Source organism: Colletotrichum truncatum (assembly GCF_014235925.2).
Source record: "Colletotrichum truncatum strain CMES1059 chromosome Unknown Contig_0010, whole genome shotgun sequence".
In the NCBI taxonomy this organism is placed as follows: Eukaryota; Fungi; Ascomycota; class Sordariomycetes; order Glomerellales; family Glomerellaceae; genus Colletotrichum; species Colletotrichum truncatum.
In genome coordinates this window covers 961,085-1,086,384 of record NW_027222407.1, presented here as the reverse complement: position 1 = coordinate 1,086,384, position 125,300 = coordinate 961,085, and the positions used below count along the sequence as shown (strand labels likewise).

At 48.8% G+C, this 125,300-nt stretch overlaps 18 protein-coding genes across 18 annotated transcripts; 6 read left to right on the top strand and 12 right to left on the bottom strand.

Annotated features, from left to right (window-relative positions):
* Nucleotides 1-23,394: 23,394 nt before the first annotated feature.
* On the top strand, nt 23,395-24,396 carry CTRU02_213747 (triosephosphate isomerase; the record flags this gene model as incomplete). Its single annotated transcript, XM_036733304.1, has 4 exons — nt 23,395-23,432; nt 23,562-23,632; nt 23,708-24,313; nt 24,368-24,396. The coding sequence occupies 4 exons, from the start codon at nt 23,395-23,397 to the stop codon at nt 24,394-24,396; spliced, it is 744 nt and encodes a 247-aa protein (XP_036574995.1).
* A 354-nt stretch (nt 24,397-24,750) lies between these two features.
* Nucleotides 24,751-25,272, bottom strand: CTRU02_213746 (mitochondrial 54S ribosomal protein mL43; the record flags this gene model as incomplete). The annotated part of the gene is made up of 3 exons (XM_036733303.1): nt 24,751-25,042; nt 25,099-25,181; nt 25,234-25,272. The coding sequence occupies 3 exons, from the start codon at nt 25,270-25,272 to the stop codon at nt 24,751-24,753; spliced, it is 414 nt and encodes a 137-aa protein (XP_036574994.1).
* A 382-nt stretch (nt 25,273-25,654) lies between these two features.
* CTRU02_213745 (U1 small nuclear ribonucleoprotein) lies at nt 25,655-27,218 on the top strand (the record flags this gene model as incomplete). Its single annotated transcript, XM_036733302.1, has 4 exons — nt 25,655-25,916; nt 25,974-26,101; nt 26,154-26,259; nt 26,494-27,218. The coding sequence occupies 4 exons, from the start codon at nt 25,655-25,657 to the stop codon at nt 27,216-27,218; spliced, it is 1,221 nt and encodes a 406-aa protein (XP_036574993.1).
* An 826-nt stretch (nt 27,219-28,044) lies between these two features.
* On the bottom strand, nt 28,045-28,994 carry CTRU02_213744 (60s acidic ribosomal protein; the record flags this gene model as incomplete). The annotated part of the gene is made up of 3 exons (XM_036733301.1): nt 28,045-28,123; nt 28,189-28,671; nt 28,804-28,994. 3 exons carry the CDS (start codon nt 28,992-28,994, stop codon nt 28,045-28,047), a joined length of 753 nt encoding a protein of 250 aa, XP_036574992.1.
* Nucleotides 28,995-29,578: 584 nt separating this feature from the next.
* CTRU02_213743 (ubiquitin ligase subunit) lies at nt 29,579-32,305 on the bottom strand (the record flags this gene model as incomplete). Its single annotated transcript, XM_036733300.1, has 3 exons — nt 29,579-29,636; nt 29,688-31,600; nt 31,658-32,305. 3 exons carry the CDS (start codon nt 32,303-32,305, stop codon nt 29,579-29,581), a joined length of 2,619 nt encoding a protein of 872 aa, XP_036574991.1.
* Nucleotides 32,306-33,467: 1,162 nt separating this feature from the next.
* CTRU02_213742 (phosphatidylinositol 3 (ataxia telangiectasia mutated)) lies at nt 33,468-42,823 on the bottom strand (the record flags this gene model as incomplete). The annotated part of the gene is made up of 6 exons (XM_036733299.1): nt 33,468-35,901; nt 36,033-40,500; nt 40,549-40,883; nt 41,070-42,440; nt 42,622-42,712; nt 42,772-42,823. The coding sequence occupies 6 exons, from the start codon at nt 42,821-42,823 to the stop codon at nt 33,468-33,470; spliced, it is 8,751 nt and encodes a 2,916-aa protein (XP_036574990.1).
* Nucleotides 42,824-43,618: 795 nt separating this feature from the next.
* On the top strand, nt 43,619-48,861 carry CTRU02_213741 (nuclear pore complex subunit; the record flags this gene model as incomplete). Its single annotated transcript, XM_070206119.1, has 5 exons — nt 43,619-43,808; nt 43,871-44,494; nt 44,547-44,774; nt 44,826-48,724; nt 48,805-48,861. The coding sequence occupies 5 exons, from the start codon at nt 43,619-43,621 to the stop codon at nt 48,859-48,861; spliced, it is 4,998 nt and encodes a 1,665-aa protein (XP_070060151.1).
* Nucleotides 48,862-49,802: 941 nt separating this feature from the next.
* On the bottom strand, nt 49,803-51,221 carry CTRU02_213740 (uncharacterized protein; the record flags this gene model as incomplete). Its single annotated transcript, XM_036733297.1, has 2 exons — nt 49,803-49,990; nt 50,042-51,221. The coding sequence occupies 2 exons, from the start codon at nt 51,219-51,221 to the stop codon at nt 49,803-49,805; spliced, it is 1,368 nt and encodes a 455-aa protein (XP_036574988.1).
* Nucleotides 51,222-53,218: 1,997 nt separating this feature from the next.
* CTRU02_213739 (DNA polymerase gamma) lies at nt 53,219-56,743 on the top strand (the record flags this gene model as incomplete). The annotated part of the gene is made up of 2 exons (XM_036733296.1): nt 53,219-53,393; nt 53,448-56,743. 2 exons carry the CDS (start codon nt 53,219-53,221, stop codon nt 56,741-56,743), a joined length of 3,471 nt encoding a protein of 1,156 aa, XP_036574987.1.
* A 909-nt stretch (nt 56,744-57,652) lies between these two features.
* Nucleotides 57,653-59,832, bottom strand: CTRU02_213738 (ABC transporter; the record flags this gene model as incomplete). The annotated part of the gene is made up of 5 exons (XM_036733295.1): nt 57,653-58,327; nt 58,396-58,475; nt 58,530-58,977; nt 59,035-59,531; nt 59,595-59,832. The coding sequence occupies 5 exons, from the start codon at nt 59,830-59,832 to the stop codon at nt 57,653-57,655; spliced, it is 1,938 nt and encodes a 645-aa protein (XP_036574986.1).
* Nucleotides 59,833-61,862: 2,030 nt separating this feature from the next.
* CTRU02_213737 (uncharacterized protein) lies at nt 61,863-64,083 on the bottom strand (the record flags this gene model as incomplete). Its single annotated transcript, XM_036733293.2, has 4 exons — nt 61,863-62,409; nt 62,470-62,750; nt 62,810-63,754; nt 63,880-64,083. 4 exons carry the CDS (start codon nt 64,081-64,083, stop codon nt 61,863-61,865), a joined length of 1,977 nt encoding a protein of 658 aa, XP_036574984.2.
* A 9,228-nt stretch (nt 64,084-73,311) lies between these two features.
* Nucleotides 73,312-73,629, bottom strand: CTRU02_213736 (uncharacterized protein; the record flags this gene model as incomplete). Its single annotated transcript, XM_036733292.1, has 1 exon — nt 73,312-73,629. One exon carries the CDS (start codon nt 73,627-73,629, stop codon nt 73,312-73,314), a length of 318 nt encoding a protein of 105 aa, XP_036574983.1.
* Nucleotides 73,630-95,455: 21,826 nt separating this feature from the next.
* Nucleotides 95,456-95,935, bottom strand: CTRU02_213735 (uncharacterized protein; the record flags this gene model as incomplete). Its single annotated transcript, XM_036733290.1, has 1 exon — nt 95,456-95,935. The coding sequence occupies one exon, from the start codon at nt 95,933-95,935 to the stop codon at nt 95,456-95,458; it is 480 nt and encodes a 159-aa protein (XP_036574981.1).
* Nucleotides 95,936-99,913: 3,978 nt separating this feature from the next.
* Nucleotides 99,914-100,348, bottom strand: CTRU02_213734 (uncharacterized protein; the record flags this gene model as incomplete). Its single annotated transcript, XM_036733289.1, has 1 exon — nt 99,914-100,348. The coding sequence occupies one exon, from the start codon at nt 100,346-100,348 to the stop codon at nt 99,914-99,916; it is 435 nt and encodes a 144-aa protein (XP_036574980.1).
* A 1,422-nt stretch (nt 100,349-101,770) lies between these two features.
* Nucleotides 101,771-103,216, bottom strand: CTRU02_213733 (MOZ protein represents a chromatin-associated acetyltransferase; the record flags this gene model as incomplete). The annotated part of the gene is made up of 3 exons (XM_036733288.1): nt 101,771-102,049; nt 102,136-102,366; nt 102,482-103,216. The coding sequence occupies 3 exons, from the start codon at nt 103,214-103,216 to the stop codon at nt 101,771-101,773; spliced, it is 1,245 nt and encodes a 414-aa protein (XP_036574979.1).
* A 1,377-nt stretch (nt 103,217-104,593) lies between these two features.
* CTRU02_213732 (mRNA binding protein pumilio) lies at nt 104,594-107,291 on the bottom strand (the record flags this gene model as incomplete). The annotated part of the gene is made up of 3 exons (XM_070206118.1): nt 104,594-105,484; nt 105,540-107,017; nt 107,120-107,291. 3 exons carry the CDS (start codon nt 107,289-107,291, stop codon nt 104,594-104,596), a joined length of 2,541 nt encoding a protein of 846 aa, XP_070060150.1.
* Nucleotides 107,292-120,285: 12,994 nt separating this feature from the next.
* CTRU02_213731 (uncharacterized protein) lies at nt 120,286-120,879 on the top strand (the record flags this gene model as incomplete). Its single annotated transcript, XM_070206117.1, has 1 exon — nt 120,286-120,879. The coding sequence occupies one exon, from the start codon at nt 120,286-120,288 to the stop codon at nt 120,877-120,879; it is 594 nt and encodes a 197-aa protein (XP_070060149.1).
* A 1,149-nt stretch (nt 120,880-122,028) lies between these two features.
* Nucleotides 122,029-123,783, top strand: CTRU02_213730 (sulfatase; the record flags this gene model as incomplete). The annotated part of the gene is made up of 3 exons (XM_070206116.1): nt 122,029-122,166; nt 122,240-122,824; nt 122,911-123,783. The coding sequence occupies 3 exons, from the start codon at nt 122,029-122,031 to the stop codon at nt 123,781-123,783; spliced, it is 1,596 nt and encodes a 531-aa protein (XP_070060148.1).
* Nucleotides 123,784-125,300: the final 1,517 nt, after the last annotated feature.

Here is a 125,300-nt window from a genome sequence, read left to right as displayed (position 1 = left end):
GGGTTGAGGCTAACTTAGAATTTATAGCCTTAAAGGTGCCTTTAGAGATAAGTTGGGAAATCTCTTGATATATAGCTTTAAGCCATTTGTCTTTTTCAGGGCTTTTAAGAACCTGTTTAATAGTAGACGGTTCCTTAGTATAGTAACTAGAAAAGAGATAGTGAATAATATAGTTATTCTCTTTAATAGTTATATATTCCTCCTTGTTTTTAATAGAAGGAAGCCTGATTTCGATTTTGTTTTTAAAGTCTTTAGAGACTATAACGTCTTTAGAGACGTCTTTAGAGGGTATAACTTCTTTAGCTTCTTTAACGTCTCTAGAGACGTCTTTAGAAATACTAGAAGTAATGGATTTAGAGGAATCTTGAGCCTCTTGTTCCCCCTCTCTTATAGTATTTCGTATAAAACGAATATGAGTAGCCCTTATGATTCGTGATTTATAAGGCTTAGTAGGGCAGTATATAATATGAATATTCGTTGCCTCTGTATAGAGGTATATGCCCTCTTGAGTATAGGTATAAACCTTATTCGATTTGACTTGCTTTTCCTTAGGATAATATATATAGACCGAATCTCCTATGTTATATAAGGAAGATAAATCAGGTCGATTATCCTTATTAGGAAATATATAGTTGAAGAATGCCTCGTATGGTGTAATAGGGAGTCTTGAAGTAGCTGTATAGTTTAATAACTTAATAACAGCTTTAAAGACTTCATCCCATAGAAATAGAGGTAGTTTTAAAGCTAGTAATATAGTTCTAGCCTTTTCAACTATGATTCGATTTGCTCGTTCAGCTATACCGTTTTGTTCTGGCGTGTATGCAGTAGTAAGCTCTATAACTATCCCTTTAGGTTTAGTATAGGCTTCTAATTCGCTTATAGCGAATTCAGTACCATTATCAATTCGTAATGACTTAGGGTACTGGTTATACTGCGTATAATAATATTCTAGCTTATTTTGTACAAGAGATAAGATTTTATCCTTAGTAGGACTGAAATCTATATCTCTATAGCTAGTATAATCGTCAGTATATGGGATAGCGTAGATATTCCCAGCTATAGTAGAAGGCGTAATCTTAATCGTATCGATACATAGTCGATCGAGAGGTTTAGTAGCCCTGTTATAGTTAACTATAGACTGTTGTCTAGTTAACTTAGCTTTCTCACAGCTAGGGCACTGTAAATCGTCCTTTTTAAGCTGGTTGATAGGAATCCCCTTAGTTATCTTAGCTGTCTTATATAGGTAAGAGTAACTAGGATGTCCTAATTTGTTATGCCAATCCATAGTAGGATTAGTAGGGTTATTACCCTTAAGATTAGGGTTATTTTGACCCTTTAGACCCTTAGGGTTAGGGTTACCTTGTAATTCCTCAAAAGCCATATAGTTAGAGGCTTCAGAATCGGAAAGTTCATCGATTCTAGAGGATAAATCAACCTCGTTATAATTAGAGGTAGTAGACTTTTTAGTCTTATTAGTTGAGGAGGACTTATTCGTCTTCTTATTCCTCAAACTATGAATATCAGGTTCTAATTTCCCATATATAGATAGGAAAAATCCCCTTTTAGGGATATTTAAGGCAGCAAAGGCTTTGTGAGACGGGGTATATAAATAATTCCCGTTAATATAGCCTCCTGAGAGATAGTGCCTTAGACCTGAAATAGTATTTATAGGGAAATCCGGTATATATAAGGCTTGTTCAAGCCTAATAGTTGACCTTTGACCTTTAAAGTAGAGCGGTAGGTCTATAGTACCTTGGCCCTTAGGTTTTATAGGTCCAGCGCCTGTTTTGACTTCTGGGAGGTTGTCTTTAGAAGTATAGGCTGTAAAGAATTCTCTACTGTTAGCTATGTGAACAGTAGAACCGGAATCATACAGCCACCAGTTCTTAGGACTAGAACTAGAACTAGGGCTATTAGGCCTCTTATTAAAGTAACTAGCATCAATCCCACTATAATATTCTAAATTATAGAAAGAGTAGGAGTTGCTAGGAGGCTGTTGGTTTTCCCTTTTATTATTGCCTTTAGAGGCATTAGGTCTATAGTTAGACCTCTTAGTCTTTTTAGACCGTTGTTGAGACTGTTGCCTATGGATATAGGAATTAGACATAGGGGTGTCCTCATCACGCCTATTTTCATCTAATATATCCGAAATAAGGGCTTCTAAAGTAGGTATCTCTTTAGAACGTAAGGCAGCCCTTTGCCTTTCAGCCCAAATAGGAAATGATTTTGATAAGGCAGCTATAAAGACCGTATTTTGGTCTATAGTCTCGATTTTTGCTCCTACAGAGGCTAATTTAGATAAATAAGCCTTAAAAGAGCTAATAAATAGATTTAAAGAGCTATAATCCTCGAATTTAATAGCGTGGAATTCGATATATAGCTGTTGCCTTAGAACCGGCCCGGAACCTTCATAGGTATCCTTTAGTAACTTTAGGGCTTCTGCTGGGTCTTTATTATTAAAAACCAGGCTAAGAGGTTCTGGCTGTAAATTTTGCCTTATAACTAGTAAGGCTTGTGATTTTTGCTCTTCGGTTATAGCTGAATATTTCTCTTGATCCTCAAAGTATTGGGATAAATTCAGCAATTTAAAATAGATTTGAAGGGTAGTAATCCAGGTATTCCAGTTATCTATACCCTTTAATCGTTGATTTTCAGGCATTAAACAGCCTGTAACGGCTCTTATAGCAGTAGTAGTAGTCGTAGTAGTCGAAGACATATTGACTTTTAATAGGGTGCTTATTGCCCTTAAATATAGGGACTTATAGCCCTTGGGTACTTATTGCCCTTGAGATAGGGGACTTATAGCCCAAAAACTGCTTATAATATAGGGAATTTATCCCTTAATAGGCTGCTGAAGATACTAAGGAGCTATGCCTTGAGTAAATAACAGGTATTTTGCCTTGTTATTAAGTGCTAAGCCCTAGGATATGCCTTTATAATAGGGTATATAAGCACTAAAAGCAGCAAGTAATATCTTAGAATAATAGTTTCTAAGACGTAATCCCCTTAATAGTCTCGTATTTAGTAGTACTAAGGACTTACACTTCGTCTGCCTTAATAGTACTAGAATAGAGTTAAAGTTTTAGACTTTTCGTCTTAGGGGAATATAGCCGTTATAATAATAACCGTTATGATAATATACGGTTTAAAAGAATAATAAATATAAATTCCTAAAACTTATATCGTTTATAGGAATAAAATAGAGTTTAAGATATTTAATAACCGAAGAGTTGAGGATAAAAGAATAAGTAAAGTTATTACTCCGCTGGGCTCATAACCTGTTGGAACAGTAGGTAGGAATCTCGTAGATAGTACGATATCCTTATAACAGGGTATTAGAGTAAGGGAACTTGTACTTATGAAGTAGGGCTTTAATAGTAAAGAATGTATAGGCTTATATTGAAGCTGAGTTGGTTGAGGAACTAATAGCTAGCTAAGGGAGAGAATTAGGCTAGTTATATAGTAGTATAACGTCGCCTATAATAGCTAATATAGGAAGCTATAAGCTAGGTTTAGTATACGTAAGTATATACGTCAACTAGCTTATAAAGCAGCTTATAAATCAGACTAGAATCTTCTTTAACTAAATAGACTTTTGGATAAGGTTAAAGAGAGTATTCCATAGGGATCTGAATGTCATATGTTTAAACTAGCAAGCAGCCATTCTTAGCTAGTTACTTTTGTAAGTCCTACTAAGTCTTAGATAAGACTAAATAGGATAAATAAGTAAAATAGAAGTATAATATACTTATACTTCTAACAAGTAGTAAACCTTATAGTTGCTATTAATTTAGTTAACTTTATAATTACTACTTTGCTACGGACAAACCGTAGATTAGCAAGGTTAATACTAGAAGAGACGACTTCTTAAACTAGATACCTAAGCCTAGGTAAAAGTAAGGATTTCGTACTAACGAGAGAAGAAGCGAGAGTAACTAGGATCTATGGAAACTAGTAGAAGAAAGCTTCTTTTCCTCGAATCTACTAGTAATCCGATTATTCGAGTAACCTAGGGACTGCTATGCTTACCTTAGGCGGGATAAGGTTAATCGTAGCTAATTATCGCTAGCAAGAGCGTTCTATTATGCGTTTTTAATTACTAGAAGAAGAGACCTACCGAATCGACGGTCTTCTAACCTCTCTACGCTATAAAGGCGAAGATTTATAAATCTTATAAGGGATAATAACTTCCCTAACTATAACTATCCCCTACGCGCGGTGCTAATCACGAGGCGCCTGCTAGTTTCTTAATAAATCCCTAGACGAGGTGCTAACCGCAAGGCGCTTGCTATAAAAGACCTCCCTACTAGAAGAAGAATACGCCGAAAGGTAAGCAGAGACTACTAGCGGTAATCCGCCTATATAGCTATACGTATACGCCTCCGAGGCTACGGCTTAGGAGAAACGCACGTAGTTATAGGCGTTATAAGGCTAACTATCTGCTAGATTCTAAACTTCCTAATAGTAAGGAGCGAAGCCTAAAGTAAGAAAGAGAGATTTACTGTTACGACCCGTTAGATACACCTAACAGGACCCACTCGGTTGGGCGGTTATGACAGGACTTTGTATGCAGGGCCACGGGAACAAAAGGTAACCTCTCGGAACGGAAGAACTATAGAACGGAACAAGTCACGTGATGAATCATTCTAGGTCAGAATGATCCAAGAAGAGTTGGGGGCCAACGGATCATGTTCGATCAATATGATCTCCAACGACTACAGACAATACGTGTAGATAGACTCCTATATAGACCAAGACTTGAGTACCTGCTCAAGCCCTCTAGATAGTTCTTCAGCAATCAACTTGTGATTCATCCTCGAATGACTTTCAGCTTACCTCTCAGTATTGTGAATACTAAGAACCTCGTTACCATAGTGTAAGACTGATTACCTTACCCTAACCCTACGATCTACCAGAACGACCTCTACGAACCAGTGTTAGTCTCTTACTGCACCTTCTGTTAGCAGAACCCTACTGTCAGATAGCTGGCCGTAACATTTACGAGAGAATCTACGGTAAAACTTTCTCCTTACTAATTCGAGACCTATATATACCTTTATACCCTTCGAGAATATTAGTAAGAACGGCGTCGACGGAAATAAACGACAAACTAACGAAAATCCCCGATTTTACGATTCTTTCCTTTCAAAATCGTAATATCCCGAATCGTCTTTTAACTCCTACTTCTAGGCTTATATCTTATACTAATCGTAGCTAACGCTATTAAGGATTAGAATTTAAGATTCTAAATAGAAGTAATCTTTTTATATTATTAGAATAAAGCGAAATTTACGAGAAGGATCGCTTGCAAGTAGCGTTACTACTAAAAGCTAATTAATAGTCTCTATCTTATAGAGAATCGAAAGTATAATTAATCTAGTAGTATAAGGTAACTAGGCAATCGACCTTATAAACGCTAGCCTATAGCAACTAGGTTCCTATATAGGTTTCCTACTTAAGACTTATAAGAAGAGGAATCTTATAAGCCTTAAGCTATAGAACAAAGTTTCTCCCAATTTTGCTAACTAGTTAGAAGAAGACTTCTAAAACGTACCTCTCCTAATCCTACGATTCTTTAGAGACTATTTAATCGGTAACAGCGTCTACGTCGAAATAGATAGTAAGAAAATCTCGAAAAACGTAGCATTAGCTTTTAAAAAGGAAGAATTCTACTATTAGTCACCCTAAGAACTCGAACAAGGCGTTAAGAGATATCGCAACCTAAAGGCTTTAATAAAAGACCCCGAATTCTACGAAGAGATTACGAGACTAGCAATAGTAGCTAATAGCATAGGAGGAAGAGTCGAACTAACCTTATAGCTACCTTTTCTATAAGAATAATAATAGTAGTAACTACCGTACCGACCGCTATATCCTACGGTCTCTCCGTTAATAGACTTCTAACTATACGAGTTAATAGACTGTATCGGAAAGTAATTAATAGAATTTGCGAAACTATACCTTAACGATATAAAATATAGTAGCGATATATACGATATACTCAAAAAAAAGATGCTAGTATTTATAAATTACTATAGAATGCTAGGAATTTATACCTTTTAATATAATAAGGTACTTCCCTTAATACTAAAAGGAATAGCTAAAACCTACTTTTATGCTTCGATTAAAGTAATTAACTTATAGCCTAACTTCGAGACTATGATTAACTAATTAAAATCATATTTCGAGACTAGGGAAAGGCAATAAGCGTACGTTACGTAGTAGAATATAACTATTCTTCCCTAAATCATTCGCGATAACCTTAGAAAGACTAAATCGGAGTATTTTAACATACTATATAACAAATTAAGTAAGATTTAGCCTAGTTTGCTATAATAGGATTATAACGACCGATCCCTCTATACCTAACTTATATACGCTTATAGAGATATTCCAGAGTATATAATAGCGTTATTTATACCGGCTAAGACGTACGAGGGACTTCGTAGCTAATTAATCTTATCGATCGAGATAGCTACCTGTCTTAACTAATAATAATTTAATATAGTAGCTAACTTACTAAAGCAGTACTAGACCGATAAAACTTTTAACGGTCGAGGGCGTTATTTACAATATAGTCGTTTATTACGAAGTCGATTATTACGAGGAAGAAGCTGTAACAGACCCCTATTACTACTAACGCCTAAGAAGTGCTATATATATAGAAAACCTAACTGCTAGTTAACTAAACATACTATAGAAGAGAGACGAAAAGCGTACGAGAAGTTTAAAACTACTTAATATGCCTAGGATACGTTACTTCTAGCACATAGCTAATTTCTCGTCTAATACGAGGGTTTCGACGGGTTAGACCTATAACCTACTACCGAAGACCCTTAGTAATACTACTACGTAACCGAACAAACTAGTAAAGGTAACGAAGAGGAAGAGACCGGTAGCGATAGTCAATTCCAAGTTACTACCTATTTTACTATAATAGCAATTAATAGCAATATGATCGCTACGATCCTAGCAGACTAGTTAACCCGCTATGCTATTACGAAAGAAGACCTTTTCCGTAACTAACTGGAACCGAAAGAGCTACCTTCGCAATTTATACTTAAGGGACGCTACTCTGCCTAGAACTTCTAAGGGATTATGCCTGACTTAGGCGTAGTAGGATTCTTAACCGCTAGCTACCTATAATTCGTAGCCTTATAACAAATTTACGAAGGAATTACGTTAAATACTAAGGCGGCTAGCAGTGTTATAGTGAAATTCGGCGATAGGATACTATTAGAGTCTATAAGGACTACTAAAGTGCTAACGCCGTTTAGAAGCGTTAAATTTTACGTTATTAAGACTAATACTCCCTTCCTTATATACCTAGGAGATATAGACTGATTAAAGGTCTACTTTAATAACGTTACGAATACCTTTATCTAAGGAAATAAGGTCGTACCTATTATTTGCAAATAAGGCTACCTATAGTTATTACTTAATAAGGAGAAACTACTTACTTAGAACTACCTTATAGACGCTAAATTACGACGGGTTTACCATCGCTTCGGATACCTATCTATTTAACGATTATATAATGTAACAAGGCAAAGAGCTATAGGGCGCTGTACTACTAGAAGCGCTATGGGGCGCTGCACTAAGAAGGTTAACACACATGTTTCACCTAGCGGGGCATAACACCTAGATAAAAGACAGGTTCTAGCTCTAGACTCTTGATCTAGAGGATCAAGAATCAGCTTTGGAAAAATACGACATTTATTACTATTATAACTATTCCTAGCTAAAACCCCGTAACAATTCTGATTCTTCTCTATTAGCTACTAATAGTTATAATGGTAGGAAGTAGTAGTGAAGATGAACGAATTCGCGAATCCCCTGACCCGATTAACCCTCCTGACGAACCGGCGAGTCAAGAGAATAGTAGCCATACTCAGCTAAGAGAGGTTGATTATACTGCTCTTCTAGAGTAAATCGCCCAACTTAAGACATCTTTATCTCAAACCAAACGCCAAAACGATCTATTAAAGCAGCTCTAGCAGACATTATCAATACGACCAAAACAGAGTCCTACCTCTAGCGAAGGGGGAGATATCAAGGTTAAGAATATTGAAGTATTTACGCTAAAAACTAGCTACCGAAAGCATACCGAATAGCTTTAAGATTTAGAACAAGCCCATAAGGAAGCCCCTAAAAGATATAAAACCGATATCAAAAAGATAGTCCTAGCACTAGACTACATAGACGCCGACTGCTAAGCGAGATAATACCTATATAAAGATAATTTAGATAAGGAATACTAGCTAAACGCCTAGGAATATCTATACTTTATTCATTAGACGAAAACACTTATTAGGGATACTTAATTCCGGGAACCTTAAATCATAAGACAACTAGTTACTATAAGACAGCGATTAGATCAAGAGCTATAAGACTTTCATACTTATTTATAGTCTCTTAAGAAGGAATTTACCCCTCGTCTAGAAAAAGAAAATGCCTTGGAATTTTACGCTAAGTTAACTAATAAATTACGGAAGTATATATAGACTAATACTACTAACCTCCCTACTATGCAAGAGGCTATAGTAGCTATGTCTACCCGATATTAGGGTGTTATCTAGCCGAACCCTAAGCGAAAGCGCGATGATAAACAAGATAGTAAACTAGGAAGGGTTAAGAGATAAGCTCGAAATCCTACTTCCTCCTCTCCTTAGTCAAGTCTTAAAAAAGAAAGGAAAAACAGCGTTAACTATACTACTAGCAAACTATGCCTTTATTATATCTATAATAGTCCGGACTATTTATCTAATATTTATACTAAATCCTTAAAAGAGGATAGAGAGAAAATAAAAGGAAAAACAAGGGTTTAGCAAGCGACTACCAATACTAACACCTCTGCTTTAGGAAAAGGCAAGGGGAAGGAGTAACTCCCTATCCTCCTTCCTAGCCTATAGTAGGGACTACTTAACGATTCTATACCTCTGCTAAAGTTAGAGGAAACCGAGTAATAGTATCTACTAATATTGATTTTAATTCGGAAGCCGAGTACGATTTAGTTTCGTATACCTTTATATAGTAGTAAAGACTAAATCAAGCTAAGCTAACCCTTCTAATCCTATCTATACTAAGGCAAAGTACTATCCCTACCTATAAGGTCTTTCAGGTTCTACTTATCCTTACCGATTTGCGAGGAACTCGTCGGTCGTTTACTCGTTCCTATATAGCAATTAACCGCAACCCTCGACCTAAAGGAAGCTCTATATTGCTTTCAATAACTACTATCAAGCACTATAACATTTTCCTAGGGGGAAAAAACCGTATATAGTAGTTTAAATATCTATAAAGGAAATAAGAGAAGTACCAAGCCTCCCGCTTTGCAAAAAAGGCTACTCGAGAGAAAGCGCAGGTTTTCGCTATTATACAGCTCCCCGAACCATAACCTCTCCCGGATAAAGAGGAAGAAGAGCCTACGATTAAGATTATAGCTATCCCCCCGGAACTACGTTCGTTCGTTAACGTTCTTACACCTAAGAATACTAAGAATCTCCCTATTTTCAAAGCCTTAGACTATTCTATTAACATAGAGGAGGGAAAGTCCCCCCCTTAAGGTCCTATCTACCCCCTATCACCTAAGGAGCTAGAGGAACTACGTAGTTACCTCGAAGAGAATCTCTAAGCGGGACGTATTCGTCTATCAAAGAGCCCGGCTAGGGCCCCTATTATCTTCGTCCCGAAGAAGGATAGTTCCTTACGACTTTGCGTTAATTACCGAAGGCTAAATCGTATTACGGTTAAGAATCGCTACCCTCTCCCCTTGATTTCGGAGATCCTTAACCGGATTACCGGTGCCTAATATTTTTTAAAGATCGACATTAAAGATATATACTATCGTATACATATTAAAGAAGGAGATAAATAGAAAACCGCGTTTCGGACCCGTTATAGTTTATATAAGTTTTACATTCTCCCTATAGGTTTAACTAACGTACCTACTACTTTCTAAGCATATATTAATAATGCTTTAGAAGGCTTAGTAGATACTATCTATATCGTTTATCTAGACGATATCCTAGTCTTCTCTAAGACTAGAGAAAAACATATAAACTATCTATACTAAGTCTTATAACGTATACGAGAAGCTACCTTATATGCTAAACTATCGAAATATACCTTTTACTAACAACAAGTTAAGTTTTTAAGGTATATTCTATCTATAGAGGGAATCTTTATAAACCCCCGTAAGGTTAAGGCAATCGCCTAATAGCTAGAGCCGACAACCTTCCGAGAAGTTTAGGTATTCCTAGGGTTCTATAACTTTTATCGCAGATTTATCTATAAGTACTCTAGGATTATACGCCTTCTTACTAATCTCTTAAAAGGAAGTATAGGAGGCTGTAAGCCTAGTAAAGTATAGTTAGGATTGGCTAAGAAGGTAGCGTTTAGGATGCTAATCCTAGCATTCCAAAGCGCCTTTCTCTTACGCTACTATAACCCTTAACTAAGGTCCTATATTAAGACCGATACTTCCTACTATATAGCAGCTAGTATCTATTCCTAGCTATAGCTAGATAGGAAGTAGTATCCTATTACTTTCTAGTCTAGGAAGTTTAAGGGGGTAGAGTTAAATTATAGAACGCCTAACTAAGAGATGTTAGCTATAGTAAAATCATTTAAATACTAGCGATACTATATCGAAGGGGCGGCGTTTCTAGTAAAAGTTCTAACTAATTACCAGAACTTATAGACGTTTATATTATAGCTAAGGCTAAATAGTTGCTAAGCGCGATATTGCATACTACTAGCTTTATATAATTTTGTTATTCGATATCGACAGGGAAGAACGAACCCTGTAGATAGGCTGTTAAGAAGACTAGATTACGAGGGCGAAAAGGGGTTGAATACTAACCTATTGCCTGCCTTACAAGATAAGGTAGACCTATCTTAGAGGGACATAGTCCCATAGCAAAACACGCCAGGCCGACGCATACAGGCCGTCATACAGGCTACGGCCTGTCGAGCAGCTTATAAAGAGGAAGTTTATAGTGATAATACTTCCAACTTCCTTAGTGCCTTAATTAAGAAGGCCTAGGAAGAAGATCTATTATGCAGACGTCTCAGAGAAGCGTTGTAAGTAGAGGTACTAAGGAAACCATATTAGTCTTTATTACCTTCCGGCTTCGTTTAATTCCATAGGAAGCTATATATCCCTAAAAAAGCTAGTCTAAGGTTAGAGATCCTCCGTCTATTCTATAACGATCTACTAGCAGGATACTTTAGAAAAGACAAGATACTTAAGTTGATCTAGCGAAAATTTCGTTAGATTAATATAGAGAAAACCGTCAAAGACTATGTTTAAGGATATATAGTATGCTTAGGTACTAAAGCTAAGACCTACCGACCTTATAGGGAGTTGCAAGCTTTACTAAGACCAACGTAACCTTTTAAATAAGTATCTATAGACTTTATTATAGGCTTACCGCTTATATTTAACGGTTACTAACTCGTAGATACGATCCTTATTATAGTAGATCGTTATATTAAATACCGTATTTATATTGCAGTCAATACTTCTATTACTATAGCAGAACTAGCTATAATTTTCTACGAGAAGGTTAAGTTATTCGGAAGCAGCCTTAAGGGAGTTATCTCTGATAGAGGACCTGTTTTTACGAGCTAATTTTAGGCTTAATTCTGCTATTATGCAAAGATAAAGAGAATGCTTTCGATAGCGTTTTATCCCTAAACAGATAGCTAAACAAAGGTAGCAAACAAAGCCTTAGAACAATATTTAAAGGCGTTTGCAATAAATAGAAATTAGCTTACGCTACTAGCATAGGCATAATATGTAGCAAATAATAGAAGAAATGCTATAATAGGAATTTTACTTATAAAGGCATTGCTAGGCTATCAGCTAGAACTACGCCTTGACCTCGAGGACGAGGTCGTTTAAGGGGGAGTATAGGGCGTAACTGAACGCCTAGAAAAACTCTAAGAATTACGTGACTAACTTGAGGAATACTAGGGAAAGGCAACCGAATCGCAGGCAAAAGCCTATAATAAACGGTACTAACCCCTTAACATCCCTAAGAAGTCCCTAGTTATGTTATCTATAAGGAACTTACGGTTTAAGGCAACTTAGCGTAAGTTAGCCCCGAAGTTTATAAGCCTTTTTAAGGTCTTGGAAAAGATTAGCCGTCAAGCATACCGACTAGCACTACTAAAGCAATATAGCCGGTTATATAATATTTTTCATATCAGCCTACTAAAGCCGTAGCATAGTAATAGGGATAGCGATCTCTTACCGATGCCCGACCTAGAGGAGGATGACTAGCTATAGGAACTAGACTATATCGTTAGCCGTCGAACAAGGGGAGATAATACTTACTACCTTATTAAATAGAAAGGGTAGCTAGCAGAGTATAACTCTTAGGTATACTCTAGTAATATAGTTAGCGCCTAATAGGCAATATAGGACTATAAAAAGAAACGAAAGAGATAATCTAAAAAGAGCAAAACAAAGGAATAATATTAAGGTAGCGCGATATCTAAAAGAAAACCTCCCTTTCTAATACCTAACCGCCGGGATAAGCTGCCTATATAGGGCGATCCTAACTATCGGGATGTAACCAGCTAAAAGGATAGGAAAACAAATTAAAAGGGGAATAGAATACCGCTATTCGGGGTTAAATAAGACTATCCGCCGTAGTTATTCCTAAACCTACGATCCTCCTAAAAAAAAAAGTCTTAAGCAAAGCGAACGAAAACAAGGCGAATAATAAGCAAAAATAAGATAATTACTATCTAATAAGGATAGAAAAGCCGAACCTTAGTAAAGAGAAAGCTTAATAACGCGCTTTCGGAAGAGCTTGAAAAGATAAACTACCTACTAGTTATATCGCATAGCATAGCCTTAGGTATAGAAGATGCGAAGAAGTTTTTCGTAAGCTATCTCTTTAGCTAATTGCTAACCTATAAAGCCTATATCTCTAGGGAGGACTCGGGGGTAGAATCGCTTACGCTTTGCTAGACAAGAGAGTTAGAAAATAAATAAAGAATATAACAAAACAAGGTCCTTACCGGATAGCAAAGGGGACCTTTATTATAAGTAAAGGCTATAAAATCGTCGTATATCTAGTAGCGACGGTTAATAATTGCTTTATAAGCTATAATAATCGCCTAACTAAACGTTAGCAAAGACCTTATAAATAGGTCGATTAAGAATATATATAGGTTTAGGCTGCTTAAAAGTAGTTATTCTATAATACTTACGGTAAGCGCTTTCTAAGGCATCGTAGCTAATAAATAAGTCGCGCGTAATAAGGGAGATTTGCTAGCAAACATTTCTATTATCCTCGTCCTAAACATAATATATTAGGCGTCGAATAACTCCTTATAAAAGGAGACAGTCTTAGTAGTCGCTAAATATAAGGGATAGCGCTTATAAGGATAAATGTTAGCTAATTGCTAGGGATAAGGAAGGAAAACGCTTTACTTACTACGGTATATATATCTCCGCGATGGTTATACTATGCATAACGCGAAGATCCTTTCAAAGTAAAAAAATACTTAGGGACGGCGACTTGCTTAGGATCGAGGACTATTCCGTCTCTTTTGCAACCGTGTTTATATGCCTCTACCATAGTACGAATATAATAGAGACAAGGCTAAAAAGTAGTATTATTACCTTCTAGCTAAGGGTCGGGAAGTCGCCTACTAGGAGGGGGCGAAGGGAAGGCGTTATCAAAGCTAGACTCTGCCGTAGACGAGGGGGTAGGGGAGCGTTAAGCAAGGCTAGCGGTAGGCGGGGGACTAAGGGTCGAGTCGCTAGCGTTAGACTCGTTACTATCGCCTTCCTTACTAGACTTGCTTGATTCGGACTCTTCGGTCGTAGTCAAATTAGCGAAAATACGGTCTTAATCTTTACCTAAGGAAGGCTAACGCTTCTCCCGAAGAGCGGTATTATAACGACGGGTTTTCGCCGCCTTTAAGGTACGAAGTCGCTATGCCTGACTACGCTGATTGCCTCTTTTACTGCTAGGAGTAGGGGTCTTGTTGATCCCGCTACTGCGAACTCCGCCTTTCTCGCGGGGCGTCTAGGTCTAGGGTTTCTAAGGCGCTATGCTGTCTAATCGCGACCGAACGTCTAGAGAACAAATAAAGACAATCTCGAGAAAGAGAAAAATAAGGCGATTTTGCTAAAGATAAAGAGAAAAGCTAGCGAATGATGCGCGAGTCGTAATCGATAGAAGAAGCAAACGCTATAGCAAGGATATTAATAGAAAAGAAAAGTAAATAAACAAAGTAGGCGACGAGGAAACAAAAGCGCCAAGAAAAGGTTTTTTTTGGAGAAAGGCTAGCCTGACTAAGCTATACCGAACTCTAAGCGAAAGCCTGACTAAGCCCGACCTAGAGCCCTACGCCTCGCTTAAAAAAAAGGAGGACCTACATTTTCTACACGCAAGTTGCTAGGGACAGCAACCACAATGGGGGGGCAGTTGTAACAGGGCAAAGAGCTATGGGGCGCTGCACTACTAGAAGCGCTATGGGGCGCTACACTAAGAAGGTTAACACACATGTTTCACCTAGCGGGGTATAACACCTAGATAAAAGACAGGTTCTAGCTCTAGACTCTTGATCTAGAGGATCAAGAATCAGCTTTAGAAAAATACGACATTTATTACTATTATAACTATTCCTAGCTAAAACCCCGTAACATATAAGGTACTTTAGAAGGCTAGCTACCTAGTTAAAATTACGGTAATTAAGTAACTATCGAAAGTCTACTATCAATGCTAAATATATATACTAACGCTATTACGGTTTAAATTTACGTTACGAGACGATTACGAATTTAACTATAAGGTTATCGCTGACGTAATATACCTTAAAGGTAATAGACCGGTCCTCTACGTCGTCGATACCGCTATAGCGTTTAACGCTGCCTAGTTCCTTAAGGATATTTCTACGAAAGCTACTTAGGAAGCCTTACGCCTCTGCTAGATAGATATATATCAGAGACCCCTAGTTACCGACGCTAGAATAAACTTCTGCTTAATAGAATTCCGAAACGCGGCGAGAGGAATAGTAATTAAAATCAAGGAAATTCCTATAGAAGCTTATAATAGTATTAGGAAAGTTAAACGATACTATATACTTCTAAGGAAGGCGTACGAAATTATTAAAGCAGAAGACCTAACAATTACGCTAGAATCAGCACTTTAAATAGTAGTTAAAGCAGTTAACGATACTACTAGCCTAAACGGAATAGTGCTAATACTCTTAGTATTCGGCTTATACTTACGAATTACTAACGATTCGCTACTATCTCCCGAAGTTATAAGGCAGGCGAAAGCGATTAAGAAGGCGATAAGCGAAGTATATAAACTTTACGCAAGGCGATAGGTAGTAGAAGCTATCGCTACTTATAATAGCCTTAATATAAGGCTAATTATTAATTTACTACTATAGTTATAAGTATAAGTATAGCGCGAAAAGAAGGGCTAGACTAGACTATTTACTTTAGTAGTTATAAATAGCGAAACCTATACTATCGATATGCTACGTAGTCTAAAGACCTTCCGGTCTACTATAGTCAAACTATATTACGAAGATCTTAATTAACTACCTAATTCTATCGCCGTGCTAGAAGAAGAAGAACCCGAAGCTAAGATACTATAGTAGGAAGTAGTACGCGACGAAATTATTATCGCTAGCGGAGGCAGTAAGCCGGACGAACCGCAAGAGGCACCGGAGCTACCGAGAAGACGCCTAGGCAGACCTTAGAAGAAACTACTACTAATCGCCTACTTTATAAAGGAATTTAACGATAACCCGGATTATTAATAAATATTTCTATCGATTAAGGAGTAAGTAGACGAAGAATTAGCAATCAAACTACGATAAGAAGGTGTTATTACTATACTAAGCGAACCGTTCGAATAGTTAACTAAATAAGAGATTAATAGCCTTATCGCTAGAGGAGTATTTAAATTTACTTAGTTTAATAAGAGAAGGTACTAGAACGTACGAATCTTCCGATCTCGTATCGTTAACAAAGTTAAGGGTAAAACAACTAAACCTTACGAGAAATCGAGACTTATAATATAGGGTTACGCTGACGATAGCAAGAAGGCTATATTAACCTAATTGCTAACAATTTAGCAGGCGAGTTAACGGCTAATTCTGTTAATTACCTTGTTACTCCTACAAGAAGGGAAATAACTATAGCTTCGAGATATTATATAAGCCTACGTTTAATCCTTTACAAGGCTTAATCATACTATTCTCGCCTACCTACTAAAGCAAATTCAAGACTAGTACCTAAAAGGGATTATTATAAAGGTTATAAAGCCTCTATACGGAATCGCAGAAGCTAAAACCTACTAGTAGGCAACGTATTATAAGTATTATAGAGAGAATCTCTAGATAGTTACTTCTTTATACGATCTATGCTTATTAATCTTATCTACCGAAAATCTATACTTTAGCTATATTGGTATGTAAACCGACGATACCCTCGGTTTGTTAGACAAGACGTTCTTATAATTAGAAGACGAATAGTTAGAAAAAGCAGCTTTTATAGCAAAAGCGAAGAATATCCTTATAATTAACAAACCCTTCTAATTTAATAAAGGGATAATCGCGCTATTAACCGATAATTCGATTAATTTAAGGCAAAAAGGATAAGCTAAGAAGTTACGATATATTAAGACTACTAAACCTAACCTAAAATAGCAATATATCGAATAACGCGCTAGAAGGGCGTATATTGCGTTAATTTGCTAACCCGAGGCCTGTTTCGATTTATCTACTACTACCTAATACTAAGACCCCTTGCTAAAAGCGATAAAAGTACTAAATCAACGGATTCGATAGTAAATAGAATCGCCTAACCGAGGAATAACGTTTATCCTACTCGACCTTATAATAGCTAAGCTATTCGTTTTCGTTAATAGGTTGTTTGCTAATAACTATGACCTTTCCTCTTAATTAGGGTTTCTAATCATCCTAGCTAACGATACTTCCTCTAATAGTAATAACGGAGAATTTACGATTTACGGTAACCTTGTTTATTATAGCTCGTAGCATATTAGCGTTAGAGATCTATAGGATAGTCGCTAGCGTCGATATAGCCTACGCCCTCGCTATAACCCTAGCGATAATTACTAACTACCTTAACCTACTAACGATTTAGATAGTTGTCTATACCGATTCTTATTCGCTATACGAGTGTCTCGTAAAGCTAGGTACTACTAAAGAAAAGTGTTAGAAGTATAAGTATATTATACTTCTATTTTACTTATTTATCCTATTTAGTCTTATCTAAGACTTAGTAGGACTTACAAAAGTAACTAGCTAAGAATGGCTGCTTGCTAGTTTAAACATATGATATTCAGATCCCTATGGAATACTCTCTTTAACCTTATCTAAAAGTCTATTTAGTTAAAGAAGATTCTAGTCTGATTTATAAGCTGCTTTATAAGCTAGTTGACGTATATACTTACGTATACTAAACCTAGCTTATAGCTTCCTATATTAGCTATTATAGGCGACGTTATACTACTATATAACTAGCCTAATTCTCTCCCTTAGCTAGCTATTAGTTCCTCAACCAACTCAGCTTCAATATAAGCCTATACATTCTTTACTATTAAAGCCCTACTTCATAAGTACAAGTTCCCTTACTCTAATACCCTGTTATAAGGATATCGTACTATCTACGAGATTTTTACCTACCGTTCCAACAAAAAGCGACTTATGATCGATATCATAGCGTTAAGATAATCGTACAAAAGACGAGAACTATAAGAAATTCGTTAGATTAATAGCGAAGACAACCTTGCTAATACCCTTACGAAGAGCAAACTAAATCAAGCCTTCGAGAGATTTGTTAATAGCAATACGATAACGATACGTATAGAGGGATAGGTAACAAGACCGTAACTACGGGAGAAAGTAGGGATAGGAGGCCGAATTAACGAGGAGACGGAACTATATAGGGATAACGTATTCTAACCGCTTCAACACTATAAAAAGAGAGTTTCTAGTATTGCGATAGTTAGAATACGGAGTCGTATAGCACTTCCAGCCATACGCCTGCCAGGCTGAGAGGCCCAAGCCTCCCAGACCTACGTGACAGGCCAAGGGGGAATATCCCTACCTTCTAGTTAATAACACTACTTTTAACTATCATAAACCATCGATTAGAACTAATTTACTATTATTTGTTATTAACGAATGGAATTCCGTTTTACCCCCTATGAAACCTATAATACTATCCGTTAGAAGCCTATTAAAGGTAAAAAACCTATAACTAGTAATCCTAAACTAGATAAGACTATCGTTAAAAAAGCGATAATACCTACTAATATATATCTTATATCTCCGCTACTAGAAAACCTATTAGAGACTACTACTATACTATATAATAACGACAACGAATTCGTCGCCTCCGTAGAAACAATAGAAACTAATTACTAGGACCCTGATTCCCTCTCTACGATTGTTAAGGAAGCAACAAGTCAGCCGGCAGAGTCTTCTCGACCTTGCCGCGCCTTAGCCTAGCAACTACCTAGTTACTACTAAGCCGCTAGTAGCATACGCTCCTATACTAAAAAGACCTTCCTATCTACTAATATTCTAGCTTTACTAACTTCTTGTTAATTCTCTATCAGCATGCTTTCTACTACTACCTTTTCGAAAGTCCTACCTGACGGCGTAGCGATTCCGAAGTCTTACCGCAAGGCGTAAAAAAGCCTATAGTAGCCTTAGTAGGAGCAAGCCTTCGAACGAGAGATAACTTAATTTATAGAAAAGAGGGTTTACGAAGTTGTTTACCTACTACGTAACGCTAAAGTCTTGCCTAGCAAATAGGTATATAATATTAAAACAAATAAAAATAACGAAATCGTACGCTATAAGGCTTAATATATAGTTTATAGAAACTATAAGAAAGGTAACTAGTTATTATAAGAGGTTTATACTATAGTTACCTCTACTACCGCTACCTAACTCTTCTTCGTAGTTATCATACTTCTCGATCTCGAATACGAAGTATATAATTTCGATACTACCTTCCTAGCCGCCTCGATTCTAGAAGGGGTTAAGGTATACGTCCAGCCTCCCGCTAGCTACGCTACCAAAGACAACAAGGTATAGTTACTATATAAGGCACTCTATAGCTTAAGAAAATCACTACTCTAGTAGTTTCGTCTTATCAAAAGCGAAATAGAACGAATTAGCTTTACTACTATTAATAAGGAGGTTTATCTCTTCGTTAACTATAAGATTAAAGCATACGTTCTTATATACGTCGACGATAACGCTATCGCTACTCCTAATAAGCAAGTCATAATAGAAGTTCGTCGTCTCCTCGAAAAGGTTTATTCTCTTAAAGACCTTGGCAAGGCTACCGATTTTCTCGGTTTCTAGATTAAACGCGACAAGGCTGCCGGTAAGATTTTCGTTTCCTAAGCTAAGTATGTAAAAGCAATACTTTAACGATTTAACTTTAATAGTTTAAGTATTGTCAAGACGCTTATAGCGACTACTAACGATCTGCCTATTACCTAGGATAAGAACGAGTACTTGCTTAACGAATAGTAACTTTATATCGAATAGACTAGCTGCCTTAACTTCCTAATAGCTAGAACTCGCGTTAACATAGCCTATACCGTTAGTAAATTGTTATAAGCAAATTTAAAGCCTTCTAAAGCCTATCTTCGTACTATTAAGTACTTATTCCGATACCTTAAAGGCATTGTTTATCTCGGTATTATACTTAGAAGCATCCCTACGATTAATAAGTTAAGGCTTTACGCTGCTATAGATACCTTTTTCGCTAACAACAAGCTATTACGAGTCTCGATAGGTAGTTACGTCGTCTTCCTTGCTAGTATGCCGATTGCTTAGAAGTTAAAGAAATAGACTTTCGTAACTTTAAGTATTATAAAGGCTAAATTTATTAATCTTATACCTATAGCAATTACTATAAAGTAGATTAGACGTTACCTCTCCTAACTACTTAGCAAACCTATTACTATGCCTATTATTATATTTACTAACAATACTAACGGCTATGATAACGTTATAAACCTACTTAACAAGGTATAAACCCGCTATATCGACGTCCGATACAAATAGATTATACAGGAGGTTTATACTACGAAAAGCATCGAACTCCGACTTATCAAAAGCGTTAATATAGCTGCCGATAGACTTACGAAGCTACTAGTTACGGTTAAACACAAGGAATTCGTTCGTTTGTTAAGCATAGCGGAGGGATTAGATTAAGAGGGGGATTTTGAGACTATAAGACTATTAATATTAAGACTTCGGGATTCGGAGGATTTTACGGCCTCCTATTAGCTAGGTTTAACCGGTAATTAACCGAGTTTTCTAATAGTTAAGAACTCCTCGGATTTAGAGGATTTAGGACTTTTCCTGTATTTCCTATTATTCTACTGCTTTTTCGCTGAGGAGTCTGAGAGGGGGTGTGGGTGGCAGGCCTCGCCGGCCCGTCACGTGGGCTGACGGCCGCCACCACTGGTCTTAGCCAGCCTCCACAGCCCTCTAGCCAGTTAGTTAGTTCTTCCACCAACAACACCACTTTTCCCATTCTGAGCGTTCTGTGCTGGTTTCGCCCACATAACCCCTTGTATGTTTGTTAACCGCATTCAAAAGGATTGAAATCACACATTTCGGTGGAACCTCATGCTTCTAGAATGCTCAGTCGTCTTGTACTACTCACTTGTATAGTTTGTTGTGTCTCGGATGGATTTGCGATGAGATGTGGCAACAAGCGTGCATGAAACGTTGGAATCACATTCAACACTCGTCTCATTAAGAGACTACCCTATTTCAGGTACAGTAGTCGAGATGAAAAAAGACTTACGCTGGCGGCCTTACTTTCAGTCAAGCACTGCCATACGCTCCTTGCTCAAGGCCACCAATCTGGTGCAACATTACCCCGTAGAATCAGAAGCGTTTCGATTCTCTTTGGCCCTGGTTATAATGCTTTTGTAAGGCATGGATTATGAACACACGGCCTAAGTGCGGTGAAATCTCTTGCGTCTGTTGAATAAGAAGACATGAGCTATACAAAATGATAAGAAAAGGTGAGCGCCAAAAAAGGGCCGAATTTTGTTCTACAGCCCGACTAAAGCCTGGTAAGAGTGACTTCAAATCTAAATCTAGCGTGAGAGTCGCGGTATTGTCGAGGCATGTGAATTACTGGCGTACATCTTGTGTAGCCTGAAAGCACTTTCTACTATCTTCGGAAACTAGGGAGTCCTAACACGGATAGCCTCTCATACATAAAATATAAGTGTGAGATGCTATTCGCGGTACAATCATCGCTTAAGTGAGGTACCAGCAACCCACCGTTTGACGTGAATGATTACGATATTCAACGTTGTACTAGAGGAACATTACCAGCAGTTCTGAATACTAACGTAATGAGTAAGAGATAGATGCATAGATCGTAATGCAGAAGACCTGTAACAAAAATACCAAGAGTCGCCATGAGGTATCAATGTTGAATCTTCAAAATCCCCGCCAGCGGACAACGAATAGATATTGACCTCATTGGCTCCTCTTCGTCTCTCAAAAGTGAATGCGACGACCTTGCAGCCGTGCATGACTTTAATTGAAATGAATCGAGATCAACGATGGTGGATCACAGGGCATCGATCATCTGCGTGCTGGTCCATGCTAAGACCCATCTAACCGGATAAAGAACATTCAGAAATACCGTAGCAATTGTGAAGGGAAAACACGGCTATAGGGAAGGCCCATGCTTTCTCGTCTCTTTTCTTTTTCCCCGGATCGTCCGAAACAGTACTACGTATACGAAGCTGAAGAGATGCTCAATGCGAATCAGCTAAGATATCTGTGTCCCGAGAGCATGGGCTCTGTACAGGATGACAGTTACGCGGCAATCAACGCCCCCCCAACTTTCTTTCCTTAGGTATGAAGTCTGATGACATGCAAGGGAAGGAGAAAATTTTCAACCTCCTAGGCGGCTTCAATGTTTCTTATTGAATAGTTAGTCCTACAATGGTATCACATAGAATGTCACGACTACCAGATGTCAGAAAGGGTAAAGTGTACGCCATCTCCCAGATTCCCCTGGCTAATCTTGTTTACGTGACCTTGAATTCTAAGGCACCTGGATCCGAGGCTTCAGAGAAGGCCTAAAGAATGAATTCATGTTTATTTGACTTACCTACAGTGATATTCGACTTTGGTTTTCTTTTGGAGAGCGGAAGTGTATGGCACAATAACAACTAAGAGGACAATAGCGTATCTTTATTGCTTATATGGGAAGATGTGCGCGAATAAATTGTAATTGTGCAAACTGGATCATCTACGCAGCATGAAGCGCCAACTTTAATACCATTGTGGAAAACCATGACTGGCGCTGCTGACATACAACACACTAAACTAGTCGTGGAGTACACCAAGCAGTTGATGTGAACAAAGTTGACGAAGTGGTATAGTGTACTAATGTTACTGACCTTCCCCCTCCGCGGAATACATATCCTGAGTTATGTTTGTTGTCATTGCCGAGGTTTGATGAAGTTGGAAATAAGGTAGCCGTATAATCGGGAGAAACAGGGTTCAAGAGCGAATGGCCCGAAGCCTTTACCTCACAGAAATGCAACGGTAGTGGCAATGCCCGAACGATTGTATCTTGGCAGTATTGAGATACAGATAGTCCGCAAGCCTCATGAGCTGCTTAAATCCATCGCAGAATACGCAGATGAAATCACCGGTGATTCGAATGAGACTTATGGCGGTTAGTCTTCCTCATGATGGACGGAGTCGAACATCTAGATGTCTTGGTTCAGGGATGTAATCTAGTCCCAACCTGGCCATGTGCTGTTTTACTAGACGACCGTTGATCTGAACATCGAAAGCGGAATTAAGACATCCGATTGGGTTGGAAAACACAGGCTCGGCATCCAGGATGAAGGGAAGCACAGCTGGTCCGACTGGGCACGAAAACTGTTGAGTGGCACAGGTTGTTGGAGGACGGTCTCAGCCCACGGCAGAGAGCTCCTCAGGTCACTACCTACTGAGGTTGAGTGCGGGGCAAGCTGCAGGGCTCCGGACCAGACCGGAGCCGCTGGCAGCCCCACCAAAACTGATGATTCTGTGCTGTAAGCACTGTGAGGTGCTGCGATAGCGGGCCCATGCCCCTCCTGCGCTGCGCAAGCCCCTCTGCCCCTCCATGAGACAAAGCGCAGCCCACCTCGCGCTGGAGCTTTTGACGTGACCCAACCCTGAGGTCTTTTTACTACTACGACCAAGCTACCGCTCAAAACCTGTCCTGCGTCATTTACATCCAGTCTTGATCTATTCTCCTGAACTGACACTCATTCCCTAAGCTACACCATTTCCCTTCGAACTACCAGATACTATCAATTGCCCATCATGGCTCGCAAGTTCTTCGTCGGCGGCAACTTCAAGATGTAAGTCGGTCCTTTGGCGGAGTCCATGATCTTTGCATGCACACCATTCGGGAGAAATGAAAGAGGGGGAATGGAAGCTCCGGCTCCAGCCAAAACATCACACACTGAACTGACGTCTTTTCCTTATAGGAACGGCACCAAGTCGTCCATCAAGGAGATTGTCAAGAACCTGAACGGCGCCACTCTTGACCCCAACACTGGTATGTGCTTCTCGTCGTCATAATCCCCATGATGGACCGCAGACGAAAAGAATGCGACTGACAATTTACCTGCAGAGGTTGTCGTCTCCCCTCCTGCCATCTACCTCCAGCTCGTCCGCGAGTCTCTCCGCAAGGACATCGAGGTCGCTGCCCAGAACGTTTTCGACAAGCCCGACGGTGCCTTCACTGGTGAGATCTCCGTTTCCCAGCTCAAGGACAACAACATCAACTGGGCCATTCTCGGCCACTCTGAGCGCCGCACTATCCTGAAGGAGTCGGACGCCGTTGTCGCCTCCAAGACCAAGTACGCCACTGAGAACGGTGTTGGCGCCATCTGGTGCTGCGGCGAGAGCCTCGAGGAGCGTGAGGCTGGTACCACCGTTGACGTTGTCAGCAAGCAGCTGGCCGCCCTCAAGGCTGAGGTTTCCGACTGGTCCAAGATTGTCATTGCCTACGAGCCCATCTGGGCCATCGGTACTGGCAAGGTCGCCACCACTGCCCAGGCCCAGGACGTTCACGCCGCCATCCGCTCCTGGCTCGCTAAGAACGTCAGCGACAAGGTTGCTGAGGAGACCCGCATCCTGTACGGCGGCAGTGTCAACGAGAAGAACTGCAAGGACCTGGCCAAGGAGAACGACATTGACGGCTTCCTTGTTGGCGGTGCCAGCTTGAAGCCTGGCTGTAAGCATCCCCCCCAAACTGGTAGTCCAGAGTGTGAATACTAACAAACAATAGTCGTCGACATTATCAACGCCAGACAGTAAACCCCTAAATAGCACATACTTGATGATGATGACCGCTAAAAATGGCCTGATATTGGCCTACGAAGCCCAGGAAACGCCCAAAAAAGGCACTATCTTTGGTAGCTCCTGAGGCGGTAGAAAATAAAATAAAACTTTGAATACCCCAACACAATGCGTTTGCAGTTATAAACGTCCTATGAATGTTGAGATTTTTTTGTATTTTGAGTGCTTAAAGGGGCACACCACCCTTCCCTGGCGGGTGACATATGGTACAAGCATCAAAGATGCCATGCTGTTGTTTCCTCCTTATACACGCCTTGCCCTGATCGTAATTTTACATGCTTTCTAAATAAATTGTGCCAATATCGTCTCGTACTATACAGCCATGCCGTTGCCGTGGTAAGGAGACCATACGCCTCTGACACTGGGGTTGATGCTCGTCACCGGCTTGTTGGTCCTCTTCAACTTTTCTCCGCTAGCGTCACGAAGAAGCTCAGCCTTCTTAAGAATCTCGAGGGGCTCCATGTTTCGTACGCAGACAGACTTCTCCTTTCCGTTGATGTAGTGGCCGACAATCATGGGGTGTTTCGATGGACGAGGGGAGACGGAGAACTCGACCTGAGGGTTGGCCTTCGCGAATTTGGGAAGCTGAGACTTGATGAAGCCGCTGTAGTACAATGTCAGAGAATAGTTCGAAGCACCGTTACTTGGGATGCTGCCTACTTCATGCCCTTAGAGCTGCCGGCCCAGTCGCAATAGTGAAAGTCTAGCCTCTTGCATTGGAGGATGAATGCACCAAGGCCATTCTGCTGGTTCGTCAGTAATAGTCGCGTAGCAATCGCGCCGGAGACTCCTTACCTGGCCCTTAGACACCGTCTTCAATGCCTTGATCGTCATTGTGTTTGCCTGGCCCAAGTCCAATTGCTGTTCGGGTCGCGAGAAGCTCCTTCCTACAGCCACAAGACGGGAAATTTCTTAGCGCAAAGATGTTCCGGCCGACTCCAAGCTTCGGTACGTACCCCAGGTCCTTGCATCTTCGTCCACCCAGGATTGGCCGGTTGAACTGCGGATGATCTGGATGGGGCCTACCAGGCCAGGCTGCACCACAAGATTTCCCCTGCTCTCTTGTGTCAATTTCCAATCCGACGCGACAGCCCTTTCCCAAAGTCCATTCCACGACGGTCGAATGCAATACTTCTAGCTGAGCGACATTTTGGGAATTGATTGGAGCTAGAGGAGACGTACGATACCGGGGTATTGAAGCAAAAAGTCATTCGCAATGACGGACAAGCTCCCTCCTAACCTGCTGGCGCTCTTCGCGCCGCGTCCACCTCTGCGATGGGTTGCGCCGCCCGACCATGCGCCTGAGAAGCGAAAGACACTGCCTGTATCTGGCGTCGCCGAATTCCTCCCTGCGCTGCAGACATACAAGGAGACAGATGATTACAAACCGACGGAGAGCTGGCTGCAGATGCGCGACCGAAAGAAGCTCGAGAAGCAAGCTGCAGTGGAGAAGCTCAAGACCGAGGGACCCAGGAACTGTTAGTTTCCCAACACAACATCCGTCACGAAATTTTGCTAACTTGATGGTTATCTAGTCAAACCTCACGAGGACCCCAACATCCGAGGCGATGCTTTCAAGACGCTAATCGTCGCACGACTCTCATACGAGGCCAACGAACAGGACCTCGAGCGGGAGTTTGGCCGCTTCGGCCCCATTGAGCGCGTGCGTGTTCCTATCCCATCGCTGTCTATTAATCAGGCTAACACTGCAACAGATCCGTATCATCGCTGACACTCATGCTCATGAGAAGCCCAGAAAGAAGAAAAAGCCCCATCGTGGCTATGCTTTCGTCGTGTTTGAACGTGAGAAAGATATGAGAGGTAATACCGCCGAAACCCCTTTGATGAAGCTCGGCTTGCCAGCCAGTCATTCCCCTTTCAGGCTTGTGGCCCTCAGGCTCGCCCTCGTCCTGCTTTACACACCGAGATCTGTGGCCCTCAAGCTTGCCCGTCTCACAATCTTGTTTTCTTTTCTCTTTAATCCGTTTCTTGATGCCAAGGTATGATATTGGTAAGGTTTAACTGACACAAGCGCCTTGGCGCATTGGTGAGTAGCTGCTCTAGAAGCCTGCGATGGTATTCGAATCAAGGATCGACGTATCAAGGTAGACGTCGAACGAGGCCGTACCGTCAAAGGTTGGGTTCCTCGCCGGCTCGGTGGCGGTCTCGGAGGAAGAGGTTACACCAAGGCTCTGCCTGCGAGGCCTATGGGCGGACCCGGCGGCGGTTTTGGTGGTGGTTTCCGAGGAGGTTTCCGTGGCGGCTTCGAAGGAGGACGCGGCCGCGGTGGCTTCAGGGGAGGCTTCGGCGGCCGTGGAGGATTCCGTGGAGGCGGCGACTTTGGCTCTCGTGGTGGTGACCGTGGTGGTGACCGCGGTGGTGATCGCGGTGGTCCTAATGGATATGGCGCCCCCAGGGATGCACCTTCAGGTCCCGGTCGCGGCCATGGAGGCGACCGCAACTTCTCTGGTGGTGGATTTGACCGTGGAGGCGGCCGCTCATTTGACGACAGATCTGGCGGCCGTTACGGCGACCGCTATGGCGGTGACCGCGATAGAGACCGTGACCGCGACGGAGGCCGAAGGACCGGAAGCAACATGGAGCCAATCAGACCCAGAGGAGAAGGTGGGTATCGCGGTGACCGAGGCGACAGAGACCGGGACAGAGACCGTGACAGCCACAGAGAAAGGGATTTCGACAGACCTCGCGACGACGACAACAGGAAACGAGGCTACGATGGCGGCGGCTACGAGGACCCCAGGAAGCTGCGTCGTTACTGACGAGACACAAAGTGTCTTGCGGTGGGTGACAAACTCGCTCGTCTTATCCTTTCGTCTCTTTTCTCCTTCCCTTTCTACATCGAGGGTAAGCCGAAGATGTCAAGCACAGTCAAGATTCATCATCCTAGGATTATGAGGCGTTAGAACCGAACGTATGTATCGGCCACCACAGCATTTCTAGGCACTCGTGTCTCCTTCAACGCAACATCGAGACAGTCATGGGCATCGGCTTACTGCGACACTGTATTGAAGGTAACCTTTCTGCGTGTCTCATATCACCTGTTCGGTCCGAGCTCGAACAATCAAGATTACTTTAACGGTTCACCGGCGCTGCAGGTAAGGTCAGAGGTAAGGGACTCCGTGCCTACTGACCTGGAGCTTAGTATGGAGACACAAATGGATCATAAAAGAAAATAGGGTAAACCCGCATGTAACGCGTTATAATTACTTGTACGAATAGGTGAGGACCTCTCGTTTTCTAGACAGACAGGTCGTACGTAGCCTTTTTCTTTTCCTTTTTTTTTTTTGGCTTGTTCAAGTACGCTCCATCGCCGCGGAAAAAGCGTACACGTCTGAATTCCTATGCGTACGAAATAAAAGTACCCCTCGGAAGAGAGGGATTCAAAGATTGTGAAAGATGCCCGACGCATGACCGAAAATTTCTCTAAAAAACCGCCCGAACGCCGTGATTTGTTTTTGTTGTCCACCCCTCGCAATCCATGATGGTATCAGCCTACATGAAGAAGCAATCATCAAGTCTAGAAGCTATTTTGTGTGTTTTTTTGTTGGTCATCCTTTTGTTGTGCATACCCCGAGGAGATACGATTTACTCGCTGTCATCCTCGACGCCGTCCATGGCGTTGGGGTTCACCTCTGTCACCTCGCCTGACGCGGAGCTCCAGTATCTATGCGCATGTCAGTAATCAGAATTCTGCAGCATGGCGGAGAATGAGAGAATGGTAAAACATACGCCAGAACCTGAACCTTGAACTCGCTCAAGCAGATGCCGAAAAGCTTCAACAATCTCGTCTGTCGGCTGTCCAGAGTATCGCCCTCGCGGCAAACAGTGTAACCCTCGCCGGAGGAGCCGTCGGCGTCACCGAGGCAGACGCGGCCCTTGATCATGCGCGTGGGCATGCCGAGGCGACGCAACTCGGGCTCGATGCTGTGCTCCATGGGCACATCGTGCTCGGCGGGGACCTCGCCGCCAGTGGCGTAGACGACACCGGGGGGGATGGTGAAGTCGCGGGTGGCAACGGTGCCGGCGCGAGCGAAATCGACGGGGGAAACGCCCTCAAAGTACTCAAGAACGGATTTGGGGTCGCGGTTGGTGAAGAGGAGGCCGACGGTGCCGGAGAGGAAGGGGGTGAGGCGCTCGATGCCATCAGCGACGGCGGAGGAGGGGTCCTGGCCGAGAGCCTTGGCCATGAGTTTTGTCTTGCCGAAGAAAAGTCTGTGCAGCTATTTGTTAGTCCAGTTCAAGTCTGAAGTAACCACTAGAATCTCTATCATGAGCGATCGCAACAGCGCCATGACCATCCTAGGACTTTTCTGGAGGGCAAAGAATAAGAGAGAGGTAACGCACCTGCAGTCGTTCAGCTCGTGACGGACCTCCTTGAGGTAGTTGTTGCGCATGTTGTTGACTCCAAAGACGAAGCAGTGCTGGAACTGGGGGACAGTTTCGCGGATGTTGGCGAAGAGCTTGTCCTTTTGCTCGCGCGTCTTCTTGTTGACCTGGGTCAGGTTCACAAGTCTGTTGCGCTTCGACTTAGGCATCTTGGCGGTTTATTTTTCCTTTTCTTTTCTTCTTTGCTTTGGTTCAGTTACAATTGGGTTGAAAAAGGACGAATTTGTTGGCCAACTCGACTCTGGTTCAAGTGCAAGAGTTCTGCCTCGAAAGGGATTTAAAAAAACGGTCGAGGGTAGGATCCAAAAGTCGTCCAGGTTCGGGGACTGCTGGGAAAGATTTCGCGCCGACCGCCTTTGGCACAAATTTCTGGAAATTTTGGCTAGGCGCAGAGGGACCGCCGCAACTTTTTTTCACCCCGCAATGCGCTAGGTCCAATGATTTTCCGCAGGGACCGATAAGGACCCATAAATATTCACCGAAGCCTCACCGACTCAAGAATGCCTGCTGGATAGTGCAATTTACTATCTACGAGTGAAAACTATTGGTTTCTCCAGAAAGTCTGGCAGTCCTCTGTTACCCAGCACCTGTTTACCTCATGGAAGTAACCGTCTCATTAACTTCATACACATTGGCGCCTTTCGCCGTGCAGCCACATGACCCCACCTCGCCGTATCTGCACTCCGCGACTCTGAATTTAATGCAAGCAGCAAGCTAATACCGAGGCGTTTTTCTACGCCAGGTAAGTATACGTGTTGCCCTCGCGCTCCAAATAGTCTTTATCGATCAAGCTATTTAAATAATTAGTACGAGTTGAATGCGTGGGCGAGATGTTGACTTACTTCTCAATCTCCTTCTTAATCTGCGCCGCATCGACGGCACCTCGGTTCTTGGTCATGTTGATGACCTCTGCCACTAACTCGCCATGGCTCATCGCCTTTCGGCTCTTCATAATTCTGACAATGGCTGCCTGGGTCTCAAATCTTCTATCCTGGGTGATCCTCTCATGAGTCGCCTTGTTTTCTTCCTTGGTTTCCTTAAGCTGGATCTGGTTGATCTTGATCCTAATCTTAGCGTGCGAAAACGCCTTGTTGATTGTAAACGTGTCTCCTTGGTTGATATCCTTGCCCTTGGGGTGCTTTGTTAGTACTCGGACTTGACCGCATGCAAGGGACTGCAGTGTCCGTGACAGCTCGTCTCCTTGGAGATTCGTGGAGCGAGCAATCTGATCGTAAGAAAGGAAGCCGTCAAGCCCAGCATCGTTGAACAAAACTAAAACGATAGCTTGGTATGCGCTGACCAGAAGCTCTTTTGTACCCTTGGGAAATTTGGCCTTGACTGTGCAGTGCGCCAGTGCATGTTTCCAATTGAGGAGCCTACCAGTATGCTTATTCTTGTAGTACTGGTCGAACCGCTCAATCTGCTTGGCGACGTCGTCAGGCAAGTTGACTCTGACATCGGGGTATGTTGGCCATGCTGCAGCAGACAAGATCATGACTTGCAAGTCTACTGGTGCCTTATCAGCGCCAGTGCCCTCTGACCACTGCTTATACGCCTCCATTTCCTCCTTCGCTACTTCAACGTCCTTGAACATTTGTTCCAGGTTGTGTGTAAAGTTGGTACCACACTCTTCTCTCAGTTTCCTGAGCATGTTCCTTTCAGCATCCTGGCTAGCGCTTCTGCCCATGAGTAAACGACGGGCCAGATCTTTCTTGTAGAAAGCTTCAAAGGCGTCCTTGCCTTCGATGAAACGGAACAGCTCCAATGCTTGGTCTAATTGTCGATCAAGTTCGGCATCTTCATCGCCGGTGCTGGCCTGACCGCTCCGTTCTGCTTCCGCGCGGTCTTTGTTGTCTGATAGTAATGCCTTTGGAAGCGCCTTTAGACCACCACGGAGCAGCATGTCAACGTACTTCGCAATCATCTCTCCCACTTTGGATGTGCCAGAGCTCCAAGTGGCCGCAATGGTGCGATCGTTCATGAAGTCGCCAAAGGCATTCTTGAGCTCATTCACAAAGTCAGAGTCTCCACCGTAGGAATCCCGAACGATGAGACTTAATGACCTCTTAAGCTCGAGTAGCCTTCGCACCATGTCGTCGCCTTGCTCCTTGTCGGCAACGATAGCTGCACCGGTTTTTCGAATATATGCACTCCAAGGCTCCCTGAGCTTCTTCTGGATCCCTGATAGGCGTAACAAATCGTAAAGTGCTTTCATCGATTCCACTTCGTTTTCGGCCAAAAGCTTCGCGAGACTCTCGGCGTTCAGCAGTTTGTCAGAATAGTTATTGACTAGAATACCATGCGCCGCATCGAGTAACTGTTTCTTTGTTGTCGAATCCAAATTGTACTCGTTACACCTGTAGTCTTCTCTCTTTAAAAGTCTTTCACATGCGAGAATGTACTCTTTGAGGTTTGATGAGCTTCGTTCTTCTGCGAAATCCTGGAAATGTTCTGCCGAGATAACTATAAGACGAGGCTCAAAAAGCTTTGTGTAGATATTGAAGACGTGTAGCATCATGACGGAGTCCTTGAGTAAGGCGGCATCAAATCGGTCGTCTCCGGTGCGATCATAAGAGATCAAGTCATATATTCCGCGTAGCGCCCTGCCGCCAGGTGAATAACTATCTGCATCTTCTTTTGTAGGGAACGTCATCCGTCTGAATTGGTTGATGGTCATGTCGTTGATAGAAGAGTAGTTCTTGTTCTTGAGTAGGAAGGTGCGGTCGAGGTAACTGAACGTAGATCTAATTGTCATCTGGCGGTATAGGTTAGTGCTTAAGTTCATACAAATGAAGACGCTCTTGTAACTCACAATTTGACTGTTCCAAACCCGCCAATGCTGCAATACACTCCTTAGCATATCAACGTTTGTGCTTCCGCCATGCGTCTTGATTGACCGCAGCACATTGTTGGTCAAGTGCTCATCGCATTTCCGGCGCAGTATCTCATAAAGCTGCAACTCGTTGTTGTTGCCGCGCCTGCAGATATCCTCGACCGCTCGATATAGCCTCTCTAATGGCAACTGCGGTTTACGTCCGTTAAAGATGTCTTGCAGGGCATCAATGAGTTCCTGTTCCGTCCGCTTGTAATACTGCTCCAGCTGTTCATTCCTAGCTGTCGGCCGTAGATTCTTGATGACCAGCTTCTTTGCGCCCGTGTATGGTCGATACGAGTTGGACTGGGTAAGGTCGATGACCTCGGGGAGCTTCCCCTTCATCTTGGTCGACATATTTGGGTTGGGAGGGTCTTCAGTGCCAAACTTGAAGCGCTTCGGGCTGGGTCTGCTCGGCGACTGCTGCTGGTGCGGGGCGACTGAGCCAGAGCGCGAGACGTCCGAGTCCACGCGGGGTCGTCGCCGCTGAGGGCTGTTCGAGTCTGCAATTGAACTTGTTCCGCCTGTCCTTCCCGTCGCCCGTGATGGCAAAGCTCCCTCGACTACTGGGGGTGAATTCGACGGCATGGACCGTGTGGCCCTGCAACAACTTCTTCCTAAGCTGTTGCAGACCTGGTTGCTTTTCTGGGATCGAGGGGATTGGTATAGGGAGTACAGGCTTTTGTCCGAGGTGGCTTGACTCAATGCCGTCCAGCTTACAAAAGGGGCTGGTCGTCGGGTGGTTGCAGAATTATTGGTTGTGGCAAGATTGTAAGAGTTTCGAATACGGTAAATGCGGTCGCTGTAGCGGGAAGGTTAACGCGGAGTTAAACGCGGAGCTATGCGTCCCAGCTTCATTATCAAATCACCATCCTCTCGTTCACATCATCCATTAAAGTACGTCTCTTATCGCGTCGACCGGGTATTAGATAAGACACGGACCCCACCAGACCCACTGGGGCCCTTGTCCTCGCTTATTACCGTAGTGCTGATATACGCATTTGCATAGGCTTCTTCATATGTTTGTTCATTGCGCTCCTTCTGAGGGTTTCGGTGTCTCGTATCGGTCATTCGGCCATATCCATGAAATTTTCGAATATGATGTATGGAATGTGATTTTATTAGAAAAGAAAGAGGAAAAAACACGAATTTCATCACGTTTATGCGGTCTAACCTGAGCACAAGCCGACGACCAAGTGGTTTACATTGCTAGGGGTATTGCTTCATAGAACACGACTGGATTCATTGTGGTCTCGTACTTATCTCTGAGTAACCCTGCAAAACTGAATTATTTCTCACAGATTATGTGTTTTTCGGCCATACCATCTTTGGCATTCATATTCATGCGCGATGTTGATAGCCAAGTCTCAGTCATGGATTCATGATGATGAGATATAACGCAATTGACACATTCTTTTATCCGCTTGAAACCCACCGGCCGAAACTCAGCAACTGATAGGAGAAAGAGAGGTGGGAAGACAGCGAATAATAGCAGTAGAAGCATACACTGCGTGCAGATCAAGTAGAAACAAGACGGAGCTGTAGGCGGCAATCGTGTTTTAGCCCATTTCAAGGCAAGGAGAATAAACGTAGGGGAAGATGGGATAAGAAACCAAATCATCAAAATACTTTAAGGGAGCCAATGATTCTGTCGTTGTTATTTCTAAGGGTATCATTCGCGCAACTTGCTTCTTTCGTATCAGTCCCCACTGTCCCTCGCCTAAGATCCTCTCTGTTGCACTGCGTATCTTCATGCATATGCAGCCCAGCCCGAATATAGCACGGCCAAATTACTGATGTCGGTTGCCTGGTTGATAAGGTCGTTTACAGTTGCCGTCACACTCAGCGTCTTCGATAACTTCTTCCTAACCACCTCTAAAGCGCGATCCGCCTCAGAAGGCTCGTTCACATTGCCCTTCTTGCCTTTCCTGTCATCGTCCACATCGTCATCCCCATCGTCTTGGCCGCCCTGCAGTTTCGCGAGTCTTACCGGGCTTATTGACCATGAATACAAAGGATCGTAACGCAGCACATCCAGTATTGTCATGATGGAATAGGTCTCCTCGCGCAAAGCATGGAGAGTAAATTCGCAGCAGCGACGGAAGACGCCTTCTGTCCCAGTTATTCCCATGCCATCCACTATATCTCGCGTGAGGCGGAAAGGCACCAATTCTGGAACAGGGAGCACTCGCCCCATTTCAAATGCGACACCCAAATCGATGTGGACAACCTCGCCTGTTTTGTGGTCTAGGAGAATGTTGTGACCGTGCCGATCACCCAAGCCGAGAACATGGCCGAGCATAGATATCGCTGCTGTTGTACGCGTATAGGCCAAACGTTTGACAAACCACTCATCAGGGTCAACAAAATGCTCCATGAAGAAGTATTTCATGACGGGATGGAATCGTTCCGTTACTTTTTTGTAGACGTTGATTCGAGTTTCCGTGGACTTGCCCTGCGCATTGGAAATTTCCTTTCTGCACTGAGATCCTTTGAGATCCTTAGGGAAGTATCTCTCATGTGCAGGCATCAGAAACTCGTGTAGTGGGATGGTGTTAGGGACAAATTCAATGAGACCAGACGCTGAAGTCAAGGGCAGAACCTTGTACGTTCTGATGCCAAGGTTTCTTTGTTGTGTAGACCGGTGCAACTTCAGCAGGGATGAAACCGCGGCGAAAACCTGTTCCATGATAGCGTCTTGACGTAAATCGTCGTTTCCGCCCTTAACCAATTGCCTATATCGTTCTCCGTCGGTTCCAATAGCTGTGATGATTTTTGGTGCACTAACGCCAGACGCAATGGACATTTGTGGTTCCAGTCTTGCTATAGTCGGAACGTTCGAATAGTCCTTGTCCGCTGACACTTCAAGCTGCATGGTTGGCGGAGGAATTTTGTACTTGATGAGCGCGTTGAGTAACGACTGGGCTGAGTGCGCGTCCTTCAGTGCAATTTTATGCCCGGCCTTGTACTTGGCGTTGTCCCTATCAACAGCTAGTCGGTGGTAGTAGGAGCTGGTGCGATCAACTGCTTGCCAGATAGACGCTACCGCCTTATTCGACTGTAGAAGGGCAGCAACTTTCTCCGTGGCCTTCAATCTCAACACTGCTACTTGATCCTCCTTTCGCGTCTTAACCTTAGTGCCGGACCAAATCTGATACATGCCGTGATATGGATGATCAACGCAGATGTTGTACACGAGGTTAATTAGAAGCTTCTGGAAAGGGTTTGCCTGGTCCTGCAGTCTGGATGAGAGTTGGTTCATCAACGTTGCAAACTTTCTTGTTGGCACCTTGTCAAGATGCTTTTTCACGGCATCGTTAGTCGCATCCTCGTCCGAACGTTCAAGCCAGAGAGCTGTGAAACGCAAGGCGTCATTATTATGTTCGTCGGACGCGATGAGGGACAGTAGATAGTTTTCCAGACTAAGTCGCACAAACTCGCTCCTTGTCTGTTCAACGCGCCGAAGCTCTTGCTCATCGAGTTGCAACCATTGCTTGGCACGGTTCAGATGAGACTGGTACCTATTCTTCATCTGAGAATCGCGGCTGCTGGCCATGAGACTTTGGAGCTGAGCCACTTCATCGCTCTTGCCCTTTCTCAAGCTTTGTAGTCTGGCCAGGTCCTCAAGACTGTCTTGATTTAATAATTGCTCATCGCAGAACATAGCAAACTGATGGAAGACATGGCCAGCTTGTTGTCCTTGGCTCTTGCCCTTAAGTTCCTTCAGGGCTGGCTCCAGGTAGTTCTTTTGAATGTGATGTGGCTTTTCCAGTCTTGCAACTGAAACTTGATGACCTATCTTGGATAGAAGATCTGAGCGGCTCACAGAAATTGTCTGCTTCTTGAGAGATGAATCATTATCAATGCCCTGAAGCATACGTATCGAGTGAATCATTTCTCCATGATCCCACAAGGAGTTGGCAGCTTCAATTTTGACCGCCGCATCAACTTTCAAACCCAGATCTTCGCAAGGCCCAATCAAGTCCGTGAGTGATGTCGATATGTTTAGCGACTCTTGTGTGGCCTGGTGGAAGCGGTAGATGCCAGAAGACATCAGCATGCAGCGGATCTCTATTTGCCTTGCTTCGGCGGTGCATAGAGTGGCGTGGCGGAGTTTTGGCTGTTGGCTCATCAAGCTCAAGGTGGTTTCGCGGCAGGAGAGCAAATGGCTAACGTCGTCATACCTATTCAACTTAGCTTAGTTCTGTGGCAACGACCGCGATAAAGACAGAGTACTCAAATATGAGCCGTGGATTAGACCAATGAGTTGGTGACACAACCTGAGTAGTGGCAACTTGTATGGGAATTTACGTACCTTCCACGTCTCATCCATTCACTTCGTTTTTCAAACTTGGTAAGCATACCCTCCAACTCTGAAAAGTCAGCAACGTTTATGACGTCGTCAAGTTCTGTCAAAACCGCAAGGGCTCCAAGATGTTGTCTCAGTTTAGCTGCATTCAAGCTGCGATTCATGAGGTTGCGCATCGTTTGACTGAAGCCATCGTATATGGCGCCTCGAATCGTAAGTTTGTCTGTAGCTTGCTGAATATTCTGGTAGGCTTTATAGATTGTTACCGCATAATTGTCGGCTGCGGCGGGCGCGGGAAGATTCCATCTTTCCAGCCGACGAGCAGTTTGAAACATGTTTTCGAGAGAGTCCTCATCGCCATCATGGCCCTGCTGTGTTTGCTGCAGGGAATGCGAGAGGCCAGCTAGGCCCAGAGTACCTAGAGCCTTGATGAGAGACTGGCTGTCCGACTGCAATGAAGGATCACCACTCCGAATATGGCTATGGTATTGAGCCCCTCGGAAGGCCAAAGTTTTGGATCCGTCTTTCTCGTACTCCAGGCGAGCAAGAACGCTGGACAAATCCGAAGACTGCGGCAGACCGTAATATGCATCGGGATCATCGATGTTCTCGAATATAGAAAGTAAAACGTCTGTTGAATCTTCATCTCGGATTGCGGACGATCTTCGGGATGATCGGGTTGCTTGTGAGACGGCAACTTCGGTGAAGAGAAGAGCAGTCTTATACATGCCACAGCGTGAAGCGGCCGAGGCAGCCGAATTGAAATCGACATCGAGCCACATTGCACGGTCCGCGATTGACGATTCATTAGGTAGTTTCTGTGTCCTCAGGTACAGGATCGTGTTGATCAGGTGCTTTTGGTTCGTGCGTGCGGATGAATCTCGAGTTTTGAGCCACTCCTTGGTAGCTTCGGACAAGTTGCGCTTGATCACTTGTTGTTTGTCAAGCTGGCTGTACAGAGCTAGATGAACGATGAACGGGAATGAGTCCTGCGCAAATCCCTTAACGCTCTTAAGGATTGGTACCAAAGCACTCAGTATGATATACTCAGAAACAGACTGTGCAAGGTGAACTGCAAGTTGTTGAATCCATTCCGGGCTCTCGACATGATCGCGGAAGAACACCTGGGAGTCGGGTATGTTCTGCGAAAGGATGAAATCGGAAGGAGGAGTGCGATATTGACCCCAAGCTGAAGCCAAGCAAAGAGATTCGCTCAGCGTTTTCTGTGCAGCAACAAGAAGAGCATCATCCCCTTGAGATGCTGCTTCTGACACAACGGCTCTCAAGGCAGATTCTGCGAGACCAGCAATAGCCGAGTCCTTACTCTGGGTTAATTGTTGCAGTAGATTCAGTAACCCCTGTTCAGAATCATTAGATCCAGGGGCAAGCTTATTGTACCGCGATAGTTCAGACTCTTCCAACAATTCTGGTTGAATCTCACCAGAAGCAGCAAATGACCTGCCTACCACGCGGCCTGCCCAGGCCAGGTACTCCTCGCTCAAAGCGAGTGCGTTGCAGCTTTTCCAAACAAGACCGCTGTAACGAAGTGCATCAACATCGTCCTCAACGACATCCTGATTACCTGTAATAGGCACCACGAAATCCCCGCAAAGCATGCCAAGCGCTAGGTCACGAGCTGCTTCATTCAGTAACTTTTCCTCGCGCTCACCGTCCTTTAGAATTTCCAAAAGTAACGTGCTCTCATGTGTTCCCCTCTCAGCGTTTCCTGACGATCGAATATTGGTTGCAGATTGCGTGATTGACCGGAATGCTCGTCTCTGACGTTCGTCTGCAAAATTTGGCGACACGTAGCTAGCCAAGTAGTTGCTGAACCATGTGTGAAATTGTTGTGCTTTACTCATGGTTGCTTTGAACTGGCTCTCTTGGGTTGTGCTGGACTGGCTGGACTCGAGGAAAACCCTAAGTGAAGCCAATGTAGATAACGCATATCCGGCAAGGAATGATGGTGTTTGCAGAATATGACTGTTTCCTCTAGAGATCAGGTATCGACTAACACCCAGTGCATCGTCTGCACATTCAGAGTCCACAATGAACGGCCTTACAGAGGAGAGCAACATCTCCAGAGGGTAGCCTTCCAGCGCTACAGAGCCGGCTAGGGATATAATCACGCGGACTTTTCGCAGGACTGAGCAAGCGTGAAGAGAGCCCAAAGCTGGATGGACGGTATTAAGAAGCTTTCTAGCCACCGCTACTACCAGTGCCGGCGTCCACAACGACTGAAGTTCATATTCTGTTTTACTGCACAGGTAAAACAGTTCCTTCAAGAGAAATTTGGCCCTAAACATTGGTTGTTGGTTGGGCGGTAACATCGTTGTGGATTGGGAGAAACTTTTCATTTCCTCCAAATTGTCCGCGGCGTATTGGAAATTGTTATCTCTTGCCAGGTACTTCTCGATGGGATCTTCCTGATCGAATAGGTTGAACAGTAATGCTACAATGTCTGCGAAGTTGAGGTACACGTGGTCCAAGTATGATTCTCGGCCCAATAGTTTCCGCACCCATGTGTCGCCGCTGTCGCTCTTAGAGCCAGACATGCTTGTTTCGTGGGCGATGGTGTACGCCAAAATCTTTGTGAAGCCTTGCTTGGTCATGTCGGTTGAAGATATACCGAGCCTCTGAGACAAGGTCCGTACGCTTTCGTAGCGCCCTCGCATAATCTCCAAAGCTGTCGTCTCGGCCTGTGCTTCCCGGAGTAAATAATTTAAGCTAGGGAACCCGAAGATATCGAATGGTATGTCTTCGATGGCGTTCAACTCGAGCCAGGTATACAGAAGCTGAGGACAGAATATGTTAAAGAGCTCCCTAGGAGAACCCAGCTGAAGAGCTTCGGAGACTTTCTCAAGACACCTTTTGGCGTATTTAGTAGACTGCATTATCTTTCCAGGTGTCTCGAAGATATGGTAGGTACATCTTCTGAGAAGTGTAGGCCAACGGCATGCGAGTTGAGCCAACGCGAAAAGTCGAAAAGCAATACCTTCAATAGCTTCTGGGTCTGCGGGTAGACTGTTCAGGACATCTATAAAGACGTCATCATGCATTTTCAGGACATAAATGCCAAAGACATCTGGCAGGGCCGCCCCAATGAAGTGCTTGACAACCATTGGGCCGTCTTGTAGGATAGACAGCAAGGTCGTCCGACATGAAGATAGGCCGAGACTGGTGCCATATTGAGGATTGATTTTCAGTAAAGCAAATAGTAAACTCGCCAAGGACATCTGTGACCCGGCGGATAGGCTGTTGTTTGGCAGAGAGGCTTTGACAAAATAGTCATAAAGATCTCCAACGAACGTCGATACCTCATTTTTCTCATCCACCCAGACCCGTATGAGGCCCTCCAAAATGCCTAGACTGGTCGAGTGTGCCACTTCGCAGCACGTATACTCTAGCTCCCCGATAATCTCACCGAGCTTTTCAACTACTCGAAGTGCATCATCAGGACCGACCACAAGGTCAGAACTGAATAGTTCCGTCGCCAAGGAATTACACATCAAGAATTCATCATGAGAGAGACTCAAAAATTGGTCCAGAAAGCCCTGAGGGACAAGACCAATTTGTTCATTGTCTCTATGCATCGACTCGAGAAGGTATATACGCTGGACAGTGTCAAGATGAAACGCCGTCGAGTCCAAACTCATTGGTATGCTTAGACGAGGAATATTTGTCGGTCTCATTGCAATGCTCTTTTTACTCTCCTGGGAGTCGAAGTCATCGTCTAGATCCATAAGGTCCTGATTTTGTCCGGATGACTGGCGTAGAGTTCGCTCATGGGATGTGCCGGCTACAGTCGCAACTAAGTTTAGAAGAGGGAGGTTTTCTTTGAACAACGTGTTGATGCTTGCTGCGTCCAAGGAAGGGAGAATAGGACGTATGATTTTGCAGACAACCTCGAAGAAAATGGTGCTGTCGCTCGAGTCCAAAGCAACGCTGAGGCTCCTCTCGCAGAGTCTGTGGAGGGTTGACTCGATATCTCTTGACTGACCAGAGTTTAGATCTGTGAGCTGAAAGACAAGCAATGTGCCAGTAATAGTGGCTGAAAAGAGGCTGTGAAGCCTGTCTGATGAGATTTGCATGCCACCTTCTGACCCTTTTTTAGTCCAGGAGTCACAAAGCTCTTGCAGCTCCTCCACTTTCGGGAACAAAAGTTCTAATACCAGTTTCTTCGAGGCATGAAAAGTTGACGAGTCGCTAGCCTTGATCAATTCGGTGGACACTATAGCTTGGCCGCAGCTCGTGGAGACCAATCTTCTTTGCTTCGGGTCTTCTAGCAGCAAAAGATATCTCGTCAAACCTGATGAGTGGTATTGCTCTTTCCATGTCTGGCATATTGGACCCCCTGACACAGCTTCTTGTGAAGGATGCGGTAATAGCCCAGCGCCGCAACATGCACGAATTAGATTAACCAAATCTGATACTGGCGCATGTACCGAATTTTGAGACGCAAAACTCATGTCGGCTACACATTGTTAGCTCTCCATTAAGGTCTCAAACAAGAACAACCCACCTGGATTCCAACGCAGGAAAACCCAACGAATTATGTGATGACATGTCGCCTGACTAGCATTAGGTAGCTTCACATTTCGCAGAAACAATAGATGTAACATGAGAATGATGGAGGAGTCTACTAAAAGGGCAGGGCCATTCACGTCGGCGGTCGTGACGATGCTGTTAACTTCGTCCGATATATTGTGATATGGGACAAGTTTGCTTTCAAGGATTGTGTGCAGCAGAACACATGCGGCGCGACAGGTATTTGGCTGACCAACTGCTCGCACAGCAATTTGCCATGTGTGCTTCCACAAAGTGGCAACATCAGATTCGGTTGAACGTAGTGCACAGCTGCGAGGTAATCAGTAACGTGATGGTAGCAAACGAGTGACTGATGATCAGGAGTAAAAGAACTAGAGTAAGAGGTGCTAGGTGCAGAAAAAAACAACAACAACAGAGGATTGTCCAGGCTGTGCGAAGCGGAGAAGAGATCTGAGGAGCGGACAGGTTGAGGGGTGTATGTAGGCCATTACTTACCATGCACAAGCTAGCATGGCCCATGACGCAACTGTTGTGTCCTTGTCACTGGCGAATGTTGTCAGATCCGGTAACAGCTCTGCGACTTCTGCAGAGGTGAAAGTGTCGAGATCTAGAAGAAATGGAACCAGTTGCATCGACATTCTTTGCACTGCCGGGCCGCGGGACTGCATTTTTTCCTGAAGTCGGCTTGTCGGGCCATGCGTTCTGCGCTTCTTCCGAGGCTGTTCTTCTGGTGACTGCGAGCCTTGCTGTTTATGCGTTTTCCATAGAATTCGTTCCAAAATAGCAATGCTTTGCACAATAGCCCACCTTCGCTCGCCATCACGGTTGTGAGGCCGAAGGCCAAAAAGGTCAAGATTGAAATAGTCTTGCGGGAGCCGGTGCGGAACGAATGTCAAATCATCCATTTGGAGCTGTGACCGAATGTCTCGCCGAGAGTACTCTAGCCAAAGAGCTTCACTTAGGTCTTCGACATCCTTCTGAACATGGCCGTTCTCGTCATCATAGACAAGGCGCTCGAGATGTAAGCGAATCAAAATCATGGTCTTGAGCATCTCGTCTCTGACAGAGTTTAGCATCTCATCTTGAGAAACTGTTCGAGCTTGCCACCAGTGACTGATTAGGGGCACAAGATCCCTGGTCAGATTGCTGGCTCGAGAAAGATCATCGACTAGAACTCCAGTCAATAAGACATTGATGGATGCGAATGCTAGCTGTGTAACTGGACCCAAGCCAAGATGGCGGACTTGTAATATTTGTATCAGAGTTTTGGATAAGTCCCGTGACCTTTCTCGAAGCGGAGCATTCGGGGGGAGGACGAGAAGGTAGAGGCAGTGAAGAAGATCTTGAACAGTGCCGCGGGATATTTGACCCGGTAGACGTTGACTTGGATTGGTGCTTCTACCAGTGGAGAAACCAATCGAAGCTGTACCTGGGGCCGGTGATGCACGGGAGCCCGAATCTCTGTCAGCATTATCCAGGTAACGCGCGATGGCCTCAGTACAGAAGTCAACGCAGGCGAACCACCTATCAGCACCCTTCGTAGCAAGGTGCTCACCGTTGGGCTGGTGTTCTAAGACGGCGACAAGAGATTTGACATAGTCCTTGAGGAGTGGCTCCAGAAGATCACCATCAGGACCGGGGAGTGTCTGGGTGATATGATCAATCATGGCCAAGAGGGTTTTTCGCTTGAGTCTCGAAGCGCCATAGTTGACGACGAGACGAAGAGCTTCGGCACATTTGGAAAGTCTAGAGGCAGCAGAAGCAGCAGTGGACCTTTTGCTGCCGAAATAACTCTGCTTTTCGGTGACGGCACATCGGAAGAGGGCCTCGAATATGCGATGATAATGCTTATCTTCTAGTATGGACCTGTGGGTTTGTTAGTATTACTTTTAAAGCCATTCCCGGCATTATTGGCATTGTAATCGGCATTGCTATATTAAAAGTTTGCATGTACCATCGCTCGCTTTGACAACCCGTCAATATATTGGTTTTGACTTTACCATGCGGTTCATCCTAGATATTCATCATATACGAGAGTAAAACTCACAGATTTGTTGTCTTTCCCTTCTTGTCTAGCAAAAAAATAAGGTCTTCGAGACCCGACGCACGTTCCTTGATTGTTCCTTTTTCTATCGAGTCTGTATTTCACCACATATTAGCTTGTCAAGCCCTATGGCTTGTGTGGCAGGTCACTGACCGAGGGCATCGTTGAGGGTCACCTCCCCCGTCTTCATTTTAGGGGGCGCCATAATCTAGTGCTCTACAATGCACATCCTGGCTACCGAACAGTTTCTGGTGTCTTCATGCGCTTCAAAGGGGTCAACTGGTGGACAACGTCGAGGCAGATGACGAGAGTGGCAGACGCTGGGGTGAGTGAGTCCACACTAACAATGGCCAGGTTAAGCGGCGCGGGAGGGTGGAGAAGGTGAGCAGGCACACTGCGATTTGTTCAGGCAGACGGCATTTGATTTAATCAGGCAGTTTTTTCTTTGCGCAAACCAAGGCGAGAATGTGGGCTGGCAGGCAGGTATTCCTTCTAAATCGCAACGTAAGACCGTGACGCGCCGTAGCCCAGCCGGTTCAAAAAAAGCAGAGATCAAGCTTCACGTAACTTGAGGTACCCAGCCTAGCTCCCAGGAGCTCTTCCTTAGGTGTCTAATCCCTGTCGTATTACGGCAAAAAGCACACCACCTTCCATAAATGACTACAGTTTGTTGACTTTGGCCCGGAACATCTTTGCCCCGGGTGGATTTTCTTTTCACAGCAACGAACGGCGCGATCGATTGGACGATTACAGGCACCGACCACCGCCAACCACGCGCCTCCCGCAAGGCTTAGTGGAGGAGCCTGGTCGTACCTCCAGAAGCGGTCCACTCTAAAATTCCCAGAATCTCGAAAGCCGTCACCTGGGCAGACATCTACGATCGGACAATTTGCCCCAAAATTCGTCGCCCTTCGCCAACGCGACAGCTTCGCGGGCTTCTTTCAAGCCCATGAGACGATCAGGCCCCGAGGCCATGCAATAGCGCGCCCAATTCCCTACGATGGCCGAACCAACCACCCTCGATGCGCTGCAGGCATTCCACCGCGACCTGGCTGCGGTCCGTGACGGCCGCCCTGAAGGCGCCGACTCCTTAGACAACCCAGTTATCCAGGCTATATTCGAAAGAGAGCTTGAGAGAGTATGGCAGCGACCACCAAGAGACGAAAAGAGCCGAAATCAGGTTAAATCCGGTTGGTTGCAGCTTGCCAATGGTTCCCGCCAATTTGTATACTAACCTAGCACTATGCGCCAGGCAAGATCGTGATCGACGAAGAAGAATATTCAATCAACGAAAATTTCCAGCAGATCGTGTTCAATCTCGCAGACGAAGCTGAAATTAACGAGATCGAAGCAGCACGATATGTTCTTGAAGCTGAAGAAGACCCCGCGGTCATTGGCCGCTCGCTGCTTGAATGTGGGTTAATACGAATCCATCAGCAGCGCAAATATGTCCTCGACTGCGTCCGTTTGATGTTTGAGATTGACGGATTGGACGAGGATGATTTCGATCCCGAAATTCTTAACGGAGTACAGTTGTATCTGTCCGCCACCGTCTTCCAAAATTTGCCGGGTGAAACCGCATCATCACAGAAGAGGCTGCTACCAAGATGCCTGTCAGCCATGCAAGACGTGAGAGGGTGGCTTCAAAAGATAGCCGACAAGATAACTGCGGCAGCTGTTTTGATCAATGGAAGAGGAGGTCAGGTTCCTGAGGAGATGGAAACAATCGAGTTCTCTCGCGTCAGCCTGTACCAGCAGCATGAGCTTCTCGCCATCATTCTCTGCCGTGCAATCGAGAAGCGAGAGGCCGAAATTAGCGATTTCAAAACGTTCCTGCAGCACTTGAAGAATGCTGACAAGTACGATATTCTTCTGGGTATGTATGACAGGGTCCCAAGACTTATGTTCAGCCGCTAACGTAGCCAAAGCACATCTTTTCCCTGCTTTGGGGGCATACATAACACTTTTCGGCTCAACTGAAGGTGCCTCAAACCTTGCCATGGCTAGAGAGCTTCACCCGCTCATCACAGACGAGAGCCCCTGGCGCCTAGTATACCTTCAGGCGGCGGTCAAGGCTTGGTGGTTGTCGGAGTACAGCGGATGGTATCTTGACGACTCATTACTAGGCGGCCTAGAAGGCGTCGACCTAGATCAAGGTAAGATATCTACCATCAATGAGCAGTTCAAAACGCTGATACCTGTTGTAGAGGACAGACAAAGATCAAAGCAGTTTCTGGAGGCATTGAAGGATGGCGCCTTTGATTTTATCTTGTCCATCGCTGCAGATGTCAAAACTCCAGAATGGGTTGACCCTTCAAGGATAACGATGCGCAATTGGCTCCAACGTAAGGCACCGCCATTGGCGTCGGAATCGATTCAGTTTTCCGATTTCTTCCAGCAATGCCTTATGACACAGCTGGAGGTGTTTGTGGACGCATTCATCTCTAACCTTCCCGATGTTTTGCGGAAGCTGCGTGTGGAAGAAGATGAGCAGCGGCAGCTTAGCCAGAGCCATGAACAGGACCTGGATTTGGAACGGTTCTTGGTTATCATTGCGTATGCGTATGAGGGACGGCCCGACGCCGCGATGAACTTCTGGTCAGACCCCGACAGCAACCTGGCGGGTTTCATGCACTGGGCTTCGCGAAGGGCTTCCACGCCGCTAGTCAGTTCCTTCTGTGAGATGCTGCAAGCCATCTCCTCCAACGATGACTGCGCCACGGCCGCCCACGAATTCTTGCTGGATGAGGGCCACCACGCGTCTGGCAAGATGAGGAGATCGCAGTCCCTTACTTGGCAACAAATCTTCAGGGAGCTTGTGTTCTTCTCGAATAAGATCAGAGAAAAGGCTCAGGCACCGCAAGTTTCGGCAACATACCGACCAGGTCGACCTACTAGCGACCAGGCTGAGGCCGAGCCGGAATCTACCATGATGCTGCAGTCTTACTTGCGACTTATCACTAAGCTTGCTTCCGAGAGCGAAACCGCTCGGCAATTCCTCCTCAAAGAGCCAAGCTTCAATCTCGTTGAGATGCTGTTCCAGCTGGCCAGCAGCCCTGTCCCCGCTGATCTGCGGGCAGGTACATTCCTGGCCCTGCGTGCATTGATCACGAGAAAGACTCAGGAGGAAGCTAACATTATGTGGCAATGTCTCGAGGCTTGGATGAACGGGGCTTACATCGTGACCCCTCCTCAACATCGTTCACCTCAAAGCTCGCCGGTTGTGTCCATGGAAACCGTCAGTGATGATATTTGTCATGGCTTTGAAGAGCCTCATGCGTTCATTCAACTCTTGATTGCACTTATCACACCGCCAGAGGACAGCAGCCCTCTCAATGATGGTTTGCCTTTCCCCGAGAACCTTGGCTCAGCCAACCGCATGCCTGGTATTGAGATTTATGTGGATACTGTATTGGGCAAGGTCTTTGCAAACAAGGCTAACGAAGTCAACGACACCAACCAGCTGAGAATGCTCCGTCTGAGTTGTCTTGAGTTTGCGGCGACCTGTCTGGCGACGTTCAATGAAAATCTCATCGTCATCGCGAACGAGACTAATATTCCCATTGACTCTGCGATGGCGGCAACGGATCTAGCAACTTACGTCAAGTTACACCCATTCGCTCGTGTTATGGAATGGATGTTTAATGACAAGGTCATAAATTCCTTGTATCAAACCATTCACCAAGATGCTGTGGACGTTGGCAACGCCACCCCTGATTCCCCGGTCATCTTGGGTATCCTGAGAGCCGTGGATGTTATCACCAAGGTTTTGGATCTTCAGGCAACCTTCCTTGACCTTGTACGACCGATCATTAAGATGCAGTCCAATCATAGACGGCCACCTGTAGCTAATGCCGCTTATGCCTCTTTTGAAGACGGCTTGGTTGGCCATCTTGGACTTGTGGTCGACCTCGGAAGCTACTGTGGACTTGGCCATCCCGATTTGACACTAGCTTGCTTGAAGCTACTCGAGAAGATGACCGCTTCCTTCAAGATGACTTCTGCATGGTCATCTAGCCCTGGTCGTAAGAATCACCGCAACAAGGCAATTGTTGCCATGGAGGCAAATGGAGAACATGAGGCTATTTCGCGCTCTCTTGCGGCAGAGCTAACGGCGCCATTGGACCTCGGACGTGAAGCAGAATCACCCACTTACCTCACCAAATCCTACATTCTCGATTTCATTTTCAGCTGTTTGGCCGCAAGCCCAGACAAGCCCACGATTGCCCACCTACTTCTTGGATTTAAATGCGGCCTCGACACACTGGCTGTTGACTCTGATGGATCCTTTGCATCCAGAAACTCATTATTCCACAGCATGCTGAGGCTTCTGTTAGAAACGCCGTTCGGCGACCCTCAGGGTATGAGACAGTGGCTCATCTTTTTGAAGAGCAAATGCATGCGCATTCTGCGAGTGTTGTGGACGTCGCCTTTATCAGCCCCCCTTGTTATTGACGAGTTGAGGGACAATGATGTCCTCTTCCACTTCCTGCTACGCGAAGTCATTATCCAGCCCGCGCTGCCGTGGGAGGGACAGGACGTCAACACCCCCCAATTCCCCCTGACCGATGGCGCACCAACGCTGATTGACTTCCTCGCACTGCGTAGCATGAGCTTAGAGTACATCTCCATGGAGCTCTGCAGCGTCTCACAAAGCCGGATGCCATCCCTGAAGAGGCGAATTTTTGAAGCCCTCAATGGACAGATCGTCGGCGACAACAACGAGCCCATAACGATACCCACAGTATTCGACCTGTACGACTTTTTGTTACCCACTGACACCTGGGATATGTCACTTCCTCCACTTCAATTCTACAAGGAACTTGACCTTAGGATATGCTTGGAAGAGGATGACCACGGAAACGCCATATACAACATCGACCGTGCCAAGGAGATTCTCTTGTTGAAGCGAAGTGAGAGGAGAGATGATGGTGTCGTCTTGACGGCGCAGGACTACGCCACCCTCGAACGGGAGGAAGCTGCTATCACTGACTACCTCATCTTCACCAACCGACAAAAGCGGATAGCATCGCAAAGCTTGGGCGTCCTCAAGACGTGGACAAGCCTGCTGCTCGTCATGGTGGAGTCGAACGAGTTCAAGGGGACAACGGAAGCCTCGTTCTATCTACAGGCTTTACAGGCCATTCTGCCCGGCCTGGAAGCGTCGGCATTCGAGCGACCGGAAGAGGCAATGGAGCTCGCCAAGCTGGCCAAGGTTCTCCTCTTCAAGCTCGATCTAACCTCAAAGCCTTCGCTAGACCGAGAGAGCCAAGCTATCGGCAGCCTCGTCAGCGACAAGCTTTACCAGCTTTTCCAGATCTGCCTGCAGGCCATCGGTAAGTGGGCCGGCTCATCTGACCTTCGCGCGGTCTACTACAGCATCTGCTACCGCTACCTGACTGGTATGGTGGACCAGGGTCTGCTTGTCGCTGGCCGTCAAAAGACAATCAAGACAATCCAGATTTACGGCGAAAGACTGATCAACGTCATCTGCGACGATGCTTACGGTAGCGACGCCGCGTGCCAGACAGCCGCCTTCATTCTTCTAAACGCCCTGGTCAACCTCGGCCGACAGGAGGACGACGCCCACATTGTCGAAACACTCAACCGGCTCAACTTCATTGGCATCCTCGTCGACTCCCTTCGCACCATCCTGCAGGACTGGTCAGAGATTGTCCACACCGGCAACTCAGCACAGGAGACGTACGTGGCGACCAAGTTCGCGCTGCTCCTGCAGCTAGCGCAGACGAAGCCCGGTGCCAAGTACATTCTCCACGCGAACCTATTCAGGTCTATTGAGGCGTCCGGACTTTTCGCTGCGGACCCTGAACTGCAAATCGACCCAACGAACCCCAAGGCCTTGGAGAAGCACTACGAGCTCCTCGCCAAGGTAACCCGTGTGGTGAGCGCTGCCATCGTCAGCCGGGGATCCAGTAACGTCCTTCAAGGCCGGAGGTTCCTAACGGAGCACCGCATGCTGGTGACGCACACCCTTAAGCGCAACGCGGGTATCGGCGCCGTGGAAGGAGAGGACGTGTTGGAGGAGCGTATCGAGGAGTTGGCCGAGGGCTTCATGGTCCTGATTGCGGCAACCGGCTTCTTGGAGGTAAATATGGAACCCACACCACTCTTTTTCTCTTGAAAAATTTGAATGACCAGAATTTGCTGACGTGCGATATTCAACAGTTTGAGAACGAGGTGCTGCCGGAGCCAAAGAAACAAGGTCCCGTCCTTTTCACCTAATAGCACTGGAAATGGAGAACCCGGTAATGTGTACATGGTTGGAGTAGGAAGTAGCCGACGGACAAAAAACAAAAGATGTCAAGAAATACTCTTACAAATGTGTTTAAAGCGTAGAGATTGTGTTCCGTGCATACAGACCAGGCGTTCGGGAAGAGGTGGATGGATGGGGGCCGGAAAGGGGAAACGGAAACTGGACCGACTGTCATACCGTTAATCTCGGCGGGGGAAAACAAGAAAGAATCTGTCTCCCAGGGGATTAAGAAGAAGAAGAAGGAGAAGAAGAAGAAAAAAACGAGAACATGTACCGAGTAGTAGAGAGTACTGTAGAGTTACGAAAACTCAAGCGCGTTTGGGGCTGGCATACACTGGTCCGATATCCTTATGGCGAGCAGGGTCCTGTGAGAGATGTCCGTCCAGTCAGGCAGGACCTTTCCTCTCCGATACTACTTCTGGGTTATACTCCACGATCCGACCACGTGCAAGAAAGACACTGCTGCGGAAAGACGCTGCCGCGGAACGCACTTCTGTAAGCCTCAATGCTTCTTCATCTATACTGACTGGGACACGGGTACCCTGACGTTACTACTCCCCCCATAGTCCCCTTTTCCCTCGTGCAAAAGGCTAGCCGAACGGGTATCACAAGAAAAACAAAATGACAAAAAATCGTTCCTTCCGCCCAATCCCCAATGCAGTAAAAATGCTTTCAAGATCCGTTGCCACGCCGCGTTTGCTTCCCTTTCATGCCTTCGTGTGATGCTAGCACATAATCCTCCTACCCTTCCTGATTCGGTGTGTCATAAAATAAATCTTGCCTCTATCCGTTGTTTCTGAACAACATCACCTCGGTTGGCGGTACCGAGGCACTCTCTGTCTCCGTTACTGATTGTGGAAATCTGTGTCTCGGTGCGAGTGTTGTAACTCGCATTCATGTCTCGGCGTCCTCATGCTCGTTGCTTGCCCTTACGGCTTGCCGTCATCAGCTTCAGCTCTAGGGGCCAGAAACCCTTGGTTTTCGAAGTGTAGTCGCTCCGATCCTTGGTCTCGATTTTTTGCCTGCATATTGGGCACTTATTCTTCGTGGCGTCCACGTTTAGCGCAGAGTGAAGACACTCGGAACAAAAAAGATGGCCTAGGTGCGGCGTTAGAAAATGGAGTCAAGTCAGGTTCATCTCCCACATACCACAATGTGTAACTGTTAAAGCAGTGACATCGTCCATGCAGATAACACACTGAAAAGCCGAGATTTTAGTTCTCTTGTCCTCCTTTGGAACAAGCATCTCCTGCGGCACCTCGTTAGAGGCCGCGAGGTCGATGATGTTTTCGTCTTTCTCGTCCTTTTCCTCTCCTTTCAACGCCTCCTTGTCGCCAAAAATGTCATCTTCGTCCTCGACCTTTGGGGGTGTTGCATGCAAAGCACTCGGTGTTACCCGATTGCGCGTGGCTGAGGCTTGTGATGTTCGCCGTCTTTTGGTCGAAGCGGGCGTATCTCTTGATGGCGCGTTGGAAGGCGCAGATCTCTTGCGTGTGGACGGGGGTACAACTTCCTCCGGCTCGTGATCAGAGCTTATTATGGTAGACGCTCTTCGACGAGTCTGAACAGGCATGGCGTCCTCAGGCTCGTTGTCCGAACTCACGAAAAGGGACTCCTCGATCTCGCCGTCTAAGTAACTTGGGTGAGGCGTCGGTCGTCTGGGGGCTGTCACCGCCGACGTGGCAGTGGTGTTGTTGTGTGGCGAGTCGCTGCTGTTTTGGGCGAAACTGTTCGGTCGAAGTGACGTGCCCGAGGGCTGGCACTGGAGCGGATTGTGGGATCTCGAGCTGTTCGTGTATCCGCTCGACTGTCGATTGCCTAAGGATTGCGGATATGACGAGGGCGAGGAGAAGTTCCCGTCAATTAATGCGGATAGAAGATCGTCGCTGTTCGGCTCGCGGGCAGGTGTGTGCGGGGCGGCAGTAGCGCCAAAGTAGGTAGCTGCGTCGAAAGATCCAAGATCCAGATTGGCAGATAAGTCGGAAAAGGAAGGCAGGGCTTGGGGTTGTTGTGTGCTATCGGGCGTCAACAGGCCCCAACTCCAAATATTGAGGTGTTGTGGTTCAGAATTTTGGTGGAGAGGTTGAGAGTTGGTGGTAGAAGTAGCAGTAGTGGTGGTAGTTGTGGCGGCGGCGGTTTGGGGCCCTGAAGCTGAAGTGGGTTCTGAATCGCTGTCAAGTTCAATCGGTGCCTGACTGCTGCTGCCTCTTGGAGGACCCCGGTCAGCGCCGAGGAAGCTATTCACAGGTCGAGAAGAGGATGAAGATGAGGCGGCTCGTGTCGGTTGCGGCAGCGGCGGCGTGGGCAGAAACGGGATGAAGCCCGGCATGGGAGGTAAGAAGAGGCACGAGCGATCCTCTTCTGCAGGGCGGATGGCGGGATTGAACTTCAGGGACACAGCCTCTGCGGCCAGCGGGCGATGGGTATTGATACAGTTAAAGAGAAGAAAATCTAATTACCTTGCAAGCATCCACGAAAGGGAGGTCGACAATCGACAAAGGAATCCTTGCCCATGTTTACGTGATCGAAGCGAAGTGGAGGAAACCCGAGGAAGGGCGAAAGGCGGGATGACGGTAGGACATCCAGTGTCGCGGACTTTGTGTCGGCGTTTAGCCGTGGATTCGGGGATTGTCCCACCGGAGTTGTGATTGCTGACCACTAAGAGCGAGTGCTTTTCGAGGTGAGCAGGTACTTCGACAAGGACAGGGAGTATCACCTGCAGCGGCGACTGCAGGCCTGAGTCGTTGGTGGCGAGACTCAACTTTTTCTTTCCTTTTTTTTTTCTTTTCCTTCCCTGCAGTGGTTCACAGAACTTTTCCCATCCCATCCGTTTCCCGTTTATAGGGTTACGTGTTGACATACTGTGAACATATGGTTACAGTGCTCCGTTCAATTTGCCTTTCTCCAATCGCATCATTCAACGACGGCGCAGTGCCTAAACTACGGTCTAACGGAAGAAGAATAGAGCAGGAAAAGCAAGCAGCAATTTCTTTCGTCTTACCTGAGGCGTCTGTGCTGTCACATATCCGCCAAATTCGAACTGTGTCTCAATAGCAGGCCAAAATTAATTCTCTTGGATGTGAATCCAGCTTTCAGGTCCTCTACAGCAATGTGAATGGAGAATGGCATATCGGGCGTCCAACTGAGTTTCCCGGCCATTGGTCATGAAGATTCCGTATCGTTGTCACATCGCTGATCATCTCTCCTACCTTTGCCCCCGCTCTATACATCCCGCTGCACTGGGGAAAGCGGCAAGAGGGCGGCTGGGGCAGTCCTCTTCACGACCGTGGAAGACGATAACCACCTTATATGCAATATCTCACAGTGCTGATTAAAGTATGATTCAAAAATTAGTACCAACGGGACTTAATGTGCAACATTCAATAGTCAGTCACCCATACATATTTGAAATTACTTATCAAAATTACACAAGTATCTAAACCTCCATTGAAAGTATTCTACTGCGTGGTCCACCGTTATCCATTCACTACACGCTCTGATCTAATCAGGGAATGAGATCCATGGAGGTTTGTGAGTGGATGCGTTCGAGTATGTTCCTCCTTCAAGGGTGGAAGACATTGACAATTGCATTAGTGAGGGCAGTGGTGGTCTGCTGACAGGCTTAGTTTACCAATCTGGTTAGAAAGTGGGAGTATGGGGTTTAAACTCCAAACGAAGCTACTTCCCATTAACCACACCAATCCGCTGGTTTGCGTGAAGTTTGACTGCGATAATATTAGGACGCTTTTGGTCCATATACTCTGGTGTCTTCTAATTATGTACTCAATGTTGTGCATTGCTAGGTCAACTGGATAGGCAGATCTAGAATTCTGGCGAGTGGAAAGTCGAAGGCTGATAATGAATAGCTGCATTTTCGCCAGTGGAAGCTCCTACGACAGACACATTAAAGTCATTGGTTCAAATGTGACGTTTAGTGACGAGCAATGCTAGCTGTTAGTGCCTGGTGCCCAGGTCATTGGCCCGGTACGTACATTGCAGCATCTTGGAGACCCTTAAATTGTGGAGACCGCAAGGCGAGCGTGCAAGGTAAGGTAAGGAATCACAAGGTCACCGATTGGCTGATGACCCTTGCCCTGGGGACCAGAGCTAACGCGCCCCTCTTCTGCCCCGTATCGCGACGCCTATCAGAGTGGTGACGGCAGCTTTCGTTTTTTTTGACGCCTCTCCTATTCTCATCGCCATCGCCATCATCCGTCTGCTCTTTGGGTACAGCAGTCATCGCATTATCCAAGGCTATGCTTTACGGCTAAGCGCCTGCCACAGTTATATAATTCCTCGTGCTATGCTACGACATAGACCAAGAGGATGGTTCAACTCGCAGCCCATCTCCTGAGGGGTTCAACTGCGAGCTTCGTTCGCCTAGCCAGACACCATGCTTTTCGTCGGCTTGCATGGCGTTCCCATACCCGGTGGCAGTCTGTTATTGCTTCAGACGCCACCACATCCAACGATACAGAACAGCGACAGCACAACTTAGGCGGTAGGAACATGCGCCCGCCCGGTTCTTTTACTCCTCATGTGCTAACCATCACAGTCCCTTCGCAAGCTCGTTTCAATGACATTGGCGTTCAACATCTCAGCGACCATGTATACAAGCAAATTTTCCCCGACGGCAACACCCCACCGCCTCTAGAGCTCGTTGATCTCGCGAAAGACCACTTGCGCCGTCACGATCTTCTTGGCAAGAATACCGACAACAGCGACCCTATCGCCTTCGATCTTCCCCACCTTCAAGGCCGCACCTTGGACGAACACTTTTATAAGCTGGCGGTAGATTGTGCAGAGCCGTATCTCTCTTTCGCTAAGCAGTTCGCCCGGGCAACGCCGCCCCCAAAGCCACGGAAATGGGTTCGCCGGAGCGGGTGGACAAAGTATTATCCAGACGGCAAGACGGAAGCAGTAGACGCGCCCGACGAATCGATGTTGTGTTTTGATACCGAGGTCATGTGGAAGGAGAGTTCGTTCGCAGTTATGGCTTGTGCCTCTAGCCCAACGGCTTGGTATGCCTGGCTATCGCCATGGCTCCTGGGCGAATCCGAGTCCGACCGGCACCTTATTCCTCTTGGAGACCCGTCGAAAGAGCGTGTGATAGTAGGACACAACATCGGATATGACCGAGCAAGGATACTAGAAGAGTACGATGTGAAGCAGACCCGGAACCAGTTCTTGGATACCATGTCGCTTCACGTGGCTGTCAACGGCATGTGCTCGCAGCAGAGACCAACCTGGATGAAGCACAAAAAGAATCGGGAGCTACGAGAGAAGGTTACAAGCCAGACAGATGATGTGCAACTCGCTGAGCTTCTGAGCCATAGCGCACGGCAGGAAGAAGCCGAATTGTGGGTTGAACGAAGCTCGGTCAACTCGCTGAGGGACGTTGCCAAGTTTCATCTCGACGTCACAATCGACAAGGCTGTCCGCGATGACTTTGGGTCTCTTGATCGTGAAGGCGTCTTGGAAAGTCTTGACAGCTTACTGGACTATTGTGCTGCTGATGTGGCCATCACCCACCGCGTTTATCAAATCGTCTTTCCAAACTTTTTGGATACATGCCCTCATCCTGTGAGCTTTGCGGCACTGCGACATCTGGCGTCCGTCATCTTGCCAGTCAACAAAACCTGGGACGCATACATTTCTAATGCCGAAGCAACCTATCGTGAACTCTCCGACGCCGTGCAGGAACGGTTGGTCGGTCTCACCGAAAAGGCCCTGGAGATCAAGGGTGACCCTGAACAATGGGGTAACGATCCATGGATGAAGCAGTTGGACTGGTCCGGTCAGGAAATCAAAATGGTCAAGGGAAAGAAGAAGAATGATCCTCCCCGGCCGGCTGCGAGACAGAAGAAACCCGGTATGCCGCAATGGTATAAGGACCTGTTCCCAAAAAGCGACTCGCCAATCAACCTTTCAGTACGAACTCGAATCGCACCCCTGCTGCTGAAGATGTCATGGGATAATCACCCTTTGTTCTGGTCAGAGAAGTACGGCTGGACGTTCAGAGTGACCAAGGCCGAAGCATCAAACTACGAGAAGAAGCAAATGGTTGCATGTGATTTTTCAGACTCGGAAAAGGATGCCGAATTGCTCAATGATGGTGGCGTCTTCTTCAAACTACCTCACAAGGACGGCCCTCAGGCAAGGTGCGTCAACCCACTCGCCAAAGGATATCTCTCCTACTTCGAGAATGGTACTCTGTCATCTCAGTACCCGTACGCGAAGCAGGCTTTAGAGATGAACGCTTCCTGCTCGTACTGGATCAGTGCCCGCGATCGTATCATGTCGCAGATGGTGGTCTACGACGACGATATATCTGGCAAGGTGGACTCCAATGGATTTAGCAAGAGCAAGGGAGGCAAGAAGTCCAAGGCTGTGGTAAAAGCGCCCGAAGATGTCCAAGGCTACATCCTGCCTCAAGTGATACCTATGGGCACCATCACGAGAAGAGCGGTTGAGAACACGTGGCTCACCGCAAGCAACGCGAAGAAGAACAGAGTTGGTTCTGAGCTAAAGGCAATGGTCAAGGCGCCACCAGGTTATAGCTTTGTTGGTGCTGATGTCGACTCGGAGGAGCTGTGGATCGCAAGTTTGGTCGGAGATGCGACGTTTAAACTCCACGGTGGAAATGCAATCGGTTTCATGACGCTGGAGGGCACAAAGGCCGCCGGGACAGATTTGCATTCCCGGACGGCAAGCATCCTGGGTATCACGAGAAACGACGCCAAGGTTTTCAACTACGGTCGTATTTACGGTGCTGGGTTGAAGTTTGCCGGCCAGCTGCTCCGACAGTTTAACCCCAACCTGTCCGAAAAGGAGACGAACGAGACAGCAGCCAGACTGTACGCCAAGACGAAGGGCACAAAGACCAACAGGTCGGTCCTGAGCAAACGACCGTTCTGGCGTGGCGGAACGGAGTCATTTGTGTTCAACAAACTGGAAGAGTTCGCCGCACAGGAACGGCCGAGAACGTTCGTGCTTGGAGCAGGCATTACCGAGGCGTTGATGCGCCGTTACATCAACCAGAACGGTTATCTCACATCGCGCATTAACTGGGCCATCCAGTCCTCCGGTGTGGACTACCTCCACCTCCTCATCGTCGGCATGGATTATCTGACGCGACGCTTCAATATCGACGCTCGTCTCGCCATCACCGTCCACGACGAGATTCGATACCTTGTCAAGGACCACGACAAGTACAGGGCGGCCATGGCGCTTCAGGTGGCGAACCTGTGGACCAGAGCCATGTTTGCACAGCAGGTGGGCATCAACGACCTGCCACAGTCTTGTGCATACTTTTCGGCCATCGACATCGATCACGTCCTCCGTAAGGAGGTCGACATGGATTGCGTCACGCCGAGCCACAAAGACCCCATACCACCAGGCGAAAGTCTCGACATTGTCGCACTCCTCGCCAAGGGTGCTGAGGCGCGTCTCGACCCCTCGATCGTGCCGGACCCGTCACATGCACCGAAGCTCAACGGCATCAAATACACCCCACGCACACCGGTTATGGAAACCCTCGAGGGATCGGCGTCTACTGATCCTTACCTCCTCAAGGCGCAAATTGTCAGCACCGAGCTGGAGCTGAGCAACGTGCTCAAGGAGAGGAGAGCGGCGCTCAAGGAGCAAGAGGAGAAGAAGCCACGCGCCACCAAGAAGAAGGAGCGTAGCGTCTTGCCGTACCAATCGGATGCTGTGCTGATGCCCGTGGAGACCATGACGGTGGCAGATGCACTGGGCAATAAGTTTAGCACAAAGTTTGCGGCGAAAAGCAGCAAGTTCCCTTGGCAGAAGGAAAAGGGCCGATGGTCTGGACCAAGCTCAAGAATCTAGTGTAAGAGGAAGAAAAGCGGATCTATGTATTATATCATCTACCTTGACGGCACCATTTCTTTTATCTTTATATATCTTGTCCGCTCCGGTTGTACAAAAGTTAGGATGACGAAGGAGGCTTGGCGGTTGGGTGTGGTTATCTGTATCCGGCGTTGATCGATATCGGAGGTTTGCAGCGCAGATGGCTGCGAGTGTATTATGTACAGACGTGTAATATCAATGTATCATGCGACCCGGGCCTACGGAGTTAACGCAACTTTTTCATGTCCACGACTTATGGCGATTGGATCGATATCTGATGATGTCGGCGTGTGATGTTTCGACCGACTCGGGAACTTGGTTTCACTGTGCAATCAGCATGTTCACCTACGATATTTCGCTATATATACATCTTGCAGAACGCCTGTCGTGCATCTTGTCTCCGGCCTCACTTCACTTCATGTTGAGTGCGACTAACGAATGGATCGGCAGGGTAAAGAAAGGTGGTGTGAGTGAGTACAGAAACGTCCACGCCCGTACGAACCTCAAGGCCAACTCACAACGACAATCGGGCCTCAAGGCCCTTCGCAGCTTTTTTATTTCTTTTCATGAGGAGTTTCATAAAAGTTATAAACACACTTTTTCATTAACGCTGCGTTACAGAATAAACCAAAACCGACGCCGTTTTCTTTTTGCGGCCCCTCCCTCCTCCCCCAATCTACTACCACCCACCTGCTCGGTCCTGTGATACCCAACAGACACTATCAAAACACCGAAAAACCAAGAAACTACTACTGTAGCAGATGAAGACCAGAACACAAATATGCAACCCAAAACCTTTTGAAATTTTTAAAAACCGACCCATCCAGCCGACTAGTGGGGGGGGGGGGGGGGGGGGGGGGGAGACAGGCACACGCACACGCACACGTCTCAGTTCTTTTTGATCTTGAGCACAATCCACGCGGCGATCCTGTACCCGGCAATAATACCAATCATGATTCCGACGTTCCTCCCAAAGTGGTTCTCGGTGTATCCGTATGTGTCCAGCACGCCCTGGCCGGCGATCTTGCACTCGCTCTCGAGGGCGGTGCGGTACATGCACTGGCACGACTTGCCGCACGAGTAGATCCTCTCGGCGAACTCGTTGTGCATCATGCCCTCGAAGACGTACTTCTGGTAGTCCCAGTAGTGGAAGACGTATTTGTAAAAGGAGTTGAGGATGGTGGGGCTGACCATGAAGCCGTTGACGGACATCCACAGGCCGTTTGCGAAAGCGACGAGCGCGAGACTGATGACGAAGCTGGGGAACAGCGAGGTAAAGAGCACCACGAGGCTCTCGGCGGCCAAGAGGTCGAGGAAGAGCCAGAGGACCCAGGTGAAGAATGCGACGACGGTCGGGCGGAAGTTGGAGAGCCAGTAGGAGATTGCGGAGAAGAAGAGGGCGATGAGGAAGAGGTAGGGGATGCCGATGAGGAAGTTGGAGATGAGGAGGGCCGTGGCGCCATAGAGCCCGTTCTGGTGCTCTTTGACGTACTGGCTTCGGTCTTCCAGGAAGGCTGGGACGTAGGCTACGGCCATGAAGGACATGAAGGCTCCACCGAAGAACTTGGAGAGGTTTTGTTAGCCTGCGGACAGGGAAAAGGATTATGGTTAAATTAGGGGGGGAGGCTTACGATGGCGTTGGTCAAGGGGATGATGGACTCTTGTTCGGTTGACAGACGGACCCAGACTGTGCCCATCATGATGGCCAAACCTAACACCAGTCAGCGTATTCGTGAACAAAAGCAAGGATAAAGGGAAGACGTACCGGTGTACATGGCAAATCGAATTCCGTAGGCAACAACATCGCGGTAGCTCTTGATGAAACTTCGGTGCAGAAGCGTCATAACCAAACTCGGCAGGCCGGGCTTCTTCTCCAGCTCGCCCAGCACGGCAGGGTTGGTCTTCTGCTGCGCGTCGGCGATGGAAATCTTCAGATCCCTGGCCTGGCCTGACTCGGCCCAGCTCTCGTGCATGGCCTGCAGATGGGCAACGGCCTGTTGCTTATCTCTTGCGAAATCGATGTTGACGAGCTCAAGGAGGTGCTCAGACGGGTTCACCTGCATAGGTATCGGCATGCCCATGGTCTCGTAGTAAGACCCGACGTTGCTGACGGCGCCAAAGTAGTGCGTCTTTCCACCGGACAAGAGAAGGAGCTTGTCAAAGAGGTTGAAGGTTGAAGTCGAAGGTTGATGAATGGAGGCGATCACGATGAGCTGGACTTTGTATCAGTAAGGAAGGACTAGAATAGAACAGACAGGTATAGAACATACATTGCATCGGCTGGCGACTGTCTTGAGGTAACTAATCACCTCGTAACTCGCCGCAGAATCCAACCCACTGGTCGGTTCGTCCAGAAACATGATCTTGGGACTGGTGATCAGCTGGCTCGCAACGCCTACACGGCGCTTCTGGCCGCCGGAGATGCCCTTCCGGATCGGGGTGCCGATGATGGTGTCGGCCTGCTCGGTCAGACCGAAAGACGCCAAGAGACCGTCAATACGAGCGAGACGCTCCTTAAGTGGCAGAGAGCTTGTGCTCGACAGGCGGGACGTGAAGAGCAGCGTCTCTCGCACGGTGAGGGACCCGATAAGGGCGTCCTCTTGCTCGACGAAGCAGCTGATTTGGCGGAAGTCAGAACGCGAGGCACGCACGCCGTTGACTAGCACGGAACCTTCGACGTTGGAAGCGTTGGTGGGGCGGCCGGCGAGGACGTTAAGAAGAGTCGTCTTGCCGCAGCCTGAGGGGCCCATGAGGGCGCAGATCTCGCCTTTAGCCGTGTTAGTAACTAAAATTGTTTAAGAAGATGGTTTCAATTGGGGAAAATTCATACCGGCCTGCACGAAACCGTCGACATTGTGAACGATGCTCTTGGGCTCCTTGGTCTCTCTGTCCTTGACAGTAACCTCGATGCCCTCCCATGAAATGTTATTGACGGTGGTGTTGAGGAGATGGGCGTCGGGGATTCCCATCATCTCTATATCAGATGAGGTCACTCCGTCGTCCTCCCGAGTCGCCATATTGATTCGCTCCGAGTTGAATCCTTGGTAGTCGTTGTGGGACGTCTGCATTGCCCTGTTTCTTTACCAGTGAAAAATACGAGATATTTCGGTATAAGTGGCTGGGGCTTGCTTTCTTACGTCACAGAAACAAAGAGAGAGACAAAAAAAAACAGGAGGATTCTAAGAGATCTAAAATACCACCCATAATGCAGGGACTAGATCATTGTTATATTTAAACCCTCCTGGAACAATCCGACTGCCGTGTGGGAGCAACAGCTCCAGGCCCGAATCTGCAGGCACCGCATTTGAGGCTATCGGGCCGCAGTTGGTGTTGGTGTTAGTGCTGGTATCCACTTCGGCATGTAAGCAGTACTATGTAATCGGCGACCAATTTACGTGCCCCACCACCCATGAACAACACCGGGGAGGGGCAGCAGTATGCAGGAAGTAGGTAGGCTATCTCTACGTCTTATTTCAACCACTCATGTAGTCACATTGTCTGTGGCACAGCCCAATCTGGCAAACACAGCCAGACCCTACATACGGCCTCGTCTAAAACGATGTGCGTCCCACAAGATCCCCGGCCGATGAATGGGTGTAAAATTTCCCGACGGTTGAATTATACCCGGGAGCGGGAGGGAGAGTGAGGGGGATAGAAAAAGAGATACTCTGTATATCGTAGAGGTGTCCGAACCAGTCGGGCGGGCTATTTAGTACTCAGGTAGGCGTTCATGGATGCCAAGCCCGTTCGAGTTAGGGCGGCTCCCGATGGCCCGCTCCGTCAGCAGCGATGTTACCCTTCCGCCGTGTGTGTATGGTCTGCCGAGAGCCGGGGAGGACCAACCATCGCCTGTACCTGGCCGAGGTACGAAGTAAAGTCGGGGGTTGCGGGGGTGGAAGGGTAAGGGACCCACGCGTCAGCATTCTTTTTGATCCCCGAGGATGAGGGTGGCCGGGCATCTTTCAGACGAAGTCAGTAGCGACTGGACGCCGAAACGAAACGGGGTCGCCGCGCCCCATTTCTGCTTACTCGCATACCACCCTGCTTCCAGCCAGGCGGTGTCACAACTCACCACCACTCCCCCCCTTCTTGTGAGGGCACGTGTAACCATTAATCTTTGGAGAGGGGGGGAGGGTTGTTGCAGCTCTTCTGGGGAACCTGAAAATTTCTCTTGATTCTATGAGGCTAGGCTGTCATACCGAGACCCCTCGCAAGGCGACTCGGCTATAGCTTGCCCAATGAAAACAAGAGTTCCCTCGTTAAACAGGGGAGCTGATCCCCCCGATGAAGCACAATGCATGGTATGACATGCTAAGTTTGCAGTGCGGTCGGCGATTCCAGATACGAAAAATTTAAGATGTCTAAGCCTTTCGGAGTTGTGAAGAATTTTAAGGTAGTGACAGCTGTCTGGACAACGTCACCGGGGAAGCCGTAGTGGTAAGCTGTAAAGTCATCATCTGACCAACAAGGGAAGTCGAGACGGGTGAGGCTATTGATGTAGCACGTGAACAGGAGCCTCAATATGACTTACAATGACATTTGAGATGCTGCATAAAGCTCGTAGGTGAGGCTGGCCACAATACAGTCACATAGCGGGCAGCATCGTGGTAGATGGATAGCCTAGGTCCGCTATCTTCCATAGTCACAACGCTTCTTCGAACTGCCCAGTACTCGTATGGCTCTGCATCGGGGACAACCCAAGATGGAATAATTGCCCTCGTCCCAAAACTGGTGGAGGCAATATATATCACCGATTAAACCAGGAGCAAGTGGAAAACTCATGCAGAATCAGCAGATGAGAACCCCGATGCCAAATCATAGTTGATTGAATAAATTGCTTGTGGATCCCCGTGAGGGGGCCGTCGTGACAAGAGAAGATATAAAAGACCAGAGTGTCGCCGCCCATATCTTAATCCACCCTGTGGCAGACATTCACCTCTATTAACCAAACCCCAGGTCGCCACCAAGGCGCCCCGCCCAACATGTCCGTTTTCGAGCCGGTATATATTCGTACAATAGTACAACGATGCCACGTTATCTGAGAAGCCCGCCTTTCGTCTCTCTCGCACCATTTCACTTTCTTCAACAAACGCCTCGCCTAGGGCTCGAGGCCATCGAGGTTCGGCATTGGTATAGATCCAAGCCCGGTTTCGATGTCATGCATGATCGTCTCGTCGGCAGCAATGCTGTTAATCACCTCTTCCTGTGTGAAGCCTTGCCAGTAGGACGGGTTGATCTGCGACGCCTTCTTTGTGCGGTAGATTTCCTGCGCAACCCCTTTAACCTGCCCTGAGGCCGTTCCCGCCGCTTTCCACACTGATGAGAGCTTGTTCAGTGCGCCAATGTTCAGCCGGATTTGCTGTCGCAGCTCGTCGTCATCATGTGGGATGAAGAACAGGGCCCACTTGCTCAGGTGTACGATTGAGGATAGCGTCACCACACAGGTAAAGAAGTGCGTATGAGAGAGCAGAGGTACACGGTGAGTGATGAGTTTGCTAATCTCAGCGGCTGAAGTGATGGTATGATTAGTGTGGGAATTGAACAGATCCCCGGATGGAACCGGTCGGTGCGGTGCGCAGGATGTGACCGATCGAGCAGGAGACGAGTCGAGCTGCGAATGTGGCTGGTGCAGCATGATAGATGTCCTGTACCAAGGGTCAGATCTCTGAGTTCATGAGGCCATAGAATCGTCTATAGTTGCTTACGCGTGAATCATCATGTTTGCCTGGAAAATCATTTCGTCCGATTGGAGCTTCTGGTTCAATGCATCCCTCTTCGTCGAAGGTAGATGAAGCCTCCAGTTTGTCAGGAGGGCCTCGATGCGAGCCAGGTTCTCGTCCTCCGGGCCAAAGATTGGCGGTACACGCATGAATTTGCCCAAGTTGCGTCCCGCCAGAATTCGATATGCGAAAGAGGAAAACTCTCGATCGTCTCCTGAGAAGTCTTGGTCTTCAAGGTCTACTAGACTCATGGGTGGGGGAATATTCTGGCACATGTTAGCCGTGGACCGGTGGCGCCTAATCGTTACAGATAACAATGACTCACTCCTGAAAGGTATTGGTGTTCCTCACAAGGTAGACCGGCGTCAGCCGGGACGTCGAAGAGAAGGAAATTGGTCTGGCGATGAACTCCAGCCACCATCCCGTCTACAACGAACAGGTCCCACCAAGTTCGCCGCCAGCTCTCCTCCAGGATTGGAATTCCCCGGCCATATTGCGTAGCATACTCTCGAGTGTTCATGCCCAGCTCCAGTGCAACGCGCTCGGCGTCGGCAAGCAGGTTCCGAGCCTTTTCCTGATCACAGCTCCCGTCCAGTCCGACAATCAGGATAATCAAGGCTTGAACAAAGAAACCATCTCTGGTGGTAGTGGGGTCCTGCACGAGGCGTAATGCCTCATCCAGAAATCCGGCGCGGGCTGGCCCTACTTCGAGGAAGAGTGAGCCAATCCATCGCATGGCGGCCAGGAGAGGCTCCACATTGGTGTCTCTCGTTATCCGAAGAAGGTATCCCTTAGGGAGAGCAAACGGATGAGAGGCATGGAAGTGGTGATAGAATGAGTCGAGGCACCGTTCAGCAAGGGTTGGCAATGGCACCTGGAATCCCGGTTGTGTTTGACCCAGAGCCACATGGTTCGAGTTGAAGCCAGTTGCGGCACCGAATGAGCGCAAGAGCTGCAGATTTGTGAGATTAGGGGTCGCCGCAAATGTCGTGCTTGGCGTGTCCGGAAGGACGATGCCAGAGTTAAATGATGCTATGGGGTTCTGCATGGCAGCCGAGGAACCATTGGCGCCAAGAAGCATTGGACAGCCATCAGCGACAGCAATACTAGATGTAGGGGATGACGATCGGGCTCTCTTATTGGGATTAGCGGCGGTGTTCCTTCGTGGGCCCTTGTAGCCGCGGCGGGAGGCGACATATACGCATTCGGACTGCGAAGTCTGACATCGAGAGCAGGGATTCTGACCGTCGCATTTGAGATGCTTGCCTCGCTATGGAAGAAAGGGTAGGGGTCAGCAATGGTTGGAATAGGTAGACGCGGCTGCAGGGCCAATCGCTGTTGGCGAATTGGGGAGTGGATGACTCGGCGTGGAGAAAGGGCACAGCGGGAACTTACACATGCGAGGCATGCCGCAGGAACGGCGACGGGGGGCGCTTGGCCTTGGGTTCGGGAATCACTAGTCACCGAAGAGGGTGCGTTGGGAGAGTTGCGGTCGGCGGGAGAATCCAGGTCGGGGACCATACCGAGATTGTTCGGCGACCCATTGCTATGGACGCTGCCCGGGGGTGGTGGGACTTCGGGGCTCAAGGAACTCTGCATGGAGAAAGGTGTGTATGTCCGTTTATCGGTAGGCTTGGAATCGACAAAGCTGTTTGAATTGACGCTTTCTGCGATTGAGATCTTGTGTCTCGTAGAGCGGTGAGTTGAGGGATGTTGCAGGAGGAGAGAAGCTCGGGGGGGTCGACGCGTCCAAGACAGATAGACGGTATTTTTTTTAGTACTTCAAACGTGCAGGCCGAACAAGGGCAGCAGAGCAAACAGCTTAAGCTGCAGTGCACGGTTATGATGGGTTGAGACCGTCAAAATACCCCTACGTGAGCAAGCTGGGCAGGACCAGCCAATTGTGTCAACCTTAGCTGAGTTAGTGGCTGATGAGTGAACAAGCGCCGCCGCCGCAAGCCAAGTCCCTCTTTTTTTTTTTCGTCTGTGTTTGTCTTGCCCGTGGAAGGGAAGCGGGGAGCGATTGGATCGTTGAAGTGGCTTGTGCCTGGCGCCTGGCGTATCGTGGGTGCAGATCCAAGTCTTTGAGAAGGGGGGAAGTGATTTGTGCTGCCTGCCCGTAGGATGGAGAAGATTAAGTGAAAAGAAGGAGCGTCAAATTCTCTCAATGAATAGTAAGCTGGCTTCGTCGTCGAGGGTTCGCTCCTGTCTTGTTGCGGTGAGATGCGACCACTTTCTTTTAATATGATCGTGGTCGGTCGTGGAGCCCAGGGGCTGGCGATTTTCGCCATCAGCCACCCCACCCGCCAAGACCAAAACAAGTACTCCGTATGAGTCTACTTGTTTTCGAAGTGAGAACGAAGACCAGAGAACGGTCCAGATGACGGTTCTCGGCACGTCGCAATTCCAGGGCAGTGTTTGGCACTTGGGGAGGGGGATGAGAAGCCACGGGTATCGGTGGGGCCTTGAAGGATTATTGCTCGTGGTTTTCCCCCTCCCCTTCAGCCCTACAATGTACAGTGTCACTGACAATCCGACGGAGCACTGACTGGTCGACCGTCTATGCGTGGTTTAGTACGGAAAGTTTAAAGTTTCTTGGTGCCACGCGGTAGGCCGGGCCACAAGCAGGCCCAAAGAAATTGTCTGCCGCCGAGAGCCATATCACGCTGCTTGCTCAGTACGATTGGCCTGACAAAAAAAAAAAAAAAACCGCCTCGGTCGGCATCCAGCTAGATGCAAAGAGGGCGGTGTGCCCTGAGTATCCGGAGGCCGTCGTCTGATCCCCTCTCCTAAAAACTCAGCCAGGCCCATCATGGCAGTGAAATCCAACGGTATCGGCATGCACCAGGCCCGTAGATAGAATTGCATCAAGCGGGGTACCAAAGAGTGGTGTTACGTACAATTCGCTTGCCAACTCAGCCACTCAGTTGCTTCATGATTTACGTCCCCGTACTATACGGAGCGCGTCGACCTACGGGACGGTACGGATACGGAGCACGGATATAGAAGTGAAGGACCCACATAAGCCACGTCTGGCCGGCTTTCTCGGTCGGCGCCGCCCATGGTGGTGGGGCTCCTTGAAAGACCCTTTTCCAAGGTAGCTGTCAGATTGTTAAGTCCTTCCATCTTAGCACTTGAAGCTATTCCCACGTGTCCAGAGACGATCCATGTTACCTTCCTTGTCTAATCTCATTTTCCATGTACTTATTGATCGAATCCAGACTCAAGTGGTAGAGAATAGCTGCTGCCTAGCCGGGTCTAGGTCCAAGATACCGTTTTGAGCTGCGTCAATCTCCACTCCCCACACTTCTTTTCACTTGCGCCAATTCAACTTCGCTTCACGCCCCATCCAATCACCTCGCTTTAAGCCCAAGACTATACTCTTGATGTCGAACCCGTAGCATGACGACGACGAAGTTGCAGCTTCAATGAGAATAGCTCCACGAAGTAATGGGGGACGCCCTTGGCAGGTGGCATCTCCCCCCCCGCCGCGCAAATTTTGCGTCTGCTACGGAGCGTGTAGTATACGCCTCAGGGGAAAAGCTTGAACCTTTTGGGAAATATATACTCCCCTGATCCCATCAATTACAGACACTAATGACATATCTTCCGAGCAAGTGCGGAAAGACGTTTTGCCCACTTAGCGGGCAACCTTGCTGCCCTACTAGGCGGCCGCCCGAAGTCGGAGTTTTTGCGAAACACTAAATTGCCTTGGCCTCAAAATGTCAGTATCGGGGATGACGGTGCCAGAGGAGAGTGCGGAAACTTGGCGGAAGCCTTCCTCGTATTCAACGATCTTTCCAAAGATGGTATCCACCTATTTCTCTCTCTGTAATTGCTTGATAACATGTTACAGAATGAGCGAGAGTCTCAAGGGTTGTCAAGCGAGTCAAGCTAGCCCTCGTTGGTTGCCTATAGTGCCCGCGTACCGTTGAACAGTCTTCGCAAGGCGCTTAAACACAGGACCCGTCCAGCTTGAACAACCCACGTCTGGCCCACAGATATGAGTTGACAGCACTCTCCAAGTTGACGCAGGGTACAGGCGGTATCGGCAACTTTGAGTACAATTAATGAATTTAAGCAAAAACGCCCGCTTTAGTCAAGACTTTGATTCATAGAAAAGCCATCTCTGTTGAGCTCGCGTGCCGAGTTTACGTTATTCCTCGGAGCCCATTGGCCGCCCTAGAGGCATGCCGCTGCCAAGAACTATGAGATATGGGTAGCCGTGACTGCTCTAGAGGGCCGTTTGGATCGATGACGCGATTCGCCATTACATAGGCGAATCATGTTATAATTTTCCCACTTCATACACTGTCGGCACTTAGCTGCAGCCTTGGCCTATCCCACCCGCAAGTGGACTCCGCCACGTTGCATCGTTCTCAGCCGCTTCGGTCCACGATCTCCTCACTCGGGGTTTGAAATTAAGATTAGGCATCTCTAGACTCATTCTAGAATGCAATGATCGTCTTCTTCTGGGCTCACTGAACGGCTGGAGGCGAAGGTTTCCGTTTCAGGGCATCCTGTGTCGGTGGGCACCACAACAACGAGTGACTCGCTTTCGGATCCGACCGCTCTTTATCCGGCTTCGGAACGTGTAGCCACCCGATATGCCACCTCCTTATAATCTGAGAAAGAGCAAGTAAACAAGTTTCGACGCAGGGTTGGGACTCCTTCGACACAACGCCACTGCGGGTCGTCCAATGAACAGCCTCCCATACAACTAGTTGGAATCAGCCCTACGCAGCATTTGAGATAGTTTGACATACTTGGATTGGTGCGCATGAGGAGAAACGGTTGCCGGGGGGCTGTAGATTCCCACACATGTGCGGCGAAGTACCATACCACATGGCTCTGTGACGTTCCAGCAGGTGGCAGGGTCTATATGTTCGATCCCCAAGGCTTTGCCTTCTCTTGAGTGAGATGATCATCGTCAATCTCGGTTCAAGCCTATCATACAAGCCCACTTGACTACAGATAAATAGGGGTTTCTGGGGGCCTGATAGGCTATTATAGCGAACACTTGACCGTCGTGTAAGATTTGGAGTTAGCACCCGTTTGGTCCATTCAAGACTACACTGATGGTCTATGGCATGAGTAGAGAACAGGCGAAACAAAGCTGACGTGATCCTTCTCTGTGATCGCTTGGGACCCATATCACTTGTAGGATATACCCATGCTGATGGTGAGATATGGAAAACACCTCACCACAATGGCTCGGTCTAGATGGTATTGGCCTACCCGCTCTACTCGAGAACCGACGGGGGTTCACTACAACGCTTCAAACATTTCTGGTTAGCTTCTGATCCTTCAACCATATATGTAGCCCAGTGGCTTCCAATTTCCCTCGGACAATCTCCCTCTGAAGTCCGTCTCCCCCACAAACCCTTCCCAGTTCCAGTTTGTACACAGTACACTGGTTAGACTTCCTGACACGGTCGTCAAAGCTATCGCTTGTTGCGTGCTCCGCTCACGTTGTAAGTGAGTTGTCCGGCGTTGACTATGCTTCTTTGAACACCGTCGATAACTTCAACTAAGCCTATACCGGATCTTGAAGACCACCGTCATGCAGCAAAACTGCTCCTAGTATCCGGAAGCGCGACCGTGTTTTCCGATTAGATGCGGCAGGGCAGAATCTCTGCCCGTTCACGGGTCTCCTAAGTGTGCTTCCGGTGGATAGCATCGTTGAATCCGTCGTACGAACAGCGGCTGGGTGAGAAGCAGTGCTTTACTACGGACTGCGGATTCCCACAGCCAAGAACACATGGAGCTATACTTGATTCTAAAGTGTAACTTAATAATTGGATGCTAGTCCATCATCATACGTGCTATAAGAGCTCTGGAGGCAAAAAGTCAGCCTACAAGAATGTAAAACAACATGAGCAATAAGGTATGTTCACCTGGCTACTTTAAATCCTCATGCGAGATAAGATCGTTAGGAATAAAAGATCACCTAGGGTATCATCATTGTAATGGGTCGTCAGGCAAAGACGTAGGGAACCGCATACACGTTGTTATTGAACCAAACATAACGGATCAGTCACGGTAGAGTCGACAGCATGGTGTTAGAACGGCCTGTAGCTGAGCAGGGATCCTTTCGCGGTATGTAAAAGAGGAAGGCGATGACTTTGAAATGAGGAAGGAGGGGAAGAGGATGCAGGGGTGGCAGTTGATTGGAAGCCTGGCTTGGTACTGTGACTTGCTGTACTTTACTGGCTTTGCTACTTGGATCTTGCACTCATCGCCGCCTGCTCCTCTTTTCTCCATTGCTTCTTTCTTGACCGTCTACTTACCTCACTATCAATCCTCGCCTAGGCGTCGACATTGTTCTCGTTGACCTATAATCACGATCCTTGGGTAAGGGATCGCCTGATTCGTACCAAACGCGGCGCTATACGTCCAACAGTTCAAAAGAGGGCTCCAATCTTCTACAATAAGGAGAGATATAAGGCTTCTAAACGTTTCATCTGGCTATGAACATCTCTTTGAGCTGCGAGAGGTTCTAGCCATTCTCTTCGACAAACCACGAACCACGTGATATTGGCCCATCGACGCGTGTAGTCGTGAGCGTGTCCAGGAACATGAAACGTGCCGCAAGACTATGAAATTTCACCACAATGGAGCTACATACTCATACATCTGAATAGGATAAGAGTGAAAGTGCTGGTGCCATTGGCAAGAGCAGGGTAGTGGAAGCTCCGTAGTGGGAGCCCCTGCACTCTGACTTTCAGAATACTTAAGCATCTCACGGATCTCGAACTGGCCAATACGAAGCGGTCCTACTCCAATTCAGCCTGAATATGACTCGCCAATCAATGGAGTAATAGCCTCGGGGTAGGTTTGTTGGGCCCGGCGTTCAGGATTCACCTCCCTGCTTTGTATAGTGGAGTGAACCTCAGTCGGGAGTCACTAAAGCTCTCTTATGCCATCTCAACGGTCACGAGTTTCTCTGTTTCTGCATCTTCTAGTTCCGAGCTCATTGAAAATATGGAGAACTTCAATTTGATAATCGCAGTCGGCTTTCTCTTTTGATACAGTAAGCCTCATCTCAACGTCTAACACCACTCCCACATGAAATACGTTTTATCAGTCGAGTTCAACAACTAATGGCACCTTTCGTTAAGTATGAAGCAGAGCAATTGCCAGAACGAGAGAAGGAATGATATGGTCGAGTATGAGATGGCGATTCCACATTCCAATTCTTTCACATTGCCTTTTCGCAGAGTACATTGGGCGGGTAGTAATGTCCACCAGTTCAGCCCCTGAGGTACAAGAGGACCAGACTAGTCCAAGAAAGACACGGACTCCATCTTATCTATTTGGCGGGGCTGATGGCCGCTATTTTGGTCTGTCCAGTCTCCAACAACGGATTGCAAAAAGACACTTCATCTTCCAAACGCCAAGGTATGTCCATACTGGAAGATTCGCTCATCCCGCTGCTTGCTCATCCCGACTAATTCACACAGGTACTTCACGTCACTCATGACCCTGTGCCAAGATATAACCGGAATACCCCCGGCCGCGCTATCAGATCCTTTACATGCAGTGGTGTGCGAACGAACCAAGTGCACACCCAGAGGGCAGATCAGACCCGTCCCGTGACGGTAAAGGGAGGGTACTCCCGACTATCCTAGCCACTGCTGGCCCTGCTCGTGCCTGAAAAAGGACGGGGAAACATACTCTGACCTTTTTTCAGCGTCATTGGATACCACCCGAGGTCTCTCGACAAACCGAATGAGTCGCCCGGATAGCTTCCGCGGCGGCAAATGCATCTTGGCCTTTTCGCCGATGACGCCACGCATGCGACTCCAAAGGAACGCCTAGAATCAACGGCATTGTTACCAGTTGGCTCTTGTCGCCTTATGGGGCTTATCCGCAGTACTGGTCAGGCATCGGTACCTCTCATTCAATCAAGGCTTGTCGAAACAATAACCGCTTTGCACCAGATGTTCACGGCGCGCCCGCTTCCACGGCGCATCCCAGTCCCTGTATTCCACATCCACTTCCGACAAGTATTCGCTTGTAGCTGTCAATATGTCTCTGAGTCTGACCCTGCGATGTACGATTCTGAGAGCTTCCTCTGAGCTTGGTTATGGTTGGCTCGCTGGCTTGGCGTATGTCATTGAAGCCTCACAGCATCTCCCTCTCGAACATTAGCTGCTAGAGGTTAACTAGCTTTTGCAAAGGAGACTGGAGGAGTCTTGCCAGCACAATGTTCCCTACCTCCTGACAACGAGAGACATGGCCGGAAGCCGGCGTCTATTACATGTTCACGGAAAGCCGAGTTCGTGGATCACTCAGCGTCATGCAGGAAGAAAGGGCTTCCTCTAGACCATATCCCAACATTGCATACAGCCTCTGGTTTGGAATGTAGTCTTCCGATCGTTACTACGGTATGCTGCTGCAGTTTCCGGGAGATACTTCACCCATCACAACTCACCAGGTTCTTCTAGGTATTTTTGGACCAACAGCTCAAAAGTTCAGACTACCCACCCACACACACACACACACACACACACCACACACACACCGGAAGTATCGGTGTATAAACCGGTGAGCTCAACCCAGGTCACCGGTGCGCCAAGGTGAAAATTTTCCCAGGCTTATGCCAGATTATCAAGGGGAGCTGAGCTGTTCGAGTCACGGAACCCCCGCGGACGCAAACGCACACCAACCTCCACAAAATCAGGTCACCCCCTCATGTATGAGCAGGTAGGCTCTTCGGGCACTTGTGATTTCCGTCGTCGATGTTCTCATTCGGCCTCTTCGCAAGTGTATAGGGCGCCAGCAGGAATTATGTTAGATAAGGCAACAAGACGACAGCGGTTTTTCCACTTTGAGACCCAGAGAATTTTCAACAGCATTTCCAGGCGCAAGGCAGACTTTAGTTCCGGATTAGGAGGTTCGCTGGGTTTGTTGGTCTGGTCAATGTAACGCTCGGTGTTCTTCACAGGCCCACTGATTTCGGCCGCAGACCGAAGGCCGCCTCCCCTCCCCCCCGACAGCACGAAGGGCAGCCTGGTAATTTTACCATAATCACCATAATCAGAATCATGGATGAATGCAAATGCACATACAAAACTTTACAAAAAAAGATCTTGAATACAAGAAGTCAGCATGCGAGGAGAATATACACGCTCGGTTGATTCGTCACTCTTCAGCGCTTAACGCGAAGAACTGGGCGAGGCAACCGTGGAAGAGGCCAGCCTCTTACAGGGTTCATGCCAGAAATATCACCACCGGCCACAACAGGGGGCCCTATGAGTTTTGAATGATTTGCAGTTCTCGTGTACTTTTTTCCCTAGGTTCAAACGGAAGGACTTGAGCGGACGACTGAGGAACTGCCTAATAATGACGGGCCTTCCACATCGCTTCAGGGGTAACTTCATCGGCCGATTCTCCATATCTCGCCAGCCTTTGTAAAGAGACCACGTATTACTTGCCATGACTCTGCGCCATACAAGTGACCTCAACCAACTTCTAGAATCTTCGCCAACGACTTGTACCCGGTGACCATGGTCCCCTGCTTTGGTAGTCTGGTCGCAAGAATGGGAAGTCCGGGTGGCCCTGGCTGGGCTTGTCACCCGCAACATGAATATACAGCGCTTTTCACAAACAAACAGAACTTTGGGAAGGTGAAATAGCCCATTAAAACCATTGCTAATTTCTCAGAATACCCTCCACACTTCTTGTCAAGGATACACCCTGCTCGGATGGCCACGCGGAACCGGGATACCTTCGAATCCCTCTTCCACCCTTAGGCGAGGATGTTCTTCTCCCCCGAAAGCATCGTATCGCTGCTTATTTCGAACCATCCTGCCTTAGCCTGCTTTCTTGATGATGTTCAGAGACCCACCACAACCACCTCAGTCACCCTGAGCACCAAAGGTGTGGTGACCTTGGGCAGTACCGCATGCCTTTATCGATTTTCTTTTCTTCTTTCCCCTCCTCCCGTCATTCTCCTACCTTCTCTCGCATTTTGGCGGTTTCAGGCCATGGGAATGGAAAGACTGGCTGCCTGCTTGCTTTCCGTTGTGACATTCGACGACTGCCGCCCCTCCCTTGCCTTTTCCCCGTGCGGATCCAGGTCCTCTCCCGCTTTCGCCCATGGAGATGTCCACCCTCGCATCGCGGAAGCTTTCGTACGGTGCTACTGACAGATTTTTACCATTCCAAACGCCGCCCAAAATCATGTGCCAGAGACAGCTGGCCCAGCAGGCCTTGTCCAGGAGTGTTGCTGGCCTGTGTCCGGCTCTAGTGAGGAGGACCCAGCATTTCCCTCACTCACGAGTCCCTACTTAGCGCGCTACTGCTACAAAAGGTCCCTACAGGGCTAAAATATACCACTTTCGGCGCCAAAAGTGTATCATTATGAGGTCAAGTCGTTAAGATAATCAACTACACCTGCTATGGGAACTCCATGTGCAGCCAAACGGATAGTTACCTTGCCTTCAACGTTTCGAAGCGGTCTTGTCTTAGTTCTAGGCCTAGAAGAAGCCTCGACGATGAGGTAACATGGGCACAGTTCACAGGGCACCGCAGTATTGAGGAACCGAGAATCAGAAAATACCAAAGCATCGCTTTGCTACGTTATAAAAAAGGAGTCCTCCGAATACAAAGTAAGAGAATGCAGTTCGTTCCTTTCTGTTTACCCCTTCTCGGTCTCTCTACCTTCCCGTTTCCCTGCTTTTTAATCGTACTGTCTATCACGCCGTCTTTTCTCCCTAAACCCCCATTGCCCGTCCCTTTTCTTCCCAAGTAAGTCCTTCTTTCCGTACCAACTGCAACGATTTTGTTTGCCGCCCTGAGCAAGGCTTCTCATGGGGGAGCCTATTTCGAAGACTTGAAGAGCAAAGTGATGCAGCATTCGAGGAAAAACTCTTCCGCCTCGGGCTTGACCTCCTGAGAGTCGCTGACCGCCTGCGACAGCCTCTGGCTGTCGGGGTGGAGAACGCAGCCTTCTCTGTGCAGTATAATGTCTTTGTTGTCTTGTCCCATGACTTGCTTGCAGCAAGACAGGTTCCTCGTTCGTCCGTGAGTTTTGAGCATATGTTCTCGTAGGGTGTTTCCGTCGGACCCAGGTGCCCAGGAGCAGCTGGCGTGAGGGCACGGGCGAGGATGCGATTTGGCGTCTGTGTGGCGAGGCATTTTGAAAGTTTCGATGAGTTCTTGAGTGGATAGAGAGAGAGAACGGGTATTTAGGTGATGAGGGAAGTTAAAGATGGTGGAGTAAGAGAACTGTCTGGTTGCTCAAAAGCTGTCGTCGAAGGTTGAGTGAGTGTCCGTGTTATATATACTAATTCGAATATGCTCGGAAGGTCAACATCTGCTCATGACAAGTGAGTACGAGGGCGAAGCGAGAACACATACGATGGCTTGATGCAAGGTCTCCTCCTCTTCCATTTGCTTCCTACGAGAAACCAATCCAGCGAACGCCCATCTATTCTTTCCAGGCAAGTAGTATGCACCCGAGCGAGGGGATTGTTTCTTCTCGGGCACCGGATCTTGCTTCGTTAGATATTGTCTCATATCTGTGATCCTACGCACACTACTCCAATAACACCCTGAGAACAGAGCAACTGACTCAAGCGGGAAGCAAGGAACAAGTTCCCCGGTCATAAATCACGATCATGGCGGTCGGTTTCGACTGTCAGCCGTTGAAGCGCAGATCTATCATGTCCTTTTCTGAGACAACTGCAGTCTGCGTGGGCATACGTTGGGTATCCATGGCAGCACATGGAACGAGAAAAAGCAATGCCTCACATAGAACCTGAACTATGCATGCGGCGGATCCACACTAAACCGCTCGATTGCGCAGCTTCATCCAACTTCTTTTCACCAACTCCTCTGGGTGCCGTTAAACCTCGACGGAGTTCGGCTCTCATTGCGGTTGTGGCCTGGATATTGGCCCTCGTCAATCCAAATTTTGGGAAAGTGTTTGCTCGGGGTGTAAATAATATCCTGGTATCGTCGACCAGTTTGCCGGATGGCATTTGCCCATTGATTCACGTCATGGCCCCGGCCATGGATGGTAGCTGGCCTGTACCGCATCTTTGAAGCATAGTAAATTGGAAGCATCGTAAAGTCCATCTCTTGGAGCGCTGTAGTGCCAATCTATCGGTAAGCGGACGAGCTGGGAGCACAGATGGACGGCCTCTAGGCTGGGATTCGTGTGCTGTGGGGGTGGAGAGACACGAGGGGGTGTCAAACCGTTTTCTGATCTCGATCTTGGACAGATGCGACCTTCACCAGTGCTTCTCAAGCCAAGTCAATTCAAAAAAAGAAAGGATTATCACAAAGGCTGCTTACTCGGACGCCCAATAGGATTGTGAGGCAAGCAAGGTGGTGGGCGGGATGGACCGTCTCCCCGGCCCGTCAGACAATGTGCCGATAGAGCCATGTCTGGCATGATAGGCGCAGTAGCTTGCCTTCTGCTCGTAGGAAGAAGAAGAAAAAGTAAAAGGTGAAAATATCAGAGATAAATTGACCCATGTCGCGCCTCTTGGGCAAGGGTTTGAGGTACAACACCTTCACATTGGGCTGAATTATGTCCAATTTAGCGGTTGGTTCCTCAGGACTGAGAGGAAGAAAAGTCATATTGGATTAAAGATTGCCTTTTGTAAAAAAGCGGAGTAAGAGCGTTTCTACGAACCAAGAAAAAAGAAAGAGAAGTCCAGGAGGCAACGCGAAAAAAAAACTGAGCCAACCAATAGGGCAGAACTACCCTCCACTAAGAGGAGGGGAAAAAAGGAACCAAAAGAAATAACCTGGTGAGTGAGTGAACAAACGTCAGCCCATACATATCAGAGCATTCAGGTCCTTTCAAACCCCGAGTTTCCTAGGAACCGGGCGGATAGTCATTTGAAGAGTCTATCCTTGAGGTCAGTAAAGTAGCAACATCTCTAGACTTTTATCAAACCGTACACTTCTAGGGTTAAACACTGAACCAATAGTCATCACAGGGATCCTCAACATCGGACTTTTTATCCCTCACTATCAAAGAAAGAGGGTTTCTTGGCTCTAGACCCCCTCGGTTACTGATATGTTCTATGCCACTACCACACGAGGAGGGCTGAACTTACACCAACCTGTAGCTTGCATAGATACATTTTACTCTCAGAGATGGAGAGAGAAAAAGGTGGCGGTTCTGACATGACGGCTGGTACCAGTGATCAACAAAACCGTGCGTTACCTTTTGCGAACGACGAGTCTAAGCGCCTGGACGTTCGCCCATTCACATCACCAAGACCATCTGATCTAAGCAAAGCCAATCCCCACCTCGATCATCCACCACTGGCACGTTTCCTAAGGCGAGCGGGGAAGCCCATAATCTAAGGTTTCTCACTGACAGTAGCTTAAACGAACCTCAGCAAAATCGAAGGGTATTTACGTCCGCGTCGATGCTCCTGCTGGATTCTAGCTCAATAGTGCTGGTAATAAGTCATACTCATAATCACGTAGCAGAGTACGTTGTGGCGGATGGGCTTAGACATCCTTGGCGCGCACGAAATGTTATTGATGTTTTTGTGCCACTCACAGAAGACTGTCACAACGACTACAACTACAATCGAATCGACATGCCGCGGACTCGGAAAAAAACAAACTCGGTGAAGGTGGATTTTGAATCTTTGACTTATTGGATTGCTAGAGGCGTCACAACGTTTCTCGCCTACATCTTGACACAACAATTCGTGATTTTGGCCATCAATTTGCGTCAATCTCAAGCTGTGAAAGCTAATCTGCCGAGGATTTTCCAGGACATCTCGCTCGCCATCGGCAAGTTTCGATCAGGCTTCCTGTCAGGAACCTGATGTGATAGTTTTCTTTGGACACATTGAAAGTAGCTAATTTGGAACCCAGAACTGCTAATGCGTAGAAAATTATGGGCGGCCGATGGTTATTGTCTGTGCGATACTCATACAAGGAGCGGTGTTCAGGAGAAACGATGAAAACTAGGTGTCTCAGGCCAGGCAGCATACGTTTGTGCTCGCAGCAAGGCAGGCTACCTTGTACCAGGAGACGTACTTCTTGGACAGACCTACTTAATCGGGTCCGGATCATTCTATGGGTGTCCTTGGATAACTCCATACCTGAAGTCAGCACACTCAAACGGCGCCCGTCGTTCACCACAGGATGAAAGGGCTGCTGTTACGGGCACCACGAGGTCAGGCGCCTAAGCAACAATCGTCACAACTTCACCATGAAGCAAGGACGAGGGAAAAGCAAGGTCCCGGTTTGTTTTTTAATCAAATTCACACTAGGAAGCCCTGGGTAGCCCGGAAAAATCTGCACTGAATGATTACAGCTACCACGTTCACAGGTAGCCCCTTACGCCTGCTTACCACTGGTGCGTCTGGCCCAGTGCTGTCCGCAGTCAAGAGCGTGCTCCTATCCAGTCCTACGCGCAGCACATTGTCCTCAACAAGAGAAAGACCAAAGGGGGGTGATGAGTGAGGCGACGAGTGAGACGGGTACCTCAAGAGCGGCTGGCTGGGAGGGAAGAACGCGGGTCCACTGCGCATTCCACATGATGCCGGCTCGTTGACCGGCGTTAAGTCTCCCCTCCCACATGAGACGATGCCAATTGATTTCCTGTCCGACGGCTTCTCATCCGCTGGAGTGCCCGCGGGTGGAGCTCAGTACGGTAAGGACATACCTTGTGATCTTAGCGCACGAACTGTCAAGGTGGAGTTGCCCGGATACGCTCCTGTCAACCTGATTTGCCGCTGCGACCACAGGTCTGTACTTTACTGGCCTCTGCCATGTCATCACCCTTGCCAGACGCTTCCTTTCGTTGACGCTGATGGTAGGTAGACGGTGCTTCGGTCGCCCTGACCAAGCCGACCAAGCTGTGCCTCAGCCGACTCACCTCACCAGCCTGCGTGAGCGGTGTTCCCCCGACCCAGTCGTCGCCATCCGCCTCACTCTTTGTGTATTCTTTTCTTTGCTTCCCTTCGAATGCCATACCGCCATTTTGATCATCGTCTTCTCATTCGACGGCCTCTGACAGTTGTCCGTGCTGGGCCTCTTTCTCTACCCACTTGGGTGTGTAATCTGGTCTCTCAACCACCGGATGATTCCCACCCCTTGTCCTGTGAACGGCTGTTAGTGCATACCTGTATCCACTGGAGTAAATCTCACGTCGGTGAGATGAGCTCTGTTTCTCCAAACAGAGCTTTCCAGGTCGACCTGGGCTCATCCTCATGGTCGTAGCCCACGTCTTTTCCCAGCCAGGGAACGCTTCCTTTAGGGTTTGCACTGATTGCCAACCAAAGATGCCGTTGACAGACCCTTATCGGTGTCAAAAGTTGTTGGAGGAATGTCTTCTTGGACAAGAGCGAAGATTTACTGCAACACCTCCCCCATTGACTTAGGGACTCATATCTTATTCACATTGAATTCATCCATCTCACCACAATTGACCACCGGCTGATTCTACTACCTCGTTTTCCTCTCGCATTCTATGCCAGACTGAATATATTCTCTAAACAAAATTGTACATGACATGGAGCACCGTGGCTTACAATGGAGTTTGCCCAACCAACTTCACTGGGGCCACAGGACAGGGGTTTAAGTGGTCTTTGGGCGGAAGGAGGGGGGGTGTGTGACATTATTGTGGAGTCTCTGCATAGTGCAGCATGGGGTGCCTGTCTGCCTGCCACTGGAGCACAGGTATCCATGATCATGGTACCTGCATGCTGTCATCTTTTTTATTTTTTTTCTGGCTTGAGCCTCTATGTACAAAGTAGCGTCGCAGAGTGGATAAAATTTGCATACTCGGCAATTCGCGTTGCCTATTGGCTCAGCGAGAAGTGGAAAAAAAAAAAAAGGGAAATGGAATCTAGGAGCGGATTTGGACCGTGTGCTTCTGAGAAGGAGCTGCCCATCTACATTCATACTAGTACACTCAGGCGGCTGGGGTGTGCCCTGTCAGCCTTAACAAGCCTGTCCTGCTGCCTCGACCGCTTCACAAAGCGATGCTGACAGTCGCCACCAGCTGGCGACCAGGATTAGTAGCAAGCTTCGGACTAGTCTCCGAGAGCCCGATGCTCGCTCGAGGCTTGTAGTCAGTGCCCCTGCGGAGCACAATCTCAATAGATAGACTTTCATGATGGCATCATGTGGTTTCATCATACAGTTCCCCGAGATGTTCCAAGCTTATCTGATAGGGCAGTTTCCACAGCAATCTATGGAATGCTCATGGGGGATTTGTTGTAGGGCAGATGTGGAACAGCATCCCGTTTTGGTGTTTACGATGAGGTAGGTGGGCTCATCTACCCAGAAATTTGCACAGGGTACGAAGAGCATGGAGAGGAGAAGTAACCTACGAGATTGCGCCATGATTAACCGGGGCGGGGAGCCTTCTGCAAGGCAAAGTGGCCTGTAATGACTGTGGTGCTCCAGAAGTCACCTGTGAACTTTGGAACTGGGCTGTCTCCTCTGGAGAGAAAACGAAGAAGGCGGGTGGTGGCTAGACCGGGGTAAGAAATGATCATGGGAGGATGAGCAGACCCCATTTTACCATCCCGCGGCCGGCGGCTAAGGCACCCGGAAGCCAGGAGACCCTTATCTGATCACGCAACTAACCCTGTACGTCTGTCAAGGCCTCGAATTTAGCGAACGGGCTTATCTCTAGACTCTCAAACAGTTCGGAGGGGCGGGTGGGCACTTGGTCGTCGTGGTAGCGATGGGTCGGTCTACCTGTATCCTTCGCGTCAACAGGGCGGTCTCTTCTGACCCAACACCTTCTATTGCAATCTTCCAAAAAGTACTTTCTAGCCCTGTGAAAATATACCGGTGCCAATCTGTATCCCCCTCGTTCTGTACCCATTGTAGTCTACCTTTCCTCAAGCTCCGCGCTGTAAATGGTTTGTTCATACGCCAAAACTCCTTGAATCGAATGGCCGTTCATAAGAGACGAGCTGGCACCAGCACTTAACTAGAAGCAAAATGTAAGTCTGCGGTCATGAATCTGTCACTCTGCGTCCACTTACCTTATAATTTCTCGCAACCATTTTTCTTTCTCCATCAGCGGCACGACTGTCATAATCACTCAGCTGTCAGGCTCACTGGTGCCCACCCGCCGAGCTGGATTCGGGCAACACCGCGTTCTCCATAGCAATTTGCTGGCACCTTTCGCAATTTTCCATATGACGCTTAATGTTCCAAGAGTAGTCTTTAAGTACCACCCAGCACGGCATGAACATGTAGGCATTCGAGTTGTGTTTCTTGGTGAGATGTCGTTTAAGGTTTGATGCCGTCGAGAAGTGCCCGCCGCAGTTCGGTTCCGGGCACTCGAAGTGCTGGGGGGAAGAATCCTTCGTAGACATGGCGAAGCTCGACTTCAGAGACTGCAGCAAAAAGTAGAAGAGTAGTAAGCTTGTGAAGAGCACCTGGTATCATTCTAGCCCGTGGTGGCCACGTCCTTTATACTAGGCCGTTGATGAAAACCGATTTCAAGAACAGGACCCATCAGTGGGCATCTCTCCTCAGAGAGGATCAAGTACAGATTAAATCCATCTTCAAGAGCAGCAGTAGTTATTTCAGGCGATGTGGTGTGTAAACGAACTTGGCTTAACGGTAACGGTTACAACCATCTAGGAGACCTGCCAAACGAGCGTGTTCGCACCACCCACCGCCATCTCGAGAGAAGAAAGCGTAAAAGGCCCCCACTGAGGAAGCAAGAAAATAAAAACAAACGTCAGTGGTAGTGCTGATGGATAAACGCACCATTTTGGCTGGGGACAACTATCACAGCATGGGTTCTCGTGACTAGACACCACCAGCATGCATGCCTCGCCAAAGGCCAAGCCAGCGCATGGGTGAATGATGGTCCAGTCATTGTATGCCCTATGCCGCCGTGAGTGATGTCCAGACATATGCACCAATGCCTAATGAGTCCTCGGGCCTCACTGTAGGAGATGTGTAAGCTTCTGTGACAGGCGAGAGCTCGCTAAGTATGCATCCAAGACCGAAAAAGCTCGTTGCTTCTTCTGCTTCTTCCTTCTCCTAGCACCCTGTTGTCCATTTGTTTGTCGGTTCTTGTCTCGCTCGGATCATCTCTCCACTGAACTCGTGAGTTTCTTGGCCCAAGCTGCGCTCCTCCCCCTCTTCCTCCTCCTCCCCCTTTCCAATCTCCTCCAAGCTGTGAGTGCGTGTATGGTGTCTTGGAAATTTCACCAGTATCAAGCGCTGGTTGCAGGCGACCTTGCCACGGCCCCCATTGGATAGCAACCGAGTTGCCCAGGTGAGAGACCCAGATTACAAGTTAGTATCCACTCGGTGCATCAGATTAGACGACTCTAGGCTTCGATTGCACGTCACGTACGTCAAGCACACTTTACTTGAGAGTATTGCTATGACTCGCAATTCGGAATGGCAAACAAGTACAGTGTCGACTATTTCTGTGCCGTTACCAAATACTAGGTTCTGATATGGTGCCGCCTGATGCTGTCGAAAAGAGGCACATTCGCCAGACATGGTTCTCGGTCCTTCTGTGCCTCCGGAACGGTGCGCAGCAGTAAGCAAGCCCTTACTAGTGTCTTCCAGCATTTGGACAAGGGATCAATGGTAAATCATTTTGTTTGGTGATTGACTTTTCGTATTAAACGATGCCTCACATTTCACTTTTTGGTCTCGCTAGGGCTGGTGGATGTGCGGGGAGAGAGCTACGGCAGGAATTACTAGGAGAAAAGAAGGGGGGTGTGGGTAGGCTTGGGGGAGCATCCTGGAGGGGAGAAAAAACCCGTGCGCTACACACACTACCCGAGACTTGCCCACATCTAACAAATATTTGTTCGCAACATACAAGCATATCAGCCCTGAAAATAGGACAAAAATACGTGGAATAGTTGATTATTTTCAACTCAACTTTAATTTATATCACCTTCTTTCTAAGATTTTGACAACCAAACCACCAAACCAAGGCACTGCATTTCTGCAGGTCCCTAGTTCCTGAAAGCTGCACTGTAGCCACGCCGTTGGAGAGGGGGGTAAGCTAATTGTAGGACGGCAGTGTGTGCCCCATCTTTCCGAAGATCCAGGGCGAACAACTCACGTCTTTTGCGCACATCAGCATGGGAATGTCAAAGATGGGATTGATCAATCATTTTCTACCTAGGTATCTTGGCGGTCTTGATAATCCACAAATTCATGTACTGCACAAGCAAGGGTTGGGTTGCGACAAGGTATTCTGGACTCATGTTTTCTTTTTCTAAAAACCTTCCGAATTTGGTGTCTTGCAAACTTTTCTCTTGTCTCTCTCTGGTCGTCGGCTTGTTGAAGATGCTCAAGTTGCGTGAAGACAGCGCTCGAACAGAAACCAAGTGTCGAAGCTACATCTGACGCCGAGGGCGAGCATGTTACCCTTCATTCAAGAACTGGTCAGAGTGGCCGGCGAGAATTATATGTAAACGTGAGCAGGACGACCAAAAGACGTGACGCACCAGCTGGTGCCAGCGGACATGGCTGAACGAGCCGATTGGCTGCTGTTCGCCAGGTTGTTGGCACTACATGAGAACAGATACAGGTGAATGCAAGATGTGCCGTCGGTATGAGTGGGCAGTTACGGGCCGGAAAACAAGAAAGCACCCCGAGGCTCCTCTTGAGGCGCCCGGGAAACGTGGTATCTCTCCACTGGTGGTGTCCCACTTGTTGGAAAACTAGAGGCGGTTGGCGCACGCCCTGTCATGAGATCTACACCTCGAAGGAAATGATAATCATCTTCCTATCTATCACATGAAACCGCTTTGATATCGAAGGGCCTTTGGACTCAATAGAGCTCGAGGAAAGAGATGAGATGAATTGAAGTGCTATGCTTACGAGCCGCCGTCCCACTTCTTCACCAGAGTTAAGAGCCGACTCCATTAAGATAAATGCTCCCTCCTCGGGGACGTTTAACAGTGACTACTCCGGCATGTCACAGTTTCTCTTTTTCTTTTTGAATCCCTGCGGCGATTTGAAATTATCACACCATAAACTCTGCCTCTCATCCCTGTCTTGCGCGACTCCTTCTCCTTCATCTTTCTAGCTGCTTCCATTCGCCCCTGCCCTGTGCCTCTGAAAGTGCAAAAAAAAAAAAAAAAAAAAAGAGAAGGGAGCAGTGCATGCGCCTATCGTTTCACCGCCGGAAGTATGCACGCTGGCTCCTGATTGGGTCATTCTAAAATGGAAGAAAATGAGATCAGGCAACAGTATCGTCAGAAGTTGCTCCCCTCCGGCACCTGTGACCTCTCTGCTTTTGAGAGGAGACCGTCCTGGCCAAGCCACGAACACAGGCCGCCACTGCTAGTTTCTGCCTGTCCCCAGATAGGTCCTGTTCACCCATCCACGGTGGAGACCGTCACCTTACCTTGACCTTCCCCCGCAGGTCGCATATTCAAAGGTGACAGACGACATTTTCCAGAACGCCTGCTCTATTCCTTCTTGCGACGTGTCTTTCGATTCTTCAAACCCCGTTGGTTTTCACCCATTTAGCATTAGAAAATTCTCTCGTCGGCATCCTCTTTCCTCTGTTATGATTTAGGGTGTGTCCTGCCTTACCAAGATACGCCGACAACTTCGTCAATGGACGTCTTAGAGCTACCTGTAAACAGCTTACGTTCCGTCGTCACCATCCCAGTCAGCCACCATCTGTGTCCGGCGCAATGAAATGTCGACCGAGGTAGAAGTATACGGTTTCTATCAAAATCCAATATTGTCGCTCAAAGATCGGTTCATCCCGGCTGGGTTAGGCAGGTGAGTGCCTTAAACTGGTTCGTCCACCAACTCTACTCTTAGCATTCGACACCCTGGATGAAGATACCAGAAATGGGGTTATGTATCACGATATATGGTATAGCATTTAAGTCTAACTCAACTATGATTCGATGGCTGACACTTTATAAACCATACCAGGCCCTCTGGCTATTTTTCCGTCGAAATTTACATTCGCCCACAGAACCAGCTGCTCAATTCACATCCTCACCTCGGTGTTGACGGTACACCAACCTCCGCATTTGTCTTCAAAACAAACAGACCACATAACACGAGATCCAATAAAAGAAGTGCCACGGTTGATAGGCTGTTCGAACACATAAGAAGAAATGGATTGGAATCTATGCGGTATGCATGCATCTTCTACATCATTTCATTTTTCTTTGCTTTCCGTACTTCATGGCCGTTACCATATTCATCACTGACGTTGTTGAAGCCGTTACATTCCCCTTTGTTGGAATAAGACCTAGGTTATTAAAGTCATAGAAATTCATGAGAAGGCCTCAACCCTCGCCATGGACGTTGAAGTAGTGACCCGGATTAAGTGGGCTCGTTGCACCTGCCAACTCTCGCCTTGTCAGTAACATGGCGAGTCGTCTGCCATACCTGCAGCCAGGGTACTGTGGTAATTGCGCCCCAGTGGGTTTGTAAACAGTATACTGGTCGGCATTCCTGACGCAATTGTCATTAAAGGATCGCTTATTTGTGTGATCTGCTGACGTTGTAGGTGGGCTATCCAGCGCTGACCATGCTTCTCAACTGTTTACAACCCATCTAGGCTTATACTAGACTCCATTGTCAAGGCTGTAGCAGAACTGCTTCTGGTACTCAGCAGCATGGCTGTCTTTGCCCATGACGGGGTGGCGCGGAGATGTCTCTTCAGATTCATGGTCATGTGCGACGTGTTTCCATGGGTAGTATCGCTTGATTTACTATACCAGTAGCCGTTGGGCTGAGCGCAAAGCTCGACATTGTGCTGACAGTCTTGGTAATCATACATTTATGCTTATTCAACGGCGTTAATAGCGTGTTGAGCGTGGTCCGGGCTTCGCATCTGCCGTGGGAGCCCTGGAAATATGATATACAGGAATGGAGTCTGACATGGAGAAGAAGACAAAGGTGGCTGGTTGTTGACTGAGTGAGTATGCTTCCAAGTTTCGGATTGTTTCTAGACCAGCCATTATGGTGATTTTGCAACTTTAGGAGGATCATCCCAAAATGAACATGATCGACCACTTACATTCACCCCACCCATGTAGTACATACCCCTCAACGATTGAAAAAGAGAATGACAGGACGGGAGCGGGAGTGAAAGCGGGCAGGGGAGGGAGTGAGACGTTCATGCGAAGCGCTTAACATAATCTATCCCTCTGCACCTAGCAATGAGGGGGAGGGAGGAAGGTGTGGGAGCATGGGAGCAGGGGTGCATGGGAGCGTGGGAACGTGGGAGAGATCATGCAAAGCGCTTAATATGATCGGACCCCACCTTTTAGTAACAAAAGGGATGAGAAGGGAGTAAACCAATAGAAGTGCAAAGCATGAGGGGAAGAATAAGAAATAATTCAACGGACTGTGCGGGGAAGTGAGTTGAGCTTAGGTGGCTGAACTTGGTCCTATTCAAGGATAAGGGGAGTAAGACTTAAAGGTAAGTAACAACACTACACCTGGAGTTGCTTTGAGGTTTGTATTTCTCTATTTGATGTGCGACCCTTGGCTACCGCCCCTGTCGCCTGCTTCTCTCCCATATTCACCTCTGCTCAGGAGACGACATTGTGCTTGTCAATCTGCCACCATCGACTCTAACTTATGTGCCTAGTCTTGCTCTTGATGATTTCTGGTTTTCAAATATTTCTGTTAATTCCATAGGACCGATATACTCGGTGCTGTCCAACTACAACAACTACACGGCATTATATACCTTCCTTTTATCTTGTCACGGCCAACCTCCACTTGACAGTTGGAAAAGCCTCATATAGGTTTTTTACAGTCTGTTGAATTGTTAACTGATCAATCTTGGGCTGCGAAGCAAGGAGGGCACCAGACGTCACCAACGGGCAAACACGCCCAATACAGCATGATGATGCCGCGTTCGTGTCTATCCGGGTTACTTCTCCGCAGTGTGCATATGGGGTGTGTAACGAAGACTTCCGGTTCAGCTTGCGGAGCAGAAGATAAACCAACAAATTGAAAGAGGATAACGCAGCGTTGGCGTTACATTTTGGTGTGGCTGGTAGCCGCATTTTGGACCTGGTCTACATCCAATCACGTGTCACGGAAGTGGACAACACCTTCCGGAACCACCAGGACGCATACGTGCAAGGATCTCTGTTCATTCTGCTGTGTGTTGATCCCAAATCGATTCACAGACGTACTTGATAAAACCCAAATCATTGGGCCGATCAACCACTTCCGCTGTCGGATCCTCGAAATGGGGCGATGAGCAAACGAAGGATAGGGTACACCTAGCGAGCATGCACCGTCCTGTAGCAGCAATAATGCAGGGCCTTCTCGGCGATCGTAGCTATTGTGCTCCCGACCATGTCGGCAAAAAAAGACGTGATGTCAAGCCTTGGGCTAATTCCAGTGTTCTTGGACGCTGCGCGCGAGCTATCAACAGCTAATCGGATCATCAGGGTGGCTTCCCCGGCGGCAAAGGTATCTCCTAATGGGGACCTATCCGCGGTGATTGACATGCACAGCTAACTCCGATCGAGCTGGCCTCTCTGAGCTTAGGGTTCATGTCGGATCAAACATGAGGCTTGTCAATAAGAGCTATCCTACACCAGTTGTTCACAGCACCCACTTCTGTGCCGCACCTCAGTACCGGCACTCTACGTTCACATCCAACACATATTGGCTTCTTGCCGTTAGTGTGCTCTACAGTGGCCGCAGTAGTGTGGTTGCCGGAGCTCCCGGTTTCCTTGGTGGTTACAGTTGGCTTGCCGACTAGACAGATACCAATGAAACTCACACGCGTCTCCCTTCCCGAGTACCAACTCCTGGAATCTTACCAACATCTGGAAAGGGGCTGGGGATGACCTGCCGGCACAGAGTCCCCCATTTCCATGACAACCAGGGATGTAACTGGAAGCAAGGAAGTGACCAGCATTTAGTGGAAAGCCGGCTCGGCGAAGCACTCGGCGCCACACATGAAACACCCTTTTCTCTGCGAGTTCATTCCAACATCGACCTGCATCGAAGCTACAATGGGACATGTTGCCCGTTACCGCCCGCATGATGTGTTCACTGACTGGAGATTTCACATCGCCCGCAAATCGCGAGGCCTGCTGGGTCGACAGACCTGGAATCCGGAATGCACACACTCACACCACAAACGGACTTAGGATCCCGGTGTGTGAGACAGCAAGCCATGGCAGGTCGTTGTTGCGCTAAGGTTGAAAACTTTTCCCAACAGTAGGCACGATCCTCCGGCGAACCATTATGTCTGCGGCATCCAGGGGTAGCCAAGCGCAGACCAACCTCGGCGAGGTCGGCCCTCTACCTATTCGGTAAGTAAGCAGATACACTTAGATGCCGAAGTATCTGGTCACATTACTCCCAATTCCTGTCTCTGCATTGGAAATAGTCTTTGACAATCACGACGCATGAGGGAAGGCAACGAGGCGACCGCACAGTATCCACTTTGATGAGCGGACAACTATGACACGCGACCTTTTTTGGGGCCCGAGGCAGATTTTGAGGGTTTTAATCCAGATCAGGAGTTTCCAGAGTTGCGTTGGTTTCGCCAACGCAAACAACGGCTTTCTGACAGGCTGACAGGCTCTGGTCGCAGACTTGCGGCCGCCCACCCACCAACATGCGAAGGGCTGCATGTAATTCGCATGCTAAAAAAAGGGTAAACTATTTCTGAGAATATATGGCTTATCTAGAAATGATTCGCCAGTGCGTAGTTAGAAGAACTTGGCGCAGAACTCACGTATGTGGCCGACCTCACGTGGGGTTCGTCACGGAAATACCATGGCAAGTCAAGGCCAGGAGACGCCTCCGAGTTTTGGAATCTTATCCATTTCTATGTTTTTAATCACTTATCTCTATGATGAAGTTTTGAAGCAGCTATTGATTGAGGACATGGTCGACGGTGAAGGACTGTAATTTCTTCGCGGCAGGAATAACTCCATCGGCTGGTCTTCGCGCCTCGCCAGCCTTTCCGCAGGCGTAACAGAATACTTACCATTTCCTGCTTCATATGTGAGGTTGTGCAATATCTTTCTGGAAGCTTCTCCAAAACTTAACATTGGGTACCCTCGGTTCCCTGTGCTTGTAGCCTAGTTGCCTTGCTAGTGCCTGCAAGAACGTGGAAGAACAGTGGCTCTGGCCCGGACCGTCCCTCCCTCCGCAAAGCGACTTCCAACGGTGTATACTCAGAGAACTCGTTTAGTGAGGCGAACTAGCTCGTTATTTTCAGTCCTCCTTCACCATTCTGCCCCGTCTGATTCCCATTCAGGGGCGCCCAGCTCAAGTGACCACAGGGGGGAAGGGAAACCCCCCAGCTCCTCATCCAGGCTCAGCAACAAGGCTCCCACCCTCAAGAAACTTTTTTCACATCCTTCCTTATTTCGAACACTTCTGCCTTAGCTTGCCTTCTTGTTAGTCATTAAGTCCCACCATAGCCAACCCAATCATCCTTACCACCCTGGACGTCAGAGGTGTGGTAGCTCCGGAGCACCGCTGCATACTTTTATTGGCTCCATTTTCTTTTTCTTTCTTCCCTCTTTTCATTTCTCTGGTATTTTTCCATTTCCAGACGTGACAGCTAGAGATTGTGGTTGTTTGCTTGCTTTTTGTTTTGGCGCTGGGCAGTTGCCATCTGCCACAGGGCCTCCTTCCTTCCAACCCGAAACCAGAATTTTCCCCCCCTCGCTCACAGTGACGTACAGCGTCGTAAATTGGAAGTTTGAGTGCGTTCCAAATGGCCGATGTTTCACGCACAGGAGCATTTCAACCTCTTCTGCTAGAGTCACTGGTCTGCCAGCCTTGGCTAGCCGTGGTGTAGGCGTGCGTTCAGCCCCAGTGACGGCTACCACCCCGACACTGTTCCGACTCACAACCACTATTTGACACGTTACCATTACGAAAAGCCATAATAAGTCTCACCCGCCGACGCTGTATCTTTGCATGGTCGAGTCTCTCCTCCGCAGCGGCATAGAGCCCTGGCGGGCTTGAGTCGTCAAAGTTGATCAACTGATTCTGGTCAGGGGAATGCTATTTGCAGCTTACATATTGACTGGTTTCTTGTCAAGACAGCCTGATTCTCCTTCAAAGGCCTAGAAAAAGATTCTACGGCGAGGTATCACGGGCAAAGCCGACAGAACACGGCAGTGTTAGGGAATGGGTAATCAAAAAGAAAAGCGCAAAGGCCTCGCTTTGCTAGGTGAAAAGAATGACTCCAAGTACAAAATAAGGTAATAGATTCCTCCCTTCTTTTTTTGGTGTTTATGCCTCCTTGATCTTGTCCATCCCCTATTCTGGCCGCCAGTCCTGCTGTCGCGCCGGTCTTTCTTCCCCAACCACTTTTCATCGTTTTTCTGTCTTGTGTGTGCCGTTTGATTGTTGTCTTTGATTTTGTAGAAAAATCTCTTTGGCCATCTTATCCCAAGCTTTAATGATGTGCAATTTGGGGACAAGGCCTTGCACCTCAGAGTTGTGGATCACATGCGACTGCCTCTGACTGTTGAGATGACCGATGCAGCTTGCTCTATGCCGTTCGATATCGTTCTCGTTTTGGCCCATGACTTCATTGCAACAAGGTAGATTGCTCGTTTCGTCGTGGTTTTGCTCCATATGTTTTCGTAGGGTGTTTTGGTCGGACCTGGGTCGCCAGGTACAGCTGTTGTGAGGGCATTGGCGGTACATTGTGCAAGACGAGACGAATTCTTAATTTGAGTTACAATCTGTATCGGAAAGTTGGAGAAGAACTTAAATCTGTAAGGTGATCGGTGTGTCTGGCTATCCAAAACTTGTCGTCGAGTGTCGAGTGGCAGACCCCTTTTTATATCTGTAAAACTACGTCCTAGGACGACTCTACTAACTTGGACACACTGAACATTGAAGCAGATCGAACGATACATACGGATGCTCTCTTTCTGACGCAAGATCAGCCCCGGCCTTAACCCGCATGCATGACAAAGCGGAAACACTTCACCCACTCATCTTGCTTCTCACTTATCACATTGCTGTGCGTACTTTTCATTGCATACACCATCCGCTAGCCTCTGAACACACTCTAAGACCGTCTTGGGAGCTTGATCACTTGTTCACAAGCCTGTCAAGGAGTTGTTAAGACGACATCAAATGGCGGAGAGTATACCGCAGATGCGAATCGCCTATGGGATGTCAACAGAGGAATCTGGTATTTTGCTTTTTCTTGCAGGCTTTGGAGACGAAAGTGACGGGCCTGGGGTAGTTTTGAGAGTCTTTAGAGAGCAAACATTGCCGGCGTGTATCTAGTTACTTGGCCCATGTTCGTTTTTTAATCACGGAGTGAGATGGTTTCTTCTTTGACAATCAATCTCGGCCCCATATTTTGTCATTTACAAGCCTTGACATACTGGCCCAATCATATCATGAAGACCACACAAAAGAGTCAAGTCGGAGGTCCGGAACATCTTCCGCGGTGGTAGATCGCGATCGGTCTCTGCGGGTCTCCGATTCCCGGCCGTTGACATGGAGCGTTCCCCCCGTGGTTTAGGTAGTTGAGCCCAGGCCCGCATTGCATGGAAGGATGTAAGACGCACCAAAGGAAAAGAAACTCTCCTGGAAGAAGCTGTATTTCGCCCGGCTTACCCGCATTAGAGGGTGTGGTAGTAGGACATTCATACAGCTGTTCCTTCGGATATGCCCATCCGCACGGGTGGGGAGGTGGTGGTGGCGTGTAAATGGCTTTTCCCCGGCTCGGAGCCCAACGTGCTAGTTCCACCATGTCGACAGCGTTGCCGTATCGTCAAAATGCATGTGAGATATTGTTGGGTACTTGGGATTTACAGTGTACCTCTATCATGCATAATGCCTGGTGTATCCCAGCCCTTCCAAAACCGGATTTCTCTCGAGCGTTGCAGTGCTAACTTGGTGGTATTCATACGCATTTGAAACCCTTTTTTCAAAATATTCATTTCAAATACGTAGATGAGGGAGAACTGTGGGGTGACCTGGTCCTAGAATTCTCGCAAGAACACTTGTCAGGCTAATTGATAATAATGTTTGATGGCAATGAATTAGTACATTGGAAAATTGACTAGCTAGCGTCTTAGCCAGCGAGATGGTGGGTGGTGTGCCTCAGTCCTTTAAAGCAGGGGAGGTCGGAATTCGCTATGACGGGCGATAAAAACGATGAAGGGCGATAAAAACGATAAAGTGCGATAAAAACGACAAAATGTGGGCCTCGGCGACGTTTTACACGTTGTTAAGAGAGGCGCGGGAGAGAAAAGAAATATAACCCAAAGCCATATTACCCATCACCATGTTGGTAATATACGTAGTGGGAAAGACCGAGCCTATCGGGCTCCCAGCCAGCCACCCTCTGTTGTGCTACAACAAAAAACGCCAGCCTGGTGCCATTCTTTCATTGAAGACATGCGCAATCCAAGCTGAAGTGGATGCTCAGAGTAATCAAGGCCAGCATCTCGTTTGAAACCGAAGAATGGCTTCAAAAAGCAAATATCTACCATGCTCGGAAGACCTACAAGGGACCGGACCATTAGCACCGGCCGATTAAAAACGAAGAGCAAACGCCACCCAATATTAGAGTACAAGCCGACTCCCGGAAATCAAGCGGCTAGGCCCTGGAGGAAAAGGACGGAGCTGGAGCTCATCTGAAGTGAGCGTCGGATGTCATCAAATCCCGCTTCTCGGATGATGAATCTCATTAAATGATTAGGTGCTATGCATTGTCTTTTTGCCCACTTTTCGATCAGACCGACAGACTGAAGCTTGCCTATGACCTTGTATGTGTTGGATTGTCAGTAGATGTCGCTATTGCATAGGGATCAATGCACTACTAACTAACACTCTACTGTGGATACCTGACACGCAGTAGACTCTCAAGGATAGAGCGACGGTTTTTTCCCCAGCCAGCCCTATCGTGAGCACTAACACATGACAGCCATATGCGATTGGCGACTTTTAGCGCATGAAGTTTCATCCATTCACATTGTCGCTGTCATCCGATCTAAGAAGGCCATCCCCACTTGGTCTCAGTAGACCCAATTACTCCGCTGCGGTGACAAAGGTATTTTCAGATTAGCGGGGAAACCCCATACTAAGGAAGACCTTATTTGAACCTCTTGAAACACCTTAATTGTACTTTGTTCTAGCTCACGACAGTCAACTGTGAGTTTACCACCTCTCTTCGTCTTATCCAAGTCGAGATTGGGTTACTGATACCAATATTCATGCTCACCGAGACTTTACTGCATTTACCGCGGTGGGGCTCGGTGAGGCTCAGTCAGGTTGCCTCAGAAGAACCGTTCGTAGAATAGATTAATATTCGCCACGGTTTTCTGTGTAACTAGACGGCGCAACGTTTTCTCTTAATCTTTCCGTTATAACTTGGTATGGAATGGTAAGCTATTCGGGTTCGCGGCTCCTTGTCGCACCTGCCTGTGTTGGTGTTTCCTATTCGCATGAGGAAAGTCCACAGTCCTCGCCTTGCCTTATCCCCCCCACCCCCCAATGATATGGCCAGAAAATTATTAGGCCGACTTCTGACCTTTGGACTCTGAACTCTGGCCTCTGGCTATTCCGCCCTACTACCTTTGGGAGCATTACGACCCACCAGAGATCACTATCCTACAGCCTTTCGTTTTGAGGCATTCCGAGGCTATGGTAGTACAGCTTCAGAGGCAAAACTCCCAACGCAGGACCTCTACCTACCATCATCCAGCAAGTATTGATGTAACTAACTCTGATTTCTCTAGTAACTCTGATGACAACGGTATGGAGCTAGACCTCTCCTGGCGACTCGAGACATTTACTTCAGAGGTCTAAACGCAGTACGACCAGTTCTACGATCGATTAAAGGCGCTCAAAAAAGACGTTGCCAAGTCATCCGAATATTCTAATCGTGTCGACCCAAGCGACGTCCGCCGGCTGCTACCTATCAATCTGGTCCGCATCTTTATTCCGACGCTACCAACTTCAGTCTTTACGACCAAAAGCAAAATCAAGAGCACCAGTAGCAAGCTATATAAGACAGCACAAGCGTGGGATATCAACCAGATTCACGTCTTGTGAAGTATCGTCTTCGACGAAGGAAAATAGGGCCAGAAGCGCTATCTCAGCGTTAGAGTAAATATAGTAAACTAGGAAGTTTAGGCGTAGGCAACTGTAAAACTTGAAGTAATAGATGTCAGAAGCAGCAATAGCACCAACTCTGAGAAGCAAAAAGCTGAATATAGGTGATGTACCTTACTTGAACTTGTAACGAAATGCAATGCCTCAGGCCTCGTCCGGGGCATTGTGCAGCCTCAAACGGCAAACATAAGCTTGTGCTATGTATTTTATCACCAATCTATCCATTCATCCATATTTTTCGATAGATTCACGCGCTATTTCTAGTGTTTTCCATCAGTTACAATCTACTACTTGCATCTTATCCCTGGAGCTGCGACATCATAGCGCAGGTGTTAAACTGCTGACGGCTGCTCTACCATGTAAATGATTATTTTCCGTTTTTTTGCCGAGTAAATGTAGTACATTTGCGGTCGGGAAGTGTCTCTTGGTAATGTTTTTGGACGCAAATGACGGTACTCTTGCAATAGACTAAGGCTGAGGGGACTTGAATGTAGGGCTCGACCGCCCAAATCGGCATCGGGGCATCAGGTGTGTCGCTGCAAGTCTCCATCCTGAAATTTACCATCGAAAATCCATGATGAGTCATCGAGGCCAGGTTTCTCGTCTTGTCCTATCATACCCTGGTAGCCGTGAAGCTAGTCTCCAGCGGGACACTCACCGCAGAAGGCGTGGCAAGTGTGCGCATCTGCGCAGCTCATTTCCTGCTCGCCCCAGAACGTACGTTGTTCGGCTTCTCCTTACGCGCCGAGACCGTTATGCCTACAAGCGTTGACCGGTTAGGAATCCGTGCTTTTGCTCAGTCACCTCACTCCTCCAATTTTGCTCGCTCCCTTGCCAGAAGCTATGGACTCCAGGCATGATACGACGGGGTCCAATAGGCTTCGTATATCAAACACTGTCACCATTCATAAACCGCTTAACCCCTGTGGCCCCCTGTCTCCTTGCAGTTAGTTGCGACGGTGGCTTGATAGAATTCAATACCCCCGGCCACTTGGACGTATTACGCAATTTTCTATGAGTGAGGTTGGTGGTTTCTGCTTAGTTTGGGGCCTATACATGTTTACTAAAGACAACTATGGCAGGGGTGTTTGCAGAGATAAGCCCATCCACCCTGCGAATCACGGGAACCAAATTCGCTTGTTCTTTTTGATCTGACTAGGCGGGGTTCAGTTTTTTTGTTGAGGTACTAGACAGATTACCAGGTTTTAGATGCTAGGTAAGCTACGCTACACAGGTTAGTTACGTTATAATAGCAAGAACATGGGCTTGAGCCAAACACACCTTGACGTTGGACTGATGCATCCTCCTCAACAGAGTTGCAATTGATCAAAGCCCAAGTTAGGATTTAAGTTGAGAAATGTTTGATTGGTTTCTCAGGTGAGCTCACCAGTTTCATCGTCCCTTCACTTTAGACATTGGGTGTTTCCCGGGCTTCATCAAATCTAGTAGTGTGTGCTCAAATCGTACTACACTGAAGAAATTGAAAAGCAACCGAGCGCAAGTCTAATAGCGATCGTCACCTCAATGTCGCCTGGAAACTTGCACTAGAGAAAAATTCCGTCTCTTCAAGGTTGGGGGCTCGCCATAGCGGGTTAATTTCCTCTTTGGGGCTGCCACAAAATGTCTGTTGGTGCTGTATTGCAACCACGGCCAGTTTGACCAACAGGCAGCGAGTGCTCCGCCCTCTTGCAGACGGCACAATTACTTGATCAGGAGTACCAGAATCCTGCTACCATTCCGTCGGAATCTGAAAACTGAAAAAAAAATGCAGCGGTGTAAAGTGCAATTAGCGGAGTGGTCATCCCCTGTGCAATGCTATTCTTGGGTCTTGCAGCTCATGGGCCAACGCAGAATACGCCCGTCAACGAAGCTCAGCCCCTGTAGGCTTTTTTTTTTCACTTTGCATCTCTACGTAAAATGAGTCCAAGGACTCAATTCTCTCGCTAATCCGGAGTGACAGACGTCAAACCCATGACAAGGGGGTTTGGTCCCTCCCGAGTTGCCTCTCTCGTGCCTGTTTATTGCCCTGCCAGCCCTCTCCACCTTGAACTTCTAGTACCTTCCACTGCAAAACGAAGAAATTTGTTTCATCTATGAATACCTTACGTAGCGGACGTAGCGGAAATTGCACGCTCAAGTGGTTGATTGGCGAGAGCTCCGGGATGCCGAACTGCTGGGTTTTTTTGTTTTTCATCTAATCAGACGGGCATACTCTGGAGGCCTATTATGCATTCGGACGTGAGATGGAAAGTAAAGCGGTTGTTTAGTGGATCGCATTCGGTATTGTACCTTCCAGCTGGTAACAAGAAAGGAAGTCGCACCTAACATAACCAAAGCATCCCCGCCTTAACGTGGCATTGTCGCACCCCATACATGGACTCTTTACCATAGCGCGGCGAAGCATCTAGGAGAACGCCTTACTGCCTAGCTGCCTGTTTTTGGAGAGGCCTCACAGAACCTAGTGGATCAAGACTTGGCCCTTCTTCTTTTGCGTAGAGGTCCCTTCCACGTCACCGCTCAAGTAGCAGATTTTGCCAAAGTATTTCTTGGCATCCATATCAGATCAACATCAGTCATGGCTCTTAACGGTCAGCTTTTTGAGAGTAGCTCTGGAACGGCCAACATTCCTCGTTTTTCTAGTTTTCGGAGAAGAAATCTTATAGTACAACGCTGCTCGAAAGGCGAACAAGCAAATGAGTGTCTAAGAAGAAAAGAAAAGAAAAGAAAAGGAAATCCGTCTACTCGTCTACCCGTGATGCACCAGCCTGTCGTCCATCCCCTGCCACCTACTCCTTTCCTTGTCCGGTTGAAAACCACCAGTAAGCCTGTTTTCCCGTTCGCCGTACTTCCTTCATGTCCGCATTCTTCTCCTCGTCATGTGTCATTCTTCCACCCTGATATCAGAGGAGGTCTAGTGATGGCACGAACCAAAGTACTGCTTCACATCGCCTCCGTTGATTGTGTTGTTGATGGTGCCACAGTTACCACAGTTGGCACAGCGATACTTGACTTTCTTGTCAGCGTCGGCGTCGGTGTCGGTGTCAGGAGTGCTCCGACCGCTCTTGTTGTCCTTGTCGTCGACGCTGGGGCTAGCTGATCCCCGTTTCGTGCTTCTACTTGCGGGGCGGCTGGAGCTGCTCTCCCCTTCTTGCGTAAGCTGGGCTCGATGGTCGGCAACATCCCCATGCGTAGCTTGAGAATGGCCGGAGTTACTCTCTGCTCCAGAGGCAACGTGGTTGGAAAAGTCGTTAGTGCTTTGAAGAGGCATAGGCATTTCCTTGTTCCCAAATTTCTGGTGGTGGACTCGAGCAGATCTGCGAAGACCATGCTGTGTTGCCCATGAGCCCAAGGGCGGAGGGAAGGACTCTGGGTTGGTAGCTGGCGGCGCCATATTGACTTTCTGCAGAGGTCGTGCTGGCGGGACGAGGGGGGGAAAAGGCTAGAAGTTGTTTCCCAACTAGAGAAGAGGGTAAAATCTGAGGAGAAGAAGATGAAGTTTGCTGGGGGAGAACGCCCTCTTTATGTTTGTGCCATTTTCCAGTACAGCGCTTTAGATCTTGTTGAGTCTCTCGGCACCCACTCTCATAGATTAACTATGCCAAGGGCCTTCCCCGACATGGGTTAATCTCTTGACAGAGATGAAATTCACATATTCCATCTCGGAGCGGTGGGGTGCACAGACGGTTAACAAGGCTTAGTCGACGGTGATGTCGCCATGTCATGACACAGCTGGCGTGAGCATGTTAGATATTTTCATTAATTGTAACGTGAAATAGTACAAAGAGTCCCACATATTTTTATTCTCTTCTCCAAAAGTGCTTGTACGCGAAAGTCCTGGTTTGCTGGTCATGGACGAGGTTGAAGTTGATTGGCCCTTCCCCGGCACGAAATGTACCCTACTCACCCTTACTCAAAGGCAGAGTCTCGGCACCCTGGAGCAAGTCTGCCGAACACCACCAGCTGGCTGATAGAGACCCACTCACCAGAATTCAGCTTACTGAGGGAGGTGTGCCCTCAATATGGATAATCTTGCACCACCGAGCACCTTGCCAATATTCGTGTCGCCTTTTCAGTGAAGTTAGAATCCTGGGAAATGTCGCGTTCAGCAGCCAACTCCGCATGATGTCGAAACAAGGCAAGATCGTGTCAGTTACGAATGACTACACATGGCTCGACAGCTGAGATTAAGACCCTTAACACTCATAGCAAGAGCAATTGGGCTCGCCATCACTACCGCATGAAGATCGTCTTTCTCCAAGAGCGTTTCCTTCCTTTTTTCCTGTATCTCTGTTGCAGATATTCCCAGAGCATTCAGACATGTCAAGCTACTGCAACAAATCCCAGGCCGTGCGTTAAGGCCGTAGTTGGACTGCCAGAAGAGGCGGCTATGAGTCGACACACCCAGGAAAGGACTAATCTTTGATGCAGTAGACATGGGTATTGAGCAGAAGTTGTGGTCGACGCTCTCAACACATGGAGAAACCAGGTTCTCTAAAGATGAGCGTCTCCGTCGACTGCAATACTGTTCGTCGCGGAACGCAGTAACGCATATCCTTGGCCGGATGGCTTCCCCGGTCCCCTGGATTGGGAAACCAGACAAGGATTTCCCAATTGCTCTGCCAGGCAAACTCAACGGCTGATCCGGTAGGGATACCACGTGGAACTGGGGATCCCCCAGACTGTCAGTATATTCGATTCGGGGTTCTTTACTCCGTAAAGATTTTATCTGATCGGAGGAACGTAATGGTTCAATTCAACCTCTGGCACTATGGTTCTGTAAGATGTCCTGGTCCGATGGAGAAACGAAACCAGTTGGAAATCGAGAGTTAATGGCAATTCTTCCTCTCCGTGTCCATTTCATTCCACACACCGCCTCGACGCGTTTCGAGGAAGAAAAAGAAAGCGTGTCGTTCGTGACTGGGCGGCAATGGAGCGAATGACAAGGGGCCCTGGTCCTCAATTTCACACACCTCCAGAGAAACGGCCTCCCGTGGCACGCGTCTGTAATGTCTCCACACAACCCAAATGACACCTGTCAGGGGTCCAGCCACGCGCAAGGCCGACTACTTTGCCTGCTGTCTACGGATTCCGTCTCCAGCATAGCATCAGTGAGCGGGCGCAAGATGCCCAGCCAGCTCTGAAGATACGATGCCGGCTACCCTCACACCGACTTAAGCCAAGAATTAAGCCGCCACATCATACCATGGCAGAGGCGGAACGTAAATGAAGGAGCGTCTACTACGTAGTAGGCCCACGGGATATCGATGCTCTTTGGCTGCCTGAATCGAAATATGCACCCAGTCCGCCTCGTTTTCAACCTTAATCTCTTGTGCTTTTTGATCCGCCCGGAAGGATCTCAGCCCTGGGATCGCGACGTGCTATAAAACCCCGCTTCAGGGTATTTCCTCCTCTTTCCTAATGTCTATTTTTTGGGTAACTGACTCATCGATTTCCCCCAGCAACTTATACAGATACCTGGCTATTGATGAGCAAAGTGTATAGATGTAGCCGAGAGAGTGCGCCTCTATGTGCATTCATGCCTAGTGCCTAATAGTTACAGAATTATACAGGAGGTAAGAAGGCTATTCGAATTAGACAATCCACGTTGTTGACTTGCTTTTGCCAGCCTTCTTCATATCCAGAAGCTTTAAATGTCATGGAAGCGTGATTCCAGTCGTGACCAAACCTCTAGCTTTTAGGGGGCTTCAAACAGATTTCGCTTAAGGCCTCGTCAATCAACAGATAATCCCTTTCGCCAAAAGAGACTCGCCTCAAAAATGGACCAGGCAGTATATGTCTAAGCATATGAATACCCGACGTATTCTGCCAAAAGCCGATAATAGGTCTAGAACCCCTATTATGCCCCACCGTGGTCGTCGCCGTTTTGCTTGCAAGGTTTGTAGTTTATAACATTAGCCCTTTACAGCCCCCGAGATGGCCACATTCTCGACACAGAACTCTCTCAACACTTGAATATATATAAAAGACTAATATAAGTCACTGACCCAAGTGAAGAGCAAGACGGGAGCGTATAGCCTAAGGGCCCATCCGACCCTTAGCGAAGCCGAAGTTATCGTCAGGGGTAACAGGGAATATAGAGTTCAATGCCTGGCCTGACTGACAAGCATTCGCGATGTCGTACACCGCCAATCTGATTTATCCAGCCTGACAAGGCCTGTGGAACGATCCCTGGTGTTGCGGATCACTTCCTGCGAGCAAGAAAACGAGAAATTTGTCAGCGGCAGAGCTTAATTGAACAGCAGCCCACGGCTGATAAGTAGGAAGCCACTGGCATAACCTCGATAATGACGCGAAGCTTGCATGTTGTGTTGACGCCTCAGTTGGCTCAACATGCCCTGGTCATGTTTGTGATATGCTTACCAACACACGTCTCGTCACAAATACTGCATCGCACCCCGGCCCTGTGCCGTTGCAAATTCCCAAGGATATCAATTTCCGAGCCTAGGGTAGCCAGCTTGTCAGATTCAAAGTTGGCTCCCGATACCATGGCGCCGGCACCAAATGGCGCGCATGAGCTGTGGCTTGCCTTCCCTTCGCCCGAATTTGTGTGGATCACTAGCAAGGGATCGCTTTTTAGTTTGTCAACACTAATTTAACGTCTGGGATGACGAAAACGCGGGAACCAGCATCAAGGGCTTCGACAGTCTTGGTCCTCTTGATAACGTAAGACAGGAAGAGTTAATTAATTGGTGGCGAACCGACGAGCAGGACGGGTCGTTGCAGCACGGCAATAGATCCCAAAAGACAAAATAGATGGCACATAGTCCATGACGATCAATATCTCCGAGTCTGGACGAGACTACATTAAGCATCATTAATTATGCATACGCCTGTCGAATCTGCGAAATAGGGGATGCAACTGGAGGTCGAGCCCCTGATCCAAGGCAACGATACAATTTTTGACTAAGAATTCGCACCAGACGAAATCCACGTTCTATGAGTGACGCCCAAGCCGCGTTTTTATGATGCCTTCTAGCACGTTTAGCCTCAAGCGCCATGCATCAATAGCTTTCCCGCCCTCGTGCGAACCCAGCCACGTGCTTCTCCCACTCTTACCAAACCTATCCTGCCGCCAAATCGTCCCTTTGAGTGCCTCTCAACTCCTTTCCTTGAAAGACTCGATCAACCAGACCTCGCTAGCATCAATGACTGCATGAAGGGTATATGCCACTAAATGCAAACGCCCGTACGCAGAGAACGTCGGAGCTGAAGGGACAGCCGAAACACAAGCTGTCCTCCCCGTGCTCATAGTACCTAGGGGATCACTCAGCCCCTGGTAACTTTCCAAAGAGTCAGTTGCAATCTCCCCATGAGACCATTTCCTCTTACCTGCGGAACAACCGCATGCCTACATCAACGTATCAAAACCGGCCCCACCCTGCTGTTGACGAAACGGGTCCTCATCCTCCCAGAGAGACGGGTCGAACAGCACATCTTGTTCTCCCCCGAAAAGTCCATCATCCAATACCAAAGCTTCCTCACCCTGAGAAAGCACCCCATGAGACACGGAGCTGCCGCGGTTGCCGTCGTGTTCCGCGAGGGGCTGAGTGGCGCCTGGCTGGTTCTTGCGCTTCTTGCACTCCTCGCACTTGTCCTCGTGGCGCTTGATGTTTGAGGTCTGATTTTTTATCTCCTTCCCGCAAGCCATCCGCGCCTTGGGGCCATGCTTATACTTGATGTGCCTGGTGAGATTGGACTTGTTGGAGAACGTACTCGAAGTACAGTCCGGCTGAGGACAATCCAAGCTGGTGGGGGGAGAAGACGAAGAAGCTTCACCAGCCATGACGGTGGAAAAGGTGATGGATGGAACGAGAAAAAGACTGGCACTTTCGGTGAACCGACGACAACGAATGGTATGCTTGCCCCGTCCTTTCAGAGTAATACGGGAAATGCAGCTTTGTCGGCGACACCAGGGTGCTGATAGATGCGGAATGACCATCCGGGGACCGCACAACTTGCCCCCTCCCCTATTTATCGTACATCCCGCACTGTCGACAAATGAGGATCATGATCCTCACTTTCGTCCCTCCCATGATGGAATCCGTCAGGTTGAGCTCAGGTTGGGTTCAGGTTACAAGGAAGGCGTAGATGACGTTCGCTGCACCCCCCCCAACAAAATCTCGCCCCATCATCACCACCGTATACTTACACACGCCAGCATTCCGGACGATTAAAAAAAACGCCCGATATATCAGAAAAAACCCCAATTGATTCGTCCGCTTTCATGGTGTCTCGGTACCGCGGGGTTGAGCAAAACAAATTCTTTTGATCAGGCAAAAAAACAGGATGGGCATGTATGTCTGCCCAAGACCTGGGGTGCAAAACCCATTTAAAAAAGAAAACCACACAGATGGCCTAGAGGCTTCCAGGCGCGAATGTGAGACCGTGAGTAAACTCCACAGGAGAGCTGGTCCTCGACATTGGCACGCGAGAACTGGCCGCCCTACACATGGGAAGGGCCATGGAGCCTCAGCCTCAGGGCTCGCGGTGCGTCCATCAAACCGGCGACCATTGGAGCAGGAAGCTGCAGTCAGCTGCACTGATCGATATCCGTCCCATATAACTGGTAAAACTAGAGAGAATGCGAGCGGGCCTGCACTGCAAGTGTGCGTTGGCTCACCTCACCCACGTTTGGGACCACCTGTGCCATGCATCGACGGGGCAGGGGAGCATCTCGGGGGAGAGAGTTGTGATAGGCGGGGAGGGCCGCGGGGACGAGGCGGGTTGGCTATAATTGGACAGCGTCTTTTGTCCATTTGATCCAGATGCATGACGTGCCCTGTCGCGCTTCAACCTCTCAATTACCACGAGGCAACTGATGAGGCTTCATGAACGACGGGTAATGCTTGCTGCGTCTGCCACGTAGATAGTGATTGGTCGCCCCCCCCACCTAAGCCAAGTTCTTCAGCGCTTCTCGAACTGCTGATGACCTTTCTCTGAGACTCAAATTCCCTTCATCCTCATTTCTGTTAGCCAATGCTGGTCTTGAGGACTTGGCAAGTGCGATGGCACAAAGGAACAATTGCTTGGATTGTCGTAGTCTATCTCGGGGGTCCGGGGGCCAGCCCTGATGTCTCTATAGGGTATCATCCCAGTCACGGTGACAAACATTGTCACATTTCAAATCTCATCCCGCGCTCTCAAAATATCTTTGACACTTGCGATTCCCCCCTCATCTTGGGTATGTTCTCCTGCCGCATGACCCTCAATTCGCGGCCAAAATCTCCGCCGCGTCAGGCGCAGAGCTGTGATCCGTCGTCCCGTGCGACATCTTGATAAGCTCGGCCTGCTTCTTCATCCGCTCCGCCTCCTTCTGCTTCTCGTGGGACACGTACGTGCCGTACCGCAGCGTGCCGAGCGTCAAGATCGCCATGAACAGGATGCCGATGACGGACCGCCTGATGAGAATCCACCGGAGGCTCTCGATCTCGGATTTGGCGTCGCTGCTGAGGTGCAGGCTGATTTTATAGTTGATTTGTTGAATCTGTTCGTCTTTAGTACGACATTGAGACATGCAACCGGTACGCCGGGGATCAAGGGGGCGAAGCTCAAGAGGGGGATTATACATACCACACTATCACCAGCCTTCTGCTCCTCTCTAACCGCCATCTTGCGGTCATTAAACATCCCCCGAACGTTATCATTCAGCGTCAGGAGCTCCTGGTTGAGCGACTGCGTGAGTATATCCACCTCGTGCTGCAGATGCGTCCTCTTCTGCCTCATCTCCTCGTCCGCCAACTTTTGGTTGTTCTTCACCTCGGTACTGAGTTCCGAGCAGGCAGCTCTGAAGAGGTACGTCTCCTGCAAAAGCCTTCAGTCAGCATCACCATACACAAACACACACACACACACACACACACAGAGGCAGACCCAAAAACACGTCCACCACGGACCAGGAGGTAAAAAAAAAACTCACATTCTCAACATCGCTCTTGCTGACCAGACTCTCCTGCGCAACGTCAAGGTTATGCGCCAGAATAGCCCTGATGGCCTTCATCGCCGTGATCGCCTGCTGCCCCGTATATCCGCCGCCCGCGAGCTGCTTCACCAGCGAGTAGCTGTCAAAGTGGTGCACGTAAGGCGGCGGCGACATGTGCGGGTGCTGCTTCGCCGCCTCCTCGGGCGGTCCCATGTGCAGGATCGCCTCCAGCGGCCCGCTCTTCTTGGCCTGGTCGCGCGCCTCCTGCTTCGCCGCCTTGGCCTCGTCCGCCTCCTGCTCCTCGCCGGTCTGCTGCGCTGTTCCTTCCTGACCACCACCGCCGCCGCTGGGTTTCGACGTGTCGGATGCAGAAGAGGTCTGCGTAGCGGATGTGGAAGCCGAGGCAGCGGCGGCGGCAGCAGCAGTAGTAGCAGCAGCAGTGGCAGCAGTAGCAGGGTCGGATGTATCTGGCGTCGGCGGCGACGTCGTTCTGCGTGTTTTGGCGCCGTCGGCCGTCAACGGCTCGACGCCCTTCCCGTGTCGAGGCGCAAAACCGGATTGCTGAGCTCCCTGCGTCGGCGTGAACGCGGCGTATCCCCTACTCCGAACCTCGGCAGCAGTCCGTCTTCGGCATGTTGCCGTCGTCGTGGTTGCTCTCGACGCCGTCGAATCGGCCGATCGAAGGGTCCGGAAGAGGTGCGGATAGAGAAAAGTCAATCTCGTAGTCGACATCGTCGCGAAGTGTCCACATCGGTGTTGCACAATTGGACGGGATGAGGGAGGGAAAGAGAAAGAATGGTCATCGGGGGAGAGTGCCGATGATGTCGACTTGGGGGGCGGTGGTGGGTGCGGATGTGACAGCCGACAATTTCCCACGATAAGATTGCCTGGGACAAAGTGGGGTGGGGGATTGTGGGCAGCGGGCCACAGGGGGGTGGTTTGGGGCCAATGTCGGAGGAGGAGCTTTAAACTTACAGATATGCCCTGCCCGGCCCGTCGCTTAATATCGGCACCATGATGTAATGGCTGCCGCCGATTAGCTAAGTGAACGAACGGTAGTACACCTCGCCGATTCATGTAGGCGTTCTCACTAACCACGTTCCTTCCAGGTCACAACGTATCGTCAAGTAAACCTCCCTTGGTTTGTGTTGTATTTTATACTTGTGCGATACCGACGACGGTACCATTCCAACCTCGAATTCCAAGCCCATCACGTTGACAATTGCAAAGCACTTTATTGGACGCCCGTCATTCTTTCCTTGGCTCCCTCCTATTGCGAGAGTGTCCAGTCACTGAAACGTACAAGAATGTGTGATTCCGTGCTCTCACGTCTATTGACAGGTCTACCATCCGTCAGACTAAAGACTGGTATCGCATAGACACAGTAAATCCAATAAAATACAAGAAGACAAAAAATTCAACCTCGCCCCCAAGTAACCGTTCCCGTCCGCCGCCACCGCCCCCAAAAAGATAGATGCCCCTGGTAAACCGGAAAGCCCCCTGATAACATCTGCTTTCCCCCTTTTCACCAGTTCCCCAAGTGTTTTTATATGTATGTCTCAGCCAATTTTCCCCCTTGCGTCCCCCGCGCGCGCCCCTTCCCAGCTGTTTCCATTTCTCAACAGTTGTGGATCCGGGAGTGACGAAAAACGAAAAGACAGAACCTAAACAAGGCATTGGGTGGTAACAGGAAAGAAAACGAAAAAAAACTAGGAACCGAAGTATCAGAGTGATAACCAAGAACCAGCAGAGGGACATCGTGTCCGTAAGTTGGATAACACCCCCCCCACCAAGGCAAAATAAAATAAAATAAGAACCCATAGTATTTATCCAAACAATTTTTTTACCTTTGTGACCATGCTAGCCATATGTGTGAAATTTTCTCTTTTGCATACCGCGGGGAGCAGTAAGATGTAAAAACAAGGGATTAGGTGGAGATATCCAGATGGCATGTGAAACATGAGACCGGCCAGGATCTAAATCATGGCAAAAATATTCACGGCAAGAATCGTCTAGTCCGTGTCTTGTTATGATGAATGTCCGATGTCACCTCGAAACAACCATAGACGCCGTCATGTCGAGAAAAGGGTCGTTTGCAGAGTCATTCATCTACGCTTCCTCTACTTGCACTTTGAGGCTCACGCCGCCAGGCGCTCCCGACTTGTTGTCATCGTCCGCGACTTCGCCAATAGCGCTGGCGTTCGTGCTGGGAGGGCTGCTGCTCTGAGGACTGTTCGGCTCCATCGTCAGGACCGGAGTGGGCGCTGTAGAATCAGCCTGCGAGCCTCCGGACTTGGAAGGAGGCGTCTGTGTGGCGTAGATGAGCCGGTCAATGGCCGCGAGCTGCCGGCTGGTGCTGGTCTTGCGCAGTAGGTTGAACTGTGGCCTCATCTCCTCGACGAAAGCCTCGCGCTCCGAGCCCTCAAGCTGGTTTAGAAGTTTCTGAATCACGTAGTTTCCGTACTGATCCTTCATCATCAGCTGAAGCGAGCTAACACCGTCGCTGGTCTGCGAGGTAATCTGCTCGCGAATGCCCTTGCGTTCCTCCACGGAGCCGTACTGAATGCATTTCTCGACGACGTTGGAAGCAAACTTGTGCTTGGACAGCGTGACGAGCTGGGAGATGACCAACTGGATGATTCTTGACCTGTCCTCGGGTTGTCCGTGCTCAATGATGTGCTGAACGACATAGTTACCGTATTGATCGGTAATGAGACCTTGAGTCGAGCTGTGAAGCTCGCCCAGAATGGTCTCCTTGTCTTGCTCAGTGCCGTATTCGAGCATGCGCTGGATGACTCTGCAAGCGTACATGTGTGAAGCCAGACTACTAACCTGGCCGCGGAAAGAGTCCATGATGAAGTCGATGTAGTGGCGGGGAACAAGCTCGATGATCTTCTGCACGACATGGTTGCCGTTCTGGTCCTTGACAACTCTGACGATTTCGGGCTCGAGCTCCTTGACAAGCTCAGCCTGCTGCTCGACGAGTACGTGCTCCAGGGCCTACTCTGCATTAGCAAACTTTGATATGATCTTGACGCGGACAGACGATACATACCTTCTGCACAACTCTGCATGCGTACATCTGCATCGAAAGGTCAACGACCTTACCCTTCATCTGCGATGCCAACACCTTCTTCTGGACTTGGTTGCCGTGCTCAAAGAATTTCTGGATGACGTAGTTGCCAAAGACATCTTTCATCAGCTGGATGGCATTCGGCTCAATCTCCCGGAAAACCTGGTCCTTCTCGTCGCTGTTGGCCGTCTCAAGCTTCTGCTGAATGAACCTCGATCCATGCTGGTCACCGCTGAACTCGACGACGTGGCTGTAGATATCCTTCAGCTCGTAGCGCTTGTTAGATTTGGAGCTCGATCTGAATTCCTCCAAAAGCATGCTGCGAACACCCTTGCCGGGATCCTGGTCCTTGCTGGGACGGATAGGCATCACTCCGGGGATGGAGTACGGCGACATGTGGAGGCCATAGCCAGGCAGGGGCATGGGCGGTCTTCCGTAAGGGTCGAAGATCTGGGGAGGGAACTGTCCCGGGAAGTTGGGGCTGTAGTAGGGCCCGGGGTAGAAGGCAGGTGCTTGTGCCTGGATGAAGGGCTGAACGGGAGTCCGGCGGTCACTGTCCGGGACCATTCTCAGGTCCCGGGACGATGGCCTCCAAGGGTCAGATGGCTGGGGCGTAAATGTCTTGGGGCTGGTGACAACACGGTACGGGCCGCCAGAGGCGCCAGAGATGCTGTTGATCGAGCCCCGCTTGTAGTGTGCCACGGCATCAGCGTAGGCATCTCCCACGGCGAACGACCCAGTCACGTCTCCTCTCCACGGCTGAGACCCGGGGTTGAATTGGAAGCCGGGTGCGCCACCAGCAATGGTCTGGGCAATACCAGACCCGTCGTCGAGGGTGAGCGACTTCTTGAATGTGGAGGCCAGGTCCGACTCATCCATCTGCCTGTTGTTCGCCATGAAGGCGCGGTTGTTGGTTGCTTGCGAGGGGAAAGAGGAGGAGTGGGCAGGGATGGGGCGGTTCGAAGCAATTGAATTGCTTGGGGTATGGCCGTAACCGCCAAAGGTGTCTCGGAAGGCAGGAGGTGAGTGGTGCGAATCATCAGACTGGCGCGAGGGAGGAATGCTGCTGTCTCTCGAGGGAGCACCCACCACACCTAGGTTTAGGAATGCAGGGTCTTTTGATCCACGCTTCTCTTGCCTCGCATATGCGCCATCGAAGGGGCTGTTGTAGCTGGATCCGAAGCTGGTGTTCTCCTTGTCATCCTCCAAGTATGATTTCGGCCGGCCGTTGATGAAATTCCGTCCCTGTCCGATGGTGGAGTTTTCGAAGAAGGATGAAGTGTTGTGTAGGCTATCGCGCGTGCGATTCGGCGACGTACTGCCAGAGGCTGATCGCGTCTGAGTGCCGTCCTGATTCCAGGGGCTCTGGTTCCAGGTGTCGGCTTCCGAGTTCGCAGCGAGAGCGCTAGAACCCGACGGCTGGGTGGTGAATGCATCGTCGGCGCCGCCTGTTCCACGGGTGTCAGTTCTCCTTCTCAAATCACATCATGAGAATAGTGCATCCAACACTGGACCTGAATCCGCGGGTGACGTACCTCTAGTGTTGGCAGTATCTCTCTTACCTGGCCCCGCATATGTCGTGTTCCAAATGTTTTGTGAGTACAGGTTTGAACCAAAGGCAGGGGCAACACCGGGGGCCGGTTTCTCGTCTCGTCCGTTTGCCATTGCTGGGAAGCTCTGGAAGCGACCTGGCCGGGCCTGTCGAACGTGGCAGGTTAGCGATGTGGCAGCCATGGGGACGGTGAACTAGAAGGACGGGAAGGAACGAAGGTGGAAGGTGCGAGGCAAGCTTTTTTGAGTAGTGTGCTAGGCCTAGGCCAAGTTCCGAGCGCCGGGCTGGCGACTCGAACCAAGGGCCATGATGGCGCTAGTTAAGCGCAGTCTTTGACACACACGGCCGCGCGCTCGCATTATCGCAACCGGGAGTCCTTGGACTCCATCGGACCTTACGTGGAGTAAACGGGAAACAACTTACGGTGGTCGTCATGGTCGCGGGGTGTCTCTGCTGCAGGGCAAACCAGTTCGCGCAGTGCGGTCGAGTGTTCGGAGGTTGGAAGGAGCGAGAGTTTTTTTTTTTTTTTTGTTCTCTCTCCCGGAGGTCGGATGCGAAATTGGGAACTGCGACTGCGGGAATGAAGGTTTTCGCTTGGGTCTGGTTTTGGGTCGGGGGTGATTGGACTGGACGCTGAGGGTCACAGAGTGCAGAAATAGGACGTCTTTAGCTGCGTGCGGCAGAAGAGAGGAGGTTGCGAGGTTTATATGAACCGTCTATTTGTGGAGGAGTCGAGAGCGCTGTATAGTCTCTGTAGGTGCCGAGTTGGTTTTGATAGTTTGCTGCTTTTGCGGGTGATTTTGTGCGTGTGTGCAGGTTTTTGGGTTTTCCGCCGGTGAATTATATACGAAGTATGTGTGAACTTTTTTCTTGCGACAGTGACTTTCTCCAGGAATTCTCTATGGCGCGAACTAAACGAAAGGAGCACGGCGGCGTCAGCGAGACCAGTTCGGACTGAAGGCGGAGTTCCCAGCGCAAAGCAAAACAGTTGGGGAGTGTCTGGGAGGAGAGGGGTGGGCGGACCGAGAGGACGAAGAGATGGGATGGGTAATGAAGGGGGGGAAAAAGCGAGCAAGTTAGACAGCAGAAGGGAGAGAGTGAGAGAGAGCGAGCGAGGGAGGGAGGGATGAGGTAAGGGTGGAGGGTGTTGTCATGGTATGTACCTAGCTAAGGCAAGGCGACCTAGTAGGTGAATGCAAAGTACCTTATTTGTAAAGAAAAGAATACAGAGTGGGTTCGGGGATATGTGAGAGGGCGGAATATGCACAATAGGGAGGATAAGTAAAAAAGAAAGAAAAAAAAAAAGGTTATGGACGGGGAAGGGAGGATAGGAGGATGTAAGGATGACGAGAGAGGAGTGTTTAGGGAGTAAGAAAAAAAAAAAAAAAGGACAAGCGACGGCAAAAGAGTGAGAATAAAGCGTCACGGTAAGGCTGATTAGGTTGCTGATGGATGGAGCGCCCACTGCTAGCTGGGGCGAAAGACAAGACGGGAGCGGGCAGCTAATAACTTTGTAGGAGATTTTTTTGCGCGATCCAATATAGAGGAGACACCCTTGGAGTCTTGGGGAGGGGAGGGGGGAGTGAGTGCTGAAGCAGATGGCACCTCTCTTGTCCAGTGACAGTGGGGCAATCGGGTGCACTTTTTCTGTCTGTTTTCTGTGCTATGGGTCGTGGTGTATCCGTACCCGGGGGAAGCTAACCCCTGGGAGCTGGGAGGGGAAGGGGAGCGGAAGCGGAGGGGAGGGGAAGGAGACCGGGAGGTGGTTTGAAGGGGGGAGCTGACACGGAGGTCCTCTTGTCTTGGGTGTATCCAGCGGTGGTGGTGCTATTCAAGGATAAGGACCGGGGGGGTTGCATTGGCGCTGGAAACGGAGAGCTTGTTACCTGCGCTGTTACCCCCATACACCTGGTCCTGTTCTACTCCCCTAACTAGTAGGGGGGTGGTCCTGTGGCCAAAGGATGGAGCCAAGTGAACGGACGTTGGACGGCAAGATGAATGGCTGCCCTGATTGATTGATGGGTGGCTGTGATGCACGAAAGATGGTGAGGGATTAGGGAAGAGGATTGACCAAAAGAGACGGACCAACGATCAGGTAAGAAAACCGATAGTGGAGAAAGGATATTTTTAAGAAGGGGAAGAAGAGGGAAAAAGCAAGAAGAAAAAAAACAAGAGCAAGAGTAAAGAGGCAAGCAGAAGCAGACACACGCCCACACACACACAAACACACAAAGGACACGAGGGGACGGGGAGGATCAGAATCAAGACTCACAAGCCAAACGGTATATGATAGGGTACACTATACCTTACCGCAGGCAGACAAGAAACGAATGCGCACGAGGCAGCAAGGCAAGCAGGCAAGCAGGGGAGGGGGGGGGGGGTAGGGAGAGATAGTTTGCGCATTTTTCTGTCAAACACATGAAAATGGGGAAAACGGTCCCCAAGGAAATTCCACTTACTCCAAGTTATTGGTTGCGCTTTTGCCTCGTGTCTCTAGAGACGAGAGCAAATTCCCAACGCAGTCGTTGAATGCGTTGCCTTTTTTTTCGCCTCTTTTGTGTCTGTTCTCTTCCCCCTCTTTTTCTTGTCTTTCGTCCTTCTCTTGAGAAATAGAGTACCAATCAGAAAGGCTGACAGCCTGACTAACTGTACTGGGCAATGTAGATGGCGACGACAGATCGGCCCTATGACAGTTGCTGGATAGGGAAGAGGGTGATGGACAAAATAAAATATTAAATGTGTGTCTTTGGCGTGTGCGGGCGAGAGCGTTCGTCCTCGAATGAAGTGATGTGCGGCTTGACAAGAAAAGCTAATGTTCGTTTGCAGCGTTGAATGGACGGTTTATGCGTGCGTCCAGCCAGGTACTAAACTTAATGGTAGGTAGACCGCGGGCTAAGGCCGAGGCAAGGTCAGATACCTTGTCAATGTACACCCGAAGCTGGATGCAGAGAGGTACTCTCTCTTCTTCTTCTGTCTTTGGGTCCCTCTCTCCCCCTCTCTCTACTCGGTGTTGCTAGTGGCTGTGTTCGTATCGACAAACGCAAACGAAGAGGTCCAATCAACCTCTGCGGAGAAAGCTATGTCCACTAGATGGACTCTTGCTGGCTTGACTGACAGGTTGGCTTGAGAACCCGATTGAGAAAGGTGTGATGGATGGCCCCCGGCTATGGAGCACCGTCCAGCTGCGAGTTCAGTCGGGGTCGAGTCCGAGGTGGTCGAGCGTTGCCCGGGTCCAGAGGGAAGCAATGACCAAAATAACAGGAGAGCAAGTTGATTAGATGCGGCGATGGGGCATGTACAAAATAGAATCCTTGGGGAGTTCGAAACGTCGAATAAGTCGGGACGAATGGTGTATGCAGTGTGTCGCGTGTGTGCTTATCTGTCTGGTTGAGCGGGTCTGTCGTAGGTACCTCGGTAGGTAGGGTATGTAGGTGTAATACGTGTCGTGCGTGCGTGTACTGAGTGTAATTACTTGCTGGGTATTTGACTTTTTGTTTGCTTCCTCTTATTTATCTCTTCCCCATTCAAAGAAAAATTAAAATAAAATGCCCAAGGGGTGACAGAGATGAGGACGGTGATGTCTGGCGGCGGCCAAGTACAAAAAAAAAAAAAAAAAAAAAAAAGAATTGAGGCCGGCAATAGCGAGATAGATTCTCACTCATACACACAAACGCAAGAAGGAAAATAGTGAAAGGATGTAAAACGTTTTTGATGAGGACGGACGGGAAAAATGAAAAGGTTAAATGGGCGGACGATGCAGGCAGGATAATTAAAGAGAGAGAGAGAGCACGAGAGGAAACTGCAGTGAGGCGTGGTCCCCAGATAATAAACAGAGTGAGTCTGAGAATGATGGGTGCGGCCAGTCTCAGTCTCTTTAGGAATGAGACGGCCATTTGCCATTGGCCTCTGGCGGCAGGCCACAGGCACGACAGGGAGAAATGTCGATGTTGCAATTGTACCAAACCAAGACTCGGGTTACCTTAGTCCAAGTAGGGCAAGCCAAAAGGGCAAAAAGGGCAACGGGCAGAGGGCAAAGGGCAAACGAGCATGACGGGTACAGGGACGCAAAAGTTGCCTACGACAGGTCCATCGCTAAAAACCAAGCAATGTCATCCAATCCCAGAATCATACTCACAAGAGCCTCGTAGGGTGGACGTCAAGACATCAAACGCAAAGACCGACGATGCAGTCTACTTCAGGACAGCTCACTGGAAGATCACTGGAAGAGACCATGGATGGTAAGCTGGATCTGCCAACTCCTGAAGGTCGACTCTACCATAGTTCCAGTCCCAATACCAGAAATACCTAGCGTACAGAGTACTCCGTACGCGCCTACCATATACCACACGACAGGACGACGGTGCTGGGATCAGGGGTGCTCCCTTTCGTGCGGTTTGCTTGCTGTTTGGCGGCAAGTAAAGGAAAGACAGCGTGGCCCGGTCGCCAGGGTGGAAACGTGGATCTGATGCTGTCGTACGAATAGTTCATTGTGAATGTCCACCCGCACCGGACAACTACGTGATGAGGAGAAGGGGAAGGAAAAAAAAAAAAAAGGGTAAAGGGTACATACGGAGGCAGAGAGGTTGTCGCTCAATGTACTCTTTCCTGCTCGTTGATGCGAGAATGCAGATTAGATGCAGCGCGCGGAGCCGGGAGTGTGGGCCACTGCGGAGCAGGAGAGACAGACGAGACCAAAAGGCGAGACCAGACCAGATGGAGACAGGGTCAGGTACTCGAGAGAACTGGAGCCAGGGAGCTGCTGTCTTTTTTTATGGGCTTGTGTCCTGTAGCGTACCGCGCAGCAGACCATGCCAGTGCGTGAGAGAGTGAGGGAGAACGTACGTGGACATGTATGTATGTATGCAGAGCTACTGGTATCCATAGCTGCAGGTGAAATTCAAGACACGAAGCGGAGTACGGACAGAGCCCGGATCAGATCACAGGAGAAAAGGGCCAAAAGATTGGCAGCAGCTGCGTCGTGGCTTGAGACGAGCAGGACAAGGTAGCGAACCCCCCTCCCGGGAATCGATCAAGAGAGAGGAAAAAGATAGATACTTTTAAGCGATCGACCTGACAGGTACATCTCTTCTTGCCTATGCATCCCTCCCCCAGGCAGTAGAGTGTGGTTTTGAGAAGTGTTGCCTTGACAGTGTCAGACAAAAATGGACAGGCCCTCTCCGTTGCTCTACTGTACCAAGTCAAATGCTGTGCCGTTGGCGATCCGAGGGCCGATTCTAGGCCTCCTGGATGCCTGGACGTCTACCATGTACACAATCAAGAGGAATTTGCTGGGCTGAACAGTGGGCGGCGAGTCCAATCGAGGGAGGCCACGGACTGGAGGCACTAGGGCGAGACTAGTCAAAAACAAAAGCCCCCGACTGGCGGAGAGAAGGGGGCTTGCCGTCCTTTTAGCGTCTGACGGGGATCTGTTTGTTTGGGGGAGGCGCTCGTTGACGGACCCAAGGCATGCGGGATACGATACCGACAATCCTGCACCGGCTGTAATTGACCCAAGTTGGGAAAAAGGGTGGGAGGTAGGAGGCGGCACCCATAAGATAGATGCAGGAAAATGGGCCGTCGTCCGTTATACCTCTGCTAGTTACTTGATCTGAAGCGGCTTGCGTCTTCTCCCTCCCCATTTTCTGACAACGAACGCCGCCTTTTCTTTTATTTTTTTGAGAGTCTGAAGCTCCGCCCAGCCAGCTGTTGAATACAGGGCTAATGGCAAATTGATCAGTGCAGGCAAATTGTGCCGACGAGCGCCGGCTGTTTCTGAGAAAGCTGATCCAACAGCGGGTGTTTGCTGTCAATTTTCCCCTTCCCCTTCTTCCCCCGGGGTAACCATTTAATTCATGGAAGGACCGACCTAGCGAAAATTCACCCGACTCCTTCGGTTTTCTCGCCTTCACCATCTTTTGCTACGCGAACACCAAGGAGCTCATCAAGAACAAACGGAGAACGGCACCTGGGCAGCACTGGTTGTGGAGGACCAGACCAGGATTGGGTGAAGAAGTTAAGGATCAGGGGGCCCAGGGGGACCACAACTCTGCAGCAGCCAGGTGGATCGTCGTGTAAGAGAGACGCTCGATGACGAGCAGCCAGCCGAAAGTAGTTTGTTTTGTTTTCTCGCAGTGGACATACACTTGTGACCCGTCAGCCAGATGGCGGGCAACGTGGTAGTGTGTAGCCTTCCGGACTGCCTGATTTATCCCAGGCCAAACCGGGCGACTTGTGGATAAGGGATGACAGCTCGTTGCCAACTGCCAGAACCCCGGATTTCTGAGGATGAGCGTGTGTGTTATAAAAGAATGAGAATATATACCCGAAATGGTGCCCCCTTCAACTCAAGCCGTATCTTGTCGCGTCGCCTCGACTTATTTTTTTTTTTTCGCACCAGGCCTGGTGGAGCGGGCGTTCAGGGTCAAGGGGCGGCGACATGTGCCGAATCTGTACTTCCAACTTTGTTCCGGCCGAATTCCGTCTGTGATCTTCATGGAGTCTGGGGCAGTAGCAACGGCCAAGCCTGGAATCAAAATCAGAAACCGAAACGAACAACCGGCCTGCTGTTTCTTCAAATGTACGTTTCCTCGATTGTCTGTTGCGGATGGGAGGGAAGGGGGGGGGGGGGGGGGGGCCAAATACGTTTGCCAGGTTGAAGCGGGGGACTGTTTGGTACCGAGGCGGCGATTCACTGTATGTGTTGCATTGGTTTCCAAGAGCAGCAGCAGTGAGATCCCCGGATTAGGGGTATCAGGCTCTGCCAGAAAGGAGAGCTTCTTCCCTCTGAGCAACGCATCGCCGGGACCACTCTCAGTTCTAACGCGGTTTAGCTTAATTTCGTCCTTGCGGACTTGATTTCGGCGGAAGAGAGGGATAGCAGTCTAGGCAGTGAAGTGGGTAAGCTATAGGAAAGGCTAGCGAATATCTATGCCCAATATCAAGCAAAGACCTGTTCAAAGTCACGACGGCATTCGTGTCCCTGCTTGATAAGTACAGGGATGGTAAAGCGGTTGACGGTGACTCGTTGAACAAGGGCGGCACATGATTGACTCTCCATCTTCGCGGTCTTATGTTTTCAATACATGGCCAACCCACAACAGGGCGTGGTTCCAATTCCGTTAGTCGCTACACCTGTCGTCCATTCGTCCATGTTGCCGATTGAGGAGGAGAACAAACAAAACAAAGCTTCACCCTCGCCGTGGCCGTGTCAAGTTTCACTGCGAAAGGCCAGCTTCCATGCCTGCCCCAAGAGTTGACAAGCAAGGGGTGTCGAAGGGTAGTACAGGATTGAAGACGTATTCCCCTGATTGTTTTCTCGTGGTCTTGCAAGACAGCTTTTTGGTATGCAGCGGCAATTTCTCATCGTTTAGAGCCTGCTGCGGAATGCTATAATGTCGATGATGACCGCGCCGGCATGTTTCTGTTCTGCCATCCCTCGGCTGAGCAGATAGGGCCGGTTCACGTTCTTCTTGGCACAACTCGACAGATGGGCTTGTGTTGGCCATGGACTTTTCTCATCCCATCAGCGCCCTGTCAAACCTTCACCAGTCAGTCGCATCGGAATGACAACCTAGAAAAAATAAGATGTAGCACTTGGAGCATGGGGTTCACATCCCAATCGCTGACTTGAATGACTTGCACTCAGAGCTTACAATTGCAGGCTTATCCTGCCTCTAGTCGCCTACCACGTATTAACGTTCATCACTGACAGGCAACTTCTTCCTCGGCGTCACACTGCATCTGGGGCGCGGCCCCCTTCTCCCACCTACCCCTTTGGAGATGTCAAAGACAAGCAAGTCCTGAGCGGAAACCGTGGTCTTGGCGTGGAAGGGCCCGCTCTCTTGGTTGGGACTGACATGTTTCGCAGTCAACTGTCCTCGTTTGTTCGCGGGTGTTCCCTCGCGGTGCTGTGGCCGCCCAGAGACGCCCGTTCTTTTGCAGAAGGCCAAGGTGTTGAGCAAGGTGGTTTTTGGTTTTCTGGTTCGCCGTGCGCCGTCGCCATGCGAGCATGCCAATGTGCGACATCGAACCTCCAGATGCAATAGCATGTCATACCGCTCTGCGGGTCTGTAAATCCCCTCGCAAGTGCGCGCGTGTGTGTGTACGGAGTTAGGCGACTTTTTCCTCTTTACTCGGGTGTTACGGGGTTCCTTGAAGCTTAGAGCGACTTTTTATTTTATTTTTTTCTCTGATGGAATCCCCCAAAGGTAGCCCGAAATTCAACCCCGGATTGGGATCCACTCGGACGGGGAGGATATGTCGTTCCATGTTTCAGTGTTTCAACTTTGCCGATATACGGAGCCAGTCACGAGGAGTTCCCATTCCAGACGGTCTGTCCCGCCCATGCTGCCTGACGCTCAATATAGAACATCATTGGATGATCGCCCACCAGAAAGTAGCTTAGCATAGGCATTTTCAGCCCTCAACGACATATCCTTCTGTGAGCCATTATCGCTCGAGTTTTGGGCTTGGAGACAGTATGGTCATTTTTTGTATTTGGTTATGTGGTTTCTTTGGATACTGGAAAGTACCGCCCACTTCGCACAAATGGCCTTTTCGTGTGGTCTTACCCCTATCATAGATTTGAAGGCCAAACTTGTGTGATCTCGAAGGAGTCGAATGCTCTTATTTGCTCACAAGCTCGCCGTGTTTTTTATCTTTAGTAGCGCTGTGTAACCCAAGAGCATGTTGCTCACCTTGACAGGGCGGAAAAGAGCACTTTGCTTTTGTCGATCATATGACTTGGCTGCTCCGCTGGCTGGCATTGCGGCCGAAGCACTTAATCCAACAAGATTACCGTCGTACCTGGGGTTTCGGTACTTCCATGTGCCTCGTCCCAATGAAAAATGCCTCGATGAAGTGAGAAAAAAAGCAATAACAAGAATTCCGAGCTTGCCCCGCCTTCAACAAAAGGCCTACGAGCCAAGATGGCCGGCCTGAGAAGCTGATCATCCTACAGATGAACAGCAATCTGGTCATTAAGCATGTCTTGCTGACTGCTCGCTTAGCTTAGCTTGGTGTCAGTATCACACCTACAAACGGCCTAAAACGTCTAGAACAATATTGATGCGGCAAATATCTTCGCTGCAGCATGGCGTGCCGCATAATGTCGTCAAGATTGGCAAGGTCCGGTCATGTCGTCCACAAGTGAGCTTTACACGCTAGCGAAGCTCCTTAGATGCGAGAATCTGTTGGCTAGAGGCGAGCCCCTTGATTGGACGGTCACTTACCGCCTCGTGTTTGCTTTTCAAACACAGGCCAAGTAGGCTTGCATCTCAACAACGCACGCCGCCTGTAGGTCACTCTAAGACATCACTGGGCACAGCATTATTTCATCTCGCAGCTGCTTCCAAGTGTGTGTTTTCAAGGTTGACATGATCATCTTCGTCTTCGGCGGTTCTCAAGAGGGACGTCCCTTGTTACAGGCCACCCAGCCATCATGATGCTGTTTCACTTGCATCACCATTGAAGAGTGTCACACCGCTTTCTTCTGAGCTGGATTCAGATCTCAAGGTCAAGATCTAGCTTAGACATAAGTCATGCTGCGCAGGGCTCTGGCAGCATGGCAACGGGTAACTGCATCTGCGGGAGTCAAGTGGCAGACACTGGCGCTTCGTGAACCGAAATTCGAGGACATCACTTCCCGAGAATCTGCGACGATAGATAGGACGCTGTTCGTCAAGAAGAACCAAGAAACCCGGGGTTTCCCAGCATTTGGAAGTCTGGCGATGCCGCGGTGTATCTCCTTAGCCAGATGACCGCGACGGGCCAAGTATCCCATCCTGTGAGGCATGTAGTTTTGGTTGTGTTTTGACGGAATGCAACTGGCGCTGAGGTTATGGAATAGACTTGAAGAAAGAAAGTAACAGGCTCCGCCTGCAATTTTCATAGAGAGACTCTCATGATTTATCGTCTTTTCCGAGTGATCCGTCCATGTTGATACTCAACGCCGATCCACACATAATCTTGTGTGATTCAGAGTACTAGAGTCGTACCGACGACACCTAGCAGGCAGAAGTGGCAAGTGCAAGGCTGATGAGTGCGTGGGCGTTCCTTCTTCCCTTTTCTGCAACCCGTTACTCGACTCAACAAAGTTGGCATCGATTTCTTCTGTATCTCAGTTTCTGGATTGCGCCCTGCATAGGCAACCGGCGTTGAGAGATTAGATGCCGCTAATCAATAAATATTGATGCGGCGTATTGAACTTTTGTCTTCTCTGGCTATGTGTATGTTACAACCTGCATCTAGTCGAGGTAAGCACAACTTGGTTCGTAAGCCGGTGATCGGGGCCGAAGAAGAAGAGAAAAAACTTGATGTGTTGTAGGGCGGTTGACGATGGCTTCAGTGGGGCTTCAGGTCGAATGAAGAACTTATCTCTCCAAGGAGCGGCCAATATGTGAGATGAGCCGAGATGAAGACGCCACAATATGGCGTCGCAGGTGGCTTGAGCCTCACTCCTTATGCATGCGGTGGGGGTCCAATCAAGCAGCTCAAGGCACCTCAATGTTGCATCAAGCCGGAGAACATGGGTGGCTCAGATGAGATATATCGGGCGTATTGAACAGCAATGCAACGTCATTCTTGTTCACAACGCTTGGTATCGGTAATGAAGGAGATGAAAAGCCTCGTCTGTCTCCTTCATTGAGGGGCCGCAATTCCAGCAGATGTCTTGAACCGCCCTAAAGAGGACGATCTGCAAATTTTAGGAGCCGGAAGGCGGAGCCGGACGACAAAGCCATGCTTGGATCGCTGCGGGCCGGACAGGGCAGAACTCGAATATGTTGTGCTATGAGCGATAGCTGCCGAGGGCTTTGTACTGGCCAGACGTGTCCATTCTCGTGCCGTAATTTCGTACGTAGGGCAACGAACAACGTGGACCAAGAGGCTCTTTCGCTGGAGTGTTGTTGTGGGCCGTACTCCATAGACATGGATCAAATGAGTTGGCCTCTGGAGGATTGAAGCTATTTCTGGCATCGGGGAGAGGGGGGCATGCCGGCGCCGAAAGGTGGGAGAGCGGAAGAGGAAGAAGAGTATGCTGCATACGGATACCGTTCTAGAAGAAAGGCGACAGTGGGCACGCCTGATTTGACATTTAGCATCGTGGACCCTCCAACAGACCAAGACTAGCAAGGCACACACATGGACAGTAACCAGCTCGTCAACGTAAGTTAAAGGCAGTCAGGAGACTTGCCAAGTTAGGGCTGCCGGATAAAGGAGAAGGCAGTTCCCACAACCATGGTTGAGAAACGATCGAGATGGGACAGAACCAACGGGCGTGAAGTGCCCATTGAACTTAGATTGACAGGTTAAGTTCAGTTGCCATGGGAATGTTGAAAAGCTAGAGGTAGAAGAGAAGGGGGAGGACATGAGGCAAGGTGAGATGAGGGGGGAACGGTACTCCGTACACACACGAGGCCTAGAGATTCGGCAACGCTTGAATGATGAAAATGAAGGATGGATTAAGTGTTGCATTCAGAATACATGGATGATGGTTGATGAACGGGTCCTGGGCCTTGGTATCCCCCGTGGCACTCCTGTTCTTTTGGGCCATTTGTGTTTGGTGCTGACGCTCCTGCCTTCTCAAAAGGGATGTCATCACGACGCTAACGGCACGTTGGAGTTGAATCTCCATAAAAGGAAGTCCACAGTGGATGCTGATTTGCGAGTCCAGATTGCTCAGAAAAGGGGAATCCCAACTTTCGTCACTTGCCGCCCAGGGAACGAGCAGAGCAAGAGCCAGGCACAGAGAAAAGAAGCGAGGAAAGAGCAAGGAAAAAACCAGGATGGCAGACCAGGTGGTGGCCAGGCTTACTATTGCACACGAGCTCACGGACCATGAGCCCCTGCAGGGGGGTTCAATGAGCTTAGTTCACAAACGGCCAACGGCCGCCCAATAGCCGGCGCCGTTTCGTGGCGGCTCCAAGGACATCTCCACTCTTTCCAGGCACAGGTAGCTTCCATTGGCCAATGGCGGAAATTGCAGCCGCCCGTTGACGAATCGCTCACGCCTGTCAGATGCAGTCAATCTTGGAACGTTGCTTCCAACCCAAATGACTCCATGGGCTGTGCTGGCCAAAATGGACTATAGGCCCGGGTCTAGGTCCCACTGAGCCAATGGTTCAATGGAGAATGAAGTATCGGTTCCGTGGAAGGAAAGGTGGGAGATTTATCCGCCAGAGGGTAGTCTCTCTGTCACCACCTTCTCGACTCGTTCTTTTGCCGCCGGCGTGTTATGTGTGTTGTGCTATGCAGTAGTCTGCTGCATTAACACTACCACATCCCAAAGAAATAGCGCCAACCAATTCCTCCATGGATGCCTGGCCAAGATAGGAATGGCTCCATCGTTCGTTCCTGCCAGACGTCCAATGCACCCCCAGCAGGTCCCCCCGGCACACCACACCGCACAGCTCTGAGCCTGGCTGCCCCCTGTCTCTCATTTCCAGGACATATCCCTCCTCGTTCCCTTCCTGATTCTTCTTCTCCTCTTCTTCCCTTCTTTCTTCTTCAACAACTTTGTTCAAATCGTCGTTGTCCTTGCTGTACGTTGCAGGACCGTGTTGTCGCTCGCTCGCTACCTTAGTACCCCCTCACAGTCATTCCCTAATACCTTCGCTTTTGGAATTCCAGCTTTTCACTCACTCGGCTGTCTTCCGTCCAATCGTTAATTCCGATACTCCCTACTACTACTACCATCGCTACTACTACTATCTACCTCCTCGAACCAAAAAAGAAGAAAACAAAACAAATCTATAAACAAACCAAAAATTCCACGACACGAAAGACAACTTCATTCTTTACGACAATTTCTGACGGCCTGCAAAGAGAGAACTTAATAATCCCTTACGTACGTGCGGTATCTTTTTATGGAAAAACCCCTTCGACCCCGCCGAGCATGGCATCGTCTGGCGTTGGCCGGTGAGAGAAGGGATACATGGAATGGATCCCTTTGTATTGCCTGACAATGCACCAGAATGTCTTACCACATTTCAGAACCCCAAAGCAAACAAGCAGCAAGGCTCCCTTCGCGATGCTAACGAATCCTCGCTGCATAGTTCGTTCGCTCCTTAATAATTACCTAGCATACCGCGCCCTTCCTGCTCCACGACTACTCCGACAAAAAGGGATAATTGCTGTAATAACCAGGTCTCCTCAAAAAATCAAAACAAAACCGATACAATGCCTTCCATCCAAAACCTCATTTCCCGCAACACCCCTGTTGTCCGCCGCAGCGATGCCCACATCGTTGTTCGCCGCGGCGACGACACCGATGGCGGCGACATGCTCAACCTCATGATCGTCGTCCTCGCCCTCATCTTCTTCGCTCTTCTCCTTGTCTCCACACTCTTCCTCATGCGCCGCATGCGCAGACAACAACGGGTGCAAGACGACCTGCTCCCTCCTTACCAGGAGATTAAGAGTGCCCGAAACCATCACAACCTCACCATCCAGACAAGTACAGACGGTCGCTCAAGTGTCCTCTACATCGGCCAGGACGGCCGCTCGCCGATGCTTCAGAACCCCCAGTCCGCCCCCCATTCCCCCGACAACGTTCCCGAGATCCACATCACCTTCCCCGACGAGCAGGATGAGGGTGGCCGCCGTAAGAGCGGTCGCGTGCTGGTCGTCCGCGTCGGTGACGGCGGCTCCGTTGGCCTCGAGCCTGTTCGCGAGGAGCAGCTGCCAGCGTACGAGAAGGACAGCAAGTCGCAGTTCTACTCGGTCGATATGGATTCGATCGGTGGCCTGCGTGAGAAGGAGCGTTTCAACTAAGCACCCGGATTACATTTCAAGCGTCCTCTTCTGCCCGGACATTCCCTGTACAGATCGGTTCCCGCTGTACAAAGCACTCAGCATTTTTCTCGATATGGCATGGCGTTCGACGACACACACTTTATACCCTGCGCACCGTTGGCTTTGATTCGATGCAGAATCCACAAACGGAGGACCGGCTCGCTTTTGCGGAGTCCATCATGCATCGGGCATTTTTGGATACGGCCCTGGGCGCATATTTTACGCATATAAACTTAACGACTACCCCGGGAGGCCTGTGCCGCGGTGTGAACGACAGGAATCACCGTGTGGTGAAGGCGATCGTCGGGCTGTAGAATATTTGTATATTCTAATGCTGTATAATTCCACCGTTCTCGTACTACCTTTTTTTTGTGACTGGTGACATGCTGCCCCTTTCCTGGTGTACATTAATTGATTCAAGTCCGAATTGCCGGTGATCCACTGTGGCTGCAAATAATATTTTGGTGTTCAGTAGTTCGTCTAGTCAATCGGCTAGCCGCCTTTCCAGGCGGACATAGTCGTTACGCACGTGCGACGCGCTATATGGTGAATCGGCGATGGTGATAGATGGACGGTCATTGCTTGTTAGATGGGTCTATGCGGCTACAAACTCACGCAAATGATCATCTCTGGGGAAGAAAAAGAAAAAAAAATAAACCCAGCGGTGACATAACTACAGATTTTCGTTTGCGATCGTCGTTGGCCCCGACTCAAATCCTACCTCGGTCGAGAGAGAGACTGTGCCTGAGTAGGGTCGATGCCGGATATTTTCTGGCCCCTGTTTTCTCGACTCCACACTTGACCGGATCTCGCCGGGTATCACCAACGGGTATCGGCTGTGCGACTGAAAGATGCACATCGTCGTCTCGAACGGCGCCTCAGCCAGTCGCACACGTCAGATTAATATGAGATGTGGGTTTTTGCATGTCACGGTCATGGAGATGCCAGAGCCGGTGGTCCTCTATATCTAGGAGTCAAGCCCCTCCTTATGAGTTGTCGCGGACTCTGTAAACCTCGTCTGAGTCGACCTGCTTGCTTCACTTGAGCAACGTGCGGTTGAAGGTGCTTTGTTTTAGTCGAGCGTCTCAAGTTTTTGTCCAGCTCCTTCAGCATTATCGACCTCGAAATATGGCCCCTTCTTCTGCAATACCTCCCCCTTATGAGCTACCGCCGAGGCCCAGCGGGCTGAAGGTGGAAAAGCCCAACTTCATCATCTTCATGCCGGACCAGCTGCGCTATGATTCCCTGGGATGCAGCGGTAATCATGTGGGTTCTCTCTCTCTCTCTTTTTCTAACTCAATTCTTCAAGTTCATACAGCAGTTAACAAGAGAAACGTAGACCGTCAAAACGCCCAACATTGACAAGTTTGCGGCGGAAGGCACCCGGTTCACAAACTGCTTCGTCCAGGCCTCAGTCTGCACGCAGTCCCGCTGCAGCATGTTCACGGGCAACTACCCACACGTGTCAGGCCACCGCTCGCTCGAGAACCTCATTAAGCCGTGGGAGCCCAACCTGTTCCGCTCGCTGAAGGAGAAGGGCGGGTACCACGTGGCGTGCCTGGCGCCGCGCGGCGACACCTTCGCTCCGACGGTGACGGAGCTCTCGCTTGATGAGTACGGCTTCTTGGAGACGCCCGAGTTTATCCCGCGGTTTGGCGGCGGCGGAAGGACGGAGCCCGAGGACAAAGAAGACATCTGGAAGCGACTATTTTACAAGGGCCTAAGGAACCCCAACGAGGCCCTTGACTACGATGACGCCGTCGTCAAGGGCGCGCTGAAGTGGTTGGAGCACCCGCCGACTGACAAGCCTTGGGTCCTGTTCATGCCTCTCATCTTCCCCCACTGCCCTTTCCAGGTCGAGGAGCCGTATTTTTCCATGTACAACCGCGGCGAGATGGGACAGCCCACTAAACCGGCGGACAAGGTGAGTCCCGGGCCCCTTACAATACTATACATATACACCTACAGGTTTAGATTTGAAAGGCATCATGTAACTAACATTACGGGAAGACGGGTTACGAGCCGCGGTACATGCAGCTCAACCGTGAACGCTACGGCACGCACCGCGCCACGCCGGAAATCTGGGCCGAGGTGATGGCGACGTACTACGGGATGATCTCCCGGTTGGACGACCAGTTCGGGCGGGTGGTGGAGCGCACAAAGGCGCTGGGCCACTGGGACTCTACGGTGACGCTGTTCTTCACGGACCACGGCGAGTACCTCGGGGACCACGGCATGATCGAGAAGTGGCCCTCAGGCCTGTCGGACTCGCTGACGCACGAGCCGCTCATTGTCGGCGGCGCGGGGCTGCCGCGGGGCGTGGTTTACGACGAGATGGCCGAGATGGTCGACCTCGTCCCTACGCTGTTCCAGTTTGCGGGCATCGGGGAGCATTTCCCTCACTGCGGCATCTCGCTGGCGGAGGTGCTCACTGGAGCGGGGAGGGACGCGGACGGGGAGCCGCTGAAGCACAAGGAGTTCGCGTTTACCGAGGGCGGGTTCCTGACAAGCGAGGAGCCGCTGCTGGAGCAGGCGCCGTATCCGTACGATATCAAGGCGGCGCTGCAGCACGAGGACACCACGGTCGTGGGCAAGAGCGTTTCGTGCCGCGACAAGAGGTGGACTTTTATATACAGATTGTACGAGCCGGCGGAGCTGTATGACCGCGAGGGAGACCCCGGAGAGCTGCACAACCTGGCCGAGGTGGCGGAGTATCAGGATGTGAGGAGGCGGATGGAGGGCGTGGTGCTGAGGTGGATGGTCTCGAGCAGCGATTTCTTGCCGTGGCAGAAGGACCCGCGGTTTCCGGCTGTGGAGATGGAGAACGTTGCGGACCAGTTCCGGAAGAGGGGCGGTACGTTGAAGGAGAAGGAGAAAATCTGAGGACTTTTTTGTTGCTGCGGGCGCCATTTGTAGAGGAGAGGACATCAATAATTTCACTACATTGCCATTTCTCACGGTTTTTTTTTTTTTTTTCCTTTTCCCAATTTCACCGGAAGGGTTTCTGTGGTAGAGGTCCGGCTCCACTTCGCTCACGTCGGATCCGTCTCCGGGGTATAGGATCAACAACCGTGACCGGTCCGGCAGCGAGTAAGAAGGAGCAATAAGGTTGGGGATTCGTTTCTGACTGAACCGCCCAGCAAAGATACACCGGATCGCCAACGGGGGGGCCTCACATGTTTTGGCAAAATGAAGTCGCCCGGTATGTTGAGGGGGTTTCCTGGACTTGCTCCACACGATCAAATTACCGGACTCCCGTGCTCCGTGAAGGCAGCAAAGGAGCGACTATTTGTAAAAGGGCACACGCGTCAGAAAGAGGTCCAGGGAAGGTTGCACGGTGATGAGAGAAAGCCTACAGCACGGTAGGGGCGTTTTCCGCCACAATGGCGCAGATCGGCCCCAACGTGCACATCCGTGGTTTTTCATCTCAACTTTCTCCCCCCCTTTCCTATGACATTGACGGTTCCAGCTATTTCCAGGAACAACCAACATGCATATTGCTACTCTTAAGTGTCCGTCCCGCATTCTCGTGCAGCATCAGGTAGGAACATGCTCTCTCTCCACTGAGCTCAGAGAAGACACCAGGGGGGCTCATTGGAGAAAAGAGATCTGACAAGGACCCAAAACGCATGTAATAATTTTTAGTTTTTAACGTTAAACATCAGTAACAGACTTTCGGGTCATTTTTTTCACTCTTAACTCTGTTGTCAGGTCTGGGCATCTCTCATCTCTCTGACAAGAAGCAACCTCCCACAGAAGCCGTTTGGAAACGCTGGCCTCATGCAGGGAAGAGGGGACGAGAGAACAGGGAGGAAGGGGGAAAGGAATAAAGGACCGGGGCGTCGTTAGCGCAGTGCTAGTGGCAGTGGTAGCGCTGAGCTTGCTCTGCGAATGTCACTTCGCTTAAAGTCTGACACCCCCTTGGATCTGCAACAGAGCCTGCTCTCCCACCCCCCCTTTCAGTTAGTACGTGTGTAGGTAGTGTAGCCCCCCCACCACAACTCTGTCACATACTGGTAGTGGCCTTAATAGTAGTGTCGTTTCTGCTACACTTCTGATACGAGAGCACAACCCTCCAACACCCATCAACGAGGATCTTGACACAAGAAACAATCCGCAGCACGACCCCCAGTTCCAGTACCTCAAACAATGCAAACACAACCACAACTTCCCATTGGGCCGAGGCCCTGGCGCCCCAACGAGTCGCCTAGCCTTTCCCTCGTTACAAGACAACCTTACTAACCTTACCAAGTGTCAATCTTGCCAATCTGGGGATTGCCGAGGGTGTGGTCAAGGCGAATCGATCCGGGATCGATCCCGAACTACTTTAGAACTAATTATATTATAGATTTGAAAAGGTTACGGAAGGAAAAGGAAGAGAATCAGAATAGAATAGGGAT